A 144,179-nucleotide genomic window follows, 5' to 3' on the forward strand; every position below is an offset into this window, starting at 1 on the left:
AGAGTCGAAAATGCCATAGAATATTTTTTATTCGGTACATGTGAATTTAACGGCTAAAGGTATTTTTATGTGCAATACCTCATCACGCACAGCCTTTTATCTGCCACAAGTCAATTTGATGTAAACATATCTCTGGTGGGAAAATGCATACTGTTTATATGCAGATTTTAGAATATTCGCATGAAAATCTGTTGCCAATTAGTTGAAAACCTAGCTAGTGTTATCATGTTGTACCCTTATGTTGGTATATGTGAACGAGTGCTGAGTGATTAGTGCTGTTTGAGGTCTGTTCATTTTTTTTTTACATTAAATGCGCTGTGCATTATGTGGGTTCAATGCTGTAACAACACAGAATAAAACAATTAATACAAGTCTCATGATGGTAGTGACTGTCCGATACTGCTTATCACTTATTAACCATCATTTATTCACATTTGTTTTATTTGATGACTTAATTATTTCATTCCAAGTCATCATCTCATCTCTATAGAGCTGCTGCCTATGCTGTCTGACAAAAAACAACAACATTATTTTAGGAGTTCTTCAAAGTAAATCAACTTAAATCTGTTTTACCTCATTTCTACCACCATGTTACATGTGCAGTAAGAGAAAAAAAACTATAGTCCACCTTTATTTGCTCAATATGAAAGTGGTCAGATGACGCAGATGCTAAGATACAGGACTGGTTTGCTAGGACAGACTGGAATATGTTCCGGGACTCATCCGATGGCATCGAGGAGTATACCACATCAGTCACCGGGTTCATCAATAAAGCATCGATGACATTGTCCCCAGAGTGACCGTACATAGATACCCCAAACAGAAGCCATGGATTACAGGCAACTTCCTCACTGAGCTAAAGGGTAGAGCTGCCGCTTTCAAGGATCAGGACTCCAACCCACTAAGCCGATGTAAGTAAGACCTTTAAACAGGTCAATATTCACAAGGCAGCAGGGCCAGACAGATTACCAGGATGTGTACACGGAGCAGGCGCTGACCAACTGGCAAGTGTCTTCACTGACATTTTCAACCTGTCCCTGGCCGAGTCTGTAATACCTACAGTTGAAGAAACAAAACAACCATTCATTGTGTAGCTGGGACCCCTGGGATTGCAAAGAGAGGAAGATCTTCAAAGATAAGTGATTTATTTTATCGCTATTTGTGATTTTGTGACGCCTGTGCTTGTTTGAAAAAGTATTTTGATGTGGCGCACTGTCCTCAGATAATCGCATGGTATGCTTTCGCCATAAGGCCTTTTTGAAATCTGACAATGCGGTTGGGTTAACAAGAAGTTAAGCTTTTAAATGATGTAAGACACTTGTATTTTCATGAATGTTTAATATTACCATTTTGAATTTCGTGCTCTGCAATTTCACCGGATGTTGTCGTAGTGGAAAGCTAGCGGGACACCAAGACATAAGAGGGCTTGTAAAGTAAGCATTTCACGGTAAGGTCTACCCATGTTGTTTTCGGCGCATGTGACAAATAACATTTGATTTGGATAAATAAGGCATACATTTATGGCTGCTAAATACCAACTATCAATCACTAAGATCATGTATTTTCAGGTAGAAATACCTCGCGAAGCAACTGCTCTTTACGCCTCTCAATCACGCGTTCTTCTTTCTTCTCTTCATCTCCGTGCCTGCCCCGTAAGCGGCAATGGATTGTGGTCATTGTAGTTAATTACAATGTCTTCTGCGCTAAACTATGGAGAATATCGGCCTGGTGGAAACTACAACTCCCTACTACATCACACAGTTCGGGCTTCATCTGATTTATCTCTAGAGAAACTGTGTATTGAGCTCACAGAAAAAAACTGAATGAAATGGTTGGTCAATTAGTTGCTTAAAAACCTAACATGGACTCAGAAATTCAAAAGTTTTGAGAATATTTCTGGCCAAAACTTACCTAAAAAACTATTTAATTGTCAGGAGCTGTTCTGTGTAAGTCATTGTTTTACAGCAATCTGCTGTTTTGGGGTTTGCATTGATATTGAAATGACTGTAGTTGTGGCTTCTCTCTCGACTGAGCACCCCTGTTCATGATGCATCAAGGTATTTAAAAAGGATATGGTTATTTCAAACCCAGTATCACAGATTATTACGAAATAGACACAATTTGAAAATGTGTACAGGCACACGAAAAAGTATACTTTCTTTGTGTGCAGAACATGATTTTGCATACAGTGCATTTCAATCACAGATAAAGACAGTAAGTTACTTCAGACAGAAACAATATGAGGAAAGTTGTTGGGGAGGATGAGTGGTTGTATAATGCAAATGTCTAGTAACACAAAGGTTGTGTGTTCGAATCTCATCGTGGACAACTTGAGCTAATTAGCAACTAAATTCTACTACTTACCACAGTAAAATTGTCAAAGGCTCCAGCCACCCTAGCCATAGACTGTTCTCTCTGCTACTGCACGCCAAGTCTAGGTCCAAGAGGCTTCCAAACAGCTTCTACCCCCCAAGCCATAAGACAGACTACTGAACATCTAATCAAATGGCTACCCAGACTACTTGCATTGCCCCTCCCCCTCTTTAAGTTGCTGCTGCTTTCTGTTATTATCTATGCATAAGTCACTTTAATAACTCTATGCACATATATACTACCTCGATTACCGTACTGGTACCCACTGTATATAGCCTCTCTATTGTTATTTTACTGCTGCTCTTTAATTATTTGTGACTTTATTTCTTATTATTGTAGGTATTTTTCTTAAAACTGCATTGTTGGTTAAGGGCTTGTAAGTAAGCATTTCACTGTTGTATTCAGCGCATGTGACAAATAAAATTTGATTGGATTTTTAGCTACATTTCCTATCTTTTGTAGAGGCATTGTTTTGTCTGAGTCACTTCCTTGTGTGTGTGTTTATGTGTGACTGTGTCTGTGCGCACACGTGTGCCTGTACATGCGTGTGTGTGTTTGTTTTAGGAACTGGAGTGTAATAATTCAATCCACAGTATGTAGGATCTAATAATTTTGCTACAATGTGAACACTATGATATTCCTCTTTGTAAACAGGATCCAGTACCATTTAAAATTGAAATAATTATCCTTTTTCAACAATGTTCCTTATTACAGGTCAATTGATTGAATGCCAACACATAACCACTTAACTGTAGCATAATTCATATTCAGTAAGTTATTCAGTGTACTTGTTTTGGACTACTAACTATATTCCACTATGAGACAAACCTTTTTCCCTGCTTTCTTTCCAGGAGGAAGTGTCAGGTGTCAGGTGTCTGCAGCACTGAGCTTTGACTAACGATGGGTGTTTGTTATTAACGGCTGAGCTGAGAGCGGGACCAGGCAGAGCCCAGGGACAGGTTGCTATAGGGCCCTCAGAAAGGTAACAGACTGACATAGTATTTATTTATTTTTTACCTTTATTTAACTAGGCAAGTCAGTTAAGAACAAATTCTTATTTTCAATGACAGCCTAGGAACAGTGGGTTAGAACAGCTCGGGGGTTTGAACTTGCAACCGCCGGTTACTAGTCCAACGCTCTAACCACTAGGCTTCCCTGCCACCCCAATAGTTCACTATCTTGTATCCCTCGATCATATAGTTTTTAGTATATAATATTATAGTATACTATACCACACACTGTATTGATATGCTAATATTAGGTTTGCATATGCCCTACCCCTTTGTACCTTGTCAGCTCGGGGGTTTGAACTTGCAACCTTCCGGTTACTAGTCCAACGCTCTAACCACCAGGCTACCCTGCCGCCCCAATATCAACCCTACATAAAAAAATACTACAGTTTACTATAGAATACTATACTACCTCGTATCCCTCGATCATGTAGTTTTTAGTATATAATATTGTAGTATACTGTAGAATACTATACCACACTGTATTGATATGCTAATAGGTTTGCATATGCCCCGCCCATTTCCCTCCCCCTTAATCCAAATTGTGCCACCCATAACTGAAAAATCTACTGGCCAAGTATAGATCATATACTGTGTTCCTTACATGTTATAGAAAAAAAAGCAGAAGTGCTGAACTGAGCTAGTCAGACTAGCTGACTAGCTCAATCTGACCTACCTACCTACAGGTTATGGATAATTTGTACAGGTTATGGATAGTTTGTACAGGTTATGGATAGTTTGTACAGGTTATGGATAGTTTGTCCAGTAAGGAGAAAGACCCAAAAACTAAAAACATATCATTAATATTACAGTATATTTTTACATTTGGGACGCAAATACACAAATGAGGGTTTCAGTGTGACAACACCATCACTGAAGTATCTAAAAGCCACAGGTCATGTAAGGGTTAATGGGTAGCCTAGTGTTACTAAGACATTGATTCTATCATATGGTGAACGAAGCCTGCTCTGGTTCCTTGTGTATCACTATCCCAGTCTCAGCGAGGTGTACTGTGGAGAGGAGAGCACGTTTCCCCCATCCTCACACTTCAATCCCTGTTCCCTTATGATAATCCTCATCATATCCAATTATCTGAACGTAATTCAAAATAATACCACCAATAATTTGTTAAAACGCTCGTGGTCACTGTCTGTTCTTTACGCTAATTGTATGACTTTTAAATGATAAATGATCTAAGGACTGCGTTTGGAGTTTTAGAACATTAGTGGTTCATGTTTCATGTTCATGTTTCACATTGTGCATTTAATAATAAGCATGCAGTAGAAAATAAAGCTTGACTGATAGCCAAACTTAATAGCTCAAATTAAAGCACCAAGACATAATGATGTCACAAGCAATACACAAGATGTCCAGTAGATGGAGTTACGCACCCAGTTATAGACAAGTCTAACCATTCTTCTGGTTTAGGCTACTTATCACCCATACTACCATAGACGACAAGAACACAATACCAGCATGCAGAATAACAGATATCTTAAGTTCGTACATATTATACAAAAACAGCTTGGACTCTTAAGAGAAATGTCTACTTAGGGTGTATTAGGGACTATTGTACTATCTTGATATAGACTCATTAGCAGCCTACATTTGTGACAGACAGTATGAACCAGTCAGCATCAGTCAAAGGTCAGGGTTGTGGCTTTGAACAAAGTAGTTTCACTGCACGATTTAGTTAATCAGCTCTTTGATTGTGAAGAGAGTTTATCCTTGTCTGATAATGTCCCAGAAGCACAAGCAATATGGAAATATATGACTTTTCTAAACTTTCCATCAATTTGCAATCAGTATAGCTAAGAGATTATCATCTTGTGTTTTTCTACTCCAATCATCGGCATTATGATTATGAAGAAGGGCTGATTATGTCGGTGGCTGAGGAGGAGAAGGACTCATTCTGTTCTGTAATAGAAAATATGGAAGATATCGCTGTTGTTTGCTTCATTGACCATAATGTAGTGTTGATGAAGTGATTTAGTCTCAGTCATTCATCAGCCAGTGCGTCAGTGAGCTCACCCTGTTCCTCCTCATGTTTATCAACCAGTTGGTTTCTGCCTTTGATGGTCATTTAAATCCCTAATCTTCTCACAGGGATTTGTCTTGCTGCCACTCAACTTGAAACAACATTTTGGTCACAGTAACATATTATGTTGTGCTTCCCTCCTTCAGTCGTTCTAGTTGTGTATAGTGACAAAAACATGTTATTAACTGAAAGTGGCAAGGGATTAAATGCATAGGCCTTCATAAGTCTGCGCATATTTCCTTTTTTTGTAAAATGCCTTTTGTTCACCCTCATTGTGTGTTGTGTTAATTACTGCGATCACTCACCATTGAGTCCCGCTAGGGGTTCCAGCTGCCTCCCACTCAAATGAAGGATGCACAGAAACTAAATGATCAACTAAACCACACTTTAAATTGTCTACCCCTAGCTAGATTGTACCAAGTGGAGAGATCTTTGTAATATTACTCATAAAGCTTACATGTAGCTAACCTTTACGTGCAGTAACTACAGTGCATTCGGAAAGTACTCAGATCTCTTGACTTTTCCCACATTTTGTTAGGTTACAGCCTTATTCTGAAATTGATTAAATAAAACAATTCCTCGTCAATCTACACATAATACCCCAGAATGACAAAGCGAAAACAGGTTTTTAAAAATGTTTGCAAATGTATAAAAGTTACAAAACAGAAATAACTTATTTACATACTTTAAGTATTCAGACCCTTTGCTATGAGAGTCGAATTGAGCTCAGTTGCATCCTGTTTCCATTGATCATCCTTGAAATGTTTCTACAACTTGATTGGAGTCCACTTGTAGTAAATTCAATTGATTTGACATGATTTGGAAAGGCACACACCTGTTCATATAAGGTCCCACAGTTGACAGAGCATGTCAGAGCAAAAAAGACAGGATAGTGTCGAGGCACGGATCTGGTTAAGGGTACCAAAAAAAATTCTGCAGCATTGAAGGTCCCCAAAAACACAATGGCCTCCATCATTCTTAAGTGGAAGAAGTTTGTAACCACCGAGACTCTTCCGAGAGCTGGCCGCTCGGCTAAACTGAGCAATCTGGGGAGAAGAGCCTTGGTCAAGGAGGTGACCAAGAACCAGATGGTCACTCTAACAGAGATCCAGAGTTCCTGTGTGGAGGAGAAAGTTACAGAAGGATAACCATCTCTGCAGCACGTCATCCAATCAGGCCTTTGTTGTAGAGTGGCCAGACTGAAGCCACTCCTCAGTAAAAGGCACATGACAGCCCACTTGGAGTTTGCCAAAAAGCACATAAAGAGACCTCTCAGACCATGAGAAACAAGATTCTCTGGTCTGATGAAACCAAGATTGAACTCTTTGGCCTGAATGCCAAGTGTCACATCTGGAGGAAACCTGACACCAAATGGTGATGGCAGCATCGTTCTGTAGGGATGTTTTTCAGCGGCAGGGACTAGGAGACTAGTTAGGATCGAGTGAAAGATGAATGGAGAAAAGTACAGAGGGAACCTTGATGAAAACCTGTTCCAGAGCGCTCAGGACCACATACTGGGGCAAAGACCTTCCAGGACCTAAGACCTTCCAACAGGACAATGCAGGAGTGGCTTCGGGACAAGTCTCTGAATGTCCTTGAGTGGCCCAGCCATAGCCAGGAATTAAACCCAATCTCTGGAGAGACCTGAAAATAGTTGTGCAGCAACGCTCTACATCCAACCTAACAGAGCTTGAGAGGATCTGCAGAGAAGAATGGGAGAAACCCCCCAAATACAGGTGTGCCAAGCTTGTAGCGTCATACCCAAGAAGACTCAAGCCTGTAATCGCTGCCAAAGGTTTTTCAACGAAATCTCCATTGATCTTTTTATTTATTTTTTATTTCACCTTTATTTAACCAGGTAGGCTAGTTCAGAACAAGTTCTCATTAGCAACTGCGACCGTGCCAAGATAAAGCAAAGCAGTGTGACACAGACAACAACTCAGAGTTACACATGGAGTAAACAATAAACAAGTCAATGACACAGTAGAAAAAATAAAGTCTATATACAGTGTGTGCAAAAGGCATGAGGAGGTAGGCAATAAATAGACCATACGTGCGATTAATTACAATTTAGCAGATTAATACTGGAGTGATAAATGAGCAGATGATGATGTGTAAGCAAAGTAAATCAAATAAAAACAGTATGGGGATGAGGTAGGTAGATTGGGTGGGCTATTTACAGATGGACTATGTACAGCTGCAGCGATCTTTGGGGCTGAATCTGTGTTTGAAATTCACTGCTCGATTGAGGGACCTTACAGTTAATTGTATATGTGGGGTACAGAGATGAGGTACTTATTAAAAAGTCCAAGCAACTTATTATGTGTCTTGTTAAGCACATTTTTACTCCTACATTTATTTAGGCTTGCCATAACAAAGAGGTTCAATACTTACTGACTCAAGCCATTTCAGCTTTTCATTTTCAATACATTTGTTGAAATTAATACATAATGCCACTTTGATATTATGTGGTATTGTGTGTAGGCCAGTGACACACTCAATTTGACCCCTTTTAAATTCAGGCTGTAACAAAACAAAATATAGAAAAAGTTTTTTTTATTTATTTTTTATTAAAAGAGGGTGTGAGTACTTTCTGAAGGCACTGCTACTACATGATATAGGCAGCAAGGATAGTAATGCCTGTCATATAAATCCTTTGTGGATGTTTCAGAAGCTTGACGAGCATTTCTAATATGTTAGAAACGCTCGTCAAGCTTCTGCACTCATAACTCAATTATTTGTTGCCTATAGACGTTCAAGCCTCTCCAGATGCAAGTGGACCTCCAATGCCACCATAATCTGATTAACTTCAATCAGACATTTCCCTCTCCTAATACATAGAAGATGCATTAGACATTGTGGAGCTGTCATCCTAAGTACATAAGGAAGAGGCATTATAAAGACTCCATATTTTTTGATGTGTGGTAAGGTCAAAGTGCACGTGTCCATGTGTTAAACATCTGGATGTCTAGGCTGCCAACCAGAGGCAACAGTTTGAAAGGAGTTTCTTTATGCACACTTTATGGACAACACAACCTGTCCAATGGACCAACTTTAGGCTACCTGCTATTAGAGAAATCTCTGTGTCTGTGAAATAATGTCCAATCATCTTTGTGCACGGATTCGATCACATGCCTTATGGCACACTTGATATTGTACAGTTTAACACTCAGTTTGAACACATTTCATAATATCACATTCTCAGCACATTGGGCTGCACAGGTGCATCAAAGCAGGGACCGAGAGACTGAAAAACAGCTTCTATCTCAAGGCCATCAGACTATTAAACAGCCACTACTAACATTGAGTGGCTGCTGCCAACACACTGACTCAACTCCAGCCACTTTAATAATGGGAATTGATGGAAATTGATGTAAAATATATCAATATATAGCCACTTTAAACAATGCTACTTAATATAATGTTTACATACCCTACATTACTCATCTCATATGTATATGTATTCTTATTGGCAGACTCGACAGCCTTGGTTTCTAAAATGATTGCCTCGCCTGGTTTACCAACTACTTCTCTGATATAGTTCAGTGTGTCAAATCGGAGGGCCTGTTGTCCGGACCTCTTACAGTCTCTATGGGTGTGCCACAGGGTTCAATTCTCGGGCAGACTCTCTTTTCTGTATACATCAATGATGTTGCTCTTGCTGCTGGTGATTCTCTGATCCACCTCTACGCAGACGACACCATTCTGTATACTTCTGGCCCCTCTTTGGACACTGTGTTAACTAACCTCCAGACGGGCTTCAATGCCATACAACTCTCCTTCCGTGGCCTCCAACTGCTCTTAAACGCAAGTAAAACTAAATGCATGCTATTCAATTGATCACTGCCCGCACCTGCTCGCCCGTCCGGCGTCACTACTAGTGATGCTGGACGGCTCTGACTTAGAATGCGTGGACAACTACAAATACCTGGGTGTCTGGTTAGACTGTAAACTCTCCTTCCAGACTCACATTAAGCATCTCCAATCCAAAATTTAATCTAGAATCGGCTTCCTATATCGCAACAAAGCATCCTTCACTCATGCTGTCAAACATACCCTCATAAAACTGACCATCCTACCGATCCTCGACTTCGGTGATGTAATCTATAAAATAGCCTCCAATACTCTACTCAACAAACTGGATGCAGTCTATCACAGTGCCATCCGTTTTGTCACCAAAGCCCCATACACTACCCACCATTGCGACCTATACGCTCTCGTTGGTTGGCCCTCGCTTCATACTCGTCGCCAAATCCACTGGCTACAGGTTATCTACAAGTCTCTGCTGGTAAAGCTCCGCCTTATCTCAGCTCACTGGTCACCATAGCAGCACCCACTCGTAGCACGGGCTCCAGCAGGTGTATCACACTGGTCACCCCCAAAGCCAATTCCTCATTTGGTCGTCTTTCCTTCCAGTTCTCTGCTGCCCATGACTGGAACGAATTGTAAAAATCTCTGAAGTTCGAGACTCACATCTCCCTCACTAGCTTTAAGCACCAGCTGTCAGAGCAGCTTACAGATCACAGCACCTGTACATAGCCCATCTGTAAACAGCCCATCTATCTACCTACCTCATCCCCATACTGGTATTTATTTATTTATTTTGCTCCTTTGCACCCCAGTATCTCTACCTGCACATTCATCTTCTGCCGATCTACCATTCCAGTGTTAATTGCTATATTGTAATTACTTCGCCACCATGGCCTATTTATTTCCTTAACTTACCTCATTTGCACTCACTGTATATAGACTTTTTGTTTTCTTTTGTTCTACTGTATTATTGACTGTGTTTTGTTTATTCCATGTGTAACTCTGTGTTGTTGTATGTGTCAAATTGCTACGCTTTATCTTGGCCAGGTCGCAGTTGCAAATGAGAACTTGTTCTCAACTAGCCTAACTGGTTAAATAAAGGTGAAAAAAAAAGTATATACTGTACTCTATATCATCTACTGCATCTTTATGTAATACATGTATCACTAGCCACGTTAAACTATGTCACTTTGTTTACATACCCTACATTACTCATCTCATATGTATATACTGTACTCGATACCATCTACTGCATCTTGCCTATGCCGTTCTGTACCATCACTCATTCATATATCTTTATGTACATATTCTTTATCCCTTTACACTTGTGTGTATAAGGTAGTAGTTTTGGACTTGTTAGGTTAGATTACTCGTTGGTTATTACTGCATTGTCGGAACTAGAAGCACAATAATTTTGCTACACTCGCATTAACATCTGCTAACCATGTGTATGTGACAAATAAATGTGATTTGATTTGAAGTTTACCATTGTGTAACAATAAGAGATGTAATGAAACAGAAACGCTTCTGACTCTGCAGCAACCAGGCTCATTCAAGGACTCAAGTCATGTCGGTAGAATTGCAAGGTTGGCATGGCAACATTTTTGGGGGACTGAAAATGGAGAGGTAGAGTGTTAACACCTTGAACAATGAAGTTCTCCTTGAGTGTGTAACGATACTGCTGTGCTGCCTAGGCTCCCTAGCCCACTAGTCTAAGACCAGACACAGACAGTTGACTTGATACAAGACGGGTTCATTCTTCTCCACCCTGGGCTCTGGGGAGATCTGCTTCATTAGCCCAGGCAGGCAATAAGGGTCAGTCCACTCTGGAGGGACGAGCTATTGTTCATTTGTTGTCGCCACATAGAACGATGGCCAGAGGTTGACAACACATTAGATCACGTGATGTACAGAGTGATTGAGCCAGCGCTCATCTATCCTGGAGAGGTCTTAGATGAAGATGCTATGGTTTATACAGTGCGTACTGCAAGCATTGCATAAGGCACACGAGAGAAAATGAAAAAGTCATGTCAACAACAACAGAAATCTTTCAGCTCCAAATTTCTCTTATCAGCTGTAACAATGCTCCTATAATGCTCCCCACTCAGGGACTTATTCAACTGGAAGTGTGAAGGAGGGAGATGGAGAGAGCAAGAGAGGGATAATAAAGTGCTGTCATTATTGCGTGGTATATCAGGAATGGTGTCTTTTTTATTTGATAAATACTTGCAAATATTCCTGAATATTCCTGATGAAAAGGCACCTTTTCATATGAGCTTATGGCGTCTAGATGATGTCAAGAATCAGCGAGCTCACTCTGTACATAGTGAGTTTGGGATTTCAGCTACAAACCTTTTAAGATGCAAAGGTGGGTGGCAGAGATAAGAGTGGGACAAAATGATTATATTTAAGAGCCCCATACTTTAATGCACAAACTTATTTCACTCACAAAGGAAAATAAGTCACTTTACTACCTGTATGAAGATGTATAACTCTCAATAGCCTGTCAGTCCATGTCAAAAAGCCAGTTCATTCAAATTCAGAGGTTGGCAGTAAGTGTGACTGCAGATAAGGAAGGTTTTCTTTGGTGGATGATGGAGATCCATTTGGCTCTCTAAAGCTAAAAAATGAACTGCTTTAGAAACCGTCTAATGCTTGAAACTTGGAGAATACTGTCAACTAGCAAAATTCGATACTGAACAACAACAAAAATGTATAAAATGGTCTCACTATCATACAGTCATGAAATAATAAAACAACAACATTAGCTTCAAGAGACAACCAAGTGGGCGTAGACATTTTGCAACCATACAACGGTCAGTTATCACTGGACCCAACGCTGCTAATAGAAATACAAGGGAGAGCATAAACATCATGTAAAGAATTATGTTTATTCACAAATAAATCAGATGGCATAACAGAATAAAAAAATGTATAGGCTCAGCCAAATTAAAATGCAAATAAACTATCTATTTTAGATTGGTAAAACAGATTCGATATGTGAATGCTTCCATACAGCCAGTACACAGTAGGTAGTGTAAAGCATAGCAGAGAGAACATTCGACCAACCTTTACTTGGCAATACTTAATTCCCGACTTGGAAGACTTCTAAACTTCCATGTCTAGATGCAGGGGGTTCATTTGAATTTAGAAAATGCTCCTTTATTAAATTCATGTTTTGCTCCATAAATTAATCCAACAATGTGTACCCCTGTACACATTGTTGGATTACTTCCTCTCTTCCTAACACACTCACTTGCTATATCAACTCAAAACAGGAAGGAAAAGTGGGATCCTTGGGATGTCCAACTCAGACGACACCCCATTGAATATTAATGTAAGGGTTAAGGTTAAGGTTAGGGTTAGGTAAGGGTTATTATAGTTCAATTTGGGGTAAGGGTAGGGTTTAAGATTTGGGTTTAGGATAGAGACGTCCCAGAGCCAAGAGACTATACACACTCAAGGAACCATGGAACCTTGTGGGTAACAGCTATATGAAGGTGGCAGCAGGTAGCCTGGAAGTTAAGAGCGTTGGGCCAGTAACCAAAAGGTCGCTGGTTTGAATCCTTCAGTCGACTAGATGAAACATAACATTTGTTGATGTGCCCTTGAGCAAGGCACTTAACCTCAATTGCTCCTGTAAGTTGCTCTGGATGAGAGCATATGCTAAAATATAAAAAAACGACAGTTGAAGTCGGAAGTTTACATTCACCTCAGCCATATACATTTCAACTCAGTTTTTCACAATTCTTGACATTTAATCATAGTAAAAATTCCCTGTCTTAGGTCAGCTAGGATCACCACTTTATTTTAAGAATGTGAAATGTCAGAATAAATAGAGAAAATTATTTATTTAAGCTTTTACTTCTTTCATCACATTCCCAGTGGGTCAGAAGTTTACATACACTCCATTAGTATTTGGTAGCATTGCCTTTAAATTGTTTAACTTGGGTCAAACATTTCAGGTAGCCATCCACAAGCATCCCACATTAAGTTGGGTGAATTTTGGCCCATTCCCCCTGACAGAGCTGGTGTAACTGAGTCAGGTTTGTAGGCCTCCTTGCTCGCACAAGCTTTTTCGGCTCTGCCCACAAATCTTCTGTATGATTGAGGTCAGGGCTTTGTGATTACCACTCCAATACCTTGACTTTGTTGTCCTTAAGCCATTTTGCCACAAATTTGGAAGTATGCTTGGGGTCATTGTCCATTTGGAAGACCCATTTGCGACTAAGCTTTAAAACCTGTTGAGGCGAGGGGTTCCCCTACGGGAACTCCACCCCCCCCCCCCCCCATTCAGCTGAAACGGTGGCGCAGGGAATGCAAAAATATTCTTAGAAATATTTAACCTCCACACATTAACAAGTCCAATACCTCAAATGAAAGATAAACACCTTGTTCATCTACCCAGCGTATCAGATTTTTAAAATGTTTTACGGCGAAAACACAGCATATATTTATGTTAGACCACCACCAAAACAAAGAAAAAACATAGCCATTTTGTCCAGCAAAATATAAATTGACAAAAGCAGGATTTAAAAAAAAATCATTCACTAACCTCTTGAAAATCTTCATCAGATGGCATGTTACACAGTACACTTGTTTTGTTCGATAATATGCATTTAATATCCATAAATCTCGGTTTACATTGACGCCATGTTCAGAAAATTCTCCAAAATGTCCGGAGGAATTATAGAAAGCTACGCCAGATAACAGAAATACTCATCATAAACTTTGACTAAAGATACATGTTCTACATATAATTAAAAAGATACACTGTTTCTTAATGCAACTGCTGTGTCACATTTTTTTTTTATGTTACGGAAAAAGCCTAACATTGCAATAATTTGAGACGGCGCTCAGACGTAACAATATTTCTCCGCTATGTTGGAGTCAACAGAAATACAAAATTACAACATAAATATTCCCTTACCTTTGATGATTTCCATCAGAATGTAGTGCAAGGAGTCCTAGTTCAACAATAAATCGTTTTGTTTCATAATGTTCAATTCTAGTGTCCAAGTAGCAGCATTTGCTACCACTTTCAGCTCAAATGCCCAAAAAATGACTTCTGGTCCAGGATAACTTTGCATCAAAACTTCCAAATTACATATTACAGGTCGACGAATCTGGTCAAACTAAGTGCAGAATCAATCTTCAGGATGTTATAATCATACAGATCGAATATCATTCCAACCGGACCATTCATGTTCATCTGGGGCTGATTGGAACAGCCGAAGCACTCGAACGCAAATGCGCCTCACGCACATGGAAATCTTTTGCGACACTTACTACTTTCCTTCCCATTAGGTCAAAGTTCACAGCAAATGCTCCATTACACTTTCTACTGAATGAGGACATCTAGTGGAAGACATAGGAAGTGTTTCCAGATCCATAACTTGTTGGGAAGGGAGGGAGCGATGACGTCAAAGTTGCCCCAACTTTCAGGATTTCAAAACTAGTTTGGAAGATTGCCTGCCCTGTGAGTTCTGTTATACTCACAGACATAATTCAAATGGTTTTAGAAACTTCAGAGTGTTTTCTATCCAATATTAATAATAATATGCATATATTAGCAATTTAGGACAGATTTTGATGCAGTTCACTATGGGCACGCAATTCATCCAAAGGGGAAATACTGCCCCCTATCTCTAACAGGTTCTTCCTGACTGATGTATTGAGATGTTGCTTCACTATATTAATGTAATTATCCTTCCTCATGATGCCATATATTTTGTGAAGTGCACCAGTCCCTCCTGCAGCAAAGCACCCCCACAACATGCTGCCACCCCCGTGATTCACGGTTGGGATGGTGTTCTTCAGCTTGCAAGCATCCCCCTTTTTCCTCCAAACATAACAATGGTCATTATGGGCATGCAGTTCAATTTTGTTTCATCAGACCAGAGGACACTTCTCCAAAAAGTACGATCTTTGTCCCACGGGCATTTGCAAACGTTAGTCTGGCTCTTTTAATGGCGGTTTGGACCAATGACTTCTTCCTTGCTGAGCGGCCTTTCAGGTTATGTCGATATATGACTCATTTTACTGTGGATGCATAAACTTTTGTACCTGTTTCCTCCAGCATCTTCACAGCATCTTTGCTGTTGTTCTGGAATTGATTTGCACTTCTCGCTCCTTCCTGAGCGGTATGACGGTTGCGTGGTCCCATGGTGTTTATACTTGTGTACTATAGTTTGTACAGATGAACGTGGTACCTTCAGGCATTTGGAAATTGCTCCCAAGGATGAACCGGACTTGTGGAGGTCTAACATTTTTTTTCTGAGATCTTGGCTGATTTCTTTTGATTTTCCCATGATGTCAAGCAAATAGGCACTGAGTTTGAAGGTAGGCTTTGAAATACATCCACAAGTACACCTCCAATTGACTCAAATGTTGGCAATTAGCAATCAGAAGTCATGACATCATTTTCTGTAATTTTCCAAGCTGTTTAAAGGCACAGTCAACTTAGTTTACCTGTATGTAAACTTCTGACCCACTGGAATTGTGATAGTGAATAATAAGTGAAATAATCTGTCTGTAAGCAATTGTTGGAAAATATTACTTGTGCCATGCACACTGTAGATGTCCTAACTGACTTGCCAAATCTATAGTTTGTTAATGAGTGGTTGAGTGGTTGAAAAACAAGTTTTAAAAACTCCAACCTAAGTTTATGTAAACTTCCGACTTCTGCTGTATGTGGTTAAACAGCTCCATATCCCTACAATGTGTATTAAGGTGACTTGTGTCACAAATAGGCCACTGCTGTACATCATGTAGGAAATAAACATCCTGTTTTCCAATCTGAGGCTATTCTGACATGTTGTCTGACATTTTAGACCAAGTGTGTAAATGATGTCCAATTTCATGCAAATTGGTTCAGTGGTTGATTCCATAGCCATTGATACAGGTGCTTCTTCACACAGGCAGGTAGACTTGAATCTGGGTGAATCTACAGTACTGATTTCTACATAGATGTTTTAAAATTTAACTAGGCAAGTCAGTTAAGAACAAACTCTTATTTACATTGACGGCCTACCCCGGCCAAACCTGAACGACGCTAGGCAAATTGTACACCGCCTATGGGACTCCCAATCACGGTCGGATGTGATACAGCCTGGATTCAATCCAGGGACTGTTGTGATGCCTCTTACACTGAGGTGCAGTGCCTTAGACCGCTGCGCCACTCAGGAGCCCACTCGGGATGCTGGAGTGCCTTATCAGTGGACAGCTGCTGGAACACTCTTCCATTTCTATATTTCGCTCTCAGACATTGTGATAAAGTTATTTTAGAATCCATTTCATCCTGTAGTGCTGCAATGCTGTGCAGATGATGTGTCTGTTATCTGTGTGCAGAGATATAGTACGCTCACTGAATTAGATATTCATCTGAATAACGTTTTTTACAGTGTGGGGTAGATCTACTAAACCATTCTTGTACCGTAGGCATGTGCAGATACTGTACGAATTGTACTGGTACTGTATGTAGGCCTATGGAACATTGACATGCAGGAAACTGCAATATATAAAACATTAGAGGTTGCATTTGATCAGGTTAGATACTGGATCAATGTTGATGATTCACTTACGAACCGACTAGTGGAGCAACATCATCAGACTGTCTCTATATAGGGAACAAGCTAATAATACTAATAATACAATCTAAATCAGCAGAAAATTGAATTCAAATATTTAACAAGAACCAAGATCAGATTGAACTAGTGACTTAGCCCTGTGACACTACAAGACTTCCCCAGAAAGTTTTAATGAGGGAACAATATAATGTAATGACCCATTAACTCACAATTATGGGCTTCTCAACTAATTGCCAGCTCTTTTTTAGCGTGTGTCTCCCCTCCTGATGCCAGTGCAGTCATTAGTGTTGTGTTATGCTGTCTGGTGCCTCCAGTTCACAACAGAAAGAACAAAAGGTCCTGGACCAGGGATAATCCACTAGATTCAGCTTGAGCGGATCATTTGTAGATTGCAAATTCACAGCAAGAAGCCCAAACAAGACCCCTTTTTGCCCTCAGAACAGCCTCAATTCGTCAGGGCATGGAATCTTCAAGGTGTTGAAAGCGTTCCCCAGGGATGCTGGCTCATGTTGACTCCAATGCGTCCCACAGTTTTTGTCAAGTTCACTGGATGTCCTTTGGGTGGTGGACCATTCTTGATACACACAGGAAACTGTTGAGCGTGAAAAACCCAGCAGCGTTGCTGATGGGCCAGGCACCTACTACCATACCCTGTTCAAAGGCGCTTAAATATTGTGTCTTGCCAATTCACCCTCTGAATGGCACCCATACACAATCCATGTCTCAGTTGTCTCAAAGTTTAAAAATCCTTCTTTAACATGTCTCCCCTTTTCATCTACACTGACAAAGAGATTTAACAAGTGACATCAATAAGGGATCATAGTTTTCACTTGGATTCACCTGGTCAGTGTCAGTGTCATACTCAGTGTATATCTCTCTCTGTTATGTGTGGGGATACTTTGAACAGATTTCCAAAATTATAATCTCTTGGATATGCTGGTATTTTTACAGTCCATTATGTACAACAATAAAAAATAAATTATCAGTAGCCAGTTGAGGAACCCCGTCCTATAGGTTTGATGCATTGGACATTTTGTCTCTTTGAAGAGTAAAAACTCTTTCACTCAGAGAAAATATCAGAAAGAAAGGAATAGAAAGGAACAGAGGGAAACAGACAGATAAAATCTAAAACACTGCCATTTGAGGCCCAGTAGGTTTCAGCTAGCCCTGAAATTGGATCAAGTCTGAACCTTTTTGTCTTTCTTTTAAAACCACAAAAAATGCCTCAGGATGTTTCCTGTGTTTGATATCGAGTGAAAATGGGCTGGGGTTTCTCTGACAGCGCTTGCCTGGAAAGGTCAGCTCCGTGGGGGAAATTAAAGTGAGAACAAATGTGGCATTTATTATGATCAATACCCCACTTTGGGCCAACAGGAAGAGTCTCCCAGCACAGCAGGCCATGTGAAAAGAAGACCATTGAGACAATGATCTATGTACTCAACACCAAACACACATTAATGTACTGGTACTCACCTGTAGGAAAATCAGGGGAGGGTAAATAGGAGAAAAAGTTTTACTCCTACGTAGTAATGAGGTGGGATCCACTTGATACCTCCAGTTTCAGATACTTCATCAGGCCTTTTGTGAGGATTCTAAAAGGCACTCTTAAAACAATTACCAATCTTCAGTTCACTGATTTAATGACACTATAGACTATAGAGAGGCACCCAAGGGGAGTCTCTTTCTCTCTCCCCAGACTATTTTCACTCTTAGCCTCATCATCCATCCTCCATAGAGCGCTGAGTAAAGGAAAAGAGAATCCAGACAATCCCAGTCATGTGGTTACAAAAGTTATTTTATTGAGAGCACTGTTACTAAACTATGTTTTATTTCCCCACCTATTGAAATCCAAGTCACATCTTGAATCAGTCTTTTCTAAAAGCTATCTCTCTTGAGACAAATGTGAACACAAAGACATAAGGTAGCTGTTTCTTGCATTTTTAGAAGTAAATTAAACAAAGTAGTGGCAGACCAAAAATAGTATTTAAAGGACAACATACACTGAATCTCACTATAAATGCACAAAATGAATTGGACTGAAAATAGATTCAAACAAAACTGTCTGAACCAATAGTCAACTGAATGGAACACCATTTCAATATCATCAGGGTGTCTGCACATATAGTTCATATCATACAAATGTGGATATTATTATTATTTTTTAAACAAATTGATTAAGGTACAAAAACATTTTCAGTTATGTGACACTCCCTTTTATTGTGCTATGCCAAATATGATGACAAATAGGGAGAAAATGTATAGAATACAATTACTCTCAAGTCATACAGTAACATATTAGGTGATGGATAGTAACAGATACGATGGATGGCTGCTCAGTGGACTATGAGATGCTTTCCCTTAACAGTAGAATACCATGTATAATATACAGCGTGTATTTTGAGTCCATTTTAAGAGTGTTCTTAAAAGGGAATGTTTATCACAAATCCATTCATGTACTGGTACTCACCTTAGATGTACTATGGATCAGCTGTGGGAAACGGTCTTCAATCATATGCCTTATTTTAATTTAGTAGGTTTAAAAGAATGAAACGCTAGTGGATTTGTAGAGTTAAATAAAAAGGCACACCTTAATTTGTGGGCTAATTCTGCCATCCTCTCACATCCCCTCATTTGCAGTTCTAAAGCCACTCTATTAATCATCTCATTAATGTCAAAGATGTTAAACCACTAGATGTTGTACTGCCATCTACTTACCAGCTAATTGGTAGTGGAACATTTCCATCTCTTGGTCAATGGCTTATACTTCAACCCTGAAGTATTAATGGCAAAATGCATCATGAAATAGCAGGTAGAAATTATAATCTCTTCTATCTGTACTCCGTTTAATCCTTTCACCTTAGTTTGAAATCTAGTTGGATTCTTGCCAAACATCACTGCACTTAAAGGATATCACTGTGGTATCAAATGACAGGTAATAGATTGACTGGTGGTTTGAAACATTTATGAACAACAGAAAAAATGGTTGGGAAATATGTCATGTCTGCACAAAAACTTCGCTCTAAATAGTCATTTCAAAATGTCACATTTTTCTCCATGTCAGGTGTTGAGCAAATTAGAGAGGACATCTGTAAGTAGGAGGCATTCCATTTCAATGGAGTGACATTAACAGAATGACAAAACAAAATCATCCAGTCCTGTGATGTGTCCTTCCAGTGCAAACATACAACAATACTTTTATTCAGTATACTGTATGCATCTATAGATAGTGTACTAAGTGGATGTGAGCCAAATGTTTGGATTTGGAAATGCTTGGATCTTTGTGTCTCGAGGAACAAAACCACTGTTCAGTATAAGGCAGACGACATAGCTGTTCATGACTGTTATTGACATATCAAAGTAAACAGGACAAACTGAATTGGCATAGTGCAATAAAGTGTCACTATTCTTGGGTTGGGGGAAGAGCTTCTCTTTTTAGATACACCCCGAAATTATGCCCTCGATCAAAGTCCAAGACAGCCTCTTTATTGCAGCAGAAGAGATCCCGATAAATCTCTTTAGACAAGTCATTTTGTTCGTATTTTTTATCTTCAGGAGTCCAGCGTGAGCAGTCAGTGAATCCTCTTGGCAGTAGTTCAGTGGCGGTTGAGCGAAATGCCGCAGTGCAACACTTTCCCACCTTCTCTTTTTCCTTTCCTCATTTTTGTTGGGTTTGGGGAAAGGCTGCCCGATCACATGCCCGTGGTGCTCAGGCCCATGCCCGCCTGGCTCATGCAGGGGAGAGTCTGGGCAGCTTTGGGGAAGTCATGGGCGACCAGCCGCCCGTTCTCTCCCCCGCTCCCTGTCCTGGTCATTCTGCTCAGGGTGGAGCTCAGCATGGCCGCATCAATGATTTGCTGCATGGGAGAGTTTCATTACACTACTGTGTTAAATAACAACAACACAGAGAAACACATGATAGTTACGCATGGACTCTACTGAACTCCACTAAGGTAATCTGTTGAACTATTGAACTCTACTGAGTTAATCTACTTGAACTCTACTGGGTTAATTTTCCTTTTCTGAGTTTAATCCTTCTGTTATGTGTAAAAACAATACAAAATTACTTGAAACAGCTACTAAGTCATCATTATCGATTCAGTGACTTTGTATAAAGCAGGGATTTGCAAACAGACAATCCTGACTTCTGTACTCTGAGTCACTCAGTTGCTTTTATTCCCTCGTAAACTCTTGTGAAAGATGAGAGCATGAACTCATTCTCTCTGCTTATTTCTCTCTGTTTATTTCACACAGTGGAGAGCCATGTGCAATAATTGTAGCATGCAAAATACGAGGCCGAACCCATAACAATAATGCAAGCAGAACCGCGCGGCGCTAGCTCCCAGCCTACTCTCTTTTGCATTAGTTTAACATAATGAAACCCTGTAGGCTTGAAACTGGAGCTAATGATCTAGATGTGGGCTGCTACATCCTCTGTGTATAAATGATTTAAATCCAGCACACTTCAATGGATTCCGAGGATTATGCTCTTCGGATGATGCAGACTAATTGGTATATTCGCAGCAGCGATTTGTGGCTGTGATACTTTAAACACAGCAGTTATGTGATTCTGCTGTCTACACGACATGACAAGGAAACATTTTCAACAGAACGGCTGTTCATGCTGGAGAGTTGAACGTGTACTGTAAAGCAGACATGTAATCATATATACATTCAAATATAATCCCGTCATTAAATCACTTCTGCTGCTCATATGCAACAACAACAAAAAAGTCCCTAGTTTCACGTCTTCTTAACTGATGTAATTGGATGTTCGTTTTTTTATATATAAATACATTCAAAACCGAAACGTTGTTTGGGAAACCCTGCACTAGCTGTAAGTAGCTCTGGATAAGAGGCTCTGCTAAATGAATACAATGTTTTTTTTTTATTATACATTCTAATATTAAGCATTAAGTTCCTGAGGTTAATGAGAAGTGGCAAATGAAAGTTATATACAAGTCTGAACTAACTCTCTGATAAGATGAAAAGATACCCACATCTTTGATCTAAATAGGAACTTCTACTCTAGCATGATCAAATGCATCTGCCAGTTTAAAATGTGATTGTTTTCAAGGGTCACCAGAGAAGGAGATCACAAACATTAACACAGACGACGTCTCTATTTCCAGAAGATACAATACACCACAAGGGGAGAATAAGTACTGTACAAATAAGAAGTGGTGTGACATATTCTCCACCTACACACAAACTCTTCAGCACAATTACTCAAATCATAGTCATCTAGTAGCTGTAGGACTGCATAGAACCCTTCATTAAAGCAGCTCTGTGCCCCACAAAGTGTGTTAGTCTTCAGTCCTGTAGTTGAGTGGGATGTACAGTATCTCTGTATGAGTCATAGGGGGCGGCATAAGTAGACAATAATGGGTGTCAAGGTAGAGTCATGAATATTGGCTCTTATTACATTACAGAGCCTTCGTCATTTCATAAAGGTTATGGCAAGCGCTGCCTGTAGTCCTGCACTTACCTTCATCCTCCTGGACTCAATCCTGGACTTGTAACAGAACTCGACCAAGGCCACGAGCATAGCCAGCCCCAGCCCACCAATCAAGATGTAGAACACCCCAGCCACATTGCTGAGGCTCAGAGCACTGGTCTTGTCCTACAGACACAGAGACACAGGGTGAGCTGCACCAAATCATGCCCAAGAGACACACCACAGCCCATCATAATACACAAGTATAAAAGGTAGGATAAACATACAACTGCTCTCTAAGGCTACTACACTGTCATAGTGACCTTATACGGCGCATACCATTAAGCGTGCCTTCGTGATTAATCAACAGGTTATTGTTTATCACCTATAAAGGTGCTGGCATGTCTTTCTAATTTAAGTGACTCCTATCAACAACAAACTTGATACAGTATGTGTCTAAGACTGACGGAAACATGCAGAGTCATGCATATCTAACAAGCTTGGGGTGAACATATCCTCAGAAAGTAGAGAATTCATGTGCATTTATGGTATACTGTATCTTTTACGTGACATAATTCCCACTCAGTCAAAATCACATATGCATTAAAAACCATGAATTTCATTCTACATCTCCTCGCTTATTTATTTATCCTTTACTTAAACCAGGAAGTCCCAGAATTATATGTAGTTGGTGTTGTGTATTCTAAATAGAGTGGAACCATGCAAGAGGAAAAAAGGTCAACATTGTTTTAGGTTTACTTCATAGGTAGGGGTACCTCTATAAAATATCATTACATTTTCAAATAAATGCACCAAATAAGGGAGGGCAATTGGTTCCGACAAACCATAGTAGTCATGACACCACAAGAGGGTTGTGCACATCCATGACATGCATGGTCTGGGTTTGGTGGCCAACAGGCCGTGCCTTGGGTCTTATACAATAGCATGCACACTGTCTAAACAAAAGACAGAGACGAGGAACACAGCACTAGAGGGGCCGATTCTGGGAGAGAAGATCGAGATATGGAGTTGGTCTCGTATCAAGGGCTTTCTCTCCGCACCGTCATTTACACTTGTGTCTCTTCATTCGATTTTGAAAGTTAAGATCACAAATCAATCAAAATTAAATTCAGTCAGCAAACTGTGAATACTTTGTCCGTTGGTGACTCAAGAATATCCCAGACATTGGGAAAGATGGTATTGGAGCTGACAGTAACTTTATGGTTTTTAGCCATGTTTTTCATATACAATACAACTTCTATTTGCTATCATCACAATTGGCTGCATCAGCATTAGCTACTCGGATTTTGGAGAAGAGAATCCAACACTAGGTATACGTTTTGGTTAGATGAAACAAGCATTTGCCAAGATCTAATTATTGGCCGTTGACTTATCCATCGGACGTGAGGACACAGCAATTAACACTAATCACTAAGGTGTTTGAGTTCCACAGCTGACATGAATCGCAGTTATAAGGACACCAGTTTGGGTAAATGGCAGATTGGAGACAAAGAGAAAAAGTGCTGAGTGCTAGGGAGGGGACGAGGGACCTTACAGAAGTGCTAATGCTCAATCTTGGTGTTAAGTATAGGACCAACACATGGACTGACCTTTCTTCCGGAGTCCTTGCTTCCACACTCTCCCTTATCGTACCACCATTTGTTCTTTAGTTTGTCTAAGACGGCTTGCTCATTGAGTTTCAACACCGCTAGGTTTACGGGGATTCTTCAACCAGGGAAATAACATAAATAACATTACCCATGTTATCTTATGTTATTCAGCACATAGTAAACATACACCCATTATTATGTATAGATATCTAGATAGATAAACAAAAAAAACACAATCACAACTTGAAACTGTCACTGCCAAAGTGATATGCATTAATACTCCATCTAGCTTTGTGTCCTTTCTCCCTACTGCAAGATGTGTATTACTATATCACTTTGGGTAACCGGCAAAATGTAAACACTCAGATATGCAAACCTGTCAATTATTGTTGCTCTATAAAGACAGTAGTTGAGAAAACATAGTCAAAACTGTGTTCTTTCCGGGATTCCTAATACAACTAATTTGAATGTAAACGGCACATTTTTGAAGAATTTATAATACAGTATAGTTCTACGGTTACACAAACTAACGTCACCAAGGACGACGGGGGATTTGTGGTATTGCAGCCAGTGTGTTTTTCAAGGTACATTGCCGGTTACCCCCATCGTCGTGGTTACCCGCTAGGTTTCTCATACTGGGGCTGACCTTGGAATCACCTCCCCCGCTGCCGCATTCGCCCTTGTCGTACCACCATTTGTTTTTCAATTTGTCCAACAGGCCCTGCTCGTTCAGTTTTAACACTGCCAAGTTTACTGGGTTTCTTGAAACGATAATAGAATAATACTGGTCAGCATTTATGGAGATGTGATATGTGGTGTGTGGCAGAGGTAGTTCAGAAATAAGGTCTAAATACTAAAAAGTAGGAATTGTCGTCAGAACAATGAGGAATGTATAAAAAAAAAAGTAACTAATAATGTGGCTGACACTGTACAATTAAGAAAAACATTTGTTTCTAGTATGTACAAATGATATAATATGGCTAAACCATGACAGATTTTACCAAGCCAGACAAGGATTGTAGGTAGGAGAGCTATATACATGTCAGTTTTGGTGTGTGATTATATCGTTCTATGAACATTTCCTGAAATAAGTAGTTCCCTGGATAAGGAAAAGACGTAAATAGCCAACTTGCTGATTCACTTTGCAATATTCAGTTTCCGTCAGTCATCATTCATTCATTGTGTTATTGTTGTGGTCAAGGAGCACCCATCCAAAGCCTTCACCCTTTGCTATTGCTGATCCACTGTGGACAACCCTCTCATTACTAACATGGCAGAAGGTGCTGCTGAAAAGAAGACTAATGGAAACATATAGCAGCATGAACCTCAGCAAGCTAGAGTCTTTCTCAGTAAAACCCCTGAATTCTTTCTTATCCAGAGAGAATTGGAAAGAAAGAGGTCAGTCTGCCTTTTGGATGAGTTAAAGAAATCCACATCCTGTATTAGGATTAGTAGCATGTATCTTTGAGAGCATCGGTTTTCTTGTGATGCAGCTGACAAAATAAAGGGATGTGAGTGACGTTGATGTGGGGAAAAACAGGAAGGAAGAACATTACGTTTTCAACAGGTAAGGCAAGATTAGGCAAGGGTGAGATGGAATGGTGGGCCACATCAGAAGCATAGCAGTGAATGACTCTTGGTCCAGTTGTGTTTCATGGATATTATGGAGAACTGATTACAGTTTACAACTTTATGATGGTGGATAAGGGTGTTGTCCGAATCTGACAGAGCAACATTGGTCGTATTTGGAACTCATGGTGAAGAGATTTTCCAAATGATCAAAAACAAAGCTCATATAAAATACTGTGCATCTGATGTGGCACAGTTGTTACAGTTCATACAGTAGTTATTTCAAAAGCATTTTCTACTTCCAACATACACAGACAATCATTAAAGTGCAAATATAGTACACTGTGGCATGGTGATCATTGATTGGTTAGAGCTAGTTTTAGATGGTTCGTTCTCAAGAGCAAGATTTTTGCAACTTCAAGAATGTAGAATAGGAAAACATCAATCCCATATACAGTACGTAACTCCAAATAAAGATCAATTCACATAATTGGCTCAGAACTTGATAGCGAATTTGAATTCCCAGCCACAGTGTGATACAAGACAGTTAATCTCAGAGCATGTATGAGGCAGTCAAGCCCAGTCTGCACCAGCCATCACATCAGTGAGTGTAACTATGAAAGCCTTTGTGAAACACCACTCTCTTCAGTCACATTGATAAAGATAGTATATGTGTATCAAACATATGTGATGCAGGTAATGTGGAATTGGTAGACTATAAACTAGGTAAATGACATGAGTGATCAATCAAAAAGGCTGCTAGGTGTGGTTGCCAAAGCCTATGGGCTTTGCGAATGGTTCATTAAGACATGTTAATATGAGGAAAATAAAATCGGATTGAACACAGATGCATGGAAAGTGGTGAAACTCATGACTTCCTAAATTTGACATAAATAAAACTGGGTTACAGTGCCTTTGCCCTGAAATAACTAGGCAAATACTGGGTAATAATTGTTTTTTGGTACTAAAATAAAATGGTAATTAAATCATGAGAGATGGTACAGGAAAGGTAACAACTAAAATGTACGATTCTATTTCTCGGGCTGTTTCTTGCAAAAATTCTGATTTGATATTTACTACCAAAGTACTCATCTCTTGTAGTGTCTCCATTGTCTATTGTGTTTCCAAATTCATCCGTCTAACAGCACCACAGAGCTCGAAGACAAAAAGCTGCAGGTAGTAACATCATTGCTTCATTTAAAGTTCCTTTTAATTGGCTTTCATGTACTATATGTCAAGACTGAATTTATATTGTCATAACCGTTGTCGTCCCGTTTGCCTAGTTATTTCCTGGAGAAAGACATTGTAACATGATATTGTATGAATAAGTAAAAGGACTGAACAGTCATGCTTCCAACATAAGTACGTGTTGATAATACTTTATTAACTTTATTAACTGAGTTGAGACAGTGGGGACACAAGCATTCTAGAATTCTGGTGAGAGTGGTTACAAACCATAAGTACAGTATAGTTATCTATGGCTGAATGAGATCTCACTATACCACCAAATGAACTATTATGTAAGTATTTTGCATTATTACTGAAACAGACAAAATGTGCATAATTTAACCATGAATTGTGAAATTAATATAACATTTAACTAAATGTATTGAAGCAAATATCTCTTCACTCATTATTATCTACATTAGAATTACATCTGGAAAATAATTTATAATTTATGTAAGCTCACTCACCTCATTGTGGCATTCACATGTAAAACACAACATGTGGTCGATCGTCATGGTGATGTGACCAGCCTGTAATTACCTTAGTGCTGATCCCTTGGGCGTGGCAATGCCGTATCCTTTAGAGTCCAGGTTCCCGCCCACCTTCATAGTGTCACATGGTTTCCTCTGCTCGATGTACTCGTTCATGGTGGACTCCAGCAGGTAAGCATACCTCCCTTTGGACTTCCTGACCCGCACCACGCCCTCGTCTGTGGTCTTCACAAACACTGACGGGTCGGCAGACTTCATGTAGGACCACATCTTCTCAAACACGGCGATCTTCGATCTCTGGGGTGCAAAAACATGAATGACTTGAGTGAACTATAAAGGCTACATATGTGCTCTTTGAGAATGTAACCGTCACATCAGAAACTATATAGCCACATCATGACTTCCTCCAGAGTGGCGCAGCGGTCTAAGGCGTCACTACAGACCCTGGTTCGATCCCGGGTGTGATCGGGAGTCCCATAGGGTAGCGCACAATTGGCTCAGCGTCAGGCCGTCATTGTAAATAAGAATTTGTTCTTATTTACTGACCTTAAGAACAAATTATTATTTTCTAGGCCTTAAATAAAGGTTAAATATATATATTTTTTAAATTACTATTATTTTTCAGTGATAACATCTAGAGGCCCAAAAAATTGTCAATGACTCCAGTCACCCAAGTCATAGACTGTTCTCTCTGCTACCGCACGGCAAACGGTACAGGAGCGCCAAGTCTATGTCCAAAAGGCTCCTTAACAGCTTCTACCCCCAAGCCATAAGACTGCTGAACAATTAATCAAATGGCCACCTAGACTCTTTACATTGATCCCCCCCCCCCCCCCCCCACCCTCTTTGTTGTTACACTTCTGCTACTTGCTGTTTATTATCTATGCATAGTCACTTTACCCCTATCTACATGTACAAATTACTTCAACTAACCTGTACCCCCGCACATTGACTCGGTACCGGTACCCCCTGTATATAACCTCATTATTGTTATTTTGTGACTTTTTATTTCATTTTTTACTTTAGTTTATTTAGTAAATGTTTTCTTAACTATTTCTTGAATTGTTAAGGACTTGTAAGTAAGCATTTCACGGTAAAGTCTACACCTGTTGCATTCGGCGCATGTGACAAATACAATTTGAGTTGACTTGATTAGAGCAGCAGCTCACCCTGAAGAACTCTTTGGTGGAGCCTCCGTCTAGGGTACCATAGGCGATCTCTGTCTGCTTGGCCAGATCCTCAGCACTCTCTATGGGTGACACCATCCTCTCTACTGTGAGGAAAGCAGCCAGGTTGGCCGTGTAGGAGGAGATGATGATGAGGGTGAAGAACCACCACACGCCCCCCACGATGCGTCCAGAGAGGGACCTAGAGAGAAGAGAGAGGTATCTTTAATTATCAAAACATTGCCAATCTACGATAGAAGCAAATGAAAAGGGAAAGTGTTGCGTGAGGTGAGTGACAAATCCATTTTTCAAGAGTAAAACTAATCGTTTCTTGGCACACAATGACACTGCATTGCATTCTGTTGACACTACAGATAACCACTCAATCAATTAGATAATCACAGTTTCTCACAATGCCACAGGTATAGTGAGATTTCTAACATACACAATATGAGCAAAATATATGCTCTTAAAATAGAGAGGCGTGTTTGCGTGTTTGCGCCACAGGGTTTTTTCCTCACTGTCGTTGTACCGTTGGTACTTTATTTAGGAGTAGAGATTTCTTTGGTGGGTTGGGACTTATAATAAACGACTGTGCAAACTGGAATTTCCTTGCTCTCCTGACTCCTGCACCTACCTCTTCTTAGGAGGCACATAACACTTCCGTTCAACTTTTATGGTAACAAAAACCCTCATTTGCTGTGTGATTTGGAAATGTTGGAACTGGGCCATGTCAGTTTCTAAAAGAAAGCACAATGGCTAATCTTTTGCAGTGACTTTCAAACTGAAAAAGCAACCCGCTTATAAGTGTCAAACACTGGCCGCACAATCTGCAAGATCGATTGTATATTCAAACAATTTCCATGTAAATGCTGCCTACAGCCCACGCGTCTATGCAAAAGACGAATGATTGTGTTTCTATCTCCTGCCTCGGTATAGGCTCTGAGATTAAACAGGCTATGATGTTGCACTGCTTACACACAGAAATGCTGTAGCCTACCGATACTGTCAAATATTTTAAATAGGCTATTGGTCTATTTACTTTTGAGCGTGGTCGACTATCAAATGAGCGATGGATAAATGGTAGCCTAATATTTGTTGTGTAGCGGGAATAAACCAGTCATGTCAGAAAAGGAGAAACATGCCCTGTAATATGATTGATTTAGGCCTATATAATAAAAGTAAAATATATTAGGTGGGATGCTGCTATTTGATCTCCTCCAATGGCAAATGTATCTGTTTTATCATTAGTCCTACATTTATGTTTTTATTAGACTACCATTATTATAATTCCTGTGCATCAAACAACGCTATTTTCCCCAAAATGACTATATTTGCTTGCAATACATTTTATCAACCACTAGAAATTGTGCGTGCGCATGGTCTGAGATTTGCATGTAGATACGCATACTTTCTCGTCAAGTTCAAAAGGGATCAACACCAACCATTGCGGAAAAACTGGCGCACGCAAACCTTTGATAAATGAGGACCCTGAACCCATCCTAGGTCTAAATCTGAGAGCCTTCTTACGTTCTTCTACAAATGTGTTCTAAACCACAGCAGGGACAGAGAGTTGCTGCAGCATGTCTGCCCCACAGATCACAGCGTCGCTGCGAAACAGTGATCACATTTATGTAAACAGAAACAAGTATTGTTGGATTGTCTTTTGTAGGCTGCAGCCATCCAATTATTATGCATTGTATGAAACAATCTTCTCAAATTCAGGCAGATCAGGCGTAAACAAACATGAAAGTTGTGTGGGCCGAGGGGAAGATGGGGAAAGCTGATAGATCTGTAGCAAATGCCGTTCAGCCTTACAGGAGCACTGAGGGTAAAAGCAGATTTCTCAAAGATGACACTTCTTTCTTGGAAGCAGCAAGGCAGCTAACCAAAGCAGAGTAATTGTGTGAAAATAAAAATAGCAAAGTGTTGTTCTCTGTTGTCTTAATCAAAGCAGAGGATAAGCTGACTCCAGTATTTGGATTCACCCTGCATATTCGGGGAGAAGAACATCCTCACCCACAGACCTGTTTCCAAATCCAGAAATCACTGCAACCGTTTCTCTGGAAGATTTGCTGAACAAAAGCTTGTTTTATTGCTCCGAATCCCTGCTGCACAATGCAGCTCACACACTAAAAGATAATTTAAAAACAGCAACAACAGAGGGAGCCCAGGAATAGGGGTGGGGGGGTGGCATGTGAGAATGCCACTGATAATACCAACAAAGGAAAGCAAAAACAACTAGAGAAGTACATTTCCAGAAGAAAATGTGTGTTTGCTAGCTTGTGGTTGTGAAATAACTTATAGTACTGGAAGTAACTTCAGTAGTAATGGTAGTGACTTGTTATAGTTGAAAAAGTAGGTAGATGGGAGAATTGATAGATTGATTAATTGATTGAATTATTCATAGGATATGATAGCTTGAACATGTGAAAGTTGTTTTGGTGTCTCTCTCTTAAACGATTCAAGAGTTGGTGGGTTATTTTATGCTAATTTGTGTAAATATAGATATTAACGTTGTTTAAATGTTTGTAGATTATATTGTTAAAGAGCAGGAGCATTTAACATGTTTACCACTGTGTTTTTATAGTTGGCATTGAACCCATTAAGTTATATACTAATTTACGCAACTTAAATTGCTTTGTAGTTCATAAAGATTTGAAAGTTGGTCTTGTAATTGGCCAAGGAGCAGGACCATTTGGAATAGCTACCACTGTGTTCTTATTCAAACCCATGTTATTTTATGCAAATCATATTTGTAATTGTTATTGTTGAAAAAAAATGTATAGTATAAAAAATCTGAATGCAAACAATATAAGTTGGGTCAGTCTGAATATCTCAACGTTGGTTTGGTGTTGATAGCTTAAACGGTGAAAGAGGAGATAGGTCTAGAATTTTTATTTATTTTTAAGTCTCGCCCCATTTTGCAATTGAAATGCATTGGTAGCTAATTTAAGACAGAGAAATTAAATAATGAAGTTAATTTAGAGTTTCTATCTTGAACGGTTAGAAAGTAGTGGCACTGTGAAAATCTACCTCTTATTGTCACCATTTACTCTAATGTAAATATTGTACGTTTTAAATACAGAGCAAAAAGTATAAATAGTATCAAAAAGCCTTTGATATGAAATCTAAGCAGGGTCGTTCTCAGCATCTTATCGTAGGTTTAAACGGTGAAAGAGGAGATGCGTATCCATTTTCAAATGTTTCACCATTCAAGTCTATGGCTGTTGACTTGCATTGGGTTTTATGCAAATAAGGTTGTAGTACAAAAAGCATAAGAGGTTTCAAAAAGACGTTCTTAAGGAACCTGAAGTGGTCTGTCAGCACATTCTAACGTTGATTTGGTGTTAATAACATAAGCAGTTTAAGCGCTAGATAGAGCAGAATAATAATAATAATAATAATAACGTAAGTATGTAAGAAATCTAGAGTGTTCTTGCCTTCAGCAGGTACACTAATAAGCCATTTCTGATTTTCAACTTCAATTCATGGCAGCTAAACAGGCACAAGAACTGGACACAGGGGAATGCTCCAGGTCCAGCCACAAGATGGGAAAAACCTCAGCATGGTCGTCCAGTTACACTTCCAGCATGTTAGCAGCGGGGAACTCTTCTAAAAATGACATTTGTTTACTTACATTTTCGTGAAAATGCAACTAACTGGTCAGCAGGGTTGATATTAATGTGGATAGCTATAACACTGCCATCAATTCAATATAAGAGGTAATGAGGTACAATAACGATACACAAAATTGCCAATGGCAACAGTAAAATGAAAATTACATAATTTCCCAAGTGTGTGCTACAGCAAACACATGCCCACACGCATACACACACACACACTAAGTTCTCCGTCACGGTAAACTGTCCTCTCCAAACATTTGAGCTCATCAGAGGGAGGCAGTGTTATGTCAGTAGGTCTTTCAGCCAAGTCTGAGCAGGTAACGAGTCTCCAGAGGTCTGTATTATCTGAACAGGACAGTGCAATGATAGCAGTACACAGCTCAGATGGGACGGTCATCTCTGTTTTTGACAGAACTATTGTTCTGTTAAACAATGTTGAGCATGTCATAACACTCAGGGTGACTGGGTCACCTCTGCACTGTGAAAGGGCTGTGAGGCACGCAGGGTTGAGTTTCTCTGTGTGTGTGTGTGTGTGTGTGTGTGTGTGTGTGTGTGTGTGTGTGTGTGTGTGTGTGTGTGTGTGTGTGTGTGTGTGTGTGTGCACGTGCATGACTGTGTGCGTGTGTGGGTCGGAGAAACAGTGTACTGTAAAAGGAGGAGAATGTGTGAGTGTGTAAAGGTTTGTAGCTATGGGATGGCTGGGTGTTGGGGTGTGTGTGTAACTGCAGAGCTGAAATGACAGGCTGTGCCTGGGGGAGGAAGAGGAGCGTCTGGGCATCTGGTCACGCTGATCACATCTGCCTGGGGCCTGGAGATCTGACCCTTTCAAGACCATGGCTCACTGCAGACACAGACAGGAGGACAGGGGGACTAGCCAATGATTACACAGTGATCCTTCTCCACTGTGTACACCAGCGGAGGCTCCTCAGAAGAGGAATGGGAGGACCATCCTCTTCAGTGAATTTCATTTTTATTTTTTTTATTTTACAAATGTAAAAAAGTTATCCTTTTTAGATAAAACTATACTAAATATATTAATGTCACCAAATAAATGATTAAAACACTGTTTTGCAATGAAGGTCTACAGTAGCTTCAACAGCACTCTGTAGGGAAGCACCATGGTTTAGACACCTAGTTTCCGTCCTCCTCTGGGTACATTGACCAATACAAAATCTAGGAGGCCCATGGTTCTCACCCCCTTCCATATACTCACACAGTAATTATGACTTCTTCCAGAGGACATCCAACCTATCAGAGCTCTTGCAGCATGAACTGACATTGTGTCCACCCAATCAAAGGATCAGAGAATGAATCTAGTACTGAAAGCATAAGCTACAGCTAGCTAGCACTGCAGTGCATAATATGTGGTGAGTAGTTGACTCGAAGAGAAAGACAATAGTTGAACAGTTTAACAAATTAATTTCTTCCAAAATTAAGGAGAAGCAAGAGAGAGATAAAGAAATATTTTTTTCAATTGAGCTTTCTTAGCTAGCAAATTCAGCAAGCTAGTTCAGCCTACTCACACACCCAGCTCAAACCAAGGGATACTATGTTAGCTAGATGGCTATGACTATCCAACACAACACTGGAACTCTTCCCAGGCAAGGTACGTTTTTGGTTTTAAAACAGTGAACTGTTTTTACAAGTTATCAGGGGTGTATTCATTCCGCCGATTCTGTTGGAAAAAAAACGCTTATTAAACGGAAGCAAATGGAACAAAACGGGGATATAAAAAACATAAAAAACATAACTGAATTTGTCTAATAGAACATTCTCATTTGCAACGGCTGGACTAATAATTACACCCTAAATCAGCTAGATGCAGGCAAGAGTGTGCAAGGCGGTATTGAATGTGTGACTGTCCAAGTGTCACCTCCCAAAAAATTATTGACTTGTGTGCACCTACGTTATAAACTTTCATTCATAGGCTAGGTTGTAGCAACCTCATGATGTGTATAGGAAAAACTTGAGTATCATGTTGTAGCTTAAACCTATCACTGTTACATTGAACTGGGTGAATGGAATATGAACGACAGTCATCCAATATGTGGTAAAAGAAATGAGGCCATGCTCATTGAAAAAAAAAAAAAAAAAAAGTGTCCTCTCATCTTAAATGTCACCGACCGCTACTGGTGTGCGCACACATACACGTTTATTTCAGTAAGTTGATATCACCCTGGCTAGTGGCAAAAGATGTGCTGTCAGAAGAAGCCAGATTATATTTAATTATATTAAAACCCATCTTAACCCTTTCACAACTCACCTATCTACAGAAGCCTCTTATGACATAGGTAAGTATGCAATACTTGTCCAGTAAATTACATGAATATGGTATGAAACGTTACAGTAATGTTAGAGGTGCAGCACACATTCCTCCAGCAATAGAAGAGAAGTGTATGAGACAGAGTGAGAGGGGCGAGGGCTGGCGAAGGTGTTCATAATCAACACGGTAATTTCTTCACTGCCTCACTCAATCCCTCAGTAAAACTCAAACTATTAGATTGCCTCATCAAATGGGAGAGAATCCCATCAGCTTTACACAGGGGAGAACAAAAAGGTTAGTGTTTGCTCTAAATCTAGCTGTAATGTATACATTGAGTATACCAAACATAAGGAATACCTTCCTAATATTGAGTTGCACCCCCCTTTTGCCCTCAGAATAGCCTCAATTCCTTGGTGTATGGATTCTACAAAGTGTAGAACGCATTCTAGAGGGATGCTGGCTCATGTTGACTCCAATGCTTCCCACAGTTGTGTCAAGTTGGCTGGATGTCCTTTGGGTGGTGGACCATTCTTGATACACAAGAGAAACTGTTGAGCATGAAAAAGCCAGCAGCGTTGCAGTTCTGGCAACTACTACCATACCCTGTTCAAAGGCGCTTAAATATTTTGTCTTGCCAATTCACCCTCTAAATGGCACACATAGACAATCCATGTATCAATTGTTTTCAAGTTGTGAAAATCCTTCTATAAAATCTGTTTGGGATAGGGGGCAACATTTTCACATTCGGATGAAAAGCGTGCCCAGAGTTAACATGGCGGGCATGTTGTGGAGTCAACAGAAGTCAGAAATAGCATTATAAATATTAACTTACCTTTGATGATCTTCATCAGAATGCACTCCCAGGAATCCCAGTTCCACAATAAATGTTTGTCATGGCTTGTTTTTGTGTCTGAGCGCCATACTCAGATTATTGCATGGTGTGCTTTTTTCGTAAAGCTTTTTTGAAATCTGACACAGCGGTTGCATTAACCTTTTCATTTTTGGAAAAATAACGTTCCCGTAGTAAACGGGATATTTCGTCAGGACAAGATGCTAGAATATGCATATAATTAACAGCTTAGGATAGAAAACACTCTAAAGTTTCCAAAACTGTAAAAATATTGTCTGTGAGTATAACAGAACTGACGTTGCAGGCGAAAGCCTGAGAAAAATCCAATCCGGAAGTGCCTCATGTTTTGAAAGCGCTGCATTCCAATGTGTCCCTATTGAGCAGTGAATGGGCTATCAACCAGATTACTCTTTCTCCGTATTCCTCGAAGGTGTCTACAGCATTGTGACGTAGTTTTACGCATTTATGTTGAAGAATACCCGTAGGCGGCTACATTACGCAAGTGGTCACCTGATGCTCCCAGAGAGATTCTTGCGTAAAATACAGAGGTAGCCATTACTCCAATCGGTCCTACTGAAAAACGAATTGTCCCGATGGATATATTATCGAATAGATATTTGAAAAACACCTTGAGGATTGATTATAAACAACTTTGCCATGTTTCTGTCGATATTATGGAGCTAATTTGGAATATTTTTTGCTGTTTTCGAGACTGCAATTTCCGGGCGATTTCTCAGCCAAACGTGAAGAACAAACGGAGCTATTTCGCCTACAAAAATAATATTTTTGGAAAAAAGGAACATTTGCTATCTAACTGGGAGTCTCGTGAGTGAAAACATCCGAAGCTCATCAAAGGTAAACGATTTAATTTGATTGTTTTTCTGATTTCGGTGACCAAGTTACCTGCTGCTAGCTGGACAAAATGACAGGGTGATTAACAAAAGGCTAAGCTGTGTCTCAATATATTTCATTTGTGATTTTCACGAATAGGAATATTTTCTAGTAATATTTATGTCCGTTGCGTTATGCTAATTAGTGTCAGATGATGACAACGGTCCCGTTCACGGGATGGGGTTCTACTAGAGGTTAAGGAGAAGTATATCTTTCATTCTGTGCATAACACTTGTATCTTTTATCAAAGTTTATGATAAGTATTTCTGTAAATTGATGTGGCTCTGCAAATTCGCCGGATGTTTTCGAGGCACAACATTACTGAACATAAAGCGCCAATGTAAACTGAGACTTTTGGATATAAATATGAACTTTATTGAACAAAACATACATGTATTGTGTAACATGAAGTCCTATGAGTGCCATCTGATGAAGATCATCAAAGGTTAGCTTTTTATGCTTTTTGTGACTCCTCTCTTTGTCTGGAAAATGGCTGTATGTTTTTTTGTGACTAGGCTCTGACCTAACATAATCATATGGTGTGCTTTCGCTGTAAAGCCTTTTTGAAATCGGACACGATGGGTAGATTAACAAGATTTTAACCTGTGTCCTCCCATTCATCTACACTGATTGAAGTGGATTAAAACAAGTGACATCATAAGGGATCATAGTTTTCACCTGGATTCACCTGGTCAGTATGTCATGGAAAGAGCAGGTGTTGTTAATGTTTTATATACTCAGTGTACATGCTGAATTAATAAATTAATGATGGATGGATTAATGCAGCTTTATGTCTGTTAAACGAATCAGTAATCTGTAATCAGCATGCATTAAGACGTCACACACAGACATTTACCTCAGAAGTTAAACTAGGCGTTAAGCGGCTCCTGTGGGTTGCAATGTGACGCGCCCTCTCCAAGTGGCAGTGCTGACATTTACAGAGAACAAACACATTTTTACCATGAATAAATAGCTGGGGTTTGCCCACAAAGCTGCTCATTCCGTCTCCCATTGCTCTTGTAAAGATGTTGTTCTTCAAAGTCACGTTTCGATCTGGCTGTTTGGAGATTATCATCATTATGCACAACATGGCAGGTCTGCTAGTTACCGCATTCTCTGACAAATAACATCCTGCCAAACGCAGCTGGCCGACCAGTCTTTAAACTGCTCCCTCAGAGCTGTTGTCTATATATAACATTTGAGTTGTTGCACTGCAGGCCTTCTCACTGAACTCCCCAGCATGGGTAGCTAGTTGACCTTTCTATTTTTACTGATCTTCAGGTGACCTTTCACAATCCCCCACATCTCAGCAGCAAATTAGACCCCCTCAGAGATACAGTACCATCACTGTAGTGTACATACTCGCTCAGCCTCACATTGCACACCGTGAAATGTATGCAATACTGAATAACCTACATGTGTATACAAAACACTTAGAACACCTGCTTTTTCCATGACAGACTGACCAGGTCAATTCAGGTGAAAGCTATGATCCCTTATTGATGTCACCTGTTAAATTCACTTCAATCAGTGTAAATGAAGAGGAGGAGATAGGTTAAAGCCTTGAGACAATTAACACATGGATTGTTTGTGTGCCATTCAGAGGGCAAGTGGGCAAGCCAAAAGATTGAAATGCCTTTGAACAGGGTATGGTAGTAGGTGTCAGGCACGCAGGTTTGTATCAAGAACTGCAATGCTGCTGGGTTTTTCACGCTCAAAGGTTTCCCATGTGTATCAAAAATGGTCCACCACCCAAAGGACATCCAGCCAACTGGACACAACTGTGGGCCAACATCCCTGTGGAATTCCTTCAACATCTTGTAGAGTACATGCCCCAACAAACTGAGGCTGTTCTTAGGGCAATGGGGGTGGGGGGGGGGGGGGGGGGGGGGGGGGTCCAACTCAATACTAGGAAGGTGTTCCTAATGTTTGGTATACTCAGTGCAGATTCTTGCCGTAAACAATCTCAGAATGAGAAAGAGCGAAGCATAAGAGTCTTCAAACTAATGGGAGATGTGTTCTTATATAAGTAGTACCTCCATTGTGATGTGTTACTGATTAAGAGACCCACTATGTGTGATAGACATGAATGTAGCTTATCTGTGCTCTGGCTCCATGGGTAAAGAGCTCCTCATCCCACTGAATTCTTTCATCACTGTCTGACCCCCTGAGGTAGCAGGGAGGTGAATCACCACTGTGTCAGGCAGACCTCCTCTCCTCTGACAGCCTAGGAGACAAAGTCAAATCACCCGTCCGCCCAGAGGCTTAGACTATGAAACCCGATAGACAGACAGAGAAAGAGAGAGCGGGAGAGCGCTCCCAAGCAAGTCAACTGAGGAGAATGCACTTAAATGTTGGGCAAAATAGCAGATAAGAGAAGATCAATGCATTTGTAAAGATTTAATTTAGAGCAATCACCCATCTGCAGTACACCACCATGCCTGGTCGGAGAGTATAAAGGGACAGAGGAATAGGGGAGAGGAAAATAAACATGTACAGTACAAACTAAGACGGAGTGCTTGGGAGGTTCTTCTCCTGAAGCTTAACCATTCTGGCAGAGCTAAACGGACGCATCTATGACAGGGAAAACAACATCTGTCACAGGCAGCTTCCTGCAAATGTAATCTAATTTGAGCCCATTAGTTCCCCCAAAGTAAAAGGATACACATGTCCTACCTAAATGTCAGACGGTGGCTGAGGAGCCAGCAGTTAGCACAAGCCAAGCGCCCAGAGGAGGGGGAGGCAGTGAGCCATCAGCAGGAACTTCACCAAACCGACCTGCACTATTGATCTTGTAAAGAATCCCCATATGACTTCATGAGAGGATAAACATATAATACACAAATGTTAACTGAGCTGAGGTGACAGTGGAATATGAAAGAACAAAGGATGCCAGGCGAGGATCAGAGTGTCTTTACCTGCAGGCAGGCAGGCAGGGACGCAGGACAGTATGGTCAGTTGAAAACAAAGGCGCAGGGCAGGGAATTGTGATAATGAGAATGGAACTCCTGCCCTATGCCAAGAGAGCAGTACGTAAGGAGACACATACATACGACCAAAGCAATTGCAATCCAATATGTGTCTGTCATTTCCTTTCTGTGAGATACACAGGTGGCACAATGTCAAAAAAGGGTTGCTTTATTGTTAACTCACTGGAAGGAATGCATCTGGTAAGCACCATAACCAAATATATCTAGTTACTCCAATTCTTCTTTTGAAATTGACATATCTACTTACAGAGAATCAGCATGAAAAAGAAACCCTCTTTTGTGTCCCCAAAAAGAACACTATCTTAAGGAAACCTTTGGATCTCCTCTCTGAGAAGTGTCTGTTGATGTCCCTGTCTGCCCTGCTAAGAGCACAACAAGCCCCTCCAAAAGCAGCCTCCTGGCCCGGACTGGACTCTGTGCACTGGACTCTATGCACTGGGCCCTGGGGCTTGACCTGGGCTAGGGTACCCCTGGCCTGGGTCTGGCCTGGACCTCATTACTACTGCCGATGGTTGTCAATAGAACAAAACCTCCTCAAGGCCCAGTCCAGCCATAGTGTCTGCCAGTCAGTCTGTCACTCTGCTCTGCTTCTGTCCTGTTCTGCAGGATGCCTTTGTATCCTGTCTGCTGATGTCTCATCTCCGCTGTCTTTACTGTGGGGTAATTATTTTTGTTTACTGTGGGGTAACTACTTTTGTTCTTGACCTAGTTCATCACCATGTGGACGTGGGTATGGAGGGGACAATGCATTTCATCACACTGGAGGATTTATCTTTAGCAGAGTGCAGTTGCAGTAGATTGACAATGGTCACCTGCCTTTATCAGTTCAAATGTTTTCACGCATTACCTGGGTTAATTGTATTTTCATTACCTACTATTAATCATAATCATTTATTTTGTTGTAAGACATTGTATGGAGGATCTCACCGTTAACAAATACCCTATTACTCAAATACAACAATAATAAAAAAAAACACAATTCAAGATGATGTCTGCTGATGATGACACATAGTAATACTGATGAATGAGGAAGGACGTTAACGTTGTTAATAGAAACACTACAGTTAACAGCAGGGGTAGAAAACAGATCACCTACCTTGGCGAGATGTCACAGCCCTGCTGCATGAAGGCGCCCAGAGAGAACCACAAGCTGTTGAATATCCCAAACTCATTGGTGTGCCCCTCGTTCTGCCCCTGGCCCTGTCCCTGTCCTTGGCCCTGGTTTTGGCCCTGTTGGGACTGGGACTGACCTGGCTCTCTCCTGGGACTGGAGGACGATGGCTGGTTGTGCTGCTGTCTCTGCGGCTGCTCTTGACCCTCCTCCCCATCGGAGTCGTCCCCCTGCCACTCGTACGGGCTGAACCGACTGACCAGGAAGAGAACCACGCTCACGCCGATGTAAGCAAACACAATGCACATCCAGATCTCGTAGGCCAGAGGATCCAGGAAGGAAAAGACTCCAGGTTTGGACTTGGTAGGCTTCTTGATCATGATGGAAATGCCCAGGGACATGAAGGGCTTGGAGAAGTCGATCACCTCCTCTCTTACCAGGGTGATGGTCAACGGGGCTACTGCCACATCCGCTTTCTAGGAGGCAAGGAGATAATTACGTGTTTATCTATGTATCCATCAATTCAAATCAATTCACCAACAGTATCCCTACACTCAGAAATCCCATCTCTGTACTCGTCCTTCCACCCATAAAGTCTTCAAGTGGAGATGACAAAACTATTTCCTTAAGGTGAGGTGAAGGAATGTAAATAACTATTCCCATGGGCAGTGATTAGCATACACAACAGTAATGGTAAACTCTCTTTTCATAAGAGAGGACTTTCTGAGATATCTCTCTCTAGAGAGCTCCAGCTTACATAAACACTCAGTCTTTTCAAGCTGAATAATAATGAATCGCTTTCAAGAAATATTAGGCTTACTACTCTGAGAGAAAAAACAAAAACCCTCCAAGCGAGACTTGATTTGGTTGAGTCCACCCAGCACCTCTGTCATTGTATGGACAGAACATATTCTACATTACCCTAGACCAAACTGTTAGAGCGTATCTTTCATCTCAAGTTCCTGAGGGCAGAGAAATAGGGTTTGACATGATTCCCATGAAAAATTGAAGATATGGGAAGTGACAGTTTGGTAAGGGACATTTTCAATAACAGACTTCCTGGAATACACATCCAGCTACTGTATTGTGCTCATTCTGTTGCCTGTTACTCAACTTTTTGGGGGGTAACGGGCAACAGCTTTCGACTATTTGGTACCTTACCACTTCAACATTGACAGCCTGTCTGGGCCCATCTGCATTGTGTAGTTATGTTTTGACATTGAGGGAGCTGCTGGACATGTAAAGTGAGAGGTACAGTATACCTTTGTCAGAACATATCTTAGAGCTCATAGGGACACATTGTGTCCTGGCTGAAGCCAAGCTGTGACACACTTCTCCGACACATTGTTATTCTTCTCAAAGATGTTTATGTTAACCCTACTTAGTATTGGAAAGAAATAAACTGCAACACAGTATGTCCTTTGGCTACAGCAGCAACATAACGTACAATGTAGATCTGTACGTGTTCCAGAGAACAGAACATTGTTTATCTGAAAAGCCACATTGAATTTGTTTTGTGTATTTAGTATGTGACAAACATCCACTAATGAGATCATTGTCTTTTGTAGACATTTGTTAGGTTAAAAATAGGTTTAAAGTAGTGTCTGGTTGAATATTGAAGCATATCACTGGGGAAGAGCAATAGTGAAGGTTGTGATGCAGGTATTCCCAAACTGAGGTATGCCCAAATCAAATCAAATTTTATTTGTCACATACACATGGTTAGCAGATGTTAATCCGGGTGTAAGGAAATGCTTGTGCTTCTAGTTCCAACCATGCAGTAATATCTAACAAGTAATCTAACCTAACAATTTCACAACAACTACCTTATACACACAAGTGTAAAGGAATGAATAAGAATATGTTCATAAAAATATATGAATGAGTGTGTCAAGGCTGTCGGTAACTGGTGAAAGGAGTCAGGCGCAGGAGAGCTGATATGCGTGGACAAGGTATTTATTACAAGATAACACCAGTATAAACACAATACTACGGTGCTGGAAAAATACCGGTACCAGGAAATAAACGGGCGTAATAACAAAGCCCGGTAACAAAATACCAGCCGTCAGATACAGCCTGAACAATATAACAAACACGCACACAAACATGGGGGAAACCAGAGGGTTAAATAATGAACATGTAATGGGAAATTGAAACCAGGTGTGTAGAAAACAAAGACAAAACAAATGGAAAATGAAAAGTGTATCGGCGATGGCTAGAAGGCCAGTGGCGTTGACCGCTGAACGCCACTTGAACAAGAAGAGGGACCGACTCCGGCGGAAGTCGTGACAGAGAGATGGTCGAACGGCATAGGTAAGATGCAGTAGATGGTATGGAGTACTGTATATACATATGAGATGAGTAATGTAGGGTATGTAAACATTATATAAAGTGTGGTACACGCAATGTCGTTGGAGGTACGCCAAATAAAAATGTGATTCACATTTTTTCTTCACATTTTCAAACAGTCCATTTATATTTTCTAGCGGGGCTATACATTTGGATTAGTTTTTTTCCCTCACCTGAGTAGCCTTGTTTCACTGCCAAAAATCAAATTAAACCATCTAGTTTTCAGCGAAATAACAACACAATGTCAAATACAGGTAGCTTAGTCAAATAATGAACATCAATCACATTAACCGTTACTCTCTCGCGGTCCATATGTAGCCAAACGTAGCTGCGGCTCATGTTGGTATCTGTACTGATGGCGCAAAAGCCATGACAGGGAGACATAGTGGAGTGGTAACGCGCATGCAAGTAGTTGTTCCCGACGCCACTTGGGTACACTGCAGCATCCACGAAGAGGCTCTTGCTGCCAAGGGAATGCCTGGCAGCTTGAAATATGTTTTGGACACTACAGTGAAAATCGTTAACTTTGTTAAAGCAAGGCCCCTGAACTCTCGTGTATTTTCTGCATTATGCAATGATATGGGCAGCGACCATGTAACGCTTTTACAACATACAGAAGTGCGCTGGTTATCAAGGGGCAAAGTATTGACACTTTTTTTTAAATTGAGAGACGAGCTTAAAGTTTTCTTTACTGACCATAATTTTCACTTGTCAGACCGCTTGCATGATGACGAGTTTCTCACAACTGGCCAACTGTGTGATGTTTTTTCTCGCCTGAATGATACGAATCTTGGATTACAGGGACTCTCTGTATCTATATTCAATGTGCGGGACAAAATTGAGGCTATGATTAAGAAGTTGGGGCTCTTCTCTGTCTGCATTAACAAGGACAACACACAGGTCTTTTCATCATTGTATGATTTTTTTTGTGTGAAAATGAACTCAAGCTTACGGACAATGTCAAATGTGTTATAGCGAAGCAACTGAGCGAGTTGGGTGCGCAATTACTCAGGTACTTTCCTGAAACGGATGACACAAACAACTGGATTCCTTATTCCTTTCATGCCCTGCCTCTAGTCCACTTACCGATATCTGAACAAGAGAGCCTCATTGAAATTGCAACAAGCAGTTCTGTGTGTGTGGCAGGCTTATAATGATGGCAAAAAACAAAATTTGAGAGTGTGCTGACCCTGGTGCTAGAGGGGGTACGCAGCTGGAGGTTGAATGTTTGAAGGGGTACCGGACTATAACCAGTTTGGGAATAGGGATGGTACAATCGTGTGTACTGTTGCAAACATTGTACCACATTTGCAGCATTCTATTTTAGTTACTGCCAACTTTATAAACCGAATGAGCGGTTACATTAAAAATTAGTCAGGCTGTGTCAACTTAAAAAGCTATTATTGTCCTTGCCATTGGATGAGTTCCATGGACTGCTGTGTTGTCGGAGAGTGTATGATAAACACATTTGTCCTCTTAGAGCCTAGCGAGGTGCCTGGTATGTTCATGAGATGGTTACTAACCCCATAAACCAGCTCGCCCACCATCCCGTTCCACATCTTGGACTCAGCGTCTCTGGCTCCGTACTTGCCATCGCTCACGACCTCTAGCTTATAGGTGTAGCCCACATGCTTGGCGATCTCGGCGGCCAGCTCCACACAATAGCCCTCATACTTATCGTTCCCCACCAGCTGCTCGTGGTTCTTCTTTAGCATCACATATGGAGATTCCTTGGAAACATGAAGGACAATATTGATTGTCTGGTTCTTTTACACATTTTCATCACATATTGCATGCATTCACCATGACTCTTTCAGGGGCATTTATTATAAAGCTTTCCTTGTCTACCTTTCTTTGGGATAATGTACACGATACAGTATACTATATCACCTTCTATGCAAACATTGGGCAGTGGTATAGTGCAATTTTTTTTTAATGATGTCATAATTTCTCAATCAAAGTTTGTACTGACAGATGTAGCCTATTGAATATCATTGTAGAATAGGCCTCTGCATAAAATGCATCCTCCAATTGCAACATCTGCCTATGACCACATAAAGCATGAAGAAAATATTATATTTTTAATATCCTCAAACAACAAGTGGCGCGTGCAGTTGATATTTTTTTTGTCTATTCAGGTTCAGATAAGAAATGACTGAGGTGTTTTTTGTGTAACATATTATAGGCATACTATGCTACAGTATATGCTATTATACCGAACCAAAATATAAACGCAACATGCAACAATCTGTCAATTAGGGCCTAATGGGAATACAAATATGCATCTGTTGGTCACAGACACCTTATAAAAAGGTAGGGGTGTGGGTCAGAAAACCAGTCTATCTGGTGTGACCTCCATTTGCCTGCCTCATGCATTCGTGACACATCTCCTTCGCATACAGTTGATCAGGCTGTTGATTGTGGCCTGTGGAATTGTCCCACTCCTCTTCAATGGCTGTGCGAATTTGCTGGATATTGACGGGAACTGGAACACACTGTTGTACATGTCGATCCAGAGCATCCCAAACATGCATAAATGGGTGACATGTCTTAGAGAACTGGGATGTTTTCAGCTTCCAGGAATTGTGTACGGATCCTTGTGACATGGGGCTGTGCATTATCATGCTAAAACATGAGATGATGGCGTGGATGAATGGCATGACATCGATAAAATGCAATTGAGTTTGTGGTCCGTAGCTTATGCCTGCCCATACCATAACCCCACCGCCACCATGGGGCACTCTGTTCACAACGTTGACATCAGAAAACCGCTTGCCCACACGACGCCAGACACGTGGTCTGCGGTTGTGAGGCCTGTTGGACGTACTGCCAAATTTTCTAAAATGACATTGGAGGCAGCTTATGGTAGAGAAATGAACATTAAATTATCTGGCAACAGCTCTGGTGGACATTCCTGCAGTCAGCATGCCAATTGCACTCCCCCTCAAAACTTGAGACATCTGTGGCGTTGTGTTGTGTGACAAAACTGCACATTTGAGATCGGCCTTTTATTGTACCAAGCACAAGGTGCACCTGTGTAATGATCATGCTATTTAATCAGCTTCTTGATATGCCACACCTGTCAGGTGGATAGATTATCTTGGCAATGGAGAAATGCTCACAAACAGGGATGGTAACCAATTTTTGAGTATGGAAAATGTCTATGATTTGACATTTTAGCTCATGAATCATGGGACCAAGACTTTATATGTTGTTCAGTGTATATTTGGTTCTGTAATGTAAAATACTAATGAATCATTATGTGATCTTGCAAGACATTGATTTAGCTTTGGTGTACCTTTACTAATCGAGCATCATTGTGAGAAGTGAGAAGTTTCTATTTGTAATATTATTATTATTATTATTAAGTGATGAGTAGAACTAATAGGCAACAGATCTTGATGAGGGTTATTTTAAGCGATTTGAACACGCTTTGAATCATGGTGGTGAAAGAACAGTACCGTAACCAAGTGCTCGCATATCGTTCTGGGTTCCTCTGCGCAAGAGGAGTCCCATGGAGCTTTATGAACGTCAAGGCAGACACGCTGTAAATTTGGATCCTTGATCTCGTTGGTGTGATGATGAGGTTCATGCGGTGGATCAGTTTGTCTGAATACGCAACAGAGGTAGTACTTTTCTGTAAGCTAAGCTCTCGGACAGTAGGGCGAGTTCAAGTGCGTCATACGTTAGCCCCAAGTCCATAACAAACTGTTTTGAGGACAGCCGTTTTAGAAACCCCTGGTAGAGTATTCTGTCTATCTTGCTATGTTGGATTTGGCCCGCTCAAAGTGGTCAAGCGTCTGACCGACGGGCCTACGCACACACACACAGCTACAGTTATTCATAATTCACGCCACTGCCAGAGAGAGAGAGAGAAGACAGAGAGGAAACCACCATTTACCTACCTATAGGCTGCAATAGCCTACATATTTATGTAGTTACTCGTTCTATCGTTTTCATGGAATTTTTGTGGTAATTAAATCAGAATAAAATGTACTGAAATATTTTTACCAGGCGTGCTACAGCAGCACTACATCCCTGACCATGGGGCTTCACACCAATGTATGTACATGTCTTTGTGTAGCCTACAGGAAGGGGCCTTCAAATGGCATTATTCATGGCCACCCTCTCGCACCTTCTCCTTAGTGTGGGTTGACTCAGATCTGATGGGCGAGCAGCACTCCTGCTATTTCTGGCTGGCCAGGCCAGGGTGACTGTAAAGGGGCTGTGTGGAGCTCTGCCCTCCAGATTAAGCAGAACAGAGCTGCTGTGAAAACAGCCCTCATGGCAAGGCTACAGGTGGACACAGCATAGCGTACAATCTGGAAATAGACCATAGTGTGGTCGAGATGGTGGTGTCAAAAGGACAGAATTAAGAGTTTAGATTAGGCCTGAAGCATTTTGAAACAGGTAAGGGCTCTCCCTCCCTGATCCCTTCCTACCTCATGTAGATAACTTGACCCACTGGAATTGATAGACCATTTCAACAGGGATGGCTTACATGGATGAATGTGCTGTACAAAATAGAAACCCTGCAATTAGGATATGAAAAGTTTAAATAAATACACTCTCCAATTTCTCTCGGAGAGTTGCCAATCATTTCTATCCCTTTGTGAATCTAACCCCAAAAAAATCCCTATTTTTCAGTATAGCCTTTCCACCTGGCCGTCATTCTCATGCCAGTTCGTTCGACTGGCAGTGTTATTCAGCACAGCCGACGGGACTGATCAGAGGTGACCTGAACCTCTCTGATGTGTTGATATGGCAGAGCTACAACGGAGAAGCTGAATGCAGTCACCATGCAGAAAGGGAAAGAGCATAATCAGCAGGCTTGCCAACTCTGACCGCTCGGACTTCATAGCCAGGCAGGAGAGTCGCTTCTGGGACAGCCCTCAAAGACACACTAATACCACGGCTTCTGCTGCCAGGGCATTGTCATATGACAACATGAGAGAATTTGTGTATCTGTTCTTTTGCTTGCAGCTACCTTCTGTTTACAAAGCTGTGCAGATATCACTAGGGCCAAAAAATACAGACAGTTCTCAGGACTTTGTAACATCCTACTGCACTGCCATACTGCCACATGGGTTGATAAAAGCGACTCTACTGTTCTGTGTTTCTGTACCAAACGCAGCTGTAAACAACTGTCGTATTTTGGTCCATGGAACATTATCACCATACAAACACAGAGCCTTTCAGTGAAGCTAGTGAGACTCACAAGGATAGTGGTCACGACGTATGTCCTGTTTTGCAGTCCGAAGAATTCTTCAACCACCGGCGTGTATACGGCTGTGTTCACATAGTTCTCATTCTCATTCCAGTAGCCCACCTGCAGTCAGAAGAGGTACAGTATGTCAACACACATAGCAGAGGAAATCCTACATTTCTATTTATAGTGTAATTCGTATAAACATACTGTAGTGTATTGTGGAGATAAGCACATCCCTTAACTCATATGGTTAATCCCCTAGCTAGTCCTTAAGCCATACTCCGTGATAACCAACGCCTCCTACTGTACTTCTTGGCCAGCCTGTCCTACTCTCAGGTTGTAAGACTGTCTTGGTGATAACATTAAAGAGAAATATACAGCCATCTTAATGCACAAACTCCCTGCATACTAAATGATAAGAGGAATTTGCTCCACATATGCAAGATCACTAAGTTCTATAGCTAATGTGCCTCTGGTTGTCATGTGAAATATAAATGGGTATATTATAAACTCAAAGAACTAGGGTAACTCATTTTCTGATTCAATGTAAAGAAATGATTTGCATTTGAATAACATAATATGAAAATAAAACAACTACGCTATGAAAGCAAATACAGTATGTCACATTCTGACATGACGTGAACATTGGAGACACTCATTATAGACAATGCTATTTTGTTCATTTTACTGTTATGTTTTGCTTGGCTCCAGCTGTTCTTGATGCTGGGCATATTGTTAGTAAAAGACCAGTCCATTTCTATTGAAAAATAATTTGTCATTAACATTAAATCAATCATTAAATCAAACATTTAAATCAAATCGGATGGATTCATTCTATTGTGTCTACTGTGTTTAGGTCAAATATCATACAGTATACTGTCTAACTGTACACAATAGATTTCCCCTGAGGATGATAAAGAGGTTGATTGATAATTATAGAGATTATAGACAAGTCCCGATTCACCTTCAGTGGTCCACTTGGGCTCAGCTCCATTATGCTGACCGTGAAGTTGGTCCGATGGCCTTTCTCGTTAAACTGGACATGTCCAGTCAATCCCTCAATCCGAACCTGTGGGACAAACCAGATATAGACCAGGATTGGTATGAAGAACTGCTAACTCTCGGAATCTGAATAACGCTCAAGGCTTTTTAAGTACAGTACACAAAGAAATCAACATCTGCTACATTTCACACAATACTGTATACATCATCATAGCTACAAGCAAAAATAGCATGACATCATTTTTCTTATCTCAAGAACACAAGATTGCTATCTCAGGATTATAATATTACCAGTTGGTTGGGTTGACATTGCATGATGTCTAACATAATATAAGTCTCCAGGTCACAAGATAACTATATAATAATTACATATTGCTCATAGGCTTGCAATTGCTGTTTCTCAAAATGTTGGTGGGCCTGAAACTGAGGGTTTTAACGCAATAGTACTTAATTAAGATGGTATTGTATTTTATTGCATTGTATTTTATTGTATTGTACAGTATTTCTCATTGTCATACATCATTCATTACCTGTGCGTCTACTATTGAGTTTGAATCTGAATTTGAATCAAGTCATTGTCATCCAGCTGTGGCTGTGGAGTGTGTGATGCTAACTGCCTACCTGCTGTAGGGCTCTCTGGATGTCGATACCCTGGCCCCAGGGAGCTGGTGGGTTGGCCAGACACTCGCCAGCATTACCTCGCCGGGAAATGTCAATACGCTGCTTCCGAAGGTTCTGAAACGCAGTTGCCATGACGCTCACTCCGTCGTATGTGAGGGCTCCTGTGTACTGAGAGGGCAAATCCGAGGAGGCAACATTAGAGGCTAACATATGTTTATTGTAACCTTGAACACTTGAATAGGGAGATCTCTGAACAATGAGACAGTTCGATCATACCTTCAGTCTTCCCTTGGGTAGTTTGAGGTCTTTGCTGTCAAAGTCCACCCACTCCTCTATGGCCTTGCTGACATTTTCGTCGGAGTAGTTCATTAGCTGGAACCCGGTGATATTGGCACCACTCTTCTGAAACTCGGTGAAGTTCATGTCCAAAAAGCCCTAGGAAAGAAACCGAAGCAAACTTGAGTTAAGTAAACAAAACAGAGCCAAAAATGTCCCAGCCGTAATGATGGTGAAGATAATTGTATGACAGTCTCTTTTCAGAGTGCTGGTATTGAAAGTTTTGATTTCTCAGAGCTGCTATTCAGCTGTTCAACCCCACTTGAGAAGCCAGAGATTAAAAGTCCACGCAATCATTACAAATCTATGAAGCGCAGGACAAAAAAACACTTTTCTACAGTTCGACGAGCAATCTCCGCAGCTGTCTTTTCAACTTCATCTGCCCACTTTTGTTATATTGATTTACAAATATGACTTATATTCATGCAAAGACAGAATAACACAGTTGTTTTAAGTCAAACACACGACTGCACAGACTAACAGTCTTCAAGCACGCGGGTAAGTGTGCATACTAAAACATACAGCAGAAACACATCAAGAAAATTGCCTGAGGACTTCAAATTGGTACTTCAAAATTGAATTGTTCCTAGTGCTTTCTTTGATTGACGTAGGGATATGGTGGGCAACCATGTGGGAGAGACTCCCCTCACCGTATTTGCATTTAATTACCTGCATCTCCTGAGTCTAAGAGCATCAAACTACATTAAACCTCCCATCTGGAGTCATACCGCAGCTTGCCTCGGAAACAGGCTTCAGCAGACACTATTTTAATGCTTTCTTTGAATGATAAAAAGTCCCATATTCACATATTTCATTCTTACCCCGAGGCTACAATTAATCAGAAGAACGCTGGAAGTATAGGGGATCTTCACCGGTTGATAACTAAGATCAAGTCTTGTTACATAGGCCATGCTTAATCAATAAAGAGAGGTAGTGTGAATGTGTTTGTGAGTTTATGTTTGTGTGTGTGTGCCCCCCTTCAGAAAATAGCTCCCATGGTAATGAACCGCAGGGATCCTATTCACACAGAGTGTTGCATCTTGCTGCCTTTATGATCATCATTATTCTAGAGTTGACAGCTCCCCCGTTTACTGGACCCAATTATAAACTAAGAAATCCTACTTGTACAATTGCAGTTTTGGTGTGTTTCTTTTTCCTATAGCACAATCCAATTATGAATTTAACAATCCTGCCTGTGAAGTCACTGTTTTTTTCTCTCTCTGTTTCACAGTCCAATTATGAGGTCTACCACAAATGTTTCCAGATCTCTGAGTTGAGCCCTCTAGAGTGCACTTTTAAACCATGCTCTTGACATGCAACCTCAAGCCAAACGTACTGCATCCTCTCCTAAAGAAGTACTCCGTATAACACACGTAAAAGTTAACCCAACATACCACTAAAGCAATATGCTAGCTTGTTGCCTCTAGGGCGACAGTTAACTTCGGATCTCTGTATGAAGCTATGCTAACGTGAGAGTCAACCATAGCAATACAATAACTTACTAGACACTACAGTTCTATTTCTATGGAAACGTCTATGCTTACAGTACACCTGGATACAGTAAGTGTAAATGCAGAAGCATTCTAACAGAGTCCCTTCTGCCTCATATTTATTGTATCTACTATAAGCTCATAAGGTCCCTGCTGAATTTGATTTACCATCACAGTGCTTATCATTTTAGCCTACTAACAATAATAAAGTGATGGTGGCCAATGAATATAAACATCAAGCAATGAATTGATTCCATTAATAATGGAGGAATAACTTCTGTTTAGTTATGCAAAGGAAACACACACACACACACACACACACACACACACACACACACACACACACACACACACACACACACACACACACACACACACACACACACACACACACACACACACACACACACACACACACACTCCAATACCAAATACATAAGCACAAGTATAGTGTAAACATGCACGCCCTTACTCTTACACTTACACACGCACGCACACACACACATTTTCCTACACATAAAAAGCTCAGAGCCTTGCAATTCCTTGCAGGAGGATCATTCCCTTGCTCAGCGGGTAATCAGCCATCTGTCTACATTGTGTTCTGCATAGACAAGCAGAAGAGCTACAGTCAGTCAGATACAGAGAAGATGAAGAGGCACCAATACATGGAACAACGCCACCATCGATTAATCTAAACAATCAGTTTCTATCAATGCTGCATAAATTTAAGCTACAGTTGTGCTTCAAAGTGTTTGATCCGTCAGTGGGGATGAAGTTATTATTTTACTTCTCACTGTGGCATCTGTAGTGTTGTGAACAAAACAAATTCATACAACTTTCACAGTAGTGTTTCCTAACTGGGAGTTTCAGTAATATCTACGATGACATTTGAAATAGATTGAAAATAAATAATGAAATTGTATTATGCAATGGAGCTTGCATATTGAATTAAAGCTTCCATCGTTTCAGAGAGGGCCAGACTTACCAGGTTTGCCAATATGTAGTGATACTTTTTTAGGTTTTTCTTCTGAGCAGCGATCTGGAAAGGATAATAGAAAGGAAAATGATGTAATTTGGATCAAGCATTTTGCATCACGTCTAATGAAGATGAGGCTATTTCATTACAGTTGTGGATTGAAGCGTCCCATTAATCGTGGTCATCCCAAAATAGGAGCTAATTGGTCCCATATTTGAGGAATTAATTGTTCATCACCCATCTCTGCCTGGATGTCTGAGTAAAATATCAGGGCTCAGTAGAAAATGGGCAGCTGGAACAACTCACCGTGGAGGGCTGGGAAGGATCTGGCATATGTCACTGTGGGAAGCCCAATTAGATCTTTAATGAATACATGTGCACAATCTGCATCAAAATCACTAGTACACCTGTGATTGACAGGCCCGGGACAGCCTCTGGCTGGGGGACACAAAATGAAGCAGCCGTCAGGGTTAATTGAGCCTGACCACTGATTTCCAAATACTCATCTGAAACCTACATGTTTGTGAACATACTAATTTCACTAGATCTCTGCTATTCAGACACCATGGCTGCATTTACACAGGCAGCCCATCTCGTATCTTTTTCTACTAATTGGTATTTTCCAATAATTGGCAAAGGATCAGAATCGGGTGACCTGTTGGCAAAGTGGACACAGAGGAACATGTATGTACAGGGCCTGTTCTGCTCAATATCATGTTGATGTCAAATTCTAACATCAGCATACAGCTTCTGTCCATTGGAAAAAGACAGTACTAAAGAGATCTTACATATTCAAAATAGCTCAAGGGAACTGTTCTCTCTCTCAAACAAGATACACAACATTTATAAAAAGATTTTTGATGGTTTTGAAAGATTTAAAAAAATATATACTGTATATATTTTTAAATATACTCACTGTGGGGATGACATTTCCAGTACAGTAAATAACTTTTACCAGGGAACTGTTGTTGTTCCCGAAGAACTGACTGATGTTATGATCTAAAATCATACATACAGTGCCTTGCGAAAGTATTCGGCCCCCTTGAACTTTGCGACCTTTTGCCACATTTCAGGCTTCAAACATAAAGATATAAAACTGTATTTTTTTGTGAAGAATCAACAACAAGTGGGACACAATCATGAAGTGGAACGACATTTATTGGATATTTCAAACTTTTTTACAAATCAAAAACTGAAAAATTGGGCGTGCAAAATTATTCAGCCCCTTTACTTTCAGTGCAGCAAACTCTCTCCAGAAGTTCAGTGAGGATCTCTGAATGATCCAATGTTGACCTAAATGACTAATGATGATAAATACAATCCACCTGTGTGTAATCAAGTCTCCGTATAAATGCACCTGCACTGTGATAGTCTCAGAGGTTCGTTAAAAGCGCAGAGAGCATCATGAAGAACAAGGAACACACCAGGCAGGTCCGAGATACTGTTGTGAAGAAGTTTAAAGTTTAAAGTCGGATTTGGATACAAAAAGATTTCCCAAGCTTTAAACATCCCAAGGAGCACTGTGCAAGCGATAATATTGAAATGGAAGGAGTATCAGACCACTGCAAATCTACCAAAACCTGGCCGTCCCTCTAAACTTTCCGCTCATACAAGGAGAAGACTGATCAGAGATGCAGCCAAGAGGCCCATGATCACTCTGGATGAACTGCAGAGATCTACAGCTGAGGTGGGAGACTCTGTCCATAGGACAACAATCAGTCGTATATTGCACAAATCTGGCCTTTATGGAAGAGTGGCAAGAAGAAAGCCATTTCTTAAAGATATCCATAAAAAGTGTCGTTTAAAGTTTGCCACAAGCCACCTGGGAGACACACCAAACATGTGGAAGAAGGTGCTCTGGTCAGATGAAACCAAAATTGAACTTTTTGGCAACAATGCAAAACGTTTTGTTTGGCGTAAAAGCAACACAGCTGAACACACCATCCCCACTGTCAAACATGGTGGTGGCAGCATCATGGTTTGGGCCTGCTTTTCTTCAGCAGGGACAGGGAAGATGGTTAAAATTGATGGGAAGATGGATGGAGCCAAATACAGGACCATTCTGGAAGAAAACCTGATGGAGTCTGCAAAAGACCTGAGACTGGGACGGAGATTTGTCTTCCAACAAGACAATGATCCAAAACATAAAGCAAAATCTACAATGGAATGGTTCAAAAATAAACATATCCAGGTGTTAGAATGGCCAAGTCAAAGTCCAGACCTGAATCCAATCGAGAATCTGTGGAAAGAACTGAAAACTGCTGTTCACAAATGCTCTCCATCCAACCTCACTGAGCTCGAGCTGTTTTGCAAGGAGGAATGGGAAAAAATGTCAGTCTCTCGATGTGCAAAACTGATGGAGACATACCCCAAGTGACTTACAGCTGTAATCGCAGCAAATGGTGGCGCTACAAAGTATTAACTTAAGGGGACTGAATAATTTTGCACGCCCAATTTTTCAGTTTTTGATTTGTTAAAAAAGTTTGAAATATCCAATAAATGTTGTTCCACTTCATGATTGTGTCCCACTTGTTGTTGATTCTTCACAAAAAAATACAGTTTTATATCTTTATGTTTGAAGCCTGAAATGTGGCAAAAGGTCGCAAAGTTCAAGGGGGCCGAATACTTTCGCAAGGCACTGTATCTTTCTCTTCACTACAGACCTCTCTCCACTATCCCCTGTCCAGAGACTGGTAAAGTATAGCTCAGAGACACCATCAACATTACATGTTCAAACTGAATCCTTTTAACCCCTTACACTCAGGGGAATTGGACTATATGGATAGGGCTAAAATGAAGTGTTTCGTGCAGAAGAAATATGGAAATGCATAACCATGGTTCCAATTTTAAATACAGAACAGTTGAGATTATGGGAACATTAGACTAAACGTCAGGACACAACAGTTCACTTGACACGAGGGAATACAAACATTACTTGATTTTATGTGCATTTGATCTTTACTGTACTTTTTGCTGCATTTGTTGATAACTTAATCTGAAAATACACTCAGTAACAATATTCTTGGAAAATTTGGGGTAGGAACTGTCCAAAGTGTGTACAGTTCCTAAGTAATTTCAATGCACTTTGGTGACTCGGAGTCTTCAACCACAAGTTGCTTTTTGTGCTCTCCTAGCTGTGTCGTTGAGGAACTAAAAGAAGCACAGTTAGTTTTGGCCTGCATCCCCGCCTTTACACAATTACTGTTGTTTACACAATCCAAAAACGGCCCATTATAAATCTCAATCTGGGTCAGGGGGAATCATTTGGAAGCGTGTTCTATTGCCAACATGACTAGTTAAATTATAAAATACAATCTTAGTGTTAGGCTTTCACAAGGCAATTCAGAGAAGCGGGCTGTCATTATGTGCGGTTCATCTCAAAATGTCTTAAAAATACGAACATAGGCATTCTTGTAACTGTACATCAAACCGTGTATATCACATGAGTTTTATGGAAATGTGAAGTGCACTTTGACTCACTGATGTTTGGCTTGTTTGTGACATTAAAGCAGAATTTATAATCTTTAATGTCTCATCTTTCAAAATACATAGAGTCCTCGTAATTTACAGGATTTCCCTCGGACAACAACAAACTCGGACAACAACAAAAAATTGAAAAAGTTGCCCAATTACCGGGAGGGATGGGAGCAACTTCTTGTTGCGCGCACGGTGTTCAAGTTCTAAACAGTTGTAAAGCAAAACCAATACAGACTTGTGAAATAAATTTCCTGAGCTCTAACATATTACTGAGTACAACATATTACTGCATTCCAATTTTGGCACTCAGTGTCCAAATCTGCCATTTTCAACCAGTATAAAGGTACAAGTGTAAAAGGCTACCTGAACCCTTGTCAATACCTTGAGTGGGAAAACTTAATGTAACGATGACACCGTGAGTCGAGAAGCAGGTGCAGGTAAAACGTTTAATGAAACCATGAAACAAGACAGTAACAGAAGCGAGGTAACATGAACACAGGTGCAATACCAACTGAGGAATGAAAGAAAGGAATGGACCTATAAAGGAGAGGTAATGAGGTCCAGGAGTGAGTCAGAACGATGAGTGCCAGGTGCGCGTAATGATTCCCAGGACCAGTGGTTAGTATTCCGGCGACGCACGCTGGAGGGGAGGAGCAGACATGACAGTACCGACCAGGAGGATGACCCCGGGGACAAGGAGCGGGTCAATTGGGGCGGTGAAGGTGGAAATCATGGATGATGTTGGGATCCAGGTTCCTGATAGAGAGCCAGACGCGATCCCCTGGGTGGAACACAGGGGTCTCACTGTGGTGGCGGTCTGCCTGTTCTTTTTACGATGGACGGTAATCTGAAGTCTCAGGTGAGCGTCGCTCCACACTTTTGCATGCCGGAACCACTCAACCGCAGGAGTCTTGGTCTGGCCCAGAGTCCATGGAGCCAGGGTCGGCTGAAAACCCAGAACATACTGGAAAGGAGTCAACCCAGTGGAGGAGTGTTGCAGTGAATTTTAGGCATACTCTGCCCATGGAAAGAATTGTGCCCACTGCCGGTCCAGACAGTGACTCCTTAGGGACCTCCCCAGCTCCTGGTTCATCCTCTCCACCTGCCTGTTGAACTGAGACCGATATCCAGAAGTGAGGCTGACTGTGACCCCGAGCTTCTCCATGAAGGCCCTCCATACTCGTGATGTGAATTGGGGGCCACGGTCGGAGACGATGTCCTCCGGAAGGCCATAATGCCGGAAGACCTGCTGGAAGAATGCCTCAGCAACCTGGAGAGCAGTGGGGAGACCTGACTTCGCAATCTATCCACCACCACTAGAATGGTGGTGAAACCGTCAGAGGGGAGATTGGTTACAAAGTCAATGGATAGATGAGACCAGGGTTGCTGAGGCACGGGAATCAGTAGGAACTTCCCTGCTGGAGCATTCCAGGGAGACTTGATTTGGGCACATACGGAACAGGAGTTGAAATAACAAGTGGCATCCTGTGCCAAGGTGGGCCACCAGTACTTCTCAGTGATGGAGTGGATGGTGCGAGAAATACCTGGATGTCCAGCGACGACAGTGGGGTGTGCCCAGGTCAGCAGCCGATCCCTTATCCTTGTAGGAACGTAGGTGTTCCCGGCAGGACAGTTCAGGGGTACGGGCTCCCTGGCGGCTCTCCACATATACGTCCCAGACCACAGGAGCTACTAAGTCCAAGACCACAGGAGCTACTACTCGGGAGGATAGGATTATAGGCTCACTCAGGACAGGGCCCTCTCCTGAATCATAGAGGTGGGACAAGGAATCGGCCTTGGTGTTCTTTGAGCCTGGGCGACAGATTAGTGTGAAGTTAAACCTGGTGAAGAAAAGGGCCCACCTGGCTTGGCGCGGATTCAGTCTCCTCGCTGTCCGTATGTGCTCCAGGTTCCGATGGTCGGTGAGAATGATGAATGGTTCCCCTGTCATTGAGACAAAACTGCCCCACGCCTACCTCGGAAGCGTCCACCTCCAACACAAAGGATATAGTGGGAGCTGGATGTTTCAGCACTGGGGTGGTGGTGAAACGTCCCTTGAGAAGACAAAAGGCCTCATCGGCTGCTGGACCCTCCCTTAAGGAGAGAGCTGAAATTCCTGATGATCGACAGTAGAAGTTGGCAAACTTCTAAAACCGTTGTACTGGCCATGACCTGACTGCATCTACTTTCTTGTCATCCATCTTCACTCCCTGCTGGCTGATTTGGTAACCCAAGAAGGAGACCGCCCTCTGATGGAATTGACACTTCTCAGCCTTGACGAACAGTTGATGGGCTAGGAGGCGTTCCAGGACTGCTCGAACATGTGTGATGTGATCCTCCAGATTAACCAAGTAGATGAAGATGTCATCAATGTATACGATCACCCGGCGTCTGAGTATGTCCCTGAACACCTCGTTGACGAATGCCAGGAACACTGACGGAACATTGGCTAAGCCAAAGGGCATCACCAAGTACTCGTAGTGAACAGACATTACGCTGAATGCAGTCTTCCACTCATCCTCCTCCCGGATGCGGATGAGATTGTAGGCACTCCGCAGGTCCAATTTGGTGAAGAAGCGGGCCCCTTGGAGCTGCTCGACAGCAGACGGCACCAATACTTCTTCGAGTCCTCTGTAACCAGTGCAAGGGTGTAATCCTCCACCCTTCTTGGCCACGAAGAAGAACCCAGCTGACGCAGGAGATGTAGAGGTGCTGATGAACCACTGTTGGAGCGCCTCCTGAATGTAATCCTCCAGGGCCTGGGTCTCAGCCACAGACAGAGGGCAGATGCATCTGCATGGAGGTGTTGCATCAGCAAGCAGGTTGATGGCACAGTCCCAGGGGCAATGAGGGAGATAGGTGGCCCTGGTCTTGGAGAATACCTCCCTCAGATCCTGGTATACCTACGGGATGTTGGGCTGAAAGGCAACCAAAGGGCTCTCAACCGACATGGAACCACAGGGAACAGGGAAACAGGTCCTCTGACATTCAGGTGACCAGTCTGTGATTCTCATCCTCGATCATGAAATGGTGTGGTTATGGCGTTGAAGTCAAGGGAGGCCGAGGATGATCTTGTGAACTGGTGATGAAGGGGATATTCTCCTCATGATTGGACTCCACAGTGAGGGTAAGCGGTTGAGTGATGTGTGTAATGGTTCCGGATCCTAATAGCCGACAATCAGGGCCTTGCACCGGAAAAGGAGAGGAGGGCGTGTATGAAGTAATATTGAGAGAGGCGGCAAGGGTCTGATCCAAAAAATTCCCTGCGGCACCGGAATCCAATAAAACTGTTGACACAGGACATGAGGGACAGTTTATTGTGTTATTAGCTTGTTTATTTTTTACTCCATATGTAACTCTGTGTTGTTGTCTGTGTCACACTGCTTTGCTTTATCTTAGCCAGGTCACAGTTGTAAATGAGAACTTGTTCTTAACTACCCTACCTGGTTAAATAAAGGTGAAATAAAATAAATTTAAAAAGTCAACCAACGAGATGGACACCAAAAAATAACCTAGCAGGAAGTGATGAAGATGGAATATTAGCTCCTGGCCCAGGGGATGGCAGATCACGTGACCGTCCCGGAAATCCAGGATTTGGCTGTGCCGGACACCGCTGGAGTCTGTGCCCTCCTTGACCACAGTACATACAGAGCTCCAGTTGTATCAGTCTGCAGCGCTCTGCCGCGGGGAGGTGTGTGACCCCTACCTCCATGGGTTCAGGCTCTGATTCCGAGTGTTCGCTGAAGGAGGGAAAGAAGCGATGAGAATGCCGACACTCCCGGAAAAGGTTATGAGCTTGTCCAGGGTAAGGTTGTCGTCTCGGCAGGCCAATTCCGTCTGGACCTTGTCGCGCAAACCTCTTCTAAATAGCGTGCGAAGCGCTGGAAGGTGAGCGCGTACTCAGCAGCCACCTGATCTCCCTGCCGTGATTGAAGTAGATGCTCACCTCCCTCTCTACCCTCCGGGAGATGATCAAAGATCCATTTAAACAGAGCCATGAACCCCTCATGAATTTAGCTCCTCTCCTCAACCGCCGTAGCCCGCCCTGTCAGCAGAGAAATAACCGTGGCAACCTTACACCTCTCGGTAGTAGGGGTTTCCATCTGGTGTGTAAAATAAAGTGTGCACTGGAGTAAGAAGCCACAGCATTTGGATTGGGTACTGTCATATTTCTCTGGGAGGAATAAATGGGCATCGCTGCCCTGAGCAGTTTGCTGAATGGGCTGTTGGGCTGGCTCACTGGGTAGGCTGGTTCTAGAGTATTCTCCACCTCCTGGAAATGTTTGAGATCCTACAAACTGCGAAGGACCTCATCCATGGGCATCCCCAATTGTGCCAGCTGGTCATGGTGCTGAAGCAGATGGTAACCCTGTTCGTCGACCGTCTGAGAGATATCCAATTTTCCTGCTGCTTACATTTTTTTTGTTGGTAACAATGACACCATGAGGAAAGACGCAGGTCAAACCTTTAATGAACACAACAAACGTGAAACAAGACAGCGTGACAGAAGCGAGGTAACATGAACACAGGTGCAGTACCAACTGAGGAATGAACAAAAGGGACCTATAAAGGGGAGGTAATGAGGTCCAGGTGTGAGTCATAATGATGAGTGCCAGGTGCGCGTAATGATGAGTGCCAGGTGTACGCAATGATGATTCCCAGGACCGGTGGTTAGTATTCCGGCACCGTCGCACGCCGGAGGGGAGGAGCAGGAGTAGACGTGACACTTAAGTAAGAGGAGAAAGGGTTATTTTGTCACTCTAGCTGAGTGGTCCTCTTGTTGGAGTGAACCCATCCCACCATTGAAGTAATGTGTCTAGTTTACATCTATCTCCCTTTTCATTACTGGACAGCCTGTCAATCCAATGTTATTTACCAGGTTGAGGATCATGTTGAGTCTCTCCAGCTCACAGTCCAGGATGATGTTGTACTCCTTCTTCTTCTCTAGGTCCTGAACCACCTTCAAGAAGGCCGTCTGATCCATACCACTGTCCAGGTTCACTGATGTCACCTGCCATGTCTTCTCTGCTGCAGTGTCCAGAATCTTCTGGAGTACTGTCAGGCCTAAATGACAAGACAAACACCAAAGGAAAATACTAATTAGTCTGGGCATATTTGAGTAAGTAAACCAAACGTAGGTCTATATATGTAATTTCTTTTCATCCTTTGTAGCCACTTAAATTGCATTTACACTTGCTTACTTGACTTCACCTACTGTATGGAGCAAGTCACAACAACGTTGTGACCTACAAAACCTAATGAATTAATAGAGTTGATTTTCTCTAATCAGCTTCTATAGAAGAGTGCCTTCATAAAGTACTCACACCCTTTGACTTTTACAGCATGAATTTAAAAAGTATTACTTTAAGATTTTGTGTAACTGGCCTACACAAAATGTCAAAGTGGAAATATATTTTTCAAAAATGTATTACAAATGAAAAGCAGAGTCAATAAGTATTCAACCCATTTGTTATGGCAAGCCTAAATAAGTTCAGGAGTAAAAATGTGCTTAACAAGTCATATAATAAGTTGCATGGGCTCACTCTGTGGACAATGATAGTATTGAACATGATTTTAGAATGACTACTTCATCGATGTACCTCACACATACAATCATCTGTAATGTCCTTCAGTCGAGCAGTGAATTTCAAACACAGATTCAACCACAAAGACCAGGGAGGTTTTCCAATGCCTCTCAAAGAAGGGCACCTATTGGTAGATGGGTAAAAAATAAACAATGAATATCCCTTTGAGCATATTAATTACACTTTGGATGATGTCTCAATACACCCAGTCACTACAAAGATACAGGCGTCCTTCCTAACTCAGTTGCCGAAGAGGAAGGAAACTGCTTAGGGATTTCAATGGTGACTTTAAAACAAATACAGAGTTTAATAGCTGTGATAGGAGAAAACTGAGGATGGAACAACATTGTAGTTGCTCCACAATTACTAACCTAAATGACAGAGTGAAAAGGAAGCCTGCACCGAACCCAAATATTCCATAACATGCATCCTATTTGCAAGGCACTAAAGTAAAACTGCTAAAAATGTGTCAAATAAATGTACTTTATGTCCTGAATACAACGCATTATGTTTCGGGCAAATCCAACACATCACTGAGGACTGCTCTCCATATTTTCAAGCATGGTGGTGGATGCATCATGTTATGGGTATGCTTGTCATCGGCAATAACAAGGGAGTTTTTTGGGGGGACAATAAAGTGAGCCACCAAACCAGAAGTTTGGGTGATCTCGCTCTCCGGGGCCACTTGAGTAAAGTCTTTAATCAGGTCAATACCCACAAGGCCCGATGGTATTTCAGGGTGCATTCTCAGAGCTTTTGCAGAACAGCTAACCGATATACTCAAGGTCATTTTCAACTTCTCCTTGTCCCAGTCTGTAATCCCCACATGTTTTAAGATGGACATCATCCTTCCTGTTCCCAAGAACTCAAAGGCTTCATGCCACAATGAGTACCGGCTTTAGCACTCATATCTGTAATCATGAAGTGCTTTGGTGAGGATAGTCCGCACACATACGCGCAGTCGCGTTGAAAAGGTTTGGCATGGGCCGTCAGACCCTAAAAAATATATACAGTTGCACCATTGAGAGCATCTTAGCTGGCTGCATCACTGCTTGGTATGAAAATAGCACCGCCCTCAATTGCATGGCGCTACAGAAGGTGGTGCGGACAGCCCATTACGTCACTGGCGCCGAGCTTCCTGCCAACCAGAACCTCTATATAAGGCAGTGTGAAAGGAAGGCCTGGAAAATTGTTGACAAGTTCAACCACCCAAGCCATAGACTGTTCTCTCTGCTTCCGCACGACAAGCGTGCATCAAGTCTGACATCAACAGGCTCCTGAACAGGTTATGATCCCCATACCATATGACTGCTAAATAGCTAACAGCTGAGTTGACATTTTCTATTTTATTCCTATTTCTTTCACTGTCTATTCACAGGGCCCTACACACTAATCACATTGATACTCCAACACACATACAAACACTCCATCATTTGCTCTCACACACATAACATGCACATGCATGTATAGTTTGTTTTCAACTCTCTAGACACAGCAGGAGTGGTAGAGATCGGCTATGAAAAGCCAACTGACATTTATTCCTGAGGTGCTGACTTGCTTCACCCTCGACAACTATTGTGATTATTATTATTTGACCATGCTGGTCATTTATGAACATTTGAACATCTTTGCCATGTTCTGTTATAATCTCCACACGGCACAGCCAGAAGAGGACTGGCCACCACTCATAGCCTGGTTCCTCTCTAGGTTTTGGCTTTTCTAGGGAGTTTTTCCTAGCCACCGTGCTTCTACACCTGCATTGCTTGCTGTTTGGGGTTTTAGGCTGGGTTTCTGTACAGCACTTTGAGATAACAGCTGATGCACGAAGGGCTACATAAATACATTTTATTTAGATTTTTTTAGTGACTCTACACAGATCCACTCCCATACAATCATCATATAAGCTGCTGCTACTGTTTATCATATATCCTGATGCCTAGACACCTTAGCCAAATACATTTAAACTCAGTTTTTCACAATTTCTGACATTTAATCCTAGTAAAAATGCCATGTCTTCGAGGTCAGTTAGGATCACCACTTTATGTTAAGAAAGTGAAATGTCAGAATAATAGTAGAGTGACTTATTTCAGCTTTTATTTCTTTCATCACATTCCCAGTGGGTCAGAAGTTTACATACACTCAATTAGTATTTGGTAGCATTGCCTTTAAATTGTTTAACTTGGGTCAAACGTTACGGGAAGCCTTCCACAAGCTTCCCACAATAAGTTGGGCGAACTTTGTCCCATTCCTCCTGACAGAGCTGGTGTAACTGAGTCAGGTTTGTATGCCTCCTTGCTCGCACACGCTTTTTCAGTTCTGCCCACAAATGCTCTATGGGATTGAGGTCAGGGTTTTGAGATGGCCACTCCAATACCTTGACTTTGTTGTCCTTAAGCCATTTTGCCACAACTTTGGAAGTATGCTTGGGGTCATTGTCCATTTGGAAGACCCATTTGCGACCAAGCTTTAACTTCCTGACTGATGTCTTGAGATGTTGCTTCAATATATCCACATAGTTGTCCTGCCTCATGATGCCATCTATTTTGTGAAGTGCACCAGTCCCTCCTGCAGCAAAGCACCCCCACAACATGATGTTGCCACCCCCGTGCTTCACGGTTAGGATGGTGTTCTTCGGCTTGCAAGCCTCCCCCTTTTTCCTCCAAACATAACAATGGTCATTATGGCCAAACAGTTCTATTTTTATTTCATCAGACCAGAGGATATTTCTCCAAATGTACGATCATTGTCCCCATGTGCAGTTGCAAACGGTAGTCTGGCTTTTTTAATGGCGGCTTTGGCGCAGTGGCTTCTTCCTTGCTGAGCGGCCTTTCAGGTTATGTCAATATAGAATTTGTTTTACTGTGGATATAGATACTTTTATACCCTGTATAGTATACTTGCTTACTTTATCATGTTCTTATTCTTATTTCTCCTGTGTTTTGGTTTTAACTTGTTATTTTTAGTTTTACATTGTTATTGTTACTGCATTGTTGGATTTAGAGCTTGCAACAAAGGCATTTCTCTGTACACGTGCATGTGACATTAAAACTTGAAACTAGAGCTAAGCACAGGCAAAATCCCACAGGAAAACCTGGTTCAGTTTGCTTTCCAACAGACACTGGGAGCCAAATTCACCTTTCAGCAGGACAATAACCCATAACACAGGGCCAAATGTACACTGCAGCTGATTACCAAGATGTCATTGAATGTTCCTGAGTGGCCTAGTTACAGTTTTGACTTGAATCGGCTTGAAAATCTATGGCAAGATGTGGCTGTCGAGCAATGATCAACAATCAACTTGACCGAGCTTGAAGAATTTTGCACAATCCCGGTGTGCAAAGCTCTTACAGACTTACCCGGAAAGACTTGCAGCTGTAATCACTGCCAAATATGTTTCTAACATACATTTACAAAAAACATTTAAAAAAACATGTTGTTTTCACTTTATGGGGTATTGTGTGTGTGTGTGTGTGTGTGTAGATGGGTGAGAAAAAACAAACAATTGAATCCATTTGGAATTCAGGCTGTAACAAAATGTGTAAGTCAAGGGGTGTAAATACTTTCTGAAGTCACTGTACATACTATGTGTACTCTTGCCTTTAAATCCACCTTGGTAAATAAACGGGTATTATAAATTCATAATGATTTTTGATCAGGAGTGGTTTGTTTAGCACAGTGCCACTGCATAGAGGGAACAGAGGATATCACCGAGCTAAACAGCAGACTGCGTGCGAGGCAGAGCTGCGCAGGTTGTTTTCACACCAGTCACCTGAAATCACTGTCACCACACCTAAAATTGACAGCCAAGCTGAGGCACCATGCTGCTGTCTGCATGCCTATTTATTCTCCTCAGCCAAATTATATGTGCTGCTTCGTATCTGCTTTCCCAAAGGCCCAAAGTTTAAAAAGGGACAAATTTAGCATTTCAAATGGCTTCCCCCCCGTTTAATACTGGAAATGGAAAGGCTAGAGTATTTTGCAATGAGGAAAACAAGGAGGAAGTATGTTTGAAGACAGCTAATCTGAAGACATTATGCAGTTGGGGGTGATCATAGTAAAAAGAGCCTATGAAGTGGAGGGAACTACTTCAGTGGCCCCCCTCTCCCCTTCCTTCCCCCATTCACTTCTCTTCTCTCCTTGAGGAACACGACTTAGAACTTAGATGGGTGACGTGCGACTGCAGCTGAACCATTTGAATTAATGCCTTTCCTTCCCTGTATCAATGCCTTTCCTTCCCTGTATCAATGCCTTTCCTTCCCTGTATCAATGCCTTTCCTTCCCTGTATCAATGCCTTTCCTTCCCTGTATCAATGCCTTTCCTTCCCTGTATCAATAACACCGGCACATCAATATTCCCCACCATATAAATTCCCTCCAATTTATGTTCACCCATATGTTTAATGATGTGGTGGAGGAAGTGAGGCTTGGGTTTTCTTTCTCGTGTGCCCTTCTGTTTATGTAAATCCATTTTGAAGCAGAAGTATTAGCATGAAAATAAGGATTGTCTGTTCTGAGACATTGTTTCTGACATATCGTACACTCCCCTACACATTTAATGTACTTGGCAGTGAAGCTAAAATGTTTAATTTGGCTCTATATTCCGGCATTTGTCTTGATAAAATGTGTCATATGAGGTGACAGTGCAGAATGTCACCTTTTATTTGTTATTTTCATACATATTTTTTACCACAGTTGAAGTAGGAAGTTTACATACACTGAGGTTGGAGTCATTAAAACTCATTTTTCAACCACTCCACAAATTCCTTGTTAACAAACTATATATTTGGCAAGTCGGTTAGGACATCTACTTTGTGCATGATACAAGTAATTTTTCCAACAATTGTTAACAGACTGATTATTTCACTTATAATTCACTGTATCACAATTCCAGTGGGATAGAAGTTTACATACACTAAGTTGACTGTGCCTTTAAACAGCTTGTAAAATTCCAGAAAATTATGTCATGGCTTTAGAAGCTTCAGAGAGGCTAATTTACATGATTTGATTCAATTGGAGGTGTACCTGTGGATGTACTTCAAGGCCTACCTTCAAACTCAGTGCCTGTTTGCTTGACATCATGGGAAAATCTAAAGAAATCTGCCAAGACCTCAGAAAAAAAATTGTAGACCTCAAAGTCTGGTTCATCCTTGGAAGCAATTTCCAAATGCCTGAATTTCCAAATACTCTTCAAAGAGGCCCCCCATTCACCTTTATATCAGTGCCAGAGTGACTGTCTTCAAATCACATTTTTGATCAAAACAGACAGCCTCCTACAAAGTACCACTGCTAGGCAATCTTGTTAAGGCAACAATTAACAATAGAGCTAAAACAAAAGTATCAGATGCAATTTAAACACACCAACTTCAGCTCCGACCTGAAAATGACCAACCTGATAAAATACTTTATAATTCATCAGGTAAGTAAGCTACTTAGCATTTTCATATGTTATAGTATAGAGGCAATTCCAGGAATTGTTAAAAAGGCAAGCCGCCACCTTTAGGATTTGGTTGGCAGATCGCATTCAACTTTTAGGTGCCTTCACCTCCACCTACTGTACTGTTGTGTGACCTACCTACATTAAATTCTTCATATGGTTATTCAAATTATTAGCCCTCTCAACAACAAAAAAACACCACCCCATTCCACTATTTAACCCTATCTAATCCTCCTCCAGACCAACGGTCTGAGAGGACAGAACACTCCCGAACTCTGTCTTTCTGCCCGTGAGAAAGGCAGTTAACCCGGGTGCCGATGACGTGGATGTCGATTCAGAGGGGTTTGGTTAAATGCGGAAGACACATTTCAGTTGAATGCATTCAGTTGTACAACTGACTAGGTATGCCCATTTCATTTTACCACTCAACACCACCTGCAACTGTTTTGTAGTAAATCCTCGTAATCCTAAGTACTTCTCAGCTGGTGCCACCACAACCTCTATTTTCTGTGACTTCTGATCCATTTATGCAGTACAATTGACAAGCATGGCTATGAATGCTAAAAAGCCCACCTTACCGAAGCACATACTCTTCCCATCGCTCTCTGTCTAATCACAGGAATCCTTTCAGTATCCCTCACCTTGCAACCATCTTCCTCTACCACACTCTTCACTGCTTCGGCATACAACACTTTCTCTACTACTTTAACCCTGGAAACCTCAACCTGCCTTTCTCTCATTGGACACCTCGAAACGCCCCATTGGCACCCCCACAACTTTCTTCACCGATACTACACATTCCTTCGTCTCATGCCCTCCTGCACACTTTCATATCTAGGAATCTCCCTTCTACACACTGCTGCAACATGCACATAAACTTGACACCTTAAACATTGTAGTATTTCAAAACAAAAGATCTCAAGGGATAACTTACACTTCCTAACTTGTCCTTGTCCGGCAAAGACTCTACACCAAAACACAGCAGGACAGACAATCACGTCTCTGGTTCCCCACGCTCTCCACCGGGGGTCTGCATCGCACCAAATGGCGGGCATCACAGACACTGGCAATATTACACTTCTTTCAAAGGCGCCCTGCTCCGGAGAGCAAAGAAATTCACATTTCTTGTCCCTAATCACGTGATCTGTAGCGCCCTCTCCCTCTGGACTGAAGAAACACAATAAATCATCACTATTCCGCTCCGAGTTACTCTCACCAACTCAAAAGTCCCCAACCTCTTCTCCACCCAACCTTACACCACATATGGATCAGCCAAAATGCAAGGATCGACTCTCGCCACAAATCTCACTGCCACTGAGCCAGAATTATCCTTTTCATCCTCGGGACGAGGCCCGACCTCGGCGGTCCTCACCGCACGTACTACATCCATACTTTCGGCAGGTTCCATCTCTGAGAAACTAGAACCTGTATGCCTATTTTTGCACTTGGCACCAACCTTCCTCACCACACCGCTTCCTCTACACTCAGCTCCTTCTCAGCAGTCATCACTGTACCGCCCCCACAATTAATTTGTCCTCAATCTCTTCACGTTCACTTTCCTTCTCTAACTCTTCCAAAAGTTCTGTGCGATCCTCCATTCCGTATTCCCTCAAAACATAACTGCCTTGAGCAAGGCAGTTAACCCCTAACAATTGCTCCCTGGGTGCAGATGATGTTGGTTAAGGTAGCCCCCCAAAACCTCCTTGGCATGAACAAAGTGGGAGATGATTTCTTTAGTTGTGATGTGGGAGAGATTGCTGTTGTTTTTCTCTGGCCCTCTGTTTATAGTAGTACATATTGTCTGAATCAACCAGTGGGCGACCTCAGTACCAAAGTCCTCAGAATTCTCTCTAAAACAACAGCTTTGTTCAGAAGGAAGAGCATAAGATGACATGTAGGTCTGGGTAGAGAAGAAATTATGAATATAGATCTCTTTCTACACCGCATATGATTTGCATAAACATTAACAATGCATATAATTTACCAAAAATACCCAAGTACACCCAAATGGAGATCATACATTTGGAACCACAGCAAGCTGCTGCCTTTCTATATCAAGCTATCACTGGAGCCACGCAGTCTATGTAGTAACGCACTCATAAAATTAGTCACAGCTTTTAATTTGTATGCAGATAGAGCAATTACATCATGCATTCGTGATGCACAGGGCTAAGACTTTTCCTGACCATGTGATCTGACAAGAAAAATCTCCTAGTGATGTGTGCTATGTATAATAATTTTGCCTTTGCATTCATTAGCAGTAAAAACAACATATTTCATGCTCTGAGAGAGATTGAATGGTTATCTAGGTCTGTTATTTTCTGTCATATATAGAAACAGAAAGTGACGTTTTTCAAATTTTAGTTGCGACATGGATTACACAACAGATGACAAAAGTAGGTTGTCATAAGTAACAGTGAGGTTTAAATGCATTTAATGTGAATTAAAACACTATGTCGAATCAAAATTTTAAACTGCCTCTGCTCGCCTTGCAATACACTTCCTGTCGTCTCTGTACAGGCACATAGAGCTCGTCTCAGCAGCTGTGAAATTGTCTCACACCGGAGAGCAAACCAGCTTTATCGTCCACTGAGCAGCACTAACCTGCAGATAAACTAGGGAGACAAACGCTGTGCTCCCTCTATCTGTCTAGCGCTAGCAACGCGTCACACCACTGCAGCAGTGAAACGGAAGAGATCAGTGTTGGGATTGGCAAAGAAAGCAGCCTGGGCTCCTATCGGTCCCTTTCTCTGCTGCTTTCACTGACCTGCCCATCACAGCTCCTCTAAAATGTCGCACAAACCCAAATTAAATTTCTGCACTGTCTCTATTTGTGTAGTGTAGATTTTTTAACCCCGATATACAGTGCGGATTTTGGTCTTTATAATATAGACCATGTCTAGGTTTTAAGAGGCTGAGCCTTTGTTGCGAAACAATGGCGTTGTCTCCTTTTCACTATTTCAAACATATGTGTAAACTAGCAAAGAGGAGCCAGAAAACTGGATTACAATTATAAAGAGTCACGGGAAAACAAAAGATACCATACAACACAAAAAGTAAAAAACAAGTTAAACCTTTTACAGTCCTCTTGTAGTCTGTGAGGGCAATCATTAGGGCCAGGACGATACCAGTATCGTGATACTAGTTAGTATCTAGGCAAGGAATTTAACTTCTTTAGAAATGCAGCCCTAATGTTGTAAACAAACATCAGGACGTTGTTGTCATCCAGAGTCACATGTATTTATTTTCCAATCTATAACACACAATATTTTACATTCAGGTTTTTAAAGGACCAAGGTCTGCTTCATGTTTGAAGTTTAGTCATGGGGGAAAAAAATATTGTGAAACTGCTATCGTTCCAGCCCTAGCAATCATACTGTAATGTAACACTTAAGGGAAAGTGGGATACCTAGTCAGTTGTACAACGGAATGCATCTTCCACATTTAACCCCTCTGAATCCGAGCTGCCTTACACTTACATCATCTGCATCCGGAAAGCAGTTGTTGGGGTTTAACTGCCTTGCTCAGGGGCTCAACTACAGATTTTTACCTTGTCAGCTCAGGGATTTTATCCAGCAACCTTTCAGTTACTGGCCCAATGGTCCTACCCACCAGACTATGGGGAATCATGTCTTGCCGTATGGTTACAAAACTGTTCTCTGGAGTCTAGCCTTGAGGCGTCACACAACGGAGCAGGGCAGTGTGGTATCTCGAGGCCTGAGCTCTGGCTTTAGAGTTAGAGTAATGCAGGAGTGATTCATCTCTGGTTATATCCTGAAGAGTACATATGTAATGTAAGCCTCAGCGCACGCACACACACACACACACATTACACAGACACATAGTCACAGACATAAACATTAGAGTGAAGTTCCCTAAAAGGCTTAAATAACCACTGACTGTGCGGTGCAGTATCCAGGCAACAGGGCTTGAATCAATGGCGGTGAGGGGGGTGTGTCACTCGGATGTGTCATGAAGAAGTCGACAACCTTGAGTTCCTTGTCCAAGACTAAAGCGCTACGGCTAGATAAACAAATCGATGGAGCATTTGTCCCGCTGCATGGATCTCACCGGAAATATACAACAACAAAAAACGATCCATTGTTAAAGAACCACTTCTGTGCAGATCACAGACTGTACATGTTAAAAAATAAGCAAGCAAGTACACATTATGTAATTATATTTGTTCATCTACGGTTCAGACACTTAGGTCTACATGTCCTGGGCACATCCACTGCATCAACCAGACTCTGCATCATTAAGCAGTTCACATCTCCTACTAGCTGCATCTGTTTCTGATGGCACTGAAGTTGAGTGAAGGTTACAGTTGAGTGGCTGCAAATTGAAGAGGAACACGCACCAGGGGCTCATTTCCCATAGGAGACCATCGCAGTTAAATATGCCCATCCAAGCACAAAATGTGCATTGAGGACGTACAGTTTACAGAGTACAGCTTACACATCTAGAGGAGCTTCTGGCAGAATACCAAACAATGCATTTAACAAACACAAATACATCCACAGATGTTGTAAAACAATATCACATACCATATACAGCATGGCAACACTCATAGTCAGAGAGGAAACAGTATAGCAAACTTTAATTGGACGAGTCTGACTGTACAACATTCCAAACCGTTTCAATTAATGCCACTCTGAACTGAGAGAATACACCTAACAAATATCAACAATATATCCACAAATACTTCAATAATAGAACGTATCCAGAATAATAGCTCGGTTACTTCAAATGTATCCACAACAACAATTGCAGAGACGCCTGAGCTTAACATGGATCAACTGTGCTTTATCTGTGTATTGTGAAAGTATGCATCTCTTTTTGCCAAGTAGCCTAGTGTACAGTTTGACTTTCTCAAGAGGTTCCACAAAACAATAATGACCGAATGATGAACAGTACCTGAATGTGAGCTGTACATGTAAACGAACTTGGTCCATTTGTAGTGCTGGATCAGGGCAATGAGGGGCTCCTGGAGTTCCGGTCTCAACTGGATCACAAACTGGTTGTTGGTTTCTATGGGGAAACTGGGTGTCACAAAGCAGACGTGGAGAGCCCCACAGAATGACATGAGCATGTTCATGGTCTTCCTGTCATACAGTCCGATGATGGCGTAGACTCCTTTGGAAAACTGTGAACAAACTGTGGAGAGGAGAAAAGAAAGAATGGGAAAGGTGATCACATCTGATTGCTATGTTTATTCATACAAAAGACTCAACGAACAGGAAATCGGTGAGACATTAGAATGGGTGTAGGCATACATGTTAACTCCCCTAGAACAGAGACGGGGCCGCCTTAAGTAAGCCCGGGCATACATTTTTTTTAAAAGGAACACAGTCGAGGTCTCAACTTACTGTATGCACAAAGTGCAAATTCGAAATTTGTTTGTGCATCAGCAATTTTTCTCTTATGTCAGTCACTGATAGTCACTCAATTAGCCCGTGTGAGCAAACAAAAAAAATGTGATCGGTTAATTAGTCTAGCCAGCTTTCTAAGCGTGTAGTGATCATGGTTGAATTACCGACCCGGGTGGCCCCCACTCTCGGATATCATGTTAAAAACTGCAAACATTTCTCTCCATCCTATGGATCAGTAGAATTGCAGTAAAATTTGTAGACTACTATAAAACATAAAAACAATTATCTCCTCTGTCGAGGAAACAGTCCTACTTGTATGAGAACATCATATCAGCAACATAGTATTATCCCAGCAAACAGGGAACATTTCCAGAACATTAGCGAAGATTCCCATTAAGTTCTATTTAGGGTTTTATCTATTGGGATGATAATGTTTTTGATAAATAAAAATGTTATTTAATTATTTTAAATGAAATATCCTTGGAATGTTCTCCTAGCATTCACTAAAATGTTGTGCACAACATCTGTACCAACCACCATAGAACATTCCCAAAAAGTTATCCTTAGGTTTCCAGGTGATAACACAATGTACCTGTAATGTTTTCCCAGCAAACCAAAATTTGATTTGGGAAGTTCCCAGAACATTCGTCAAGGTTGTGGCAAATGTTTTCATAACACAAAAACTGTCCAGTTGTGCTGTTGATTAAACCATGTTTGTATGAAACATTTGCCAGAACATTTTGTCTGTTCTTTAAAGGTTCACAGAATGTTTCATTAGGTTGTGGGAACAGTCGGGTTGGGTACATTGTGGGGACATCACAAAAGATATGTTCCCAAAACCCCAAAACTGTCCTGTTGTGTGAATGATTATACAATGTTTCTTTTAGGCTGCAAAAAACATTCACCTGATGTTACAAGAACATTCTCAGAACACATTTTGTCTGATATATAAAGGTTCTCAGAATGTTTCCTTGGGTTTTGGGAACATTGTGGGGATATGAGTTCCAAAACACAAAAGTGACTGAAACATGGTCCTGCTCCTCTTTTTTTAACCAGCTCATGTTTAAAACAAATACAATGTGTTAAAACACCACTGGAGATACAGCTCAATACTATACCTGCGCCTCTGCTCTAGCCATTTTGTTTGCCTCCCTGTTGTGCTGTCTATCCGTCTCAGCATCTTCTCTGCTGTCATTATGTGCTTCTTCTTGTTCTCTGTCTGTCTTAATGCCTTTATGTTATTAAAGCCAAGCTAATGACTTAAGATAAATTGCAAATTAGTGCCTCTCATGTGTTTTCCTACCATAAGTTTTAATTAATATTACAGGGCTCCCGACTAAAATTTTCCCCTGGTATCACTGGTGCCATTAACTTTTACAGTTTGTGGGATCAGCTCATGATTTTGTCGGACCCAAAATCATGAGTAATCATCTTGTGAAGTCATTCATCAAGAAGTATGATACATAGACTACTGAGGTATTCAATAAATAAATGGTTTCATCTAAGCAGGAATGCATGAGTCAATATATTTTAATGGGAAACTTTAATCCAGTGATTATCATTAATTTTGGGTTGACAATTAGACTATAGTTACTGTCAAAATAGGACTGCATAATGTCTTAATTTCTTTTTGTACAATAGAGATGAATTTTTATGTGCACTAACTAATATCCAAGCTGGTCATTAGAAATAGACATTTATTTGAAAAGGACGTAGAACGTCCATATATACATTTAAAAATGTAAAAAAGATCGCCCAGCACTGGGCGAGCGCGAACTCATTGATCATCCTGATCTCGCAGGTTTACATTCTGTTTTGCTACAAATATAGTCTGGCCACGACCAGATTCAAACTATTTGAGCCCCTCCCTTCCATCCACTGTATGGCCAGACCAATCGACATCCTCTGATCATCTGTGGTTTGCAGAAGTCAAATCATAACAAAACTGTCTTCTCTTGAGGAGGTTGGTGTTGATGCTGGTATAGCAGCAGTTATATCAGAACTGGAGGGCATAACTTAATTGAAAGAAAATAAAATAACAGCATTGAAGGCTTTTCTCAGGAGTGAAGACATATTTGCTCTACTCCCGACTGAAGTTCGCCAAGAACTTGATTTACCAGCTAGCTCTGTTTGGTAGACAAGAATATGTGGCAGATTGAGTGTCGTCATTGGTTGCCCTCATGGAAGTTCACATCACATACACATAGCAAATATACAGCGCATTTGGAATGTATTCAGACCCTTTGACTTTTTCCACAATTACTTTAAAGCTGTCATGGTTTTCTGTATGGGAAAGAGAAGCGGACCAAAATGGACCAAAATTTCATCAGGCAAGAGAATCTTGTTTCTCATGGTCTGAGAGTTCCTTAGGTGCCTTTTGGCAAACTCCAAGAGGGCTGTCATGTGCCTTTTACTGATGAGTGTCTTCTGTCTGGCCACTCTACCATAAAGGCCTGATTGGTGGAGTGCTGTAGCGATGGGCGTCCTTATGGAAGGTTCTCCACAGAGGAGCTCTGTCAGAGTGACCATCAGGTTCTTGATCAGAACCAAGAACCTGTTGCATAATTTGCATAATGGCATCATTTGATATCAAACGAGTCCTTGCTTTTGATAAAAGACAATACTGTGCAGTCGCCTACATCGACCTGGCCAAGGCTTTCAACTCTGTCAATCACTGTATTCTTATCGGCAGACTCAACAGCCTTGGTTTCTCTAATGACTGCTTCGCCTGGTTCACTAACTACTTCTCAGATAGAGTTCAGTGTGTCAAATCGTAGGGCCTGCTATCCGGACCTCTTGCATTCTCTATGGAGGTGCCACAGGGTTCAATTCTCGGGCTGACTCTTTTCTCTGTATATCAATGATGTCGCTCTTGCTGCGGGTGATTTTTTGATCCACCTCTATGCAGAGGACACCATTCTGTATACATCTGGCCCTTCTTTGGACACTGTTTTAACAAACCTCCAAACAAGCTTCAACGCCATACAACACTCCTTCCGTGGCCTCCAACTGCTCTTAAATGCTAGTAAAACAAGATGCATGCTCTTCAACCGATCGCTGCCCGCCCAACTAGCATCACTACTCTGGACGGTTCCGACTTAGAATATGTGGACAACTATAAATACCCAGGTGTCTGGCTAGACTGTAAACTCTCCTTCCAGATTCATATTAAGCATCTCCAATCCGAAGATAAATCTAGAATTGGCTTCCTATTTCGCAACAAAGCTCCCTCACTAACTTTAAGCGTCAGCTGGCAGAGCAGCTTACCGATTGCTGCAGCTGTACACAGCCCATCTGTAAATAGCCCATCCAACCAACCAACCAACTATCTACCTCATCCCCATATTTGTTTTTGTTTTTCTGCTCTTTTGCACACCAGTATTTCTACTTGCACATCTATCACTCCAGTGTAAATTGCTATATTGTAATTACTTCGTCGCCTTACTTCCTTACTTAATTTGCACCCACTGTATACAGATGTTTCTATTGTGTTATTGACTGTATGATTGTTTATCCCATGTGTAACTGTTGTTTGTGTCGCACTGCTTTGCTTTATCTTGGCCAGGTTGTAGTTGTAAATGAGAACTTGCTCTCAACTGGCCTACCTTGTTAAATAACTAGCTAGCAGTGGATAAGTAACAGGCCTTCTCAAAGACAATAAGCTAGCTAGCTTAGTTAGCAAACTATAGCTTGCTATATGACTTGCTCTAACATAACGTTGCAACGTTACGGACAGTAATGGACAATATGATGACTTCTGTTTGCAAGTTCATAAATATGGATGTTATTGATATACTTTCTCATGTAGAGTCTTTTGGATCTTATTTTCTTTCAAGTCAAATGTTTGTCACATGCTTCGTAAACAACAGGTGTAAACTAACAGTGAAATGCTTACTTATGGGTCCTTCCCAACAATGCAGAATACAATAAAACAATTCAATAATAACAGAAAAACATAGTAACAGGAGGAATAAATACACAATGAGCAATGATAGCTTGGCTAAATACATGGGGTACCAGTTTAAAAAAATATATATATATATATTTCACCTTTATTTAACCAGGTAGGCAAGTTGAGAACAAGTTCTCATTTACAATTGCGACCTGGCCAAGATAAAGCAAAGCAGTTCGACACATACAACTACACAGAGTTACACATGGAGTAAAACAAACATACAGTCAATAATACAGTATAAACAAGTCTATATACGATGTGAGCAAATGAGGTGAGATAAGGGAGGTAAAGGCAAAAAAAAAAAGGCCATGGTGGCAAAGTAAATACAATATAGCAAGTAAAACACTGGAATGGTAGGTTTGCAGTGGAAGAATGTGCAAAGTAGAAATAAAAATAATGGGGTGCAAAGGAGCAAAATAAATAAATAAATAAAATAAATACAGTAGGGAAAGAGGTAGTCGTTTGGGCTAAATTATAGGTGGGCTATGTACAGGTGCAGTAATCTGTGAGCTGCTCTGACAGTTGGTGCTTAAAGCTAGTGAGGGAGATAAGTGTTTCCAGTTTCAGAGATTTTTGTAGTTCGTTCCAATACCGAGTTTGTGTGCAGGGTTACAGCAGCATAACACCCTGCATCCCACTGCCTGCTTAGCTCTAAAGCTAAGCAAGGTTAGTCCTGGATGGGAGACCAGATGCTGCTGGAAGTGGTGTTGGAGGGCCAGTACGAGGCACTCTTTCCTCTGGTCTAAACACATATATATCTCAATTCCCCTGGGCAGTGATTGGGGACATTATCCTGTACAGAGTGCTGTCTTTTGGATAGGAAGTTAAATGGGTGTCCTGACTCTGTGGTCACTAAAAATGCCATGGCACTTATCGTAAGAGTAGGGGTGTTAACCCCGGTGTCCTGGCTAAATTCCCAATCTGGCTCTCATATCATCATTTCCACCTAATCATCCCCAGCTTCCAAATTGGCTCATTCCTCTCCACTGTAACTATTCCCCAGGTTGTTGCCGTAAATGAGAATGTGTTCTCAGTCAACTTACCTGGTAAAATAAGGTTTAAATACAACATGTAAATGTGTACATAGGAGAGAAGTGACTAGGCAACAGGATAGATACTAGACAGTAGGTGTGTATGTGTTGGAGTCTCAGTGTTGGTGCATCGAGTCAAAAAGGGTTAGTGCAAGGGTCAAAGCAGATAGTTAACCAAATAGCTACCCGGACTATTTTAGCAATCTTACGGCTTGGGGGTATTTGTATTTGTTATCTACACTACTCTACTACATCATATATACAACACAACATCCATGTGTAGTGTGTGTATAGTGCATATGTTATCATTTGTATGTGTGTGTCTCCTCACAGTCCCTGCTGTTCCATAAGGTGTATTTTGTATCTGGTTTTTCAATCTCATTTTTCTGCTTGCAAGAGTTACAGTACCTGATGTGGAACAGAGTTCCATGTAGTCGTGGCTCTATGTGGTACTGTGCATGTCTTGTGGGGTATGCAGGGGTGTCTGAGCTCTATGCTAGTAGTTTTTACAGACAGCTCAGTGCAGCTCGGTGCATTCAACATGTCAAAACTTCTCACAAATACAAGAACAAATGAAGTTAAGTTTATTCTGAAGTGGTGGTTAGTAGGCTATTTGTGATGCACAATGAATCAGGGGTGTAGACATGTATGGGCCTGGGTTGACAGAGACCCACCCACTGGGGAGCCAGGCCCTGACAGGCCCACCCAATCAGATTGATGTGGTTTAAGCATTGTTATGGACTTAGACCATCACATTTTTTTCTATTTTTTTCTATGAAAACAAGTGTGATTTTTGAGATTGAAAATCTTAAATCTATAGGAAAACTTCGGAAAACATTTTTCACACACGGTGCCTTTCCTTCGCTGGGCGGGCCGTTTGAGAACTTCTTGGCAAAATTAGAGTACAGTATATCCACTTCTCTAGGCTCCACTACACCACTGCATAGGGCAGATGGGAAGACAGCGGTCACACACAGCATTATGTTAAAGGATAAGTAGTCAATGAACTCGGACATAATAAGCCAGTAGGTCCCAATCATAAGAATACAAAAACACAACCATTAACCCTTTCCCAATCGAAATGTACAACTATTACTTCCCATTGCAAAAAACATTTCACGTTTAGCACACAAAGTAACAGGTGAACCTAAAGTTTTTAAAATTCAAGTGAAATTGACAGCGTTTTAACTACTTTGCAGATTTGAAACAGCCAATCATATCATCAGTCAAAAATATCAAATTCCCTGTTTTTGCTACAAAACCAACTTTATAAGAAATGTAAAAAGTAATATACAGTATATTTGACTCAACGTAGATGGAGGCAGTTCAATGCATGATTAATATAATTCATCAATACATTTTATGGTAGTTCAAAAAATATTGCTATCAGGTTGTAAATCACAGCTGGCCTGCTACATTGTTTGCTGCCTCCATTTGGGATGCACTGTTTCAGTTTCAATGACTCCATATTCTAGACAAAAAAGGGACAAATGTAACTAAGGCTAGGAATGTTAATACAATCAAACTAACAAGGGCAGTGATCACAAGTCAGTCATAATGTGGCTAATAGGCTAGCATTTCTATTTATGTATAACAATAAAAACACGGAGCCTAAAAGTGTACAAAGCTGTCATCAAGGTAAAGGGTGGCTACTTTGAAGAATCTGAAATATATACATTATATTTTGATTTGTTTCAACACTTTCTTTTGGTTACTATATGATTCCATATGTGTTATTTCATCATTATTATTCTACAATGTAGAAAATGGTACAAATAAATAAAAACCCTTGAATGAGTAGGTGTGTCCAAACTTTTTAAAGTCGCACTGTTGCAACTGCCTGTACACACACAGTCCAGTTCAAAGTGAATGATGGCAGGCCTGTGTGGCAATGGCTTGTCTGCATAAAGGCCTACAGTAGCTCTGATTTGGCTATGTTTCACCGGTCTGCGTACACTCCGGTCCTGGACAAGACTGATGTTTTTATTCGTTTTTAATTACTGCAGCGTCTATTAATTGTCCAAACACACGGCCGCTTTCCCACTCTATATTGCTATAGGATTTTCACAAATGCCTTAGTATACGTAATTCCCAAACATTTCTAAGAATTTATGAAAACGTGATGACCATGACCATGTCTACATTTTATTTTTATTTTAACCTTTAATTTAACTAGGCAAGTGAGTTAAGAATCAATTCTTATTAACAATGACAGCCTACCCCGGACGATGCTGGGCCAATTGTGCGCCGTCCTATGGGACTCCCAATCACGGCCAGATGTGATACAGCTTGGATTCAAACCAGTGACTGTAGTGACACCTCTTGCACTGAGATGCAGTGCCTTAGACTGCTGCGCCACTCAGCACATGGCCTGTATAGAATGCTTTGATGTACGCACATCATCTGCTAGCGACTCAGCTGCCTTCATTCAAGTAGACATGGCTGTTCAGTGGAGAAAGAAAACAATACTACCCAAAGAGTACATTTTTAAAGGGGCAATCTGCAGTTGTTACATACATTTGTGGACTTAAATTATTGGTATGTACCCATTTAGATTTTTATAGGAATGTCCTAATTTAACATTGTTTTGGAAGTGTCATTCTTCCTAGGGGTGTATATGAACAGACTTTTTATAATATTTGTTGCTAAAATGCTGTCAGCTCCACTTTAAACTTTAAAAAAACATGTTATGAATGTCATAATTACTGTATTTGGAAAATGTGCAATATTGTGGGAATGTTCTGTGGAAACTGTGTATATCACAAGAATATTCTTGCAACATCCAAGACAACTCCTATAACTTAATAAAATATTCTGTGAACCTTTAAATAACTTAGACCAGGTGTTTTTGTCAACATTCTTACAACACTATAGGAATGTCCTGTGCAACTCAACCTAACCTAATGAATGTCAACACAACTGAGCATATCTTGTGTTTTCGGAACCTCTCTTGTAATGTACCCAAACTGTTCCCACAACCTAATTCAATGTTCTGGGAACATTTTAAAGAACTCAATGGCTTTTCTGTAAACATTCTAGCAACATCAAAAGGAATGTTTTGTTCACCCTGATACAAAAACTATCTGAATGTCAGCACAACTGGACAGGTGTGGTGTTTTGGAAACCCATAATGTTCTCACCAGACTGTTCCCACAACCTAATGAAACATTCTGGGAACCTTTTAAAGAACAGACAGAATGCGTGTGGGATGGGATGTTTGTGACAGCTGTCTTTGCATTGATTCTCTAAGCTGGTGTTCCTTTTATCTTATTCATGTCTGTGTATATATTTAATTTCTTTCCATAGTGTAGCGCAATAATTTCTGCACTGTCACTCATTGTTGCATCTCTCTGCAGGTTTCAGTTTCAATTGTTTGCTTGTTATTCATTATGAGTCTCATGTAGGGAGTCAGCCTGGAGCCAAAAGCCATCTAAAAAGATTAGATCTGGTGGCATAAAACAACATGATAAAGGACTGTCGCAATGGTGCTGTATACACATGGCCTATATAGAGCATTTTCATGTATGTATATTATCTGCTAGCAACTCAGCTTCCTTCATTCAAGTAGACATGGCTGTTCATTGGAGAAAGAAAACCAATGCTAACCAAACAGTACCTTTTTAAATGGGCAAACTGCAGTTGCTACATCAATTTATGGACTTAAATTATTGGTAGGTACCCATAGATTTTTGAAGAATATAAGTTAGAAATTCTTCATTAGCTAAGTTAAACTGTCGTAGCCCATCAGAACACAAAATATAAGCTTGTTTTACTTTCAATGTTTGTAAACAAAGTAAATGAAAAAAGAATCAGAATTGGAATGACTTTTGTAATGCTGATTTGAATGAATTATTATTATTATTATTATTATGAATTATGCTAGTTTGTCTGATTATATGTGCTGATTTGATTAGCTTTACTGTGTACGTTATGTTGTTTCTATTTAAATCACAACTTCTGATTAATTTGTCCTTGTAAAAGCCAGGGCCATATTTTCCTCCAATGCCAAAGATACCAGAAGCTGACAAAGGATATTTTATTACTTTCAAGATACACATCTTTCTCTTTAGGAGATACAAAGGCAATACAAGACTCCACAGTTCTGTTATCTCCTTTTACCACAGTACATTTTCCCATGTACCTTTTAATCTCGTCATAATTTACCCTGCATTGTATTTCATACAAACTATACAACACATTCCTATTCATAACCATGACCTTGGACTGTTCTCAATTGAGGTAGTTCATATCACAGCCTGCATTAAGCAGTGAGAAAAACAGGTGTTTCTCCTGGGGTGTTTTTGGGGGAAATGCAGAACGCTCCAGAAGTGAATGATCCTCTCTGATCCTCTGGCTCCCCAGTGAAGATCAGCTGATGGCAGCTGGGGCTCTCTGTTCTGGCAGCCTGCTCTCTTGCTACAGAGAGGATCAAATAAAGACTGGCCGTCCAGTTGGGACTGTCTTACACAGCCGTATCATTGCTGAGGCACTTTGTGTTGACAAACAGTGATAACACATATTGACTTTTACGAGCATCATGCTGGAACTGGAGCCAGGCCTCATCATGAATCAGAGCCAGAGCTCAATACAAGACACTTCTTAGGCCTAGACTCAGGCTCTTAACGTGAATTGTAAGGCTTTCAATCTGCCCTCATGTTCTGCTGGCTTTGGTGCAAAAAAAGTTAACTTGTTACAGAGTTTATTGAGTGAGATTTGGTGCTTTATGATTCCCAAAAGATATCTGCCATAGCCACTATCAGTAGAGCCAGACTGCACCAGACTATATAGCTACATGAGCTCTGTCAATTGTGTGATACGCCCTAGTGGCACTCCCAACTGCTGTGACACTAATTCACCCAGTGTAAGAAGGATACAGACATAATGTCACTTAATGCGGACCAAGTCGTTTAGGGGTTCTAAGCCATTTCATAAAATCGGTCTGAAATATGGCCATACAACCAAATACTTAAAGCTCATATATGAGTGGACAGAAAAAACAGACAGTATATCTGAACAACCCTGCACAAGGAGACCAGCTGTCCTCTCTGACCTTGGGTCTGTTCCTGTCAGCAAATTCTATCAAGCTAATGAGATATGTCACATACAATCAACATAGAAACCCCCTAAAACCAACCTATTCCACAACAGCGAGCTAAAAGACAATGCCCAAGTGTGACAGCGCTTTATTTTTAAAGATCCCAGAACCCTGCTAATAGTTGCTACAGGGCCTGCAGCTCGTCCTTGCTTCAAAGACAATGCCTCACAAAATGTAGGTGTTGGCTGCATGATTCAGAACCTTCAACGGTAGTGTGTGGAGAACGAGAGCCAGGAAGGACTTCTTGTTGAAAAGACTGCGGGGAAGAAGAGGGGAGAGGCTTTCTGCTCTCTGTGTGTGTTTAACATAAACACTGCTATCACCATGTAGGCTGCTGTGGGGCTGTGGTTGAGTGACATGACTGGGGTGTCTGGCCTGGCTGCATGCATGTCACCACCCTGAAGGAGCTGACGTGTTGGGAGGATGACCAAAAGCACTCTCTGACGGATGAAACGAACACACCGGACAGCCTGACACAAGGATGACGTGCTACTAGTGTGGGTGTCCTGACAGGACTGAACAGTGGGGACCTGAATTTATTTGTGCCTCTCTCTTACTGCTGAAATGCATAGTCCTACACATCTATTGGAAACACCTTGACTTTGAGCATGACATGGGGCCTTGTATTTTTCTAACTGAGAAGGACTGATTGTGTACAGGATTGCACTTGTTAGTTCAGATGTCCTATTCATGTGACAAAACACACACACACACATTCAAAATTTGACAACATGCCAATTGTTTTATCCAGACATATTGTACATTAATTCCCTTAGGCCTCAAGAGTTACCAAGATCAATTGCTTTGCATTTTCTTTTGAAATATGGTGACTTTTGTTCAGAATCAATGTAAATTGATGAGGCTGCATCAGACAATACATTAGATAGTCACGTCACTCATTTCTCCATATTCTAGCCACACCTTTAGGCAGGAGGCAAACAATGCACTCACATTGATGGATGTGTGCCACACAATAGAGAAACAGTAGTCTGAGACTGACAAGCATAGAATACCCAAACAATGGGAGCAGACCAGGGGCTTAAGATGGCACAATATCTTTGCCTGTCAATATCTTTGCCTGTAATGGAATTACACTGAGACTCTTTGGACAATGACTATTTTGAACAATTTACACAGTAAATACAAATCTAAAAAACATTTACTGGAAAAAATGTGCACAACTAAAGTTTGGTAACAGAATTATGGTAAAATCTCCCTCAGTTTGTATCTGGACAGTTCTTAATGTAAATGTGTTTTTGTAAAATTGTCTGTGGAAATAGTTAAAAGTAGTCATTGTGCATAAAGTGCATGGTTTGTTAACGTTTTGAATCAAAGTTTTTTTGTTTGGTATACATTTTAAAGTGAAAATCCGAGTCTCAGCGTAATTCCGTTACCATGAAATTGCCCATGCGCACTGGAGAGGACAACAACACTTTGATTCCCACATACTCTTCTGTCCAACTGCCCACACTGAGGTCCATGCCATGCCTAATGGCCACTGCCCTCCTCCGCGGCACAACCCCACAGGCTCCTGATCAAGCATGCTTCTCCTGCGCCCCATTTGTATCAGATCACATTGTCATTTTCTACAAACAAGCAATGTCTTGCCACAGTTTACGGAGTATGGCTATCATCTGGATACCTGCTACTCCCCTTGATATCGTAATCTAAGCATTACAGAGCCTAACCACAGGAGAACATTTGTCCTACAGCTGCTAAATACTTTCAATTCCCTCTTACTTAAAAATATTTTTAACAACTGCACTTCCCCTTCAGCATTACCCGAGTTAATAGCCGCATATTCACAATTCTTAACTGCAGAAAATAATCTGTTTAGTTATGATGTAATGAATAATAGATTAACCCTTTGACGCACACGATCAGATATTTGTGATCATTGTTGAGTGGTCCCTGCGGCGTACCATCGCAAATACGTGATTGGAACAGTAGCAACAGAACACATGACGCAACAAACATGCGTAAACAGCATTCTTGTCTGAAAAGCATCTAAACAATGTTTTCTACTGATCGGAAATAAAGGTCTTCACAACTTTAGTCCTCAGTTTGATCTTTCAATGTAAAGGATACATGCAAACTTCATCATCCAAACATCACATGGAACACATCCACAGCCAAACGTATTCCATAAACAAGTCTAAATAACAGGTTGCGCTGACAAAAAAATGAAACATAATTTAGCGACCTGACAGCTAGACTTGTTTACAACGTATCACATCTCTGGTGACCACAAGGGAGAAATGTAATATTGTTTAGAAAAGAGATATGTGTCAGCTAAGCTAACGGCAGCTAAATTCTTTATGATGGCAGCCATGTTTTTGTATTTGACAAGCGAAAATGCCCTAATCCCAGAATGCCATCACTATAAGAGGCAAATAAACTACTATAAGAGGCAAATAAACTAAGTCAAAGTCAATATGGCTGCTCCCATTGCCTGAAAAATATGAACTGAGTTTGGCCCCTTTCCAGCATATTACAAATCTTCGACGTACTTGTTACAGTGTATACAAGAACCGGAGCACATGACTTGACAAGTAGTTAACAATTTTTAACAAATCACAAAGCAAATCAAATGTTATCACCTCATAGATGATCACCACAAATACAAGCCTACTGCTTAGTTTAACTGTCATGCCCTGATCTGTTTCACCTGTCCTTGTGCTTGTCTCCACCCCCCTCCAGGTGTCGCCCATCTCCCCCATTATCCCCTGTTTATTTATACCTGTGTTTCTGTTGCAAGTTCATCTTGATTGTTCAAGTCTACCAGCGGTTTGTCTCAGCTCCTGGTTGTCCCAAGTCTCTCTTCTTTTGAGTCCTCAGTTTTTTTTTCTTTAACCTTTGCCTGTGCTGACTTTGTACCCGCCCGCCTGACCACTGCCTGTCTCTGAGCCTGCCTGCAGTCATGTACTTTTGTTCCACCTCTGGATTACCGACCTCTGCCTGACCTGAACCTGCCTGCCTTCCTGTACCTTGGCCTCTGCTCTGGATTATTGACCCCTGCCTGCCTTGACCTATCGTTTGCCTGCCCCGGTGGTTACAATAAACGTTGTTACTGCACAGTCTGCAACTGGCCATGACTGATCAAGCAGACTTGGACCATCTCTTCAATGCCATCTCCTACCAAGGAGCCCTCATTGGTAGACCAAAGGAGATGCATCACGGTCTGAAGGGTCGGAGTAGTGCGTCATCGAGCAGCCTGGACGGTCCACGCAGAGAATCGTCGGAGATCATCCCCACGTAATTACATCATTAAATTTGGGCCCATAAGAGCGGCAGTTTGGGGCAAGGCTAGGGTTAGAATAGCATAGCTGACAAATTCACCTAAATGTATATTTCTCTTGTGTACTTTCTTTTTTCTCTCTCTTTTGAAATCCCCATTGTGGGTAACACGTGCCATAGTGTGTTGGCCCGTTAAATTAAGTTCTAATCAATAGCCTATAATGTGTTTTGTCTATGTGTATCTTTTATCATCATTTTAGCTTTTTAGTAAATAAATATTCAACTAAGATTGGTGTGGTACGAACTCATTGGTGAGACCCGGGTCCGTGCAGATTCACGGGCTATACGACGTTCAGAACGATATTGGTAGAGGCAACTGGTTAATTAGCGGCTGTTGTAAAATCGATATTCTGATATTCTTTGAGTTAATTTGGGAAATAGAAACTCAATAAAAACTAGTTTTCCCATGGTGCCCCAGGTTAATGAGTTAATAATTGCTTTATTCAGTTAATCACGCAATTAGAAACTTCAATCATTCGATGAACAACAATCAACGTCACGACACCAGTTTCCCAGGAACCCCACTTACCTCTCCCGGAGCACAACGACGGAGATCTAGAACCTGCTGAGCCTTTCTCTCCCAGTGCTCCCTCGTTTTCGAGCTGCAGCCGCCTTCGTTCCCCTCGGACCGCTCAAAGATGGTGTACATTATTATGCTGATGTCCGGGAGGGCACTCGCCTCCGCGGCAGTGTGGGAGCAACAATCTGCCTCAGTCTGGACGTTTTTGAGGCTTCGGTGTCCAGTAAAGAGGCTGCACGGAGGTTGCTTCGGCAGTACTCCCTCAGTCTGCCACATTGTGGTGGAGTTCCGCACGCTGTTAGCGGAGGGTACTTGGAACCCGGAAGCGCTGTTCGTCACGTTCCTGCACGGGTTATTGGCAGGGGTAAAGGAGGAGCTTGCAGCCCGGAAACTACTGACGGGTCTTGACTCACTCATCACCTTAACCATCCAAATCAATGGACGGTTATGTGAATGTAGGAGGGAGAAGAGGTCTGATTGCGGTCCCAATCACTCACTCAAGGATCCCACCTTAAATCTGATGAACTACAGAAGACCCCGAGAGAATCTGAGGTTACCCGAGGAAATCCAAGAGCCTCCGAAGACTGCTGTGTTGCCTCTTACCGAGCTGATGCAGGGCTAGGCTGCCTCCAGCAGACAGCGTACGCAGACTGAACACCCAGAGCTGTCTGTATTGCGGTACTGTTGGTCATTTTGTGTCTACCTGTCCTTTCACGAGACCCAGCTCATTTGTTGGTGTGAGTACTCTGGTGGGTCTTAAAAGAGAATTGTTCTTCTCCCTTTACTCACCCTCTCCATGCCAGCCTGCTGTGGGGAGACCAGTCCAAGTCTCTTCAGGTACTCATCGACTCGGGAGGCCAATATGAGTCTCATGGACGTTATCCTGGCATCCAAGCTGGGCATCCCCAGTCAACCCCTCTCCATCCCCCTGGGTGTTAGAGAGCTAGACGGGTGCTCTATAGGCCGGATCTCCCACCAGACCACCCCCGTCAACCTACAAGTGTTGGGGAACCACAGTGAGACGATCCAATTCCTGCTGGTTGAGTCTCCGAGGGTCCTGTGGTATTGGGAATCTCTTGGCTCCAGCGATACAATCTCTCCATTGACTGGGCTACTGGTGACATCGTGGGCTGGAGCCCGTCCTGCCACACTCATTGCCTGAAGTCAGCTCTGCCTGCCTTGGGATGTCTTCTTGGGGCTTGGAAATTTGCAACGGTTCTCTTCGGTTTCGGTTCTCTTTCTGACTGCCCCTTGTCTCCTGTTTCCGGGCCCACTCTTCTCCCTCGTATCATCGATGGCTGACCAGCTTACATGGTGAGATGCCTCCTGAAGGTTCGACCTCGGGGCAGGGGATTCCAGTACCTGGTTTCGCTTGTCTCCACCCCCCTCCAGGTGTCGCCCATTATCCCCGGTGCATTTATACCTGTGTTTTCTGTCTGTTGCCAGTTCGTCTTTTGTTCAAGCCTACCAGCGTTTTGTCTCAGCTCCTGTTTTTCTCTAGTCTCTTTTCCTCATTCTTCTGTTTTTTTTTACCTCTGCCGTCTGACCACTGCCTGTCTCCGAGCCTGCCTGCTGTCCTGTACCTTGGCCTCTGCTCTGTATTATTGACCCCCTGCCTGCCTTGACCTGTCGCTTGCCTGCTCCAGTGGTTACAATAAACATTGTTACTTCACACAGTCTGCACTTGGGTCTTACCTTGATTCCTGATACTAACTGTGGTGCGAAAACTGGGCATGAAACCATTTTAGGGGGATTTGTTGAGTTTTCAAGTCTATGCAGGGTAGAAATGGAGAAGGGTATCATGGGGGTAGAAATGGAGAAGGGTATCATGGGGGGAAATTATGCAGGAAATATTACTATGTTGGGGGATTTATTGATAAATGGGGTTTCAAACACAGGAAGGTGAATAAAGTCCACCTGTGTGCAATCTAAGTGTCACATGATCTGTCACATGATCTCAGTATATATGCACCTGTTCTGAAAGGCCCCAGAGTCTGCAACACCACTAAGCAAGAAGCACCACCAAGCAAGTGGCACTATGTAGACCAAGGGGCTCTCCAAACAGGTCAGGCCAAGGTTGTGGAGAAGTACAGATCAGGGTTGGGTTATAAAAAAATATCAGAAACTTTGAACATCCCACGGAGCACCATTAAATCCATTATTAAAAAATGGAAAGAATATGGCACCACAACAAACCTGCCAAGAGAGGGCCGCCCACCAAATCTCACGGACCAGGCAAGGAGGGCATTAATCAGAGAGGCAACAAAAAGACCAAACATATCCCTTAAGAAGCTGCAAAGCTCCACAGTGGAGATTTTAATATCTGTCGATAGGACCACTTTAAGCCGTACACTCCACAGAGGTGGGCTTTACGGAAGAGTGGCCAGAAAAAAAGAAGCAAACATGTTTGGTGTTCGCCAAAATGCATGTGGAAGACTCTCCAAACACATGGAAGAAGGTACTCTGGTCAGATGAGACTAAAATTGCGAAAACGCTATGTCTGGCGCCACCCCAACACCTCGTATCACCCCGAGAACAACATCCCTACAGTGAAGCATGGTGGTGGCAGCATCAAGCTGTGGGGATGTTTTTCATTGGCAGGGACTGGGAAACTGGTCAGAATTCAGGAATGATGGATGGAGCTAAATACAAGGAAATTCTTGAGGGAAACCTGTTTCAGTCTTCCAGAGATTTCAGACTGGGACAGAGCTTCACCTTTCAGCAGGACAATGACCTTAAGTGTAATGCTAAAGCAACACTCTGGTGTTTATGGGTTTATGGGGTGGTTTATGGGGAAACATTTAAATGTCTTGGAATGGCCTAGGCAAAGCCCAGACCTCAATCTTATTGAGGATCTGTGGAATCTGTGATTTCTGTACATAAGCGGAACCCATCCACCTTGAAGGAGTTAAAGCAGTTTTGCCTTGAAGAATGGGCAAAACTCCCAGTGGCCAGATGTGCCAATCTTATAGAGACATACCCCAAGAAACTTGCAGCTGCAAAAGGTGGCTCTACAAAGTGTTGACTTTGGGCGGGTGAATAGTTATGTACACTCAAGTTTTCCGTTTTTTTTGTCTTATTTCTTGTTTGTTTCACAATAAACAATATTTTACATCTTCAAAGTGGTAGGAATGTTGTGTAAATGAAATGATAAAAACATTTTAATTCCAGGTTGTAAGGCAACAAAATAGGAAAAATGCTAAGGGGGTGAATACTTTTGCAAGCGTACACTTTCAGTCATGGAATAGTGAACCAAAACAACTTATTGTGACTCTCAAAACCGGGTCCGGGAGCGTAATCATCGCCTGACACTAATTAGCATAACGCAACGGACATAAATCTTCCTAGAAAATCTTCCTATTCATGAAAATCACAAGTGAAATATATTGGTTAATCACCCTGTCATCTCAGATTTTCAAAATATGCTTTACAGCCAACGCTAGACAAGCATTTGTGTAAGTTTATCATAGACTAGCATAGCATTATGCCTTGCTGGCAGCAGGCAACCTTGTCACGAATCAGAAAAGCAATCAAATTAAATAATTTACCTTTGATGAACTTCGGATGTTTTCACTCACGAGACTCCCAGGTAGATAGCCAAAGTTAATTCTTTCCCAAAATATTATTTTTGCAGGTGAAATAGCTCCGTTTGTTCTTCACGTTTGGCTGAGAAATCGCCCGGAAATTGCAGTCACCACAACGCCAAAAAATATTCCAAATTAGCTCCATAATATCGACAGAAACATGGCAAACGTTGTTTATAATCAATCCTCAAGGTGTTTTTCTAATATCTATTCGATAATATATACGTCGGGACAATTCGTTTTTCAGTAGGACCGATTGGAGTAATGGCTACCTCTGTATTTTACATGAGAATCTCTCTCGGAGCCACCATGTGACCATTTACGCAATGTGGCCGCCTACGGCTATTCTTCAACAGAAATGCATAAAACTACGTCACAATGCTGTAGACACCTTGGGGAATACGTAGAATGTGTAAGCTCGTTGATGGCACATTCACAGCTGAATAGGGACTCATTGGAACGCAGCGCTTTCAAAACCTGGGGCACTTCCGGATTGGATTTTTCTCATGCTTTCACCTGCAACATCAGTTCTGTTATACTCACAGACAATATCTTTACAGTTTTGGAAACGTTAGAGTGTTTTCTATCCAAAGCTGTCAATTATATGCATATTCTAGCATCTTGTCCTGACAAAATATCCCGTTTAAAACGGGAACGTTTTTTTTCTTCCAAAAATGAAAATACCAACAGGTTTTAACTAAATGTTTCATTAGTTTTATGGACAATTTTTGTAGAAGCGAGAGGTCACCAGGAAGTGACATTTCAAAGACCTCGCACACTTTCCTTCTGTGGCTGTGCAGACAAAATGGAAAAAAACGTCATGTTTCCTGTCGCTTAATTTGTCATGTTGTTAAAGGTTTGTAATGTGCAAAAGTACAATGTAAGTCTTCAAATAGTAAGATAGGTACCATTGTCTCAAGTAGACACCTGGAAATGCAAATGTGCTACGCTAAATGCTAAATGTACTCGTTAAAACTCAAACCTTTATCAAAATTCACATGCAGGGTATTGAATTAAAGCTACACTCGTTGTGAACCTAGCCAACAAGTCAGATTTTTAAAATGCTTTTCGGCGAAAGCATGAGAAGCTATTATCTGATAGCATGCAACACCCCAAAATGCCTGAATGCGACGTAAACAAAGACTTTGCCTATCCGGCGCTACACAAAACGCAGAAATAAAATATAAAACATTCATTACCTTTGACAAGCTTCTTTCTTGGCACTCCTATATGCCCCATAAACATCACTATTGGGTCTTTTTTTCGTTTAAATCGGTCCATATATACCCAAAATAGCTTTCTATGGAAGCTGTGTCATTCAGAAAAAAACATTGTTTTTAAACGCTGCGTCATTTTTTTAAATTAAAAAAGTCGACGATAAACTTTCACAAAACACTTCGAAATACTTTTGTAATCCAACTTTAGGTATTAGTAAACGTTTATAATCTATCAAAATGATTACAGGGCGATGTATATTCAATAGCTCCTCGTCTGCAAATCAATGGCTGCCAATGTGCACATTGAAAACATCCTGGTGGAGACCGGAAGAAACGGAATCCAGTTAGTTGGATTTTCCAAGAAAAAACTCCATTGAAAATGACGACAATGGCGACATCGTGTGGAATCTGTATGAATTGCATGCAGGTCGATAATAAATTTTGTGCCCTTTTAACAACCCATGAAAGTGACTTATGGAAATTATTTTTAGCTTTCAGAGAGCAGTTTTTCTTGCGTTTTTCAATGAAACACACGATCTGTTATAGTAACAGCCGTGATTTAACCAGTTTTAGAAACTTCAGAGTGTTTTCTATCCACACATACTAATCATATGCATATACTATATTCCTGGCATGAGTAGCAGGACGCTGAAAAGTTGCGCGATTTTTAACAGAATGTTCGAAAAAGGAAGGGGTAGACTTAAGAGGTTTTAACTAAATGTTTTATGAGTTTTATGATGATTTTGTAATGTTTACTGACCAAGTTGGAAAACATGTTGACATTTCCAGGGGCTTAGCTAGCTTCCAGCTAGCTACATTAGTGAATAAGGGGAAAATGCTAACTATCTTTACCACCCTGTGTAAGTATGTTTTACTCACTAAATTTGTTTTTTCAAGTTACGAGTCTGAAATGGGGAATTGAATTTCAATGCAGTGAATATTTGTTGAAAGTCAAACTGAAAAATGTCTATAGTAGGATTTTTCGGCGATCTCCTCAGCAAATGTTTTATGTGCTACATCTGGAAAATTGATATAAAATGTTTATATTTCCTTTACAATTCTGTGTTGTGTCCCTGTTCTTTTAAAATTATTCCTAAATCCTTTATGAATGGGAAAATATTAATTAAATTACATTGACTGCATAGAATTCATATATAGATGTTTAATGTTGGTGTTATAGAGCAGTGGCAAACTGTACAATTGATTAATATTAAGTGCTTAGCTATAAATGCTTTATAAATGGGAACATAGATTTTACTTTACTGCATATATACTGAACAAAAATATGAATGCAACATGCAAGAATTTTAAAGATTTTACTGAGTTCCAGTTCATATAAGGAAATCAGTCAATTGAAATTAATTAATTATGATTGGGAATACAGATATGCATCTGGTCACAGATACCTTAAAAAAAGAAAGCCTGTCAGTATCTGGTGTGACCACCATTTGCCTCATGCAGCGTTACACATCTCCTTCACAAAGAGTTGATCAGGCTGTTGATTATGGCCTGTGGAATGTTGTCCCACTCTTCAATGGCTGTGCAAAGTTGCTGGATATGGCGGGAACTGGCGGGAAGTTGCTGGCGGGAACTGGAACATGCTGCTCAATGGGTCACATGTCTGGTGGGTATGCAGGCCATGGAAGAACTGGGACATTTTAAGCTTCCAGGAATCGTGTACAGATCCTTGTGACATGGGGCCATGCATTATCATGCTGAAACATGATGTGAAGGGGATGGATGAATGGCACGACAATGGGCTTTAGGATCTTGTCACAGTATCTCTGTGCATTCAAATCACCATCGATCAAATGTAATTGTGTTCGTTGTCCGTAGCTCATGCCTGCCCATACCATAACCCCAACGCCACCATGGGGCACTCTATTCACAACATTGAAATCAGCAAACCGGTCAACTGGCAGCTTCATTAAATATTACCCACAAAACACCAGTCTCAATGTCAACAGTGAAGAGGTGACTCTGTGATGGTGGCCTTCTAGGCAGAGTTGCAAAGAAAAAGCCATATCTCAGACTGGCCAATAAAAATAAAATATTAAGATTGGGCAAAAGAACACAGACACTGGACAGAGGAACTCTGCCTAGAAGGCCAGCATCACAGAGTTGCCTCTTCACTGTTGACGTTGAGACTGGTGTTTTGCGGGTACTACTATGCCAGTTGAGGACTTGTGAGGTGTCTTTTCTCAAACTAGACACTCTAATGTACTTGTCCTCTTGCTCAGTTGTGCACCGGGGCCTCACACTCCTCTTCCTATTCTGATTAGAGCCAATTTGCGCTATTCTGTGAAGGGAGAAGAACACCGCATGGTACGAGATCTTCAGTTTCTTGGCAATTTCTTGCATGGAATAGCCTTCATTTCTCAGAACAAGAATAGACTGATGAGTTTCAGAAGAAGGTTCTTTGTTTTCTGGCCATTTTGAGCCTGTAATTGAACCCACAAATGCTGATGCTCCAGATGCCCAACTAGTCTAAAGAAGGCCAGTTTTATTGCTTCTTTAATCAGAACAACAGTTTTCAGCTGTACTAACATGCTTGCAAAAGGGTTTTCTAATGATCAATTAGCCTTTTAAAATTATAAACTTAGATTCTCTAACACTGTGTGCCATTAGAACACAGGAGTGATGGTTGCTGATAATGAGCCTCTGTACACCTATGTAGATATTCCATTAAAAATCTACCGTTTCCAGCTACAATGGTCATTTAAAACATTAACGATGTCTACACTGTATTTCTGATAAATGTTATGTTATTTTAATGGACAAAAATGTGCTTTTCTATCAAAAACAAGGACATTTTTAAGTGACCCCAAACTTTTGAATGGTAGTGTGTATATATAAATAAATCATATATACACTGAGTATAGCAAACATTAAGAACACCATCCTAATATTGAGTTGCCTAAATGTTTTGGTTTCATTTTGTTAAGACAGTCCAGGACGGTACTTCTACATAGCAAATTGTGGAAACAATCCTTTTTTAATTTTTCTTAGTAAAATACTACAGAAAGGTACCTAAAATACATTTTTGGCAATTTTTTTACAAGAAAATGTTATCTAGAATAAAATTTTGACAACATATCAACAATTCCCTATGTATTAATCTGGAGAATGCGTCTGAGGATAACAACACAAAATGTGGTGGATACAGATGCTTCTGAGGCATAAAAATTAGTTAGTGTGTGGAAAAGGGCAGTTAAAGACAAGTACACTACCAATCCCCAAACACCTATTTAGAACCAATCACCATCTCTTTGAAGTAAGTTACTACATATATTCCAGTTTGTAACATTTTATATGAAATGGCCTTTTAAAAGTAATTACAATTCATCACAATTTGATGACGGTAGTATGATATGACTTTTTGAAAAAACTAATTTAAATACACCGAAATACCCAAATCTCAAAATGTAATTTTAGCCTGTGGTACCTGGTCTTAAGATGAGATCCAATAGAATGTTCGGGCATTGTTTTTTGAGAAACTCATTTTCAATGAGCATGTGAACGTTCCAACTTGTCTCAAAAATCCTTTATCAAAAATCTGCCTGTAAACATTCAATTTGCATAGACTCCCACACAACAAGACATATAAATATGAAAAACAGATTGCTACATTTTGAGAGGGGTTATCATATATCAATTGGATCAGGGGCTTGTGGGGAACAATTTAATACCATCAAATCTTTGCCACCCCAAAGTGGGCAAACTTCTAGTCTGACCCATGGACTTACTTAGGAAACTTCTTCACTCAATGAGGAATAGCTTCTAGTGCAATGTATAATTCAACAAAAAAATACTCCAGCACTGATAGATCATACAGATAGCGGTTTGGGATGACTGGGAAATCCTATTCCATTCAACTTTGTCCATCTTTATCTGTTTGTGCCTCCAAAATGAATGACAATTCTAGACTCGATTGATTAGTGAACTAGTATATCTAGTCATTGAAATTGGTTTTTCTCAACCTTTTCACTGGAAAACCAGTCTTTTGAATAAACAGCACTTGGTTTTACTGGACTAGAATACACTGTAGCCATCACCACTTATTTTGTCTATGCCCCGACATTGCCCTCTATAGGCCTGATGTCAGGATACAGGGCATGACATTATGGCTTCAACCTATACACTTGTGGTGGTTAGCTTTAGGTGGTCAGAGAGTAAATATCTAGTACTTATAGAAATGTTTGAATACCTTATAGGTCTTTAAGAGCAGGCTGAAATGTCATTTTTGCATCGAACTATCAATTTTCTATCAAAGAAAAAGATTTGTTGGTATTTTGGTCCGTTCATATTAGTATTTTCAAAAAAGAAACATAAAAATATCACATTTTTTATTTTAACCACTTTAAAATGTACAAGCTCTCTACATTGAATTACACATAATTTAAAAGCCCATTTCATACAGAATGTTACAAACTGGACTATATTTACTAACTTACTTTGAAGAGACAGTGATTTGATCTAAATCGGTGTTTGGCATTTGGTAGTCTTATTTCAGTGTACTTGTCTTTAACTGCAATTTTCCGAAAGATAGACTCTTCCCACACGGCAATTCATTTTTCTCATCTTCAGAATAATCTGCATTCACCACATTTCACATTTTGTGTGGTTATGCTTATATATTATCCAGACCTGCCCAGAGGGAATTGTTAATATGTTGTCAATTTTTTCTTTGGAAAAATGCACCAAAAATGCATTTTACATAAATGTTATGTCTTACGTACGTACATTTTATGTCTTTAGTATTTTACAGATAAAAAGATGAAAAGTATTTATCCATAATCTGCTCTGGACATGTCCTGGAGTGTATTAACAAAACCAAACCAAAATATTTCGCCGACTTCATTCATGTTTCCAGAAAAAAAAATGTGCTGCAAATATACGCATTTCTAAATAGATATTGGTCAATTCTACTTCCCCAGAATCAGATGAACCCATGGATACCATTTGGATGACTCTGCATCCAGTAGGAAGGTAGATCTAGTTTTGTCCACAAGTTCATCTGACTCTGGGGAATTGCCAAAATCCTGAAATATCCCTTTAAGATATGTAGCTATGTGGGACACCTTAGGTCATGTGTGGCACAAGAGACTGTCAAGAGTCCACATACTCCATTTACCATGTGTGTCCAAGCTCTCTACAAGGTGAGTGATACTGTGCTGCCTCGGAAAAGCAGGCAGCTGTGTCTGCACTTCCTGAGACCCTGGCTGAAGATGTGTGTGAACGTGTTTGTGATGCATGCAGTCACATTAGCCTGAATAACCTCAATGCATTCCCCATTAATCCTTCACCATGGTAGGCATCAAGTGGTTTCTCTGAGTTATTGGTAGCCTAGTTAATGGTTCTAATATAATAATTGGATGTTATTATTATTCTACTATACAGTTATTATTGTAACTGTTATTATGACTCTCCATGTCTTGTCATTAGTCTCACTCACCCTGGGCAATTAAATTATGTTTTTTTATGATGATGGTTGCTAGATTATGGCCACATAGTCATCTGTCTAAAGTAAATCTGACAGTATCATAAATGATGACAAAAGGGTTTCATACTAATGGTTTGCTTTCTTTAAAAATATCCTTGTATTCCCAAGACACTATAGTGTACTTAAGACAATCATCATTGGCCCCCATTGAGAATGCCTGGGGCAGCACAGTCAGAATGGGAGTCAGTCAGGCTGAGAACGTCCATCACAATAGAGTGGCGCGACCGTGAAATCCATCAATAGGTTGTCTCCTGTCTTATACAGCCTAGTATCAGTATGACTTTGATCATGACTACGATCAATTGTGCTATCCGAAGAAAAAAGGTAATTTACAGTGCTTAACCTACATAGTCTACATCTTTTTAAAACGCACAATACAGAATCTAGATTGTCCAGTCTATTAAAATGTACAATACATACACGTAACCTATATAGCCCAGTTTATTTACATGAACAGTACATCATCTAGATCGACATTGACCATTTAAATCAACTGATAAAAAAACAGCTTCTCCCTTCCTAAAGCAAATCCTGATGTCCTGAACAGCTCACACTAATGTCTAGAATCAGGAGGCATTGATAGGAACAATACTGAATCACTGATCTCTTATAACAAGAGCCCTGGACACAAAAGCCACTGTCTAGTAGTCTAATGCCTTTTATGTAGACAGGGCTGAGGTTAACATTCTTGGAAGCTTGAGGAAACTTAGGAAGACAGCCTGCATTAAATGTTTTTATTATAGGCTACTCAATTGAGTAGGTTGTGTCATTTTTCAGATAATTTGCTTCTCATATTTTGTAAATTATGGTTCCCTGATAGTGCTGTTGCACATCATTTCCCACTGATACAGCTCAACTCCCCCTGTTGGATGACACATTTCATGACTGAAATGATTAATAAAAGAACATCTCTTAGTAGTTTCTGGCGCCCTTAATGCCCATTATTCTCCAACTGTTGGGCAGCTTCCTTAGACAAAATGAAAGACAAAAAAGTAGTTGCATGATGCCAACATAATGGTGCATTTTAATCTGTTTTAATCTATCAGAAAACTGCTACAAAAGGAGGTATGTGTGCCTAGGTAGGATCATTTCCTACCTCCAAAATCAAAATGTCAGAATGTAGAAGGGGTGAATGACATGATCTTTGACATTTATTAAAGCAACAGATGTTAATGCAATCCAGACAGCATTTGAACACCTTGAACACTGTCATCAAAATGGGAGCACTGCAATCACATGTACTCTTCATTCGGGTGATAAAGGCTAAACTTACATGCATATGTCATAGCAAAGCTACTTGCGGTGTCGACCATGTCCACTTGTGGTACCAGTCTGGGGATATCCTGGTGATGGGAGAGTGCAAAATGAAAAACCTCATTTTCATGGGAGCCCTTTGGGAACAATCCCCCTGTTAGCAAGACAAAGACAATCATTGAAGACAAGGTTGAAAGTAGGTTCACATCAACTGTCATCATACAACGAATATTTTAATGTATTACAAAATTTGACGTATGGAGACTATCATGCAACTTTGGAAATACGCAGCAGTTTAGATATCAAACTAACAGGATGCAGTAGTGATATAATTAGCATTCCGTGTTGATAATACTCACCTATATTGATATTACTTGGGAAACTTGACCCATAGCATAACCCAACACAAAAACTGACAAAGACCAAGGTAAAGCTTCGCTGCATATTTCCTTTTGCATTGGCGACGAACAAAGAGACAAATTCCAAAAGGTCTGCTTCTGTTTCTCACAAGGCTCTGTCAGTTCACTGACTCACAATGCATCCATAGTTGTAATAGACAAACTGAATTTGCAGAACTGTATTGCAGCCTGGTCTCATAGCAGCTTCAGAACCGCTCTCTCCCTATGGTGGAACTCTCTTTCGCTGACTCTGCTGTGCACGCAGACCTAAGAAGAATAACCATGCCAATAAACGAACCGACTGAGAGCCCTACCTACATTAGATATAGTCTGCGGAGTTTCAATTATTATATCCGTATGAAATGGGAGGGAACGATGGTTTTATCATTCTAGCACAGTTTTCACACACTGAAAATGACGCGTAAATGAATTGGCACAGCACTGGGAATGCCCATATCCCTTGCCCAGACTGTACCACTTTTGTAGCTGTTAAAGTAGCGGAGTTGCCAAGACGTTTATGGCATAATGATTGTGCATGCAGCTCTTTACCTGTCTATTTTTTGTAATAAATGTATGTACACAAGTATAGTAAAAAATATTGACACTTTATTAGCTTATTGCAGACTATAAAATGTATAGCCCAGTCACCTGCTCTGTCACGTAATAGCATATAGGACAAAGTGTTTAAATTATGCTGCTGGGGCAGAAATAAGAAAACAAGACGTCGGATTGTCTTCACTGGCAACCGAGATCAACCCTGCGCTCACTATTCAAGGACATCGGAAAATAATGGGCGCCGTAGAATGCTGCGTGATTGCCCTGATAATAACCTCATTACAGCCTTGTTTGAACCCACGATTGTTCTCTTGTCTGGAGCCTTATGACTTTGGATCGTGGGAGAGACACTGACAGAGAATATATATTTTTGGACAGCATAATATTTGTTTTTCTGTTTAGATCGGCAGATTTGGCGCCATACTGTAGGTTTTTGCAAACAATTAATCCTGTTTATTCGAACACTTGAAAGGCTTAAAACAATATTTTTTTAAATATAATTTAGTAGACGCTCTTATCCCGAGCAATTTACAGTAATGAGTGCATATATGTTCATACTTTCCCCCAGTGAGAATCGAACCCACAACCCTGGCATTGAAAGCACCATGCTCTACCAACTAAATCAAACCCATACCGCTGACGTTGCAAGTAGCATACTATACCAACTAAGACACGGGACAATACAGCGATACAAAGAGGTTCAACATTACTTAAAACTGCAGAGCAAAAGTAAAACCATAGGTAGTAAAACATCCCCTTGGCAGGACAACTCTCCAAACACTTCTGAAACAGGTTAAAAATGCATGTTCCTTTACTAGGTAAAAGCATGTGCACCTGTGTCAGTCTGCACAACCAAGGAGAACACAATTATCAGCAGACAATTATCAGCAGTGGTGTAAAATACTTAAGTAAAAAATATTTTAAAGTATTACTTCAGTAGTTTTCTGGGGTATCTGTACTTTACTATTTAGATTTTAGATTTTTGTTTTTGTTTTACTTCACTAGATTCCTAAAGAAAATAATGTACTCTTTACGCCATACATTTTCCTTGACACCCAAAAGTATTCCTTACATTTTGAATGCTTAGCAGGACAGGAAAATTGTCAATTATACGCTTGTCAAGAGAACATCCCTGGTCATCCCTACTGCCTCTGATCTGGCAGACTCACTAAACACACATGCTTCGTTTGTAAGTGTTGGAAAAATATAAACAATACAATTATGTCGTCCGGTTTGCATAACATAGGGAATTTTAAATCATTTAAACTTTTGCTTTTACTTTTGATACTTAAATATATTTGAGCAATTACATGTATTTTTGATAATGAAGTATATTTAAAAACCAAATACTTTTACTAAAGTAGTATTTTATTGGGTGACTCACTTTTACTCAAGTCATTTTCTATTCGGGTATCTTTACTTTTACTCAAGCATAACAATTGGGTACCTTTCCCACCACTGATTAGCAATTGGGATGTGCGTGGCAATCAGCACAGGCTATATGGAATGTTTGAATGGAATGGCAAATACAAAGACATTACTTGCTTCAACGGTTAAATAAAATAGTCTAGTCCAAGTGAAGTCTCTCTCTCATTCACACTGGATTTGTGAGAGGCCTCTGATAAAAAAAGACTGAGTTGTTCATCTCTTACATATCTGTATCCACATCCCAGAGTTTACAATGTTTCCATGCTAGCACTAAAGCAACATCTTAAAACAACATTGTTGTCATGAGCATCTACTGCGCAATTCTATACATTGCAAACTCACAGCAAAGAGCACATGAACGATTCATGTTAACGTACTTCTCTATTTTCCACAAACTACAGTGGGAAACCAGGAAATGAATAAATTATGAATGCATTGTGCATACACAGCATCTATAAAATGCAGAATGACAATGCATTACCAACCTGAGAAATTAAACGCTGTTTAAATCAGTTCTGCTATGTGCTGTGGGCACAGTTTGCAGTAGGGGCGGGAGTAAAGCCCATGCATTGCGCTTACATCCATGGCATGTTGTTTTGTGGTATTCATAACACATTATGCAAGATGCAGTGTCATCCAAACACATTTCCTCACCTTGGATTCTAGATGAAAATGTAGATATCGTAAATACAGCAATATAGTAGTGCAGAGTAAAGATGGCATTTTCACCGCCACAATGAATCACAGAATTTCACAAGCAGAGGGTCAGCCATTGTTAAATTCACAATGCGTACAAGAAGATGAATATTTCTGAAATATGAACATTTCAGTGTATTGGTTAGAACACAAACACTATGTGGTAAGAAGGAATATGGTTTGACTTGTGAATGTGTTTGAAGACAGTTGAGGGTGAGTGTGGATGTCACCTCAACAGGAATGTCACCATGGTACTGGACAATATAGAATGACTAATGAGATGAGTAGGAGGAGGAATGCAAGGTACCACTGTCACTTCATATGTATCAGAGATGGTTCACTGAACCACTCCTCCATGAAGAGTATAACCTTAACTCAGACCTGAAGACTTGTGTTAGCTCCACGAGCCAATGTCTTGGCTTTAGCTCACTGGGCTATACTGTCATCTAGAGTTGTGCAGACGGTAAAGGGTTTGATGCCTGTCGTCAGCAACACACGCACAAGTGATTATCACTTTATGTTCTTAGTTGAAAATATATATTTTTTAATCCCCAAATAATATAATGGATGTTTTACAATTGATGTGTTCAATGGACACTTGATTTGTTCAATTGAAACTACAATGACTGATGTCACAAACACTCCTACAAGGCTATAATGTTCAAGATCTGCATTATTCACTTGGATACGAACGCTCGCTTTCATATCCAAGCAACAGATAGAATGCTGAGCTCTTACAGTGTGTGGTTAAAAGTAATTAAAAGAGAGGTGTGCACGAGCACTACCAACTCGGGAGATCATTAGATTACATAGGGAAAGAACAACTTTGCTTTGGAATGCCATTTTACTAAACAGTGTCTTGTTAGTTTACAATTATGGCTTTTGCTGTTTAAATATTAAATGTACACATAGCAGTAACACCAGGGTGGCATCAAAAGGCCTCTACATTGTGGAATTCACCCAGCTCTCCCATGGTAATTTTGCCTCTGAAGCAAGTGCCAGGAATATGCCTTATTGGAGTTAGTTACTGTTGTTGTTGAGAGTCGGTTGAAACACAAAACAAATATATAATTGAGTATTCCTAAATAATACATTAATGCTCTAAGTTTAATAATTTAGTTTGGCCTGAGGGTATGTAATCCTTGTGTGACTATATGTAAGGTGACTACAGAGTGTGTACTGCCCTTTTTAGGGAAAGAGACCCTAGTGACAGAAAAGGGGAAAATTACAGCTTGTCTCACAGCCTTGTGTGGCACTAAACTTTTTGAACCATGTATTTAGCACTGACATGCCCCCTACAGTATACTAAGCAAGTCAAATAAACAAAGTAATTGTCCATTTGGTAAATAACATAGGAAATAGGACTGGTATGTTTGTGAAAGAGATTTTAACATCAGCCCTCAAAACTGGCTATTAAAGTGCAAGTACATAAGCCTCACCATTTCACCCACAAAAGTGTTTACCCATACACTGCATGCAGTTTGATAGACATAGTGCATTCAACCCTGTGTAGATCAGTCAATTCTTAACGTAAGGACTTAAAACTCAGGATTCTGTAACAGCATACCCCAATGAGGATATGTGTTGATTTATAACTTCCTGTGCCAACCGGAAGTGCCATAATTGGTGTCTTAGGGGCTGTTTCGAAGGGTTAAAAAAGTCTGATCTTTCCAAAACTGCATATGTGTGATTAGGCAACCCCCATGAACTGTAAATCAGTCATTTTTTCCCAAAAAATTCAAAGGAAAAAAAAATCACACTAAAACACAACTTGGAAGGAGGGACGTATTGGGGTGCGTAGAGACAGACAGTGGCTCCAATAGTTAGCTTTGTTGGAGCTAAAAAAGAACCGTCGGACCTAGAGTTCCGAAACTTTAGAAACCTGTTCTAGACCTCCCGTAGATGGTGCGTGGTGAGTTACGTGGCTCTAGAAGGTTCTCGGACCGAGAAACAGCCTCGTACATTTGAAATAACTTCAATTCATTTTTGCATCACGAAAATGACGACATTTAGAAATGTCCCAGAGTCGCAAGACTAGGTGCATTGCAAACGTCTCGGCCCATATAGACAGACCCCAACGTTTCTGTCCGATAGCTCGTTCAAGGACCCCGTAGCAAGTCATGGAAAATAGTGGATTTTCAGCACCAATTAGGGTTTTTCTCGGACACCAAATGACCTATCGAGCCGAAACTTGGGATTCGGGGTCGCCTCAGCTAGGCCAACACATAACATAAGAAATGGACCCGCAGCTAGAACGTAACTACGTGTTTTATGGTTTTTTTATGGTTTGAACCGAAGGGGTTGTGAATTTTGGGCCAGCTCTGAAGTATGTAATAGTTGGCTACTAAACGAGTTGGAAAAAGTGGGTTTGGTGTCAGTTTGTATCAGTTTGGTGTCAGAATGATATCTAATTGACTGATGGACTCTTGTCCACTTGACTCTTGTACATTTGCAATATGTTTAAACAGTGAGGTACCATCACCAAAAGCGACATTCTGAAATCTACCCTAACGAGCGATTGAGATGAACCAGAATCACTGCAAAGCCATCCCGAGTTCATCGGGCCAGTCAATTTCACATTCCTGCAGGATTTTTATAGCATGACAAATTCGTGATGGTACCTGCCCATTGAAACATATTGCAAATGCACAGTGACTTTGAAAAAGTAAGGAAACATAAACATTTTTTTAAAAATTTTAGGTGACCAGTTGCACGCGCATTTGCAATATGATTCTATAGTGAAAAAACATATTGCAAATGCACAGTGACTTTGAAAAAGTAAGGAAACATAAACAAATGGACATAATGAAATCATCATTTTTTTTTTCCCGGTTACCAGTTGCACGCGCATTTGCAATATGATTCTATAGTGAAAAAACATATTGCAAATGCACAGTGACTTTGAAAAAGTAAGGAAACATAAACAAAAAAAATCTAAAAAATGTTTTGGGGGGTGACCAGATGCACGTGCATTTGCAATATGATTCTATAGTGAAAAAACATATTGCAAATGCACAGTGACTTTGAAAAAGTAAGGAAACATAAACATTTTATTTTTATTTTTAGGTGACCAGTTGCACGTGCATTTGCAATATGATTCTATAGTGAAAAAACATATTGCAAATGCACAGTGACTTTGAAAAAGTAAGGAAACATAAACAAAAAAAATCAAAAATTTTTTTGGGGGGGTGACCAGATGCACGTGCATTTGCAATATGATTCTATAGTGAAAAAACATATTGCAAATGCACAGTGACTTTGAAAAAGTAAGGAAACATAAACAAAAAAAATCAAATTTTTTTGGGGGGGGGTGACCAGATGCACGTGCATTTGCAATATGATTCTATAGTGAAAAAACATATTGCAAATGCACAGTGACTTTGAAAAAGTAAGAAACAAAAAAAAAGACATCTAAAAAATTTTGAGCATGACAAATTCGTGATGGTACCTGCCCATTGAAACATATTGCAAATGCACAGTGACTTTGAAAAAGTAAGGAAGCATAAACATTTTATTTTTATTTTTAGGTGACCAGTTGCACGTGCATTTGCAATATGATTCTATAGTGAAAAAACATATTGCAAATGCACAGTGACTTTGAAAAAGTAAGGAAACATAAACAAAAAAAATCATTTTTTTTTTTGGGGGGGGTGACCAGATGCACGTGCATTTGCAATATGATTCTATAGTGAAAAAACATATTGCAAATGCACAGTGACTTTGAAAAAGTAAGAAACAAAAAAAAATACATCTAAAAAATTTTGAGCATGACAAATTCGTGATGGTACCTGCCCATTGAAACATATTGCAAATGCACAGTGACTTTGAAAAAGTAAGGAAACATAAACAAAAAAACATCAACACATTTTTTGGGTAACCAGTTGCATATTTTAGATCACAAGATGACAAAGGTATAGTTTGAGCAAAGTAAAGCTTGAATTTTGAGCATGACAAATTCGTGATGGTACCTGCCCATTAAAACATATTGCAAATGCACAGTGACTTTGAAAAAGTAAGAAACAAAAAAAAATACATCTAAAATTTTTTGAGCATGACAAATTCGTGACGGTACCTGCCCATTGAAACATATTGCAAATGCACAGTGACTTTGAAAAAGTAAGGAAACATAAACAAAAAAACATCAACACATTTTTTGGGTAACCAGTTGCATATTTTAGATCACAAGATGACAAAGGTATAGTTTGAGCAAAGTAAAGCTTGAATTTTGAGCATGACAAATTCGTGATGGTACCTGCCCATTAAAACATATTGCAAATGCACAGTGACTTTGAAAAAGTAAGAAACAAAAAAAAATACATCTAAAATTTTTTGAGCATGACAAATTCGTGACGGTACCTGCCCATTGAAACATATTGCAAATGCACAGTGACTTTGAAAAAGTAAGGAAACATAAACAAAAAAACATCAACACATTTTTTGGGTAACCAGTTGCATATTTTAGATCACAAGATGACAAAGGTATAGTTTGAGCAAAGTAAAGCTTGAATTTTGAGCATGACAAATTCGTGATGGTACCTGCCCATTAAAACATATTGCAAATGCACAGTGACTTTGAAAAAGTAAGAAACAAAAAAAAATACATCTAAAAATTTTTGAGCATGACAAATTCGTGACGGTACCTGCCCATTGAAACATATTGCAAATGCACAGTGACTTTGAAAAAGTAAGGAAACATAAACAAAAAAACATCCAAAACATTTTTGGGTAACTTTGACTTTTGACTTCCTATGAAATCATATTGCAAATAGACAAATCATATTCCTTATGCACAAGTAAAAAAAAAAAATTATGATAATAACATTTTACAAAAGTATATTCATACACTTCTTACACATGATTAATTGTCTTAAAATCGAAACAATTTCGAAAAACGGTCCAGAAAGCACTTTTTTTAGTTTTTAAAGTTTAAAAAAAAAATCAAATTTTCGATACATTTTTGACTTTTGACTTTTGACTTCCTATGAAATCATATTGCAAATGTACAAAACATATGCCTTATGCGCATGTAATTAAAAAAATAAAAAAATATGATAAAAAAATTGGACGTATATTCATACAGCTCTTACACATGTGTAATTGACAAAAAAATCGAAAGAATTTCGTTTTTTAAGGGGTGAAAAGTTTTTGAAAAAAATATCCTTTTTTCAAAAATTTTCTTTTGGATGTTGACTTGGGTTACATTTCCAATATGAAAAACCCCGGTGGAGCGCACCCCTGTTGGATTTTTGAGGTGTTACAATTGGCAATTGCCATATGGCATTTGCCATATACTTTACACGAATCAACGCCGCTTTGGGTGGTATTGGACATCGTGTATATGGTTTGTCCAATGCCAATATCTTGCCATTCATTTTTGTACAATTCAGGGGGGTATTCCCTTACTATGTTAAAGATCATGGGACGGCGATGCATCATATGTTAGTGTTTGTTGCTGAATGAACCATCTAGGATTTGAATTGTCTCTAGGTAAGTCCCACTGACCTCTTTGTCTGTGTCAGCAATAAATAATCAGATCCACAAAAGCACATACAGTGGGGCAAAAAAGTATTTAGTCAGCCACCAATTGTGCAAGTTCTCCCACTTAAAAAGATGAGAGAGGCCTGTAATTTTCATCATAGGTACACTTCAACTATGACAGACAAAATGAGAAAAAAAATTCAGAAAATCACATTGTAGGATTTTTAATGAATTTATTTGCAAATTATGGTGGAAAATAAGTATTTGGTCACCTACAAACAAGCAAGATTTCTGGCTCTCACAGACCTGTAACTTCTTCTTTAAGAGGCTCCTCTGTCCTCCACTCGTTACCTGTATTAATGGCACCTGTTTGAACTTGTTATCAGTATAAAAGACACCTGTCCTCAACTTCAAACAGTCACACTCCAAACTCCACTATGGCCAAGACCAAAGAGCTGTCAAAGGACACCAGAAACAAAATTATAGACCTGCACCAGGCTGGGAAGACTGAATCTACAATAGGTAAGCAGCTTGGTTTGAAGAAATCAACTGTGGGAGCAATTATTAGGAAATGGAAGACATACAAGACCACTGATAATCTCCCTCGATCTGGGGCTCCACGCAAGATCTCACCCCGTGGAGCCAAAATGGTCACAAGAACGGTGAGCAAAAATCCCAGAACCACACGGGGGGACCTAGTGAATGACCTGCAGAGAGCTGGGACCAAAGTAACAAAGCCTACCATCAGTAACACACTACGCCACCAGGGACTCAAATCCTGCAGTGCCAGATGTGTCCCCCTGCTTAAGCCAGTACATGTCCAGGCCCGTCTGAAGTTTGCTAGAGAGCATTTGGATGATCCAGAAGAAGATTGGGAGAATGTCATATGGTCAGATGAAACCAAAATATAAGTTTTTGGTAAAAACTCAACTCGTCATGTTTGGAGGACAAAGAATACTGAGTTGCATCCAAAGAACACCATACCTACTGTGAAGCATGGGGGTGGAAACATCATGCTTTGGGGCTGTTTCTGCAAAGGGATCAGGACGACTGATCCGTGTAAAGGAAAGAATGAATGGGGCCATGTATCGTGAGATTTTGAGTGAAAACCTCCTTCCATCAGCAAGGGCATTGAAGATGAAACGTGGCTGGGTATTTTAGCATGACAATGATCCCAAACACACCGCCCGGGCAACGAAGGAGTGGCTTCGTAAGAAGCATTTCAAGGTCCTGGAGTGGCCTAGCCAGTCTCTAGATCTCAACCCCATAGAAACTCTATGGAGGGAGTTGAAAGTCTGTGTTGCCCAGCAACAGCCCCAAAACCTCACTGCTCTAGAGGAGATCGGCATGGAGGAATGGGCCAAAATACCAGCAACAGTGTGTGAAAACCTTGTGAAGACTTACAGAAAACGTTTGACCTCTGTCATTGCCAACAAAGGGTATATAACAAAGTATTGAGATAAACTTTTGTTATTGACCAAATACTTATTTTCCACCATAATTTGCAAATAAATTCATTAAAAATCCTACAATGTGATTTTCTTGATTTTTTTTTTCTCATTTTGTCTGTCATAGTTGAAGTGTACCTATGATGACAATTCCAGGCCTCTCTCATCTTTTTAAGTGGGAGAACATGCACAATTGGTGGCTGACTAAATACTTTTTTGCCCCACTGTATCTCTTTGGGATTTACATTACCACATGAATCACTGAGGGTTTTAATTTGTAAATTGTATAATGTGTGCATTGATTACACCAGTTGACCACTAAAATCTCAAAGACTGGTTGAATCTGAGACGTCGAACGCCAGGACAAATAGCCCCAGACAGGCAGGCCCATTTTGTACATTGTGTGTAGTAATTGGTCAAGTCCTGATGCACGACACGTTTCAACATGGCACCCATTTATGTAAAGAGGCCAATGGATGAAATATTAAACAGATGAATAATGGAACGAAACCATTCGACCAGCTGACATCCATTATTCTTCAACTATGTGTCGCATTGATTGTGCATTTTTGTTCACAGCGCAATCAAAACACTGGCTATTTTAGCTTCTTTCCAGGTCCTGACTCTTTTCCCGGGCTTGCGAGAAAGTTGATAGAGCATGGCTAATTCACTGGTGCTCAGAGGTAACATTTGCAGCTTTAAAAGCCTTTCACCTTTGAAAAGCAGACAGTGAGACAGGTGGTCTCAGTGCGTTCACCCACGTAGAGGAAGGAGAAGGGCTATTACCGTCATTATTACACAAAGTAGTCTGTGGTGCAAAAAAAGCCTCCTGCCTTTCATATTAAGTTTGCTTTGGCATCTCAACTGTCATATCTTGTTATTGCTGGAGGCGAGAGGAGAAGCAAGTGTTTGTCTCAAAATGAGGCGCACAGGATTTTCTTCACAAGATGGGATGATGAGGGGTAAGAATCATACTGTCAAATCTGTCTGTGAAGGACTGGCTACATCAGCTTTTCCTGTTCAAACTCTTTGATGTGGGAAGAAGAGAGCGAGCCTTTGATTGTGCATCTTTGATTTTTAAGTTGAAGCCTTTATAAGCCATTTCTATACACACTATATCGAATAACAGATGATAGATCTAACTGTGGCTTTTGTACTGAGTGTGCTGCTAGAATGAGAGTTTTGATTAAATCAATCAGAAAAAACACTGTGTGAATCAAAAGAAACTCAACTATCAAGTCAGCACTCTCCCAGTGCATGAAGAGTGTTGATATACCTTAACCCAGGAAACTCTGCATACTCTGAAGACCTGGATATCTGTAAACAAGTGTTACCTGACATGTGTTACTCAACATACTGTAAGTGTTACCCAACAATGGAAGTACGGTGAATTCATTTCCAATGCTACCTCTGAAAATAGAGACATTTGACATAACTGCAGGAAACAGATCATGGAGCGTGTTGCCCTTTTAAATTTGGCCTGTGAATTTCACTGTATCATGTCTGGATCTCCCTAATACTTACTCACATGTTGCACAAGCAGTGGATTGACAGGTATGTCTGTTAATGTCCTCTAAAGGCCTGGTATAAAGAGACATAAGCTACACATGGTTATAGCTCTATTCCCTGTTTCAAGGGCACTTTATCAGCAGGCGTATGGCCTCATGAGTCTTCTCAAGCACCCCCTGTGGATAGGCCAAATACCCCCCAGGGGCCCTAGTACCCCTGGTTGGGAACCACTGCTCTATACTCTCAGAACGTACATAGTTCTGAGTGGCAATAGTAACCAGCATTCACAGAGTGCTTGATAACAGTATGCCTCTTCTTTGGGCATTGCTTATCCACATTGTATCAGATCAGTCAGACTTTAAAGCAGGTTAACACTAAAGGTCAGAGAAACACCATCAAAGACACTGCAAATGCTACCCCTCATCGGAGACCTTTAGGGGCCCAACGTGAGAGAGGATCTGTCGAGAGCTCATTTCTCTCATTTCCCTTGAACTACTAACACTTCTCAGAACATTCTGACCTCCATCCTCTGTGTCTCAAATGTTATTACTGGAGAGCCAGAGGGGAAGATAGTGTCCTTAGCATGAAGTGTAGAGATGTCAAATTACTCCGCTGATTGAAGAAGACTGGGATGGCTTTGTCACCGTCATGGCAGAGAGGAAGTGGATGAGCACAGCAAGTCACCTCATGAGTGTAACGATGTTCGTCTGAGGAAGAAGGAGTAGACCAAAGCGCAGCGTGGTACGTGTTCATATTTCCTTTAATTAACTGAACACTAAATACAAAAGAACAAGAGAATAAATGAAAACCGAAACAGTCTGGTATGGTGCAAACACTGAAACGGAAAACAACTACCCACAACCCATAATGGGAAAGCAGGCTGCCTAAGTGACAATGAGAGAATTTTGACTGAGTCAGTCTATGAGTGGAGACCTCAGGTTCTCAGGTGAAACACATTCTGAATTTTCTTCTTGAATATTCCTGTAGGAACTGCAAACGTTCAAGCTGCTATTAAAAGTTAAGGCCTCATACAATGAAAGTGATTGTGATGGCAAAATGAGTCAGTAATTATATTGCAGTAATGTGAACACTAAGTAATTAAAGTTACTCAATAGATGTCATGTTTTCCGGGGCTCCAGAGTGGCGCTGCGGTCTAAGGCACTGCATCTCAGTACTAGAGGCGTCGCCACAGACTCTCGTTCGATTGCAGGCTGTATCACAACCGCCTGTGATTGGGAGTCCCATAGGGCAGTGCGCAATTGGCCCAGTGTCATTAGGGTTTGTCCAGGGTAGGCCGTCATTGTAAATTAGAATTTGTTTTTAACTAACTTGCCTAGTTAAATAAAGTGCCATGCACAGACAAACTTTAAGCTCAAACCGACATGCCAGGAAAACCACTATTGGCCTCTTTGTTAATCCATATTTTGATTCTATGTCCATGAGAAGGAAGACTATGATTCATGGTTCAAGGGAACCTGATTAAGTAAAAGCATGCTGATTTGCAGGTAAAACATTGTTGGGGGAGGAGTTCTAAACCAAGATGTGGGTGACTCCATGGGCTACTTTGAAATTCTGTCTCATCAGCCTTATCTCCTTAAATCATATATAATTGATTTTATTTTGGTTGTCATGACAACTGTGGAACTCTTTGAAGCCATTTTATTGCTTCTGGGGGGGTCGTAATGACTTTCAACTTTATAGCACCACAAATAGACTGTGCAGCGCTGGAGCATAAACATTGTGCACCCTGGGCTTTGTGAAACAGAAAAACTGACACGCGTAGAGATAGAGGAGGCGGAGAAGGATAAAAATGAGATAAAGACGTGACAGACACCTGCTGTGAGGACTTGCTAATGAAGCCCATACAATGAAACGAGAACGTGCAGCTTTGCAAACACAACAGGCAGCACATAGTAAAACTTTTTTGAGAGGGTTCTTTCAGCTTTCTATTGTCTCTGAGATGCTTGACAACAGGAAACATACGGCACTAAGTGAATCTGGCAGCCAGAACTGAGGCACCCCAGAGCTCATCACACATCATGGAAGCCTAATTAATACGGTAATGGAGTCAGTAGTTTTATGCTGGAATTAAGATATCGGCTGTCAAAAAAATAAATTACTGTAATTCTATAGATGCTGTTTTAAGTGATGGATCACAGAAGAACAGGAGCAGATGGCATCCCTATCTGCGTCCTCAGAGCATGCGCTGGCTGGAGTGTTTACAGACATGTTCAATTTCTTCCTATCCCAATCTACTGTCCCCACATGCTTCAACATTTTCTGGATTTTTTTTCTCATTTTGTCTGTCATAGTTAAATGATGAAAATTACAGGCCTCTCTCATCTTTTTAAGTGGGAGAACTTGCACAATTGGTGGCTGACTAAATATTTTTTTGCCCCACTGTAAGCATTTCGCTACACCCACAAATAACATCTGCTAAACACGTGTATGTGACAAATACAATTTGATTTGAATTGATTTGAGATGGAAAACTTTTTGAGTGTATATGTGTGTGGTGTGTTTGTGTGTTACCAGACACCCAACAGGAATATTTAGTACAGCCTCTGTAATGGTAGCTTTTTAAGTGCTTCCTTTGTCTATTATAACCCATCGCTGTAGTACTGACTCTGATGTTCCTGCCCCATCAGCCATTTTGCTGAGAATAAAGTGAGGCTAAAATATGTAGCTTAGGGAATGGTTAGTAGGGGTTCCAGCCAAGTTGTGGCATGGAAAGAGGGGGAACTTGAAAGTAGAGAGAGGAGTGGTTCAGAACAGTTGGATATTCTCAGACAATCCTCCGCAACACTAATTTTCTTGTTTTCTTCTGCTCCATCAGTAAATCACTCATCTAACTAAAGGGCCTTAACTTTTTGCGGATGATTCATTCAAGTGCCAAGCACAGAACAGTAACAGTGTTGTCCCTTATAGAAGCCAGATAAAATAACAATCTTCCAGATATATTTAACTGATTATTATCAGTTAAAAAACTGCAAACTCAATAAAAAAAACAGTGTATAAAAACGGAGTGTACAAAAGCAAAACAAAAGATAGAGCAAAAATAGTTTACAAAGTTGCCATGACTAGATACAGTCATTTGAGGATAACAACTTTGTTTTGCTTATTCGCCTGCCGTTTCCCACCCATCTGTCAGATACCTGTTATAGGAGGCGGAGGGAAAGCAGAGAAGCAAACACACCTAAAGTCAACCTTACATCACTCACAGTGTTCCATTCCAGGCTTCTGCTGTGGTTGCAAGCTGATGAATAACTCATCAGATAATGTGATTAATAATTTGTAATATGACAATTAATGTGTTGGAGGTTTCCTGCTGAAAGTTGGAGATGAAGTCAATGCTTTATCCATGTTTTTTTTATGTTGTTATATTCGGGAAGCTAGAAAGCTGAGCTTGCAGCAGAAAATAAAAATCATCAAGAAAGTTATGGGGAAATAGAAATGTGACTCATGTCAACTTTCAGGCAAATTGTTACAAAGTGCTGAAGAAACTGAAACATGGACGTTTATAGCTTGAAACTACTGTATTTAGACATTTTAGAACTGCAAACTGGTGAATATAATTTCTTAGAGTTTCTCTTACAAGAGAAAACTGTACTGTAAAGACTTGGATTACACCATATTCACATGTATATTTAAACATAAAAACAAAACATACTTTTTCAGGTTCCAGAAACCCAAGTGTTTACAGTGTTATGCATGAAACCACATAACATAATACATTTTCATAACATAATATATTGTTACATTTGTCCTTAAACAGGGAGAATGCCCAATACACCATCATTTTAAAAAGTGAAATGTATCATCATTACCATCATTATCATGTTAACTTTTAAATATGATGTTTAACTAATCATAATGTTTGGCTAAATCTATATATTGGGCCGTTCTGGCTTGGAATTACTAACTTTACTAAGTAAAGCTTACTTACTTACTTTACTTTTACTTACTATACCTGTATATTGGAGGTTCTTGTGGAGAGAGCAGAGCAGGAAGTGTAGTCAGTGCAGTGCGTACTGTCAGCAAGGGTGTCCTGCACACTTTGTCTCACTTAAGCACCATCAAACATTAAAATACATCCTTCAATTAATATTTAAACGATGCTCTGTGCCAGCCATCCAATCTAATTGTTCATGGCACAGCATTAATATTTTGGGAAGGAATGATTTAATAAAGGTGGAGGCTCTGCTGTTATAAACATTATTTGTGCTCTTTATTGAATATTGATAATTCAATGTGCATTCACTTTTCATGTTGTCACAAAATACTGTCTTTTATGAGCATGATTGGAATACGTATTGTCAGATGTAGCTAATTACTGTAATAATTTTTACATTGTGTCATTGTGTCTACTCATATGGATAATGAACAGAGTGAAAAGTGATTGAAAACACATATAGCCTAAATAAAATAGCCTCCCCCACATCTACTCCTGGACTCCTCAATCAAAACACATCATAAAACATGCTCCAAATAAGAGGGGGAAAATGCATATCTAACACTTTCATCTGCTTAGAAAATTTGCTTGTAGTCACTTGTTCAGTGGAGTGGAACTCAGAAGGTAACTAATTGCAATGTTTACACAAATCTGGAACGCAAACTTCCTTTCTCTGCCAACAATCAGTCTGTTGAGCTAACTTAGCTTGCCTCTACATATGGCAGACAGAGTTCCGTTCTGCTGTGCAGTCTGTGTAGAGGGGCAGTCAGCCAAGGAAGACCTCAGAGAGAAGGGGAGAGGACATCCAATACGACAAAGGCACTGGAGTTGGACCTGTTCTCCTGTTCTCCCTGAGTTCCTTCTCCTTCAATCACACTGCCATGGTTGTCATCAGTATTAGGATTCCTGCACACCCATGATCACCCCAGCTCTAACCTAGGGCTCATATACATTTTTGATCATATCCCAATCTAAAGAAATGACCCCCAGTCCTAACCCGGGGGTGGTTCTGATTTTCTTCTTGCTCACCACTCAAATACAGTATCTGACCAAACATTTTTCAGAATACTGGAAGTGATGTATGTGGTTAATTATTAAGATCTTATTACAATCAAAATTGGGTTGCTCCCCCTGAAACCTGAACAGGTCATTACTATTCTTTGAATCTAGATCCAGATAAATACATAATGTATAATAATGTACATCATGCACTAAAGACTATACAAAGGTTGATCTGTTTTACCACACCAGTTAATGAGTTTCACTACTGCAGGGATTATGGTACGCTGCTCATTAAAACACTGTGTAGGTCATCACTGCAGAGCTTTCAGGATACACATTTTCTTATATTCTCTAACAGGGAAACATTGATTACTCCAGTAGGTGACGTAAATAAACATGGAACCCTGGCTGCTCACAGTGGTGCTCCAGCCCATTAGAGGAGACCAAGGTCAATCAGTGTGCTCACGAAGCATCAGCAGCTTCCCTAACTCTCCTGCCTGTCTGTGACCTGTTTCATCACATTCATGTGGTTACACAAGTTCTACAACGTACTTTCAGGGTTGCTTTTGGCTTAGTTCCCCCCCCCGCCCCAAAAAATATAAAATATAAATATTTGACATTAAAATCTCTCCCTGCCAGTGTAACAGGGTTGGTTATGTTTCCACTTGACACTGCATAAATATGTATTTTACATTTATATATTCTAATTGGTTGGTTCAAGTCAGATGTCAATAAGGTGTTATGCCATTGGTCATGTTTGCAGATAGGGGAGATCGCAAATGTAAATTCTTTCCAGTCTGATACTGACCTGCAAGCGGTGGGTCACATTCTGAAATACTGTATTCTATTTTCATATTTACAATGTGTAGGAATTCACTATGTCCTGATGTGTATATACATTGAACAAAAATATAAACGCAACATGAAACAATTTAAAAGATTTTACAGTTCATATAAGGAAATCAGTTCATTTAAATGAATTAATTAGGCCTAAATCTATGGATTTCACATGACTGGGAATACAGATACGCATTTGTTGGTCACAGATACCTTAAAAAAAAAAGATAGGGGCGTGGATCAGAAACCTAGTCAGTATCTGGTGTGACCACCATTTCCCTCATGCAGTGCAACACATCTCCTTCGCATAAAGTTGATCAGGCTGTTGATTTTGGCCTGTGGAATGTTGTCCCACTCCTTTCAATGTCTATGCAAAATTGTTGGATATTGGCGGGAACTGAAACACGCTGTCGTATATGTAAATCCAGAGCATCCCAAACATGATCAATAGGTGACATGAATGGTGAGTATGCAGGCCAAGAAAGAACTGACATTTTCAGCTTCTAGGAATTAGGTACAGATCCTTGCGACATGGGGCTGTGCATTATCTGAAACATGATAATGCACAGACCTCAGGATTTCATCAAGGTATCTTTGTACATTCAAATTGCCATAACAAAAATGCAATTGTGTTCTTTGTCCATAGCTTATACTTGCCCATATCATAACCTCACCGCATTCTGTTCACAACGTTGACATCAGCAAACCGCTCGCTCACATGACACCATACACACTGTCTGCCACCTGCCCGGGAACAGATGACAGAGGATTCATCCCTGAAGACCACACTTCTCCAGCGTGCCAGTGGCCATCAAAGGGGAGCATTTGCCCACTGAAGCCAGATACAACACCGAACTGCAGTAAGGTCAATACCATGGTGAGGACGATGAGCACTCAGATGAGCTTCCCTGAGACGGTTTCTGACTGTTTGTGCAGAAATTATTCAGCTCTGCAAAACCCACAGTTTCATCAGCTGTCCAATTGGCTGGTCTCAGATGATCCCGCAGGTTAAAAAAATCCAGATATGGAGGTCTTGGGCTGGCTTGATTACACTGCCAAATTCTCTAAAATGATGCTGGAGGTGGCTTATGGTGGAGAAATGAACATTACAGTTCCTGGCAACAGCTCTGGTGCACATTCCTGCAGTCAGCATGCCAATTGCACGCTCCCTCAAAACTTGAGACATCTGTGGCATTGTATTGTGTGACAAAACTACACATTTTAGAGTGGTCTTTTTTTTATTGTCCCCAGCATAAGCTGCACCTGTGTAAGGTTCATGCTGTTTAATCAGATTATTGATATACCCCACCTGTCAGATGGATGTATTATCTTTCCAAAGGAGAAATGCTCACTAACAGGAATGTCAACAAATTTGTGAGGAATAAGCTTTTTGGGCATATGGAAAATATCTGGGATCTTTTACTTCAGCTCATGAAACATGGGACCAACATTTAACATGTTGCGTTGATATTTTTGTTCAGTGTATATGTGTACAGTACCTGTTAGATATTGGGGCATCCTGGGATTTTTTTGTCTTCGGGTAATTTCATACAAGCATGATTTCTCCCTCCCAAAGCCATAATCTTGTTGCAGCCATGCAGGATGCCTGTGACTCTGTATGATTTAACAGGCAGAGTGGAAAGGTATGGCCCTAATCCGCTGACAGACTAAAATATTCGTCCTCAATTCATCCTCAATATTCCACAAGTGAACTACACACGCGTTTGATCTTTCAACAACAGGGGTGTTCTGCTTGTGTATTTGTGAGTGTGTCTCATCTGTGTTTGTGTCTGAATACTGTAAGGAGCATCTGCACTTCTGTTACAGACATATACCGAAAGCTGACAATGAGAAGTCCTCACTTAAAGATATTTTTGATTGATCTGCTCCCACTGTTTTTAACTCAAGGTGAAATAGAATGTGATTAACATTAGGTAAATAAAGCCATTATTCATTGGTCCTTCTCTTGCCAGTCGTGGCTTTTGGAAACTTTGACCAAAATCCTTTTTTGCTGCAATTGGTTTGAGAGTTTGCTCAACATTTAGGCATATACTGTAGCTGAACTAACATACATTCTGAAGCGGAATTGTAAGTTAATTCAGCATTGAATTTTAGTTTGAGTGACCATACATTTCAACTTGAGAATTGATTTTACCTTATTTGTATATTTCCCAGTGCCTTGCCTGTCAAGTAAATTGTAGTTACCACCCATGACTGTATTTGTTAGCGGCAGATTCATGGTTGTTGTATTCAGTCCTGTAGTCTTCACCAAGTGAGTGTCTAAGTGAATATTATCATTCAAATGAACTTCTTTATGACAATATGTTACATATATCATAAGGCCTTTCTTTGAGGGCCTATAGTGCCTTGCAAAAGTATTCATCCCCTTTGGTGTTTTTCACATTTTGTTGCATTACAACCTGAAATTTAAAATGATATTTATTTCATGTAATGGACATACACAAAATAGTCCAAATTGGTGAAGTGAAATGAAAAAAATAACTTATTTTTTTAAGTAAAATAAAACAGGAAAGTGGTACGTGCATATGTATTCACCCCTTTTGTTATGAAGCCCCTAAATAAGATCTGGTGCAAACAATTACCTTCGGACGTCACAAAATTTGTTAAATAAAGTCCACCTGTGTGCAATCTAAGTGTCACATGATCTGTCACATGATCTCAGTATATATACACCTATTCTGAAAGGCCCCAGAGTCTGCATCACCACTAAGCAAGGGTCACCACCAAGCAAGCGGCACGATGAAGACCAAGGAGCTCTCCAAACAAGTCAGGGACAAAGTTGTGGAGAAGTACAAGTCATGGTTGGGTTATATAAAAATATCAGAAAAATTGAACATCCCATGGAGCACCATTAAATCCATTATTTTAACATGGAAAGAATATGGCACCACAGCAAACCTGCCAAGAGAGGGCCGCCAACCAAAACTCACAGACCAGGCAAGGAGGGCATTCATCAGAGAGGCAACAAAGAGACCAAAGTTAACCTTGAAGGAGCTGCAAAGCTCCACAGCGGAGATTGGAGTATTTGTCCATAGGACCACTTAAGCCGTACACTTTACAAAAGATTGGCCAGAAAAAAAGCCATTGCTTAATGTGTTCGCCAAAAAGCATGTGGAAGACTCCCCAAACATATGGAAGAAGGTACTCTGGTCAGATTGAGCTTTTTGGCCATCAAGAAAAACGCTATGCCTGGCGCAAATCCAACACCTCTCATCATCTCGAGAACACTCATCATCTCGATGTTTTTCATCGGCAGGGACGGAATGAAGGAATAATGGCGCTAAATACAGGGAAATTTCAGTCTTCCAGAGATTTGAGACTGGGACAGAGGTTCACCTTCCAGCAGGACAATGATCCTACACAACAACACTTGAGTGGTTTATGAGGAAACATTTAAATGTCTTGGAATGGCCTAGTCAAAGCCCAGGGTGAATAGTTATGCACGCTCAAGTTTTCAGTTTTTTTTGTCTTATTTCTTGTTTGTTTCACAGTAAAAAATATTTTGCATCTTCAAAGTGGTAGGCATGTTGTGTAAATCAAATGATGCAAACCCACAAAAAATCTATTTTAATTCCAGGTTGTAAGGCAACAAAATAGGAAAAATTCCAAGGGGGTGAATACATTCTCAAGCCACTGTAAATAAGGTATTTCCGTTTTTTCGCTTTGTCATTATGGGGTATTGTGTGTAGATTGATGATGGATTTTTAAAATATTTCATCCATTTTAGAATAAGGCTGTATAGTAATAAAATGGGGAAAAAGTCAAGAGGTCTGAATTCTTTCTGAATGCACTGTATAACACATTTTTGTAATGATTTTTATAGGAACCTTTTTTTCATGGACCTCTTTGTTGCTGATTCTTGTGTGCAAAACTTTCCCCTCGCTTTGATTTTTTTCTAGTTAACTGAAATATTGATCACTCTTAGCAGTGGAATTTTCAAAGCAAAAGCAGCGACGTAGGTGCATAGGCCTTATTTCTCTGTGCAAATGCTTTTCCTGTCTTTTGGGAAGCTAATTTTAGAAGATCCACAATATGCCACTCTTGATGTTGCAGCTGGAAAGTGTATTGTTGCACGGCTCATTTAAATTTCCCTGGATACCCAGATTCCCTGCTAAGGCCAAACACTACGCCACGCCCACGGACGTTAGTTTCTTATCTGCTTTGAGTCTGGATCTAAGTACCTCCCCAACCCTTTACCGAATGCGGGGAATTCGGGCTGTCTGACTGGTCCAGAAAGCAATGGGTTGGGCCAGAGGCAGAACACACGTGGGTAAAGCGGCATTTTGAAAATCTGTCATTGGCTTTGACACTCTGATTGGTTAGAGAAGATCCAATCATTGGTGACTTTGTTTTGTAGAACACCTCTCATGCCCTTCTTCACCACAAACAACTTCAATGTTGGCAGTCTCAGACTAAAGTATGTAGCGAACGACAGAGCACCGGAAGAATTTTGTGTGATTCGTCAGGCTATATTTAAATAAGGCTTCTGCTGGAAATGGCTGGAATCAACTGCAGAGAGAGACTCCATGAGTTGGAGCTGGTGTGTACATGATGCCTTCTGATGTACAGGCTAATTCCATATATAGTACATCAGCACATGTGGCAGATACAGGGGATCAGGCATTAGGGACATCATGTGAATCCCTGCAGTCAGTAAAAGAGCAATCAAAGACTGGAAAATGTCATGCTTATATCAATATGATATTAATGCAGCAGGATAGAATATCTTCTGTCCTCCATCTTCAACATGTCAAGTTGTGGCGTAAATCATCTTCATTTGGCCTATCTGTATTCATATTGGCTAATCATATTTCCCCATGTAAAGACTTATTTTCTCAATGGAAGTGCCATTTAATATGCAGACTGCGCTCAAAGATTGTGGGACTGTGTTTGTGTGTGTGTGTTGAGTCCCATGTACTAATGCTCTCACCATCTCTTGCTGTCATTCTCCATCTTACTCACAGACACACACAAACATATACACATTTATATATATACACACACACACAATTGCTTAATCAACGTTATTATGAGTGGACTTCAAAAGGGCAAGAATTTGAGCAAATGTGGTCAAGTTTGTTTACTCAGCAAACTCTGCTCGAAGTGAGCTGAATTTGAACAAGCTTGTTGAGTAAAATTACAAATTCACGTTTGCTCAAAACCACATCTATCATCATATTTCCCAGCATGCTCTATTGCAGGTTGATTTTCAGAAATCTTTGTTTTAATACCTGTGTTTTTACATGTACATTGTATGTATTGCATCTCATCTCTGTTCATTTCTTTCTGCAGACAAGTCAACAAATCCACACTCAAACTCACCCTCAACATCGAAGATACCATTGTCTCTCCTTCCCACCACGCATGCAACTTGGCGTCATCCTGGATTCCACCCTCTTTCAACCACCACATCCGACAGACTGTCAAACCTTCATTCTTCCACCTCTCCAGAGTCAGGTCCTCCCTCTCCCATCCTGGCTCTAAAACCCTCATTAATGAATGTATCTCTTCCCAACTAGATTACTGTAAGTCACTACTTTATGGCGTAAACACAAGCTCCCTTCATAAACTCCAAATGGTTAAAAACTCTGCAGACTTACCCAGAAAGACTCACAGCTGCAGTCAATGCCAAAGGTGATTGAAACATGTATTGAATCAGGGGTGAGAATACCTATCTAAATTAGATATCTCTGTATTTCATAATAATGGGGAAAATGGGTGACACCTGGAGGGGGGTGGAGACAATCACAAGACAGGTGAAACAGATCCAGGTGTGTCAGTACACCCGAGGGTTGTTCTGCCCCCTCTAACCAATGCCTCCACTCCAACGCCATCTTCACCACAAGTAGTTCTCGGTTACCCACATCATAATTCCTTTCCGTGGTGTTGAGACGATGGGTGAGGAAAGCGCAGGGATATAGCTTTTGGTCTTGGGCCGAACGATGGGACAGGACAGACCCGACTCCAACTTCTGAGGCGTCAACCTACACCACGAATTGAGCCGGATGGATTAGGATGGGGGCGGTAGTGAATTGGTATTGAGGTCCAATAACGCCTGGTCTGCAGCTGGAGACCACGTGAATGGGACCTTGGGAGAGGTGAAAGGGGAGTAGGCAGGATGCTGTAACCCCGGATGAACCTGCGGTAGAAATGGGCAAATCCCAGGAAGCGCTGCAGCTGCACTCTGGAGGTGGGTTGTGGCCAATCCACCACCGCTCTCACCTTTCCAGGATCCATCTGTATGTTGCTTGCAGCTATGATGTATCCAAGGAAGGAGATGGTGGAGCGATGGATTTCACATTTCTCTGCTTTGACAAACAGCTGGTTCTCTAGAATACGCTGGAGGATGTTCTTGCGCAGTGAGGAAAACAATGAGGATGTCATCAAGGTAGATGAACATGAACCGGTTCAACAAGTCACAAAGAACATTGTTAACCAGGGCCTGGAACACAGCAACACAGTTGGTCAGTCCAAATGTTATCACCAGTTATTCATAGTGCCCGCTAGCTGTATTAAATGCAGTTTTCCGATGGTAGCCCCTTGGAGCTGTTCGAAAGCCGAGGCGATGAGTGGAAGCGGGTAACGGTTTTTATCCGTGATTTCATTCAGGCCCTGGTAGTCGATACATACGTGCAGGGTTTTGTCCTTCTTCTCCACAAAGAAGAAGGCCTAATACAACATTACATTTCATATCCTCAATCCTGTTGGCCCAACTAACCACATAGGGGTCATAACCTTAATGACAGTGATAACCACATTTAGCTACCTCCGATATGTGGTTTTCACACCAAAATATACACCACAGACATGAAAATCATCATTAGACTTTGCCACCCCAAAGTGGACAAATATGTGAAATGTGGCCCTCTCACCCATGAACTAAAAGCACCAACTGACAGAGCTATGGTGTGGTTTTAATGGAAATCTGGGCATGCCCTCTCAATTTGTGCATCAGTTGGTGTCCTATCATTTCTCAATTCCCCTGCACAAGTATTAGACACAATGCCCTCCAGTAAAAACAGACATTAACATAATCTGCCATTGAAGATGATTAAAATTAAGGCAACAAACTCGTACATTTTAAATGTGCTGTTCATAGCAAGGCATGTTTCATTTAGATTCCAACATGGGAAATTCAATGGAACTTTCCATGTTTGTGCCAAAATCCCCCTTATCAGCTAATTACAGATTGGATGAGCGAAGAATGGAAATAAATTGCCTGGGTACTTTCTAGTCATCTGTTTTGTCTGTGCATAAAAATACATAATGTCAAACATTGTTGGGCAATCCAAAAAATAAAGACTGAACTTGGAGTCTTCCGTTTGCTTCTCGTGAAATAAGTTGACTTTGATGAGTGAGAGTGGAGTGGCTAAGAGTGTACCTCCACATTGGTAAGAAACCATTTCAGTTAGATTATACAGTTGAAGTCAGAAGTTCACATACACCTTAGCCAAATAGACACACACCTGTCTATATAAGGTCCCACAGTTGACAGTGCATGTCAGAACAAAAAGTAACGAGGTCGAAGGAATTGTCCGTAGAGCCACGAGACAGGATTGTGTCGAGTCACAGATCTGGGGAAAGGTACCAACAAATTTCTGGAGCACAGAAGGGCTCCAAGAACACAGTGGACATCTTTCTTAAATTGAAGAAGTTTGGAACCACCAAGACTCTTCCTAAACTGAGCAATCAGGGGAGAAGGGACTTGGTCAGGGAGGTAATCAAGAACCTGACGGTCACTCTGAAAGAGCTCCAGAGTTCCTCTGTGGAGATGGGATAACTTTCCAGAAGGACAACCATTTCTGCAGCACCCAACCAATCATGGCCTTTATGGTAGAGTGGCCAGACGGAAGACCCTCCTTAGTAAAAAGCACATGACAGCCCGCTTGGAGTTTGACAAAAGGCACCTAGAGGACTCAGAACATTCGAAACAAGACTCTCTAGTCTGATGAAACCAATATTGAACTCTTAGGCCTGAATGCCAAGCCTCACTTTTGGAGGAAACCTGGTACCATCCCTACAGTGAAGCATGGTGGTGGCAGCATCATGTTGTGGGGATGTTTTTCAGCGGCAGGGACTGGGAGACTAATCAAGATCGAGGGAAAGATGAATGGAGCAAAGTGCAGAGAAAACCTGCTCCAGAGCGCTCCGGATTTCAGACTGGAGGGAATGTTCTCCTTCCAACAGGACAATGACCCTAAGCACACAGCCAAGACAACGCAGGAGTGGTTTTGGGACAAACCTCTGAATATCCTTGAGTGGCCCAGCCAGAGCACGGACTTGAGCCCGATCGAACATCCCTGTAGAGACCTGAAAATAACTGTGCAGCGATGCTCCCCATCCAACCTGACAGAGCTTGAAAGCATCTGCAGAGAAGAATGGGAGAAACTCCCCAAATACAGATGTGCCAAGCTTGTAGCGTCATACCCAAGAAGACTCAAGGCTGTAATTGCTGTTAAATGTGCTTCAACAAAGTTCTGAGTAAAGGGTCTGTAAATGTGGTATTTACATTTTTTTGGTTGAATGAATTTGCAAAAATGTTTAAAAAAAAAACAGTTTTTGCTTTGTCATTATGGGGTATTGTGTGTAGATTGATGAGGGAAAAATGATTCAATCAATTTTAGAAAAAGGCTGTAATGAAACAAAATGTGGAAAAAGTCACGGAGGCTGAATACTTTCCGAATGCACTGTATTTCCTCAAGTCAAATAGGGCTAATGTAATAGAAAACAGAACATTTCCTCTCTCCTAATCATGAGTTCTGTGTGTATTCAGTCTTACACCCCCTATAGTGGGTGAAAGGCAAACATCCAAGTCAACCTGCTGCATTCAATCAATCTATATTCATGCTTGCTTCATTGCTAATGCTGCCTCCATCTAATGCACACCCACAAAGACAAACACACAGACAATCACATGTATAGTTAGCTCACCTCTCACAGATACTACCTTTACTCATGTTTTTTGGAGTGAAAGCTGAGCAAGAGGAATGGGAAAGGGAGTCAGCTCCATGAGCAGGGGGCTTGTCATTCCCTCAGCTGCCCAGCCTGAGGGCTCACAGCTGGGAGGCGCTTCTGCTCACCCCTGGGCCTCTCCTGGAGGGGTCAGCAGTGCTTCAGCATACGCGCCATAAAGAACAGAAAAAGCCAACATTTAGATGCCATGTTTCAGGTCTATTAAGTAAGGGACTAATAAAAAAAACGATTTTGTGTCAAATGCACCAAAAATAGACTTGTCAAATGCTCAACGCTCTTTTGACTAACAATGTGAGTTCCCATATCATAGTGGCGTGTTTAATATGCACATTTTATGCACTTCAAAGAAAATGTCAATATTAAGAGGGTAGATTTATGGTTAGCACTTTAGTTTACAGTGCTGAAGTAACAGGGTCATGACTCGAAAGTAACAGGAAGCAACAGGGAATAAGACGGCAATGACAAGGTTAGAACATGGTAGAACCCATTAATAGATTCACCATGGTTTCCGTGTACCTAGAGGGCTTGGGCACTGTATTTTAATGCAAAGATCTGTTCCCCCATTACCATGTTAATTACTACTGCTTTCTTTATAGTTTCTAAACAAAACATTCAAAGTATAAGAACCTTGTTATTGTTCAGGTTACTTTCACTTACATTAATGTAGACACATGGTCAGTGTGCACCCATGTACAGTACGGGTCAAAAGTTTGGACACCTACTCATTATTTTTATTTTTAACTATTTTCTACATTGTAGAATAATAGTGAATACATCCAAACTATGAAATAACACATATGGAATCATGTAGTAACAAAAAAGTGTTAAACAATTGAAAATATATTTCATATTTGAGATTCTTCAGTGTAGCCACGCTTTGCCTTGATGACAGCTTTGTACACTCTTGGCATTCTCTCAACCAACTTCATGATGTAGTCACATTGTTACAAGTTCATTTGTGGAATTCCTTTCCTTCTTAAATGCATTTGAGCCAATCAGTTGTGTTGTGACAAGGTATGGGTGGTATACAGAAGATAGTCCATAATTATGGCAGGAACAGCTCAAATAAGCAAAGAGTAATGACAGTCCATCATTAATTAAAGACATGAAGGTCAGTCATTGTGGAACATTTCAAGAACTTTGAACGTTTCTTCAAGTGCAGTCGCAAAAACCAAGAACTGTGATGAAATTGACTCTCATGAGTACCGCCACCGGAAAGGAAGACCCAGAGTTACCTCTGCTGCAGAGGAGTTCAAGCAACAGACATATCTCAACATCAACTGTTCAGAGGAGACTATGTGAATCAGACATGGTCGAATTGCTGCGAAGAAATCACGACTAAAGGATACCAATAAGAAGAGACTTGCTTACGAGCAGTGGACAATAGACCAGTGGAAATCTGTCCTTTGGTCTGAGACATATAATGGCGCCGGAGGAGATGGCTGCCGTTTTACGGTCCCCGAACCAATTGTGCTATTGTGTGTGTTTTTCACATTATTTGCAACTTATTTTGTACATAATGTTTCTGCCACCGTCAGGACAGCGATTACTCACCTCGTACTGGAAGAAGATTTTTTACTTCAGACACCCAACAAGGCTGTCATCCCCGTCATTCACAGGAGAAAGAGATGGAGAAATCGGGATGTAGGTCGGGTGCCTTGTAAGGATCCGATGACGAGTGGGTAATCTGCCTTTACCATTGGTCCTATTAGCCAACGTACAATCATTGGATAATAAAATAGACAAACAGCGATCATGTATGTCCTACAAATGAGACATTAAAAACTGTAATATCTTATGTATCACTGAGTCGTGGTTGAATGACGACATGAATATCATACAGCTGGTGAGTTTTTGCACTGTATCGGCAGGAAAGAACAGCCGCCTCTGGTAAGACAAGGGGTGGCGGTCTATGTATAGTTGTAAACAACAGCTGGTGCATGAAATCTAATGAAGTCTCAAGGTTTTGCTCGCCTGAGGTAGAGTAAGCTGTATAACACACTATTTACAAAGGGAGTTTTCATCTATATTCTTTGTAGCTATCTATTTACCACCACAAACTGATACTGGCACTAAGACCGTACTCAATGAGCTGTATACAGGCATAAGTAAACAGGAAAACACTCATCCAGAGGCGGCGCTAATAGTGGCCGGGGACTTTAATGCAGGGAAACTTAAATCTGTTTAACCTAATTTATTACAGCATGTTAAATGTGCAACCAGAGTGAAAAAACTCTAGACCACCTTTACTCCACACACAGAGATGCGTAAAAGCTCTCCTTTGCCCTCCATTTGGCAAATCTGACCATAATTCTATCCTCCTGATTCCTACTTACAAGCAAAAACTAAAGCAGGAAGCACCAGTGACTCTGTCAATTAAAAAGTGGTCAGATGAAGCAGATGCTAAGCTACAGGACTGTATTTCTACTGTAGCACAGACTGGAATATGTTCCGGGATTCTTCCGATAGCATTGAGGAGTACACCACATCAGTCACTGGCTTCATCAATAATACCCTAACCAGAAGCCATGGATTACAGGCAACTGAACTAAAGGGTAGAGCTGCCGTTTTCAAGCAGTGGGACACCAAAGTTTATAATAAATCCCGCTATGCCCTCCGACAAACCATCAAACAGGCAAAGCGTCAATAAAGGACTAAGATCGAATCGTACTACACCGGCTCCAACGCTCGCCGAATGTGGCAGGGCTTGAAAACTATTACAGACTGCAAAGGGAGGCACAGCTGCGAGCTGCCCAGTGACACTAGCCTACCAGATGAGCTAAATTACTATGCTCGCTTCAAGGCAAGCAACACTGAAACATGCATGAGAGCATCAGCTGTTCAATCCGACTGCGTGATCACGCTCTCCGTAGCCGATGTGAGTAAGACCTTTGAACAGGCGGATTACAAGGACATGTACTCCGAGCATGTGCTGACCAACTGGCAAGTGTCTTCACTGACATTTTCAACCTGTCTGAGTCTGTAATACCAACATGTTTCAAGCAGACCACCATAGTTCCTGTGCCCAAGAACACTAAGGAAACCTGCCTAAATGACTACCGATGCATAGCACTGACGTCTGTAGCCATGAAGTGCTTTGAATGGCTCACATCAACACCATTATCCCAGAAACACTAGACCCACTCCAATTTGCATACCGCCCCAACAGATCCACAGATGATGCACTCTCTATTGCACTCCACGCTGCTCTTTCCCACCTGGACGAAAGGAACACCTATGTGAGAATGCTATTCATTGACTACAGCTCAGCGTTCAACACCATAGTGCCCTCACAGCTCATCACTAAGCTAAGGACTCTGGGACTAAACACCTCCCTCTGCAACTGGATCCTGGACTTCCTGATGATCCGCCATCAGGTGGTAAGCATAGGTAACAGCACATCCACCATGCTGATCCTCAACACGGATCCCCTCAGGTGTGCGTGCTCAGCCAGGCACGACTCTAACACCATTATTACGTTTTCCGATGACACAACAGTAGTAGGCCTGATCACCGACAACGACGAGACAGCCTATAGGGAGGAGGTCAGAGACCTGAACGTGTGATGCCAGGATAACAACCTCTCCTTCAACGTGATCAAGACAAAAGAGATGATTGTGGACTACAGGAAAAGGAGGACCGAGCACACCCCTAATCTCATTGAAGGGGCTGTAGTGGAGCAGGTTGAGAGCTTCAAGTTCCTTGGTGTCCACATCACCAACAAACTATCATGGTCCAAACACACCAAGACTATTCCCCCTCAGGAGACTGAAAAGATTTGGCATGGGTCCTCAGTTCCTCAAAAAGCTTCCTACCATCCAGGACCTCTTTACCAGGCGGTGTCAGAGTAAGAACCCTAAAATTTGTCTAAGACTCCAGCCACCATAGTCAGACTATTCTCTCTGCTACTACATGGCAAGCGGTACCGGAGCGCCAAGTCTATGTCCAAAAGGCTTCATAACAGCTTCTACCCCCAAGCCATAAGAATCCTTAACAGCTAATCAAATGGCTACACAGACTATTTGCATTGCCCCTGGCAACAGACAAACAGAGAACACAGGTATAAATGCTCAGGGGATAATGGGGAAGATGGGCGGCATCTGGAGGGGCTGGAGACAAGCACAGAGACAGGTGAAACCGATCAACTGCAACTCCTCCACTTTTCCTGTCAGGGCTGAGATTACAGTTGTGTAGTTGTGTATAGTAATGTCAGTGTTCGAGAAAGCTGGTGATGACAATGTAAATAAAACCACTACTTTTTGTACTTTATACCATCCATGACTACTCTGTTGCTGAACTATACCTTCTATCCAATTATATTTAGCTAAAACCCATCTTAATTTCAATGATCTGTTTTCCTCTAACAGGAACACCTTCAATAGCTTGACCACATGTTAAACAATAACTTGTAAAGATACTTACATACCATGATTTTAACTTTCATTATAACCTCGTTTATGATCTGTTTATTATGATATGAAAATAACTGACAAGAGAATGTATAAAGAATGATAACAACCTTTCATTGCAATCTGGTTTCTTTATTTACTTTCAACAACAGAAAACATTCCAGAATGTGTGATTCAAGAGTGTTATGCATTTAGCAAATGTTTTTTAAGTTATAATCTTCAGTTTCATCACAATATACTGAAGGTTATACCATGGGCCTCTGCATCTCAGAGGCCTAACACAGTCCAAACATGTCCAAGCAATTGAATTGGCCACAGGTGGACTTCAATCAACTTGTAGTGACATCTCAAGGATGATCGAAGGAAATTGGATGCACCTGAGCCAAATTTGGAGTGTCATAGCAAAGGAGTGTGAATACTTAAGTAAATAAGACATTTCTGTATTTAATTTACAATAAATGTGCTAAAATGTCATAAAACATGTTTTCACTTTATTATTATGGGGTATTGTGTGTAGATGGGTAACAAAAAATATAATTTAAATCTATTTTGAATTCAGGCTGTAAAACAAGAAAATCTGGAATAGGTCGAGTGGAAGGATTACTTTCTAAAGGCACTGTATGCCTAGGTTAACTAGGTCATATAGGAGAGAGGCGTTGTGATGCGAGGTGTTGTTTTATTTGTTTTTAAAGCTAATTCTGCTGTCTACTTGAGTAATTTCAGATGGGAGTTCCATGTGATTATGGCTCTATATAATAATGTGCGTTGCCTTGAAATCATTCTGGATATGTGGACAGTGGCATGTCTGGTGGGGTCTGTCAGAGCTATATGTCTGTCAGAGCTATATGTAAGTTGATTATACAGACAATTTGGAATTTAACACAATATTTCTCACAAAAAATTGAATTTATGAGGCAAATCTCTCCTCTACTTTGAGCCAAGAGAGGCTGGCATGCATACTGTTGACATTAGCCCTCTGTGTGCAGTAGATCAGTGCCGTTTCAGATGAGGGAAGAGGATTTATTTTTCATGAGCATGGCCTTATTTCTATTACAGCATATTGGATTTTATTTTTATTCTTTTACCTTTATTTAACTAGGCAAGTCAATTAATTAATAACATTCTTATTCTTTACAATGACGGCCATTTATATCCCATTCACCCAGTTAAATATAACAGCGATACGTTTAGGCTACTACATAATACTCTAATACTCTACATGATCTAACACAGTTCAGTTTCATAGCAGTCACTTTGTATTCCTTCTCGTGTCTACGTTATGCTCTCCTCCTTTCACCTCTTCCTTTCCCGTGTGGACTCCAATGCACAACACATCAGTTGCACGTGACCAGGCAAAAAAACCTTTCCAAACCAAACCGCTACACGTAACCTACATCGTTGTCACCGTAGCTAAAGTAACGTCATAGTCAGCATAGCTAATAGAACGAACGTGTTAGCAAACCCGCTAGAATCATGCAGTAACGTTACAGTGAAAGCAGTAAGCAGGTTCACCGGCGGGCCCCGGTGGCAATAGTAAAACCAAAAGCTTACCTTGACTTGGAAGAGTTCCAAGTGCTGTGTTGGATAGTCATAGCCAGCTAGCTAACATAACATCCCTCTGTTTGAGCAGGGTGGTTCAGTAGGCTAAACTAGCTAGCTGCATTTGCGGCTAAGTAAGTGAAACTGAAACTGAAACAAATTATAAAAATCTCTCTCTCTCTCTTTATTTCTCTCTTCTTTAATTAGGAAGAAATTAATTTTTTCAAAACTATTTTATTTCTCTCGCTTTGAGTCAACTACTCACTACATTTTATGCACTGAAGTCCTAGCTAGCTGTAGCTTATGCTTTCAGTACTAGAATAATTCTCTGATCCTTTGATTGGGTGGACAACATGTCAGTTCATGCAGCAAGAGCTCTGATAGGTTGGAGAATGTCCTCCGGAAGTTGTCAAAATTACTGTGTAAGTCTATGGAAGGGGATGAGAACCAAGAGCCTCCTAGGTTTTTTATTGAAGTCAGTGTACCCAGAGGAGGACAGGAGCTAGTTGTCCTCTGGCTACACCATGTGCTACCCTACAGAGTGCTGTTGAGGCTACTGTAGACGTTTTTTGCAAAATAGTGTGTTTTTTATCAATTATTTGGTGAAGTGATTATATTTAGTATAGTTTTATCTAAAAATGATACTTTTTAAATGTTATAGAAACATTTTTTGATTAAATTCACAGAGGACGGTCCTCCCCTTCCTCCTCTGAGGAGCCTCCACTGGTGTACATTGAAGAGCAAGACATGCTGTTTGTTCTGGGTCAGCTGCAGCTTTTCTTGGTCCTTATTTGCAGGCAATAGTCAAGATTTTATAAAACTGCTGAGCATCTTTATATCACAGACAGACCTCTCCCCATCTTTACAACTTTTGAATCAATATGTCTTTACCATGACAAGTTACAGTCTAAGGCAAGAGGTTTAGTCTCCTCAACTTGCTCAACAGCCACATCATTAATTACCAGATTCAGCTGAAATCCTGCCCCACATGACTTCAAATTGTGTTTTGATGTTTCTTTCCCTAGATTTTTTCAATACTTAAATAATAAGGTATTTGATTATTTGATTGTCTTAATGTTGGGGTATGATTTGGCTTCCAGTATTTATTTAATAAGTTCTTAAATATTAGTAACAAAAATAAAACTATCCAACCCATTAGGTATCTCACCGGCCCTTCATATGTCTTGAAATATGCAGGTAGATGGATTAAAAGTAAACTTACATTGTAAAACTTCTGACAGCCAGCTTTCTAACTCTGCCCATAACTTTTGGACTTTATTGCATTCCCGGAAATCATTCATTATTTAATCATTGTTAGTTTTACACATAGGACATGACTCTGTAGTAGAATTTGTGAATTGTGTCTCTTGTATAATACATTCTACACATTAGTTTATACTGGATTAAGCGTACATTTTTGTTAACTGTAATGTTTTTCATTATGTTCCAACATTTCCGCCAATATCAATTATTTTTAAGTCTTGGTTCCAATAGTTTATATTTTTTTCTAAGAGATTGTCAGTTGGATGGACTCTCTGCAAGGGTTTTGTATATCTTACTGTGAGGACGTTGGTAACATGAAAAAATGCAGAGTCAGGCGCAGGACCTGAGTAATCATCCAAAATTTACTCCAAAATAAGTAAGATTCCAACAAGGAACAAATACAATAATCCCAATCACGAACAACGAGAACCCACATGACAAACAATAACGCACAGAGAGGGAAATCAGAGGGTTAAATAAGGAACATAATTAATGGAATAGAAACCAGGTGTGTACGATCAAGACAAAACAAAACTAAAATTAAACATAGATCGGTGATGTCTAGAAAGCCGGTGATGTCCACCGCCGAACACCGCCCGTGTTTTATTAAGATAAATAACAATTCATTATCTCACCTCTGTCTTTACAAAGCTCAGTGAAAGGTATTTGCCTGACTCCCATATATATATATATATATATATATATATATATATATATATATATATACACGCATAAATATATATAAATATATATATAAAAATGTGTGTATTTATATATAAATATATACACATATACATATACACATAAACATATATATATACAGTTGAAGTCGGAAGTTTACATACACTTAGGTTGGAGTCATTCAACCAATCATTCAACCAGTCATTCAACTCGTTTTTCAACCAATCCACAAATTTCTTGTTAACAAACTATAGTTTTGGCAAGTTGGTTAGGACATCTACTTTGTGCAAGACACAAGTAATTTTCCCAACAATTGTTTACAGACAGATTATTTCACTTATAATTCACTGTATCACAATTCCAGTGGGTCAGAAGTTTACATACACTAAGTTGACTGTGCCTTTAAACAGCTTGGAAAATTCGAGAAAATGATGTCATGGCTTTAGAAGCTTCTGATAGGTTAAATGACATCATCAGAGTTAATTGGAAGTGTACCTGTGGATGTATTTCAAGGTCTACCTTCAAACTCAGTGCCTCTTTGCTTGACATCATGGGAAAATCAAAAGAAATCCGCCAAAATCAAAAGAAATCAACATCAGAAAAACATTGTAGTCCTCCACATGTCAGGTTCATCCTTGGGAGCAATTTCCAAATGCCTGAAGGTACCACATTAATCTGTACAAACAATAGTATGCAAGTATAAACACAATGGGACCACACAGCCGTCATACCGCTCAGGGAGGACACGTGTTCTGTTTCCTAGAGATGAACGTACTTTGGTGCAAAAAGTGCAAATCAATCCCAGAATAACAGCAAAGGACCATGTGAAGATGCTGGAGGAAACAGGTACAAAAGTATCTATATCCACAGTAAAACAGTCCTATATTGACATAACCTGAAAGGCCGCTCAGCAAGGAAGAAGCCACTGCTCCAAAACCGCCATAAAAAAGCCAGACTACGGTTTGCAACTGCACATGGGGACAAAGATTGTACTTTTTGGAGAAATGTCCTCTGATCTGAAGAATCAAAAATGTAATTGTTGGCCATAATGACCATTGTTATGTTTGGAGGAAAAAGGGGGAGGCTTGCAAGCTGAAGAACACCATCCCAACCGTGAAGCACGGGGGTGGCAGCATCATGGGGGTGCTTTGCTGCAGGAGGGACTCGTGCACTTCACAAATAGATGGCATCATGAGGCAGGAAAATTACGTGGATATATTGAAGCACCATCTCAAGACATCATTCGGGAAGTTAAAGCTTGTTCACAAATGGGTCTTCCAAATGGACAATTACCCCAAGCATACTTCTAAAATTGTGGCAAAATGGCGCAAGGACAACAAAGTCAAGGTATTGGAGTGGCCCTGACCTCAATCCTATAGAAAATATGTGGGCAGAACTGAAAAAGTGTGTGCGAGCAAGGAGGCCTACAAACCTGACTCAGTTGCACCAGCTCTGTCAGGAGGAATGGGCCAAAATTCACCTAGCTTATTGTGGGAAGCTTGTGGAAGGCTACCCGAAATGTTTGACCCAAGTTAAACAATGTAAAGGCAATGCTACCAAATACTAATTAAGTGTATGTAAACGTCTGACCCACTGGGAATGTGATGAAAGAAATGAAAGCTGAAATAAATCATTCTCTCTACAATTATTCTGACATTTAACATTCTTAAAATAAAGTGGTGATTGTAACTGACCTAAGACAGGGAATTTTTACTAGGATTAAATGTCAGGAATTGTGAAAAACTGAGTTTAAATGTATTTGGCTAAGGTCCATGTAAACTTCTGACTTCAACTGTATATATACTCAGTTTTTCACAATTCCTGACATTTAATCCAAGTAACAATTACCTGTGAAAATGTCTACATTGGTAAGTCCAAAATGTATTTTTCATTCTTTGATGGATATAGTGTCCTATTTATTCTGTTAGTTTTATTTGCCGATATGAAATCAGTTATAGCTGAGCATACCTTTTAATAGAAAGTCTTTGGTGGGGTAATTGATATTACCGAAAATAAATTGAAAATCTTTAGGAGTCTTGCCATTCTATAAAGGTTTATTCTACCTGTAAGATTTATTGGGAGATTGTTCCATTTAATTAAATCTGCTTTCATGTTGTTGAGTAATGGGATAAAGTTGTCTTTATATATTTGTTGTTTATTGTCACTTATTACGCATCCTAATTATTTAATAGTTTTTGTCGTCAACTTAAAGGATCGTTGTAGATCATTAGTTACTTTTTTTTCTTTTTCCTATTGCAATTGTCATTTTTTCCACATTAATTTTCTATCCTCAGATTTTTGAGTATTGAGCTTTTAATATTAATCAGGTATATCAGGAGATCATTGGCAAATAAGTTTTATTCATATTCATGTTTACCAATACTGATAACTGTCACGTTTGGTATTTTATTAGGATCCCCATTAGCTGTTACGAAAGCAGCAGCCACTCTTCCTGAGGTTCACACAAAACATAAAACATGACATAATATGGAACTATGTTCAGGACCAGTTTAATACCGGCCACCCATTCCAAAACTGACTGCAACTCCTTGTTAAGGGTTTCAGTGACTTCATTAGCTGTGGTTGCTGACACGTATATGGTTGAGTCATCAGCATACATGGACACACAGGTTTTGTTTAATGCCTGTGGCAGGTTATTGGCAGAAATAGAAAAGAGTAGAGGGCCTAGAGAGCTGCCCTGCGGTACACCACACCCTACATGTTTGACATTAGAGAGGCTTCCATTAAAGAAAACCCTCTGAGTTCTATTATATAGATAGCTCTGAATCCACAATATGGCAGAGGTTGACAAGCCATAAAACATACATTTTCTCAAAAACAGGTTATGGTCGATAATATCCATGGCTGCAATGAAATCTAACAGTACAGCTCCCACAATCTTGTTATTATCAATTTCTTTCAACCAATCGTCAGTCATTTGTGTCAGTGCAGTACATGTTGAGTGCCCTTCTCTATAAGCATGCTGAGAAAGAGCATTGTATTTGGCATGCTGAGAAAGAGCATTGTATTTGGTCAACAGTTTGCTAATAGCTGGCAGCAAGTTGATTGGTCTGCTGTTAGAACCAGTAAAGTCCACAATAAATTATAACTCTCTGCAATTCACACACATTATTTAGATACTGATTGTTAGCACTTGGTGGCCTATAGCAACACCCCAAAATAATACACTTTAGATAGGCAGGTGAACCTGCAGCCCTAGCACTTCAATAACACTTGACATGAGATCTTCTCTAAGCATTACAGAGATATTTCTCTGAATATATATATATATATATATATATATATATACAACACCTCCCTCATAAGCATTTTTTCTCTTCTGTAGATGTTATATCTTTGTATTGTTACTGCTGTATCATCAAAGGAATTATACAAGTAAGCCTCAGAAATGGCTAATATATGAATGTTATCAGATGTTAGCAAGTTTTTTATTTCATAAATGTTATTTCCAAGGCTACATACACTGAGTATGTAAAACATAAAGAAAATCTACTCTTTCCATGACATAGATTGACTAGGGGAATCCAGGTGAAAGCTATGATCCTTTATTGATGTCACGTGTTAAATTCACATCAATCAGTGTAGATGAAGGGGAGAAGACAGGTTAAAGAAGGATTTTTAAGCCTTGGGACAATTGAGACATGGATTGTGTATGTGTTACATTAAGAGGGTGAATGGGCAAGACAAAAAATGTAGGTGCCTTTGAACGGGGTATGGTAGTAGGTACAGTACCAGGTGCACCGGTTTGTGTCAAGAACTGCAACGCTGCTGGGTTTTTCACGCTCAATAGTTTCCCGTGTGTATCAAGAATGGTCCACCACCCAGAGGACATCCAGCCAATTTGACGCAATTGTGGGAAGCATTGGAGTCAACATGGGCCACGCGTTTGACACCTTGTAGAGTCCAGGCGCAGACAAATTGAGGCTGTTCTGAGAGCAAAGGGTGGGGGTGCCAATCAATATTAGGAAGGTGATCGTAATGTTTGATATACTCAGTGTTTATTAATATGGGCAATTTGTTTAGCCCTTTCCTGGGTAATATGGAGAAGAATAAAAATCAAAGCATGAAAATAAATTGTTCGGCTAATAGAGTCAGTCAATCAGGCACTTGTGAGTGCCGTTAGTGCCCGTGTGTGTGTGTGTGTGTGTGTGTGTGTGTGTGTGTGTGTGTGTGTGTGTGTGTGTGTGTGTGTGTGTGTGTGTGTGTGTGTGTGTGTGTGTGTGTGTGTGACACACACTGTGTGTGTGAGAGAGAGAGAGATGTGGGGCTGAAGCTGTTGACCCCGAAGCTAAGCTCCCTCACCTCTCCCAGGCTTTTGGGAGGGTGGACAATTAGCCTGTCATTGCAGATGTAAGCAATGTTCCCACACTCTCTGGCAGCTTTCATGGCTAGGATAAGTTCTTTCCGCCTCTGGCGCACAGCTTCCGAGTAGTCCTCGTAGAGGAAGATGTTGATTCCTGTCAAGTTCTTGGGTCTCTCAAGAACAGCCATCTGGTCCTTGAACCTTAGGAACTTGACTCCTATTGACCTGGATCTTTCACTTGGGCTGGTTAGGAAGAGGTTGAAATATCCACAATAGTTACCCGGAGGAAAATGGGGAAGGGTCATGCTTTTTCAATTTCAGTCAGGGGGAGGGTTTAGTAGTTTTTTGTTTTTTTACTAGACCAGGGAGGGTCATGTAATTTGTAATCAATGAAATGTCATATTGCTCAGGGTTTGAGAATTAGTTGCTTATTATAGTATCTCAAGTGTGCCAAATGATGCCCTTCATCCCTGATTCTCTGCTGCTGGGCGTGCAATATCAAGTGTGCCTAGTGTGGTCTCAAAAAAATGATCCATAGCCTATATCAGCCTTTCTCAAACCCTGGTCGGTGGACTGTCACATGTCAGTAGATAAATGCTTGCCGGTCTACAGAATATTTGTCTTGAATATGATTTTTTTTGTGGTCTGCGGAATATTTCACTCGAATAAACACTTTCTGTAGGCCTATTTGCGCAATGCACTGATCTATGCATGCTGCAGTAAACAAATTGTGTTGCCATGACTAAATTTAGCTATACCAAACACACACAAAAACTAGCCCTGCTGTGCAGCCTGCACTCTCTCTCAATCTCCCTGGATTTGTTTCAAATAACAGCTGCCTGCCAAAACTGGTCTATGTGATATGTCAGATTTGTCAGATTTGCCTCGGCAATGACGCTATGAAGCCATCGAAAATACGCAGACATTTAGAAACAAACCATCCACATCTCAAGGATAAACTAGATTATTATGTTTTACAAATAAGAGATGAACTAACCAAACAAATATGCTGAACAATACTTTGACATACAATGCTTCATACTTACTCTCTTATAACATTTCCAAGTGCCAGGCTCATTTCACTTTAGTTGAAAAGCTGGCTATGCCCTCAGTCGTGGAGGCTTGCCGAGAGGTTTTAGGACCAACTGCCTCTACGAATATCAGTGAAATCCACTTTCCAATGACACTGTCATGCGTAGAATCCAGGATATGGCAGATGATATTGAATCACATGCAGGTTTTAGACAGAGCCTACACATCAAATTGGTTTGCAATCAAATTAGATGACACGAATGAGATTATAAATGCCGCTTCTTGTATATATTGGCTGCGTATATTAAGAATTTTCTTGTTGAAAAGAGTTGCTTCAGAATACAATGCCAGGTGAAATATTCTGTGTTCTGAACTAGTACATAAGGGGACATGGATTATGATGGGACAGTTGGATTGGGATCTATAGGCCTACCAACAAGACTGCTGCTCAACCTATCCATGCATGTGACATTTTCAGAGCAAATCACAAAATTGCCACTTTCAAGAAAAAGCTGGGCATCTGGAGAGACTGAGTGGAAAGAGGCGTTTTCGATATGTGGCCCCTATTCTCAACTCTGGCTGACGTGGGTAATGTAGACATGGATCACATGCGTGCATTGACGGGGTCACATCTGAGCAAAACTCTGCCCAAATTCGATGATTACTTCCCCTCACAATCTGATCCAAGCCCGGTAAAGCAGTGGATGCGTAATCCGTTCACCAGCACTTAAGAGTCTCTCAGCTTGTCACCGGTTCTTGATGATAAACTATTGGAGCTTTTCTGTGACCAAGGCCTGCACGCTCATTTTAATGAGATGCGCCTGTCCACATTCTGGCAGTTCAGCTACAGAGAATAGCCGCAACTGCTAGATGGCAGAGTTAATCCCCTTTCATTCTACCTATTTATGTGAGACCAGTTCCTCTCTCGCTGCAACAAAATCAAAATATTGCAACAGACTGGCTGTTGAAAACACCTTGAAACCTATGGGCTGTCCCTGGCACAAAAAAGTATGAGAAAGGCTGGCCTACACTATAGGCTATAGGAATATATATATATATACTGTATATATATATATATATATATATATATATATGCTATAGGTTATAATCCTAGGCTAAACGAAGAGCATGCTCAGAGAAGCACAGGGCAAAGTTATATTTCAAAGAAAATGTACTTCCTTCCTGTGTTTTTGCTCTGCTGGGATGGTGTATCTAAAAGTAGGCTACACTGCATTACAGACCACCTATGAGTGGCTCATCAAACAATTCTGAAAGTACATTACATTTTCACGTGTTTCACCGCAAACTGTCAGAAACAAATCTCACAAGTATCAGACACCACAAGCTCACAGCTACTATCTAAGCAGCGCAACATTGACATTATCCCAATTTTCAGCAATATTGCCCCTTTCTGTCTGTGTGGTGCGGGCGTTGTGATGGGTCATTCACAAACAATTTTCTCTTTTTGAACAGCTCTTATTTTAGTGAATCGCATATGTGAAAGAGCCGGAACAATATAGTGAGGAGAGAGCCTCATTCTAGTCCACACTAATATTTTCAGTGCATTAAACTTTGTGTTAATTTTTTTTGCAGGCCGTCTAATAATTTGGTCTACTAAAAATGTATTTGAGCTCAAATTTCACAAAGAGAGGTTTCAGAGTAAAATGAATGGCACTTTTAGGTGAACGGAGCCAAATGATCAGGCTCACAGAAAGGACAGAAAGGCCCATCACTAGCAGTTGAAGTGAAAATTATCTTGTGGGTTGACAGAAATACTTTCCCCAAAACCTTACTAACAATAATAGTGAAGACAAAAAAAACTGTGAAATAACACACATGGAATTATGTAGTAACCAAAAAAGTGTTAAACAGCGAAAAGGAAAGGCACACACCTGTCACATAAGGTCCCACAGTTGACAGTGCATGTCAAACCAAAAACCAAGCCATGAGGTCAAAGGAATTGTCGGTAGAGCTTTGAGACAGGATTGTGTCGAGGGAAAGGTCTGGGGAAGTGTACCGAAACATTTCTGCAGCATCAAAGTTCCCCAAGAACACAGTGGCCTCCATCATTCTTTAATGGAAGAAGTTTGGAACCAAGCCTCTTCTTAGAGCTGGCCGCTCTGCCAAACTGAGCAATCGGGGGAGAAGGGCCTTGGTCAGGGAGGTGACCAAGAACCCGATGGTCACGCTGACAGAGCTCTAGAGCTCCTCTGTGGACAACCATCTCTACAGCACTCCACCAATCAGGCCTTTATGGTAAAGTGAACAGACAGAACTCACTCCTCAGTAAAAGGCACTTGACAGTCCACTTGGAGTTTGACGAAAGGTACCTAAAGACTCTTAGACCGTGATAAACAAGATTATCTGGTCTGATGAAACCAAGATTCAACTCTTTGCCTGAATGCCAAGCGTCACATCTGTTGGAAAACTGGCACAATCCCTATGGTGAAGCACGGTGGTGGCAGCATGTGTTTTTCAATGGCAGGGACTGGGAGACCAGTCATGATCAAGGCAAAGATGAACGGAGCAAAGTACAGAGAGATCCTTGATGAAAACCTGCTCCAGAGCACTCAGGACCTCAGACTGGGGTGAAGGTTCACCTTCCAAAAGGACAACGACCCTAAGCACACAGCCAAGACAATGCAGGACTTGCTTCGGAACGAGTCTCTGAATGTCCTTGAGTGGCCCAGCCAGAGCCCGGACTTGAACCCATCTCTGGAGACACCTGAAACAGTGGTGCAAATGCTCCCCATCCAACTGACAGAGTTTGAAAGGATCTGTAGAGAAGAATGGGAGAAACTACACAAATACAGGGGTGCCAAGCTTGTAGCGTCATACCCAAGAAGACTGGAGGCTGTAATTATTGCCAAAGGTGCTTCAACAAAGTACTGACTAAAGTGTCTGAATACTTATGTAAATGTAATATTTCTGGGGTTTTTTAAGAACATTTTCAAAAATGTCTAAAAACCCGTTTTTGCTTTGTCATAATGGGGTATTGTGTGAAAATTGATGAGGGGAAAAACTATTTAATCAATTTAGAATAAGATAGTAACCTAACAAAATGTGGAAAAAGTCAATGGGTCTGAATACTTTCCTAAAGCACTGTAGGCTACTTTGTAGCTAGTTAATGTTTAATTGAGAAGGTTTTTGGGAAAGCCTTTTCATCTACCAGAAGATGTTTAGGCCTATCATTAGCATCGCTATATTTGTCCTGTTTCTTAATTGTTTGAATCCTGGACGTTTTATCTCATATTATGAGGCAAGTCTTACCTTGCTTCAAAGTAGCCTTACAGCCAAAATCCCACCATAGAGGCAATTATTTTATTAAGACTTCCTCATATGCGTTCTCCTGTTCTAATGGTTTTCTTTCAACTTTCTTTCAATGTCTAACAGCCAAAGGCATTATCCTCATCATATTAGCAACCCATGATAGTTGTTGCATCTTTAGATCTCCCCTCTTTCTACATTTCTAATGGATATTTCTATCTCTGTCCATGAAACCACTCGCTTGTGCAGAGCGCATTTTAAGAATGGTCTTTTCTCGCAAATTGCATTTTGGAACATTCACGTGTATAAGCCTACCACCATCTGCACATTGGTATGCCTAAAATGCCTAAAATGTGAAGAAATAATAGTTTATCAACCTTTTAAGTTCCATCAGCCTTATTAATTGATACGGCATATACCTCCACTACACTACTTTGATATGCACCGTGGGGATTAAGAAGTGAGTATACCCAATGGCCACTGAAAAATAAGTGGCGTATACGGCGTATAACTGTGTATACCCTCCACTACACCACTGCTTACCAAGTATCAATTTTCAACATGAATTAATGTAAAACAACAACAAAACATAATGCCAGGGAGTAGAGGTGATTGTTTCCAAGAGTCAGAGCAAAGGGTTCGGGACTCTTGTTCTTTTGGGTATCCCAGCGGAGATATTCAGCCACATTGGTTCCTGGGGATTAGAGAATATGATTATAAAAAGTGAACAATAATCAAGACATACATAACACTGTTGCATACACAGACACACACACAAACACACACCTATATTTAAAAAATAAATGGAAGTATATATAGAGATAGTTTATTGGCCAAAATAAGGGGTTAAATACATGTAAAATCTTTATAGGACAGACACTTCAGAACAAACTTCCTTTAGATTTTTTGTTGGGAATATCTGTTGTTCTGTTATTCAATGCATTTGCATGGGCTAATAACAGTAAGGCCAAATTCAATGTTTCATCAAATAATTTCTTTATATATTGTTTTGATACTTCAAGGAGTCGTAAAATTCCAAATTAAATAGCTAATTTATCCTTGGCATGGCTTTCCAAAAACAATTCCATATAGCTTAGTAGAATCCCCCCCGGCTTAGAGAGGGTTCAGACTGTAATGGGTTAAAACAATTATATTCAAACAGCAACAAAGCTATCTTTTGGTCCAACAGTCTTTCTCTGCTCTTAACCTTGTTCTGAACACATCCAAAACAAAGGTCATGTGGTTTGGTAAGAACAATGCCTCTCTCCTCTGTGATTACTATCTCTAATGGTTTAGAACTTGAAGTAGCCACCTCATACAAGTGCGTTGGAGTGCACTGTCCTTCTCTCAGCACATAAATCTATACTTGGTTTCCTCTATCATAATTGCTCCTCTTTCTCCACAGCTGCCAAATTTAACCAGTGGTAACTTGTGGAATAGACACTGACATGCAGTTTTAACCAATTAGCATTTAGGATTAGACCCACCCATTGTATAATACTCAGCTACGCCTCGTACCTATGACCGCAGCACAGCCATGCTAAAAAAGTAGTTTAGCACGCCCTCTCGTGTACAATTGCTTTACTATGTAACTTCTGCTTATTAGCCTATATTATTGATAGTTCTTTATTAACCAATAATTGTTTCTACAGAACAACCGGAAAAAGTCATCACACTTTATATCAATATTTACCCTGCAAAACTAAAATGATTCCTAAGAATGTCCCCGGATTGTCACGAAATGGTCGCCTACAGTGGTCAGGACATTGTGTTATAGTCCTGTGGAGGTTTTGTGTAGTTCCCGGATTGTACCAGGGATGTGTGATGGAAAATGTTATGTTTGTGCTTTTCTAATAACCACTTTCTGTGTTCATTCAAGTGACTGATTGAACGAATCCTCACATTCAGTGTCTGCAATTTGGCACTATGCCCAGAACCTTGTTTTGAGAACGAAAGGATACCTCAATTTCAAGGTCTCATTTTGGAGAGAAGAAGCCTTGTGACATGCATGAACCAAACGTTAATGCTTAATTAATTATGAATAATGAATAAGCTAAATCATGCAAATATAACTTGTCTGTGTAAGTATATAAAAATAACTAACGGGACTGCCCTGGTGGAGCTCACACCAGACCGGTACTTTAAGCATCTAAGTTTGACTGTGACCTCTCCAGCTTGCTGTTAATAAACAATGATTCATTTAAGATTGACTTTGAGTGACCCTTGAGTAGATTTTCCATGACAAACATCCCCGAGGACATTTATAGGACGTTCTTGGGATGTTGTGTTGTGATCTCCTGGAGGTTATGTCTAGCTCCTGATTTGTCCCAGGGACATCCCTGAGGACGTTTGTAGGACATTCGTGGGACGTTGTGTACCCTGGATTTTTTGTCTAGTTCTGGTTTGTCTCAGGGAATGTCCCCGAGTACGCTTTTAGGAAGTTCTTGGGATGTTGTGTCATGGTCCCCTGGAGGTTTTGGTCTAGTTCCTGGTTTGTCCCTGGAATGTCCCCAATTATGTTTTTAGGATATGTTTGGGACGTTGTGTCATGGTCCCCTGGAGGTTTTGTCTAGTTCCTAGTGGACCGTGACACAAGGTCCAGACCACTTTAGGTGACCATTTCGTGACGTTCCCGGGACATCTTAACTACTCATGTTTGTTTTATTGACGTTCTCTTGGGATCATCATGTGACTTCCTGAAGATTACTAAAATGAAGTCTGAGAGCATCCTAAAAAGGTCATGACATGGTCCTCAGTGACATTCTGGTAACTTACAGGGAAGTACACAAAGATCCGCCAGAGAACGTTCACTTGGGACCATCACCCAACGTTCTGAAGACTAGTAAATTGAAAGTCCTGAGAACCTCCTAAAAATGTCCCGACATGGTCCTCAATGAGGGAACTAGACAAAGGTAAAAACCCCTCGACTCCTCAACAGACATCCCCAATAAAAAGCATGAGCTGGTGCACACCCATAGAAAAGTATTTAGTGTAGAGGTGCTGACTATCGGAGAATAAACTGTAAGCTATAAAAACAAAGAGAGTCGCACACTCCATATGTATAACCTCCCAGTCATTTATTGGGTCAAAAACCACCACATTTCAGCATCACTGTGCCTTCTTCAGTTTTTTACCCAACAAACATCCCCCCCAAAAAAACTCTGACTCTTGGAGGATGAGTGTACAACTGGTGAATATTTGCTGATACAGTATGTCAGTCAGGTGGCTAGCTAGCTAGCTCAAGGGCTCTGACTTGAAGTTAGAAGCTAACGCCAAATGGAGCCTGACCTCTGCAGCAGCAGTTGACTGAAATTAAGATAACTATAATCTTTTTTTTAAAAGGCAGAGAGAGGAAGGTTAGTAGTACAGTGGTTCCCAAACTTGGAGATGTGGGGTCCCCAGCGATCTAAATTGTGTCCCCTGGGATAATCTGTAATCTTATCAAACACATTCATTACTTGTTTTGCTTCAAATGGATATAGCATGCTACATTTTAGATTAAGGGCCTTTTATACTGTTAGAATGCACTTTCATGTCATTACGTGTTGGGACAGGTTGTGGGACCTGAAATTTAAATAAAGACAATTTAATTCACATGATTATCATGTACATTATATAAAAATATAATTGTTTAACTGCTTTACAGAGCTGTTAGAGGAATTAAATTCCTATATGTTTATTAACCAATTTAATTAATACACTCAGCCCATTTCTAAGGATTTGTAAGATACTTATTTGCATAAAATGGGCAGAGACCAGTCTCAAAATCAAGCAATAGCGTTTATTCTCGAGAGTACTGAACATGATACAATTTACAACAGGTTATAAACTGAAAATGATGTCATAGGTTTTAAACTGTCCCTTCCCTCCTCCACTCCGATACAATGGCAGTATAGTTCACAAGCCTTCTTACATCGTCCGTCACTGGTTTAGATCATTTACGACCAGGCCAAGGTCTCCCTGTGTAGATAAGCATTCTAGCCAGTCTGACGATAAGTTTGTTCGTTTCTAC

General features: G+C 40.7%; 1 protein-coding gene across 2 annotated transcripts; it reads right to left on the minus strand.

Moving 5' to 3' along the window:
• Nucleotides 1-18,619: 18,619 nt before the first annotated feature.
• Nucleotides 18,620-97,988, minus strand: LOC139420853 (glutamate receptor 1-like). 2 transcript variants are annotated; one of them, XM_071171214.1, is made up of 16 exons: nucleotides 97,715-97,988; nucleotides 97,375-97,509; nucleotides 71,445-71,684; nucleotides 60,385-60,572; nucleotides 52,041-52,094; nucleotides 49,506-49,664; nucleotides 49,230-49,397; nucleotides 48,571-48,675; nucleotides 47,616-47,726; nucleotides 43,921-44,127; nucleotides 40,034-40,524; nucleotides 28,321-28,519; nucleotides 27,201-27,448; nucleotides 23,865-23,979; nucleotides 22,306-22,440; nucleotides 18,620-20,674 (listed from the first exon to the last, which is right to left on the minus strand). In XM_071171214.1, exons 1-16 carry the CDS (start codon nucleotides 97,797-97,799, stop codon nucleotides 20,510-20,512), a joined length of 2,805 nt encoding a protein of 934 aa, XP_071027315.1. In that variant the 5' UTR covers nucleotides 97,800-97,988; the 3' UTR covers nucleotides 18,620-20,509. The 2 variants fall into 2 exon arrangements, with proteins under 2 accessions (XP_071027315.1, XP_071027313.1); XM_071171212.1 differs by lacking the exon at nucleotides 23,865-23,979 and adding an exon at nucleotides 24,511-24,625.
• Nucleotides 97,989-144,179: the final 46,191 nt, after the last annotated feature.

The sequence above is a fragment of the Oncorhynchus clarkii genome, chromosome 12 (assembly GCF_045791955.1).
Source record: "Oncorhynchus clarkii lewisi isolate Uvic-CL-2024 chromosome 12, UVic_Ocla_1.0, whole genome shotgun sequence".
Lineage (NCBI taxonomy): Eukaryota > Metazoa > Chordata > Actinopteri > Salmoniformes > Salmonidae > Oncorhynchus > Oncorhynchus clarkii.

What these genes read in the sequence shown, in the direction of transcription:
- LOC139420853 (XM_071171214.1), bottom strand. Translation starts at nt 97,799, where the DNA reads ATGCAGCGAAGCTTTACCTTGGTCTTTGTCAGTTTTTGTGTTGGGTTA. An exon ending in CTTTGCTATGACATATGCAT is followed by an intron (nt 71,685 to 97,374) that starts GTAAGTTTAGCC and finishes TCCTCTCCACAG; the next exon opens with TTTGTTCACAGTTTTCCAAA. An exon ending in ACGTCGTGACCACTATCCTT is followed by an intron (nt 44,128 to 47,615) that starts GTGAGTCTCACT and finishes CATGTTTCCAAG; the next exon opens with GAATCTCCATATGTGATGCT.